Source organism: Calidris pugnax, unplaced genomic scaffold (assembly GCF_001431845.1).
Source record: "Calidris pugnax isolate Ruff unplaced genomic scaffold, ASM143184v1 scaffold56, whole genome shotgun sequence".
Taxonomy (NCBI): Eukaryota; Metazoa; Chordata; class Aves; order Charadriiformes; family Scolopacidae; genus Calidris; species Calidris pugnax.
This window is the reverse complement of record NW_015090839.1, coordinates 4813487-4956043: the sequence shown is the minus strand read 5'-3', so window position 1 is coordinate 4956043 and position 142557 is coordinate 4813487. Positions and strand designations below refer to the sequence as shown.

At 44.4% G+C, this 142557-nt stretch overlaps 3 protein-coding genes and 1 long non-coding RNA gene across 8 annotated transcripts in view; all 4 read left to right on the top strand.

Annotated features, from left to right (window-relative positions):
* Positions 1-14260, top strand: part of IFT43 (intraflagellar transport 43) — a 44979-nt gene extending 30719 nt beyond the window's left edge. For 2 of the 3 annotated variants that reach the window (XM_014941604.1, XM_014941605.1), the window contains 4 exons: positions 11064-11136; positions 12526-12601; positions 12950-13012; positions 13920-14168. In XM_014941604.1, coding sequence (XP_014797090.1) covers positions 11064-11136; positions 12526-12601; positions 12950-13012; positions 13920-14030 — 323 coding nt within the window. In that variant the 3' untranslated portion in view covers positions 14031-14168. Of the gene's footprint in view, positions 1-11063; positions 11137-12525; positions 12602-12949; positions 13013-13919 lie in introns of all 3 variants that reach the window. The other variant, XM_014941603.1, reaches the window with a different exon arrangement.
* Positions 14261-57664: 43404 nt separating this feature from the next.
* On the top strand, positions 57665-67476 carry LOC106887862 (G patch domain-containing protein 2-like). The gene is made up of 4 exons (XM_014941626.1): positions 57665-57699; positions 58913-59580; positions 65839-65917; positions 67468-67476. Exons 2-4 carry the CDS (start codon positions 58922-58924, stop codon positions 67474-67476), a joined length of 747 nt encoding a protein of 248 aa, XP_014797112.1. The 5' UTR covers positions 57665-57699; positions 58913-58921.
* Positions 67477-68932: 1456 nt separating this feature from the next.
* Positions 68933-100732, top strand: LOC106887976 (G patch domain-containing protein 2-like). 3 transcript variants are annotated; one of them, XM_014941844.1, is made up of 9 exons: positions 68933-69629; positions 75883-75947; positions 79267-79443; positions 79818-79897; positions 81983-82050; positions 82928-82982; positions 84962-85047; positions 94000-94091; positions 99269-100732. In XM_014941844.1, the coding sequence occupies exons 1-9, from the start codon at positions 68971-68973 to the stop codon at positions 99439-99441; spliced, it is 1455 nt and encodes a 484-aa protein (XP_014797330.1). In that variant the 5' UTR covers positions 68933-68970; the 3' UTR covers positions 99442-100732. The 3 variants fall into 3 exon arrangements, with proteins under 3 accessions (XP_014797330.1, XP_014797332.1, XP_014797333.1); XM_014941846.1 differs by lacking the exon at positions 82928-82982 and adding an exon at positions 82836-82875 and having other exon boundaries at positions 68934-69629; XM_014941847.1 differs by lacking the exons at positions 81983-82050; positions 82928-82982 and having other exon boundaries at positions 68934-69629.
* Positions 100733-114017: 13285 nt separating this feature from the next.
* Positions 114018-120802, top strand: LOC106887889. The gene is made up of 2 exons (XR_001411984.1): positions 114018-114171; positions 119339-120802. It is a non-coding gene; the product is annotated as an uncharacterized LOC106887889 (long non-coding RNA).
* The last annotated feature ends 21755 nt before the right edge of the window (positions 120803-142557 follow it).

Genomic DNA, 142557 nt, shown 5'->3' with positions numbered 1-142557 from the left:
CAGAGTTCATTTTTGGATTAAAACTTAAATGTTAGAAGAAAGATCCCACTAATTTGATTATGATTTCTACCCAGGCATTTTCTGGTACATTCAGATACACTGGGCTGTGGATCCAATTTGCATATGGAAAATCTCTAAATGAATGAGTGCATTGCGTGCTTGTGGTCCTATTTCTACAGGGAGATTAAGCAAGCTATTCTGGGAGAGGAGTTTTCCATGTGGGCTCAGCAATTGCAGTGAAGAAGAGTGACATATAAACAAACTCCAGTACCTGCATAAAATGACTTTTTTGAATAAGAGGAGAGATACAAATAACTGCCCGGTGTAGAAGGCAGGGAATAGCACTCTGTGGCTGAGCAGTAAGTTGAGCTGTATCGGCCTCCCGTTCTCACAGGACTGCACTTGGGCTTGTGTTGTTAACTCTAACAGTAAAGCTCAGATTCTAAACACACAAAAATGAAGACATTGGTGTATGGATCCCCAAGGATGGGTCACGGTTATTTTGTGCTGCATAATGTGTTAGCTTGTACACCTTAATATGAACAGGCGCAGTTGCATAATGATTGCTGCTGTCAACCAATGCATTTGGATCGCCTTCCTTTAACCTATTGGAAAGCTTAGCTGTACCATTCCATTAACATTGTTTGTCCCCCATCCAACCTTTTCATTAGAAGAATGAAGGACAAAACTATATGCCCTTAAAAAAGGTAATATTGTGTACTTGAAATGTGCTAGGTTGTGATCGTTTATACAGCTCTTACACCCAGATGCTCAGAATTTGGAGTCCATTGGAGGAAGTGTTAAAAAAGCATAGGGCCCAGAGAGAGGCCAGTTTGGCATGTGGAGGGTAGAGGGAAGGCTGTACAGCCAAGTGGATACTTTTGCGCTTGATAAGCCTTGTAGTTTCAGAAATAAAAGTAGAATTATCTCAGTGCTCTTAGCCATTCACCCTGTGCATGAAATAGTGTTTGAATCCTCATCTCCGTGGGGGTTTGGGAGAGAAGGACAATCGCTTCTCAGGCTGTGTGGAAAGACTGAAGTAATATGGGAGGTTGTGGGTGAGTGGGCCAGACAGGGACATAGATGGAACTATCTGCAATTTCAGCCATTCCTTACAGTGGCACAGGGAAACCCAGAAGGTGCAAGTCATCCATACTGCACAATACAAACCATTGAAATACCACCAGTGAAGTACCTTGAAGTACCAAGTTGTGCTGAGAATCCATTTTCTCTAATCCATACTTCTCCTTCATAGATGCTAGTCCAGGACAAGAGGAGCCAGTTTTGAGTCATAGGAAAGCAAAGACACGTGTTTGACTAAAAGCACCAGTCCTGTAAAACTCGAGGCTGGAAAGACTGTTTTGAAAAATTGCAGTGTCTCTCCAGAAACAGCTCTGGAGTGTCTAGTTGACGGATATTGGGGTTTCCTACAGCACCCTCTGTGAGCTTAGTGACCATCCTCCTGAACACACGCTGGCACATGCTGGTACACAGGCATAGCAAATGGATAACGCCCCTTTGCTAGGTAGATGTGTGTCCAGCTGAACCTTGTCGGGGGGGCCCAGCTCCTCTGCATGGTGGGAAAACGTGCTGCTTTAGCTGGATTTAATGCATTACAACTTGAGGAATAATACACCTTCACAAGCAACAAAAAAGCGTTTAATTCCTAATGGACAGGCCTAGTCGAGTCACTTTTGGCCAGGGGCAATTGGGGGCTTAATGCTGTGTATGTAGCAATCTGGGCAATCTAAGAGAGAGGAGTTTAAGGGTAATTGCTCAATTTTCTGTCCATGTCAACAGGGGAAATGGGCAGCATTGACTGAGCTCTGTATGGCAGGGAAACTGCATGAGATGGGAGATGTGAGACTATCAGTGGAATTTAAAAAGTGCTATCTGCAGAGCACCGCTTCCTTTTCTGTAGCAGCCAAGAGCATCTCCCAAGTGCAGACTATTCTTTGTCATCAGGTGGGAGGGAAGACAGAACAACCAAGTTCACATTGAAAGGCTTTCCCCTCCCTTCACTCCTTTCTCCATTGGGGCAGTAGAGTCTCTGCTTCGACTTTGCTTGGATATTTCATTTGGCTTTACTCTGCTTTGTGTGTCTCTTCCTGGCATGCAGCTATAAAGGGCTGTTTCCTGTTGGGGTGAAAAATGCTGGCATTCCCCCACACCCCTGTCAGCAAACTGCTTTGCCCTTTTGGCTAAAGGTTTCTTTGTTGTTCCTTTCTTGTTCACCAGCTCTGCACTGTTGAGTTGCACTCCCCCAGGTGCCTGTCTCCTCACTACATTGCCCTTGGATTTTTCTCCCCAGCACTCTGCGGGTCTTGTTAGCTAAGGTTGTCATCTCTCTCCCAGCTATCGTTCTCCCATAGGCTATTGCCCCATCTTTGGAAGTCCCTTCCCCCTCTTCTCTCTGTTACCCTTGGGATGCATAGCTCCTAGAACAGGGCTCTTCTTGGATGATTGGGATGTGTTGTGCGATTCTCTGTCTGCAGGAACAACAGCTTGTTATTTTAAAGCAGATAGTGTGTGTGAATGAGACAGATGATTGAAATGAAAGCCTGACTATGCTACACAGACAACGCAAACCTGACCTGCAGGTGAGGAAAGCTGCCAGGAGACAGTCACTAGATCTGTGCCCTCAAGGCAAAACCCCTTCCTGCCTGCTGGGAAGCCTCCTCGAGGAGGCAGAGCTGACGATTAGACCTATCTATACAATGTCAAACCTCTAGAAGGACTTCTTACCCTTCTGGCGTGTGCCAGCAGCTCCTTTGCATTTGAACAGGAGGGGAGTCCAGGCTCTGTGCACAGTAGACAAGTGGGCATATGCCATGGTCCCCACATCCTTCTGGGGAGTGATGTCTGTCTGTCAGGTGGGAGACGGCTCTCACAGGATATCTAGCACCTGAAATTCACAGCTGTAATATCAAACACCTCTTCAGCTGCATGTGAATACTCACCAATGATGAAATTACCCCAGACAGAGCTGAGAATAGAGTGAGCTATTGTTGATAAAGTTTGCTAGTTGCTTCCTTGATGAGCTGCTGTTTTTACAAAACACATTAAGTGCTGGGTGGATTCCCGGGGCTGTGATCTGCCAGGGCGGCTGCAGTCGCCAAGCGTGAGTGTGAATGTGCAGTAACAGGGAGATGGCTAGTGGGTACTGCATAGGCTCAGGAGGCTGTGGTGGAGTGGTTTGAAGAGAGCCAAATGGACAGAAGGTTCTGAGCGTCAGTGAAATGGAGTGAAAAACATGGTGTTTTGGAAGTGGTATGACTGGGCTGAAGAGAGGGGCAGGAGGGAGCAGAGAATATGTTCCAAAAGAGATGTCTGAAGTCCTGTTTGAAACAGCAGACCACTGACCAAGGGGCAGTAGGCAGCTTAATTGCAAGGGAGCACACAGAGCTTCTTGGGGGCTGAAAATGATGGTCTGGGTAAGCATCTTCCATCACTAAATTCTGCGATACGGTAGGTACACAGTCATATCGGGTCTGTGATTGCTTAGTCCATAAGTGTAGTTGACGGACTAGGTTTACCTAAAATACCCTTTAAGAAAAAGCTCTTGAAAGATGATTACAGAATTGAGACACCATCATTTAAAACTGCCTGAGGCAAACTCCTTTGAAAATTGCAGCAGTGGAGGGACAGAGAGAGAACCGCATAGCCCTTGATTGTAGTGTCGTTCCCTCAGGACCCGTCCCCCCTCCCCCTCAGTTTCTCATCTGATATGAGAGAAAGCAGCAGTAAGATTCCTCATCTGTCTTATGAAAATCCGATTCTGAGTGGCTCTGATCAAACCCGTCTGGCTGTCAGCAGAGGTGGCCTTGTGTGGAGGGAGGGAGGCTTCTGAGGAGATGCTGGATGTGGAAGTGTCATGGGTGCTGCCGATCAAAGAGGCATTTTTTAATAAATATATATAAGAAAAAATAAAAAACCTAAGGATTTAGCATAAAAGAAATGTAGTTTGTCTTGTTTTTCCAGCGTAACACGAAGAGGATGAAATAGAATCAGACACGCCTGCTCCCGAACATACTTCCACAGGAGCATCCTGAGAAGCTGCTTTCCCTGCCACAGTAACGCTCTAATACAAAATCACTCACCTCCAGCATTGTTGGGGAAGGTTTTGTGTTTCTGAGTTCACCAGACCCTCCCTGGGCAACTCATGGCTTCTCATCTGCTGCCCCACCACCTTCCGAGTATGTTTCAGCAGGGGAATACTGCAAAGGAACAGGGAACAGCCTTTGAAAAGAGGAAAACAGATGTTACTGGGAAGGAGGGCAGGCACAGTGCTCTGTCAGGGGGCTGCTGGTGAGGCTTGGAGATGTGTTACTGCTCTAAATGCTGGTAACCTCAGGAGTGTAGTCAGGTCCTGAGCCTGGCCTCCAGTCTCTCTTGTCTTCTGCTGATGGTGAACAAACCTATGCATTAAGAAATTCCTCATCTTTAAAGCCATCAGTGTCTGCTCTTCTTGCACAATACAAGGCATGGATTACTGCCTGTCGAAGCCCTGCACTGAGCGCAGCTCCTCGCCTGACAGTGCTGTTCTGTGCCCTCTCGTCATACTTCCCAGGGGTTGAAACTGGGCAGAGGCTTTGTGTCAGTAGAAGCCTTGGGAAGTAGCAAATATGCCTGATGCTTGTCCCCAGCAAGCTCTCAGGGGAGGAAGAAGCCATGCCACACCAAGTGGTCTGTGAAAGCACAGCACTATGGAAGCAAGTAGAGTGTCTCATGGACCACCCATCCTCCCATCCATCTACCTGACAGTATATCAGAGGTTGGTGGCTGAAGAAAAAATTATTTTGTCTGATGCAAGGCAAAGGCATAATCTTTTAAGGGTCAGTGCTGAGTCTGTTGCATGACCTCCCCTAGATCCTGTGAATCCTCTGGCACCCACTCCCTGGGTGACTTTTCCCATCACTTTACCCAGGTTGTGCTGTTACCGTTCTCTTCTCAAAAGGGTGCCTTGGGACATGGGACCCTGGGGTTATCTTCTGCTTGTCTCAGCTTTTAAGGCAGTGCCCTATTAGCTGCGGTACTGCTTGCTTTTCACTCTACTGTTTTCATCTCCCTGCTGGCTGATCAGGCAGGTATGCTGTTCCATATTGGCCTACTACTAGGGCAATTTCAGTCAGGGAGAGGCATCCCTATGAAATTAATGTCCAAGCATCCAAAGAAGTGTTCTTTATCCTCTACATTTGCCTGCTGCTCTCCTGAGAAAGCTTCCAAGAGGCTTGAAGCTTGTTTGTGTGTTCAGCAGAAGCTGTCTGTGTCCCTTGTTCCTTATGGTTTTTTGAAGATTTTTTTTTTGCCTGTTGCTTTCCGCTTTTTTCTTTTCTTTTTTTTAATTCTCCATTTTTCCACTTAGAAAAATTATTTATTGCATTGAGATGCACTAATTAAAGCCATTTTCTGGTATTTGGTTACTGAAGTGTTTGATGTCTCTCTGACAAGACCATGAAATGCATGGAGTGTCCACAGGGACAGAATTTGCTGAACACGGTGCTTTGTAAATGAGGGGACACAGTGTCGCAGCAGCTCATGAATATGAAACGCCCATGATGCTACCTCAGTGGACTTGGGAACACAGATGAATCCTGTCATGTGCTAAATGAGACCAATTTCTTTCACTTAACTTCATCTTCAATCAGACCTTCTTCCATTTGCCTGTTTAAAATTCCCCAAACGTGATGCAGAAGGTAACAGCATTCAGTAAAACAAAGTTTTGCAGCAGCAGAGATATTGTAATTATTTCAGTTTTACATTTTATAAGCAAGCAACTTAAACTAAAGTTAGTTTCATTCTTATGCCTGCTGCGTGGCAGGGGACTGCCAGGAGCTGCTGCTCTCCTTGTGTTCCCTGGCTCTGGTGGTGTGTGGACAGGGAGGGCAGCACGGTCCTCTCTGCAGGAGCGTCCATTCTGAACTGGGCTTTGAAACGCTCACCCACTTGAGGGAAGCAAATCAGACTACGTGAGATGGAGTAATTTTGGAGGGCATCAGGGTGTTGGCTTGGGAGATTCTTAAGCAGCTCAGAGAGAAAGTGGCAACCCCACTGCTGGCTAACTGCAGGCCTGACCTGGGACATGGTTTCTAGACCCAGCTCTGCCACTGATTTATTGCCTGACCTTGAACAGATTCTGTCTGTTTCCACTTACGTGCTATCTTGTATCTAACAGAGAACTTAATTCCTTGGGGCTGGGACCAGGTCTTACTGTGAGCTTGCAGGATTTTAAGGGTCCCAGCCTGCAGGTGTTGCTACTAAACCAAAAATCAGCTCTAGGTGGGAGGGGAAGTACAACTCACCAACTGGCAGGAGCGACTGGGTATTAAAGTGGTGCTGGTTCTTCCACTGCCTGCTTGTTGCTTTCTGTGGTTGTCTTCCTCGGCTGTTAGTAAGTTATTTGCTATGGGGTAAAAAAGGCGATGGTTGCTGCGTGTACTCTTAATATGAACACATAAAACCCTCCTTTGTTTATGACTTAAAAAGCTGCTGTTCCTTTCTTACTCTTCGGCTGTTTGCATGTAGCAGGTCACTCTCTATCTCTCCCCTCTATCTTTTCCTCCTGCCATCCACACGCTTCTGCCTTATGCTATTGGTGTCTTGCCATAATTTAGGTACAAAGTCTTTTTTTTTGGTAGCACCTACTTCAGTCCAGCTATTGTAATAAAAGTTCTATTCTTACTAATATGCTGGGATTTTTATCTTCTGAGGCAATCAGTTTGGTGCAATACATTATAACTCCTCTGCTAGCCAGCATTTGGTACTGGTGTCTCCTACCCCACCATAACTTCTGCATGGATACACTCATTTTGGTTTCGTTCTTTGTTAGCTCTTGTTCACCATCATCTGGGAGATGGAGGGGAGTTTGCACTAGTCGCTTAGCATTTGGTACTCGCTCAGTTTTTCAATCTCTTACCGTAAGGTGTTTCTAAAGCCAATATCTTGTTTCTTTATGGCTGAGAAATCCATGGGGAAAGGCTTTGTGTTATTCTGTTCCCATATTTTGTGCCACAAAGAGAAGCCTCATCATTCCTCTTTAATGTCACTGTATGCACTGAGTTTTTATGTTTCCCTCTCCATTTTCTGTTGCGTGCACTCATTTCTTCTGCTTGTAAAACCCCACCTAACATGTGTATACCTATTCTCCCCTCCCTTCAGCTAAAATGAAAGCAGGATGCACTGTGGGAATGTTAATTGTCATAAGAAATGGAGAATCAAAGGAGTTTTGTCTGGGGGATGCTGTTTGAGGGAGGTGGTGTAGGTAACAGTACCTTTCAGCACAGCGTTCAGAGGCCAGCTGGGAGACCAAGGGTGGTAAGATGGTTTGTACTCAATTTGTTTCTCTTTTTAATACTTTTTTACCGGTAACTCAACTTTTATTCTAATGTTTCTTACTCTTAGTATCATATCAGTTTGTTCTGATTTCAAAGTCTGCAAGAAAGTGAGAGGAAAACCAGCTGAAGCTGTAAGATTGATTTTCCTGTTGTTTCTGAGATTTGCCTACAGTTTTGATTAAGATCAGTTGTTATTAAAGACTATGGAAGCTACTCTCTCCTCCAAAATGCAGCTGAGTAATGCGACCTCCCCCCAGCCCAATCTAGAGCTAGACTGCAGAGAATCACTCCTTGTTTCCAGGTTTTGAAGCTACCCCTTCTTCTCAGCTGCAAAACATCTTCTTGTTGTAATGCACAAGCCATTTGTTCACTTCATTGCTGTGACCAGGTATCTGTGAAGGCGTTTCGTTCTGCATACAGGCAGCTCCTTAGCACGTATGTACATTGTGCAGCCATGTCTAAGTTTACCTACACGGGCACTGAATTCAGCCTGGACAGTAAAGGATGTGTCAAGATTCTGTACGGAAACCACAGGTTTGTCAGTGTGATGGAAAATGATCTGAAACCCTCACACTGAACAGGAGGGAAAAAAGCAGGTCACAGAACAAGGTACAGAGAGTGTGAGTTTGTCACGTAACCTTGTTGTTGGAAAAAGCTGTAGGAGTGCTGCAGTGTGAGACTGGGAGGACATGGTCCTGTGGACATTTCTGCATGTACTAATGTTATATATAAGTAACTCAACTGCAGCTAATGGGGACGTTAAAAGTAAAGTATATGCCTACGCTCTTGCAGCCCATGTGCTTCTTCCCCCCTGCAGCTGACTTAGTGCCATGACCTGGCTGTGTTACCAGAGCTTACTGGAAAAAAAGTTGTGAGTCCTAAGAAGAGCAACAAAAAACATAAGGGGGCTTGAGACTGAGTGAGGGGAAAGGTTGGCTCCTTGGTGATAAAGTGAGAACTGAGACACTTTGCAAACTGTACAGAGAGAGAAGGGAGAGGGGTTGTGGAGAGGTGGCACCATGAGAATTGGCAGAGGGAGAAGGAAATTATGAGTAACAAGTGAAATAAAGACCCAAATATTTCATGGCTGATTTGCCACTGATAGCAGTTAGCCTGGGGAGCCGATGTTTTCTTATAATTTGCGATGTGTTTGTTCTGTTTCCTGTCAGTCTCTGACAGTCCTAAAGGGCATTGCTTCTGCCTGGAAATGGACAAATCATCCGTACTTTGCAGTAAGAACAAGCATGCACTGGCCTTTGTTGGAGGGGCTGGCAGGAGCCCCCAGAGCGTTTCCAGCTCTTCTCTCTGAAATATTTTCAAAGTGTCTATAGAATATGGGAGCCTTGAATTTCTTTCAGAAAGAATTTCTATGTGATTGCCTGGATTTTGCTAATACAGAACAGAGGTAGTGCTCTGCAAGGAGTTTGGGAATCTCCCCATGGAATTCAATGGCAATGAGATAAAATCAGCACTGGAGAATCCAGGAGTCTTCTGGAACATGCAAAATGGAAAGGACATCAGTGATCTGGGTCTCAGGTTTACAGTTTTTCTCTAGTGCAAAAAAAAAATCAACAAAAATTAAAGGGAACCTGGAAGAGGAGACCCCAGAAATGGCTGCCAAAATGAGCACTGAGTGAAGAAATTCATTTTGCTGCAAGCACTTTCCACATTTGTGCTGTCAAGAGAGTATAAGGATCTGACCTTCTTCTGCTACAGGGAATGCTGCTCCATGGGCGAGGCAGGTAGTTCTTCATTTAGTTGTGTTTGCTGAGCAACATTGATAGTCTTCTGCTGAAAAGGATAAATTAGCTTAAGAGAGATTGGACTGCTTCTCATTCCTATGCTCCTTTGGCTGGACTGAACAAGACACCTCTGCACAGTGCTTTATTCCTCCCTTTGGACCAGTCTAACCAGTGTGTACCCTCCTTGGTCTTTGTTGCTTTTATACAGGGACTTTTTCCCACATTGTCACTGAGCAGCTGCCTCCACAGGTCAATCTGACCATGGAGATGCTTTTGCCCTGTAACTGCATTTTGCTACAAGTTTTACCAAGAGCTGGGAGCACCTCCCGGGAAGAGCCAGGGATAGTAGCTTCTACTGTGTATTGTCCCTACAAGCAGAGGAAGAAAAGATCTGCCCCAAATGCCCATCAAGGCACTGGTGAGGGGTTGCTTGCCGTGCCTCCTCTGTCTGAGGGACAGCCTGGGGGCCTGTTGCTGCCATTTCCCTTTAAATGTCTTTGGGAAGTTTGCTGTAGTCGGAGAGCTGCTCTGCAGGACGTGCTCCTTGGGCGGCTGGGGAGCTAGAAGGCACAGCCCTGCTGAGGCCGGCCGAGCTGTCACTGCCTTTCACCGTGGCCGGGCTCTCGCGGCAGCCCCTGTCCTGCTCAGCCTTCCACCAGGCAGCCAATTACCGAGAAATCCCACTGTGTGGCTGGCTCTGAACGGCCACCGCGCCAAGGCCTGGGCTGACCCATGTCCTGCCACAGCTGGGCGAGGGCTGCCTCCCAGCCGGCGAGCTGGAGGGATGCGCGGGGATGTTCAGCAGGAGAGGGGAGCTGAGGGCCTGTGAAGCTCTGACAGGCGGCCGGACATGGGGCTTTTCAGGAAGACCCTGCCTGGAGCTCTTGAACATCTCTCCAGCTCCTGAATATTCATCTCAGCCTGGGCTGCAGAACGGGGCAAAGCCAGGCCAGGTGGCTGTTGCCGCCCAGCAGTAGCACAGCCGTGCTGCCCAAAGAGCTGGGAGCAGTCTGCTCGCTGTGGGGGTGAAACCTCTTCCCAGAGCCAAAGCACTAGCGTCTCCACGGTCTGAGAGCTCAGGGTCTCTGGGACTTCAATCAGCCCTCTGTTGACTTGAATCTTTAGTGCTGGTGTACTCTGCCCTTGCTTTGTGCCTCCAGTTAACCTCTTCCTCTCTCTGTTTTTGCTCAGTCTCCATCTGTTATAGGACTATGTCAATCAAAAAGCATGCAATGCTTTTGGGGCCTTGCTCCTATAGCAGGATTCAGCGTGCACCCAGTTTTTCTTCCTTACCCCCATTCTTTTGTCTCTAGTGTCCTTTTTAGGTGGAGTAGCCATAGTCCTTGGCTGGGAGGACCCAGTGACCCAGACATTGGCCATTCCAGGGTCACACTGGAAATCACGAAAAGGTTTATGACATTACAGCTAGGTGCATCTTCCCCAGTCTTTGTGTCTGGTAGACCACCAGCATATCCTTCCTCAGGTGTCAGGAAGGTCACAGGACTCTGTGCCGGCTGAGACCCAGCCAGCAGCTCCTTCAGCATGTAGTCTTACTTGGCTTCTCTCAGTTTCTGCTCCACGTTTCATTTCTAACAGAGTCTAGGTGACTGGTGGCTGAGCTGAGCACATGATAACACATACGAAGCAAATTCTTGCCAGTCTTAGGATGACGGCAAGTAGGCAGCGGGGTTCAGTGCAGCTGGCTTCTTTCAGTTTCACGGTTGTGTTCAAATGCATGGTCCATGGTATGGAGTCCTACCCAGCCCAAATCTGCTCCTCTTGCGAGATTTCTTTTGACCCCAAGCTTCAAAGCTTTATTGTCTTGTTTTAATATTGAACAATATATTTTTAATCATTGCCAAATAACTGTCTTGTGTTTTCTAATAAGAAACAGGTTGTTTCATATCTGTGAAGCAAGGTGTCTTGTCTCTAGTGAGAGAAGAGCATAACACTCCCCACTTACTGCTCCTGCTTTCTCTCGTTGCAGACATTCCCGTGATCCCTGACTTGGAGGAACTCCAGGAGGAAGATCTGGCCACGCAAGTGGCAGCTCCTCCCAGGTAAGAGCTCTGCCAGGTGTTCTTGAGGCTCTCATCAGCAGTGCGAAACGGCTGGTGAAATTAAACTCCATCTTATCTCGTGCTCTCTGGCCATCAGTGGCAGTGGCATTCAGCAGGGTTTGATGCTGTGTATTGTGGCAGTGGGGCTACAAGCTGAACAGTGTGAACTGCTTGTTTCCTGTTATGCAGTAATTGCTTTTTCTGTGTATTTTCTCTATATATACAAAAATTACATTAAAGTAGCATGTTTGATGTTGCAAAATCAAATTCTCAAAAGTTAGGAATTGCTTGATTTAAAGTTGCCTTTATAACCTCAGATGCCTCCAGTACACATCTATTATCACACAGACTTTGATTATGCATGGTCATAGGCTGCTTTGCCCTCCACAAGATACCCTTCTTACTCAACTGTCTAGTTAATTTGCAGAGTACACTCCTGGTGTTTGTAGGTGTCTTGGGGTTAACTCAAGGGAGCCCAGCAACTTTTTAAATATGAAAGATTTGGGGGTTTTATCTTAAATGTATCAGTAAAGTCTTCTTTCCCCTGTTGTGGGCCTATTGCCAAGATCACAGACTGGGATTTCTAGTGACCCTTATTTGGAGGGGTGGGATATTTTGCTCCTGATCACAGATGCCTCTCTCACAAGTATGAAGTAGGTATTGTAATTAAATAGCTGTTATAAATGACACTTTATAGTAGAAAATTTAAAATTACTTTGCCTCTCACCAGAGTTCATGTTTGTGATTTCTCTCTTTTTTTTATAATCCCATCTGCTACTCCTGTATGCATAGTCTCCCTGCAGTAGAAAAGACAAGTGATTTTAATGGACAAACACAAACAGCAATTAAATTAATACAGGTCTTTTCTATAGTATCGCATCACCTGCGAAGGGAAGCACGGCACAACAGTCTGTTACGCCCCTACCCCGTGTTTGTCTTTGCAGGCTACATTGTAAGAAATTGTATTTGATAACTGTCACCCAGCTCAGACATGGCAATCACAAGATCCCTACTATTCTGTAGCATGTGTGGTGGGGGCTCTCGCAGCCTGCTGGGGCTATTCCAACGTTCACTATGTTCCTGTTTTCTTTCTAGCTCTTGCAGCTAGTCTGTGGATCTTCTCTCTGGCATGCTGGCCTCTCTGGCAGAGTCTGTGGTCACTTCACGTCCTATTTTTATGCATGTGCACAACTTGGCATGCAGATTTGTCAATGATTGTTCATTCGCTGAATGAGATTTGCTTCTATCTGGGGACACCCATCTTGAGAGTCCACATAGGTGATGTAGACACTTGAGATGGGTGTCGTCAGATTCCTGTTCATGCCACCCTTCTCCTCAGATGTGCTTCCATGCTTACCCAGGCTTGTTCTTTGACCATTTTGATTGCAGTGTGCAGGTGAACCGAGTGCTGACCTACCATGACCTGGACAAAGATCTTATGAAATATGCCGCCTTTCAGACTCTGGTAAGTGGATGTTGCTCTGGGGTGACCGATGTGACTCCCTGTCCTTTCAGGCTCCCGTCATCCTCCACAGTGGTATTCAGCTGCATAAAATATACAGCCCTATCATCCAAACAACTTCCAGTCTGTTTTCAAGTCTTTTCCTCTCTGGAGTGTGACTTTCATGCTTGTTTGTGCCTGTAGATAGTGTGGGTATGGTATCTGCTGCTCAGATGAGGCTCCTGCTGTTGTCCTGGGCAAAGTATATATCCCTTATGAAGCAAATGTGCCTATCTCAGCAAGATTTACCTAGTGAAAAGATGATGTCCACTTTCTCACTGTCTGTAAGACTGTGGCTATGTGTGTTCATAGGATGGAGAGGTTGACCTGAAGCTTCTCACCAAAGTTTTGGCTCCAGAGCATGAACTACGAGAGGTGAGTTTTTCCTTTTGTGGGAGTACCAACAAGGCAAAAGCTTCTTATGTGTCTCAGACTATATTTGGAAAGCAAGCCTCTGTCAGTGGGGTGGATGAAGAGGAGCCTGTGAAGAGGAGCTTGTCCAAGAGGGTGGAAATCTGATTCCCCCAGCAGATTATTTTAAAGAGATATAGGGCTTTCTCAATGATTGGCCCCTTCAGTATGAAAGAGCTAGTAAGGAAAATATGAAGGGCCTGGTGCTGTCACAGATCCCTGCAGAAATAGTGCTCTGTGTCTTGTCTTTTTGGTAGCCACCGTGAGCTCCAGATAGTTCCTCAGGGCGGTACAGAGGGACAAAGGCAGAAGCATTTGGAGCCTGGGCAGGGGAATGGGTTAAAGTGGGACAGAACAATCTCAATACAACTGAGGGGCAGGAGCTCAGGACTTGCTGCAAAGGATTTCTGCAGCTCAGAATTGCAATTGCAATATATATTTGCAGGAAACGGTAACATTACTTCTAAGCCAATGTCCTTCAAAGCCTTGTCCTGCTGGAGAATCTTGCTATATAATTTTGGGGAGCAGTGCAGGTGCTGGGAGGAAGTGTAGAAGGGTTGAAGATTTTTATGGCTCCTTCTTACACCCTGTCTGGGAGTATCTAAGATTAACAAGTATCAAAAAACCTATCTTTTATGAAATTTTGGAACATGAATAATTCTGTCAAATTCTTTAAATTGTAGCAGGAATTCACATTTCATTCTGGCTAGGATTTCTATTCTAGCCAACTGAATCTGGGACTTCCCTGGCAGGGGCAGTTGCCATTTAGTTTCTCTTCTTTGCTGTTCATCTTGAGTATGTGGCATTGATCAGAGACCTTTGGGTGTCACCAGTTAACATTTCAGCATGTTTGTCTTTTTCCTCTTGGTAGGATGATGTCAGCTGGAATTGGGACCATCTCTTCACAGAGGTGTCCTCAGAGCTAGTGACTGAATGGGACCTGGGGCAATCTGAGAGAGAGGACCATCTCAGTCTGCCCTAGAACACTGGCACGCCAGACATCTCATACATGAATCCCCTGTAAATAGTTTAGCACTTTATTTTCTATTCACTTCTTTGTATTTGAGAATTTATTTCAGACCTGAAAATAAATAGGATCTTGCTTCATGGGAAAACTGGCTTGGGAGAAGTTTCGGGTATTTTTTATTAAAAAAACTTTGTTCTCAAAAGAGATGTAAGAATTCTAAACACAATAAAAGATTTACTTATTTACTTATGAATAGTCACTTCCACCCACTAGCACCTTTACAGATAACTGCAATGGTTGATCTTTCCACTACTGAAATGCAGCCTCTCTGGGGTGGACCATCTTACAATGGAGTGTGGTTTTCACTGGTGGCTATCCAAGAAGCTTAGGCTGATAAGATGTGTTTGCCTAGGACAACAAGACTATGAGTTGTCAGAATAGCCCTTTTAGGTTTCGTCCAGCAGCCTCCAACCATCCCCTGCTAGTTTAAGCTCTCTTCTGGAATATTACCTCTGCATTGACTCAGAGGAAGCAGCCTCACCTATTAAACTGCCAACACCACTTCTTACAACACCTCTTTTTCCCCCTGAGGTGTCCCAGATATGTTCTGACCAGGCCTAACCCCGCTTAGCTTTTGCAGTCAGATGAGATCACAGCCTGAATGGAGATAGCTTCAGGCAATAGGTAGTTTGCAAAGAAAATACTGTTTATTCCATGCATGTGAAAGAATGGAGCCTGCTGCCCTGAAACAAGGTAACTCCCCGGTGGATGTCTCTTTGGAACCAAGTAACCCACTCTTACTTAAGTCATCTAAAGAAAAAATCAATTTAGCTGTTAATGCCCTGTCCCCGTAGAACCATGGTCATTATTTGCAGGAAGCAGTAACATTACTTCTAAGCCAATGTCCTTCAAAGCCTTGTCCTGCTGGAGAATCTTGCTATATACTTTTGGGGAGCAGTGCAGGTGCTGGGAGGAAGGCTTGCCGTGCTGCTTTTCTTAGCTTGTTTGATTGGTCTGATAGAGCACTGCATTTCCACTCTTGTACTGACAGCAGGACAGGTCAAAGATCTCACTGCGAATTCTGTGGTATTTCTGATCAGAGTTGATAGGCCAAACAATTCTACCAACAAGAGAGAAGCAATTGGATTCCAGTCTGAGACCACCAAAATAAGAGGAGGCTTATCTGTTTCAAGGAGACACAAAGCCTTTTACAATGAAGAAATCTCCTCTGTGACTAGAAAACTAGGTGAGACAGAAGCTTGGGAGTCCAGACCCAAAGTCCAGGGTCTTTGAGGCATGAAGCAAATGTAACTTTCTGTGCCCTGAGAATGAGAGGACAAACAATGAGGGTTGCAGGAGCGGCCCAAAACAGGCTGCCAGTACCCCACTGGAACCTGGGTCTCTGCACCATGTCCCTGCCAGTGAAGAAGCTGTCATCCTACTACGATGCTGCACTTGCCTCTGTTTTGTTGAGGGGGAAGGCAAGAAAATAAAACAAACAAAGAGAGAAAGGGAGGCTGAGAGGTGAGCCCATCTTTCTTTCTTCAGTCAGCATTGCAAAGCAGAGGAGGTCATGCACTTTTCGGTCACCTCATAAAAATCACACAGTCACCCATTGCAAATCAACCAGTTTTCAATGACCACAAAAGCTGAAGATGCGTGAGGCACAAGAGTGGGTGAACTATGAATCCAGCATCTCTGGCTGCCCAGCCAGAGGCATGGTGTATGATATGTGGTGTATTATGTGTTGTGTTTTCTCTAGGGCCTTGGGGAGGTGGTATTTTTGGCCACACAGAGCATTAGGCGTGGATAACTAAGCAGTAGTTTGAACTGTGGCCGCTGAGTGCTCCATGCAGGAGTCATGCCGAGCCTATTGCTCCTCTAGCAGCGGTACGCTGCACCAACCATCCTAGGCTGCCTACAGGAAGGGCTCACAGAACTATCTTCTGCCTCCAAGAGCTGCTCTGATTATCCTGGGTAGGCAGAGCACTCCTGTCTGCCTGCTTCCAGGCAGGGAGGAAGAAGCGGAGCTGGGCTGTGTGATGGTGCTCAGTCCCACAGGGATTCTTCAGGAGTCAAGAAGAAGAGGAAAGCACCCCTTGAAAGAAGAGCAAGAGGGACTTCGAACCCTGAAGGTCCTCCTGGAGATGGTGAGAGGTAGGCATGGGGGAGGGCTTGGGGAGGGCCATTTGAGGTAGGGCGTGGGGAGGAGGGGGCCAGAGCAAGAGTGGATTTGTGGGAGAGGCAGCGTAGGGGCAGGTGGAGCAAAGAGGTTGAATCATTTGGGAACAGAGTATGCATAAAATTTGGAGGGCAGTGAGGTCAGAGCAGGTGCTGGTGGAGAGCCAGGAAGGAACAGAGCACAAGAAGAGCATAGTGAGAGTTGAATGAGGCCTTTGCTGATGAGAAATTATGTTGGAGGAGCTGCTCTAAAGCTGCATAAAATTTCCCAGAGGAGTGTGCTTGGGGCTCTTGGTTACCCTGCTCTGTCCTGGGGCCATGGGCAGGGATGCTCTCAGGTGGGAGACAAGTGTGTGTGGGCCAGGCCTGTGCCCACTCTGGGACCTTGGCAGCCCAGCAAATACCCAGGCAGAGTTTGAGAGTAGAGCTTGAAAAAAATAAATCACAGCCTCATCTATTTTAAGGCGGGAAGAGATGACTTTGATCATTGCTAAAACAGAGGCCATGGCAGAGTCCAGTGAGATGTGGCTGAGCTTTGCCTGTCTTTTAGAAAGGCACACAGTATATTTGAAATTCTTCCCTCATTAGGTTTTCTAATAGATAATTGCCCCTATGGTTCAAAATCTGCTTTGTTACTAGTCTCAGTTTTTGAGTTTCATCTTCTGTTCCCTGAGCCTGCTTATGCTTTCACCTTCCCAGTTAGGCCATGCTGTCAGATGTTTTCTCCTTTCTTCAGTATTTATGTGCACTGTGATCAAGTTGTCTCTTTAATTTCCTTCAATAAACTTAATAGACTGAGACTTGTTTCCATGCCTTTTCAATCCCTTCCCCAGCTGGAGGAGGGGAGGTGAGTGTCTGGCTCCTGGCCTTCCTCCAGCAAGCTGTTCCCACCCACCTTCCTTCCTCAGTCACACTTTGGTTGCAGAGCTGGGAAGGGGACTACTGAGACCTGTGCTTCTCCTCTCTCGGGTCTGGGTGCTGTCAGAGGGGAACCTGCTCCTGTGATTCTCCTTGCTTAAAAGAAATGATGAGGTGCTTTTGCATGCCCAGGCCATCTTGTGGTGCTGCACCAGTGTGAATTGGCTGTGATAAAGCTGCCTCAGGAGCCTGCATATCTGAAAAGCCCCATGAAAACAGCATGCAGAGGAAGAAATGGAAGGTGTAATTTTTTTATTTAGTCTGTAAAGGTGTAGCTTTTGTTGATCCTGAGGTGAGAAGCGAGAACCGTTTTTAGAACAGGGTACCTAACTCCTGGGACTCAGATCAGCCCTCTGGGCTATGCCAAGCCAAGGAGTAGAGCAGTAATACCTTGCTGATCTCCACAGACCTGTATCACAGAGGGGTAAAGCAAGGTGTGGTGATGTGACCGGGGACACACAGCAAGTCTGTGGCAGAATCAGGGTTAGAAATAAGGAACTTCAAGTGCTTGATTGAAATATGATGAGTGTTTCCCATCTTTGGCTTGAAGATGGCAATTCAGTGTAGACAGTCTTGTGTCTTGCTTGCTCTTTGTTCTTTTTTGTTCTAACATTGCTGAGGGAGAGCTGCAATCCTGCCAAAGTGTGTGTTGTCAGTCAGCTAATTTGGGGTGTCTACTTGCTGGGATTCTGGATGAGTGTAGATATCAACCCATGGGTAGCCTCTTGCAGGCTCAGGGCTCAATAGGCTACTCCAGGCAAATGCTGAGCCTCACCACAGAGGTAAAAGAAAGTATTTTTACCACAAAGTATAAGAAATGCACAAAGAAAAAAGAAATTCTAGGTCCTATCAGTTTTAGGAATATCTGGTTTTGCTTATAATAATATACATATTGTAATAATATACAGACAATATTTATAGACTTTCTTGGTAGAGATGTTTTACTAGAGTCAGTTTGTTGTTGTTGGGGGGATATTGGGGCAGAGATAGCATACACAGCGCTGGAAAAAAATGTAGAAAATAAAAGCTGAAAAAGAAAGCCAAACCCAGCAACCTTCCATTAAGGAGCCTGCCTGCCAGCCAGGAGTCTCTTAAAGGGACTCTGGCTGGCTGTTTTATTAAGTGTGACAAAGTGATGGGAGGTGGGGGGGAGCTCCTATGTTAATAAGTTGGAAAGGCACTGCTGTTCCTTTTGCCGGAGCATCTCAGGGAAAGTGGAATTAATTCATGGCATATGCTCCCAGCATCTGCCGCGGTGACCCGGGGTGGCGGGAGCGCAGTGCCAGGCAGCGTGAGCCACAGCCCCTATTCCCGCTCCTCTCCCGGGCCTTGCTCGCCGCCTGCCCGTGGCTGAGCGTGGGGGCTGCGTGGCCAGGGTCTTTCCCTCTGAAGAAGGAGACATGTTCTAGACTTCAGAGGGAGAAAGGGATGTTCAGATAGAAAAAAGAGCAATTCAAATGGAAACTGATCCAGTTTGTCCCAAGCAGCCTTAATTCCTCCTCCAACATCCCCTGACCGAGTCCTCCCTTCTCCTGTTCTCCTCCCATCTGACTTGTTCTGGGGCTCACTGTGAGGCTCTGACTCCTCAGTCTCCCTCTTCCTTCTTTCCCACTGCCTCTCTACAGCTGATTTGTTCCTCTCTTTGATAGAGGGGACAGAGGTTATATTTGCTGTTAGGTGGGATCTCATTCTCTGTTTAATGGCTCCTGGGAAATAACTTACCACACCTTATTTCCCCTTGACTGACCTGCACCATGGCCAGGAGCTGTAGCCAGCTGGTACAGGTGGGTGCACTGTGGTGTTTCCAGGCTGCCATGATCTTTGCCTGTGCTTCATGCTCTGCGTGTGAGCTTTCCCTTGGGAAAGGGCACCCAGAGCCAACCCCCCCACTGGCTGCTCTTTCTTCAGCCACATCCTTTTAGCTTTTTGGGCAACTGCCTGGGATATGGGACACTTTCCTGGCCTGGAGAGCTGACAGGAGAGACCAGAGTAGTGTGTGATCCCCAGACAGGGCAGAGGTGCCCCATCCTGCTTTTGTGCCCTCGTAGCAACTGACCCCACACCTCAGCAGCTTCTCCTGCTTTTACTCCCTTTTCAGTCTGGGCTGCGCTGGGACTGTGCAGCGCTGAGAGAGAGCCAAGGCAGGTTCCCAGCTGTGGGGCACCAGGAGGGATCCATGATTGGCTGCCCTGGTCAGACCAGTCCTCCCAGGGACATACTTTATCTGGGGGGACAACCTGCACTCCTTGCAGCCACAGCTGGAAAGCATCCTGGTCGATTCAGTCTTGAATGCTGCATGGCATGGACATGCAGAGCTCCTGAGCCCGTTAATATCTCTGCCACAGTCCCTGGGGAGATCAAACCTTTCCTCCTTGTGACCCGCTGCCCGAGTCTGTCCCAGCAGGCTGCTCTGCACAGACCTCACTGAGGCTGGAGCAGCTCCGGGCCACGGGCCCTCTTATCGGGCTCCATCTCCTGTCACTTTCAGGACCACTTCATTATCCTTTTATTAGCCCTCTTCTCCTGCTTATCGTTATTAATAATCACGCTGGATCGGCTGGAGTGCTGACAGCTGCCCCTTGTCTATTCTTTCTGTCTATTTTAATCCTTCCTGCTTATCTGGAATAAACCTGATCCTTTTTCTTTTAATTAAAGAAATTTGGTCGGCCAGCCCCTCCTCCACTCAGAGATAGGACTGATCACACCAGTGATATGCAGAAAGCAGGAAAAGGGGCAGATTACTGGGTGACAGCGTTTTCCGCAGCCCAAAGATATGGGATGTCGGAGTAGAGGCTGGAAGAGATTGGGGCACATGTGTGTGGAGGAGACTGGCTGCGCAGCATCGGGGCGCTGTGGGGGTGCTCCTCTCGGGGTCCCTCTGTTTGACCCAGGGTTGTGGTGCAGGGCTGTGCTGCACCAGTGCAGGACAGGCAGGGGACCTCTGCTCGCCCCTCTCTGCTTAGCATGGGTGGCAATGGCAGTGCCAGGCTCAGAGCCTGCCCAGGTGGCACTGCCAGGGCTGCTGGGATCGCTGCGGGTCCTACGGGGACTGAAGGACTTCACTTCTCAGCGCTTTCTAATGTTGCCAGGAGGTGCAGGGCTCCACAGCGATGCTCCTGCTTTGTGCTCCTACAGGCATTGCTTCCTGGGGCCACAGATCTCCTTCTAGTCTCTTAAAAATGCCTCGCTGGGCACTTCGCTTGAGCTGAAATATTTGTGTTGTCTGAAGGGACAGGTCACTGGAGGAAGGGCTGTGCAAATAGGCTGGGGGAAAATTGTTGTGCTAATTCACACTTTTATGAACCCATAAACTCAAATCTGCATTCATTGCAATCTGTGAAGTGACTGGAGTGTGGGCTGAAATGCTTAGAAAGTGTTAATCAGGGGTCCGTAACAAAGCAAAACGCTCTGAAGTGCAGCAGCAGGAGCCTGGCCGTAAGCAGCAGGAGTATTCAACCTTAGCGCTAAAAATGCATATTCTTTGGTTCCCAAACGGTTCATTTCAGATGCACAAGTTGCAGCGTTGACTGAATGCGTATGTACCCTCTGCTACAGAATATGGCAACTGGCTCAGATTTGTGGGGCTGTTTCACCCCTGAGAGGCTGCGGGCCCAGGAAGGGTATAGGGCAGAACTTCCTGATGCTCAAGCGAGGGTGTAGCTCTGAAATCCTGTCAAGCAGAGCCACGCTGGCTTCTGTCCCTGGGCTTCTGTTGCTTTTGAGCATTTCAGCTGACTGGGGTGAACATTAACCTGCAGTTCAGATGTTGGTGAGGGAGCTGCCACAACGCAAACCCATGTGCATGGCTTAGCAGATCCTTTAAAAACATGTGATTGTGTAACAGTCACAGGCAAGAACCGTGCGTGGTGACATTCATGCTGTTGCTTCCGTGTGAAACGCCCTGCTCCTCACAGAAAATCTTTTCATCGTTGCTTAATGTTGGACAAAATGTTTGAAAGATGAGAAAATGCAGGGTTCGTTTGCCTGAACTGACGCACTAATAACTGGTCAGAGCTTTTATTATCTGACCCTGCTCCTTCAGCAGAAGTCACCCCCCCCCTTCAGAACCAAGTAAGGAGAATTCTCAGGATGTTTTTTGGCCCTGACATGATGAGGGTCACCGTTTTTGGTGTTGTGGGACATTTGAATCAGCCAAAAAAGATGGCCTTGCGGTCCAGGGGATAGGCTGAAGTCTTGCTTTGATCGTTCCTGCAATCAGCAGAACTACCCACAAAGCCAAAGAAGTGCCTTGGGAAATTGCCAAAGAATTTGGTCCAAGTCAAGCAACCTTCTCAGTGCTTCAGGCTCCAAAGCTGAACTGGAGTTAAGTTTGTGGCTCCCTGTGGGGTTATGTGTACAGCCGGCTGTAGGGCTTGGGGAATCCACCTGCTGAATAAATGGGGGATAGCAGCTCAGGCTGTTGTAGCTGTACCTGAGCTCACTCAAAACCAGTCTGGAGAGCAAATTCCGTCTAATCCAGCCTGGATTTGCCCAGCCGAGTGCTGTGGCTCCTTTTCTTCAGGGATCAGAGCTAGATCTTTTAAGGCCATTTCTGGTGTTGCCCCTCTGCATTGCTTTATGCCCCATAGAGATACTCTTACTCCTTTCCATCCATGGCTTTCAAACCCATGGTGTCCAAGACTTAAGAACCCATCTGTCCCTGTGTGAAGGGGACTGGATGCGCTTCTTTTCATACACACGTACCAGAGTCACGGGCTGATAATGGAAGTTCTCCAGTGTCCCATGGTGAAACTGACAGCGCCTCCAAGCATTCATCCACTGCCACAGCCACATTACTTTACTGACTAACTGAAATGATGCACAAGGCCAGTGTACTTGTTCATTTTGATTTTCAAACAAAAGCTGGTTTCAGGCTATAGAGCTTCTTCCAGATTTTCAAAATCACAAAGTAAAACGTCATAGTCTCTCTACAAAACTTTCCCCAGGAATATCAAAGCATGCTGCCCACCTGGTAGTACCCCTGCTGAGATAGAAAACTGTAATCATCTCCTGCAAAAATGGCTTCCTACCATAAGCCTGCTCTCCTTGTCCCAGAAATACCCTGGAAAGGGATGAGTTGTGAACGTGCCAAACTATTTTCCAGTGCAAGCTCTGGAAATCTGAAGCTGATAGGGTTCTTCAGCCTGCTGATGTCTCTCTCTACAGAGTCCCCAAAATCAAGCTCTTCCACTGAGCAGAAGAGGACCTCAGATTAGGGATGGGAAATCGTCTCCATGCTGAGAGGTGCACAGGCTATCCAGAAAGGCTTTGATAAGTCACACAGTGCCACATTACCTGAAGATTAACCAAACAAATATGTTGGGATTTTGGCTTTTTTTAAAATCCTTTTTCAGTCACATGATGGTCAAGAGCATTTAATGAAACTGTGGACCTTCTCTATTCCAGGATCTGTAGGCTCTTGTACCCCAGCCCCACCACACTTAGTTCTTAATCAAGGGGGGCTGGTTGTGGCGCAAAGCCTGGGACAGCTTCTTGTGACATAGGCAGAGAGAGAGCTTTGTAAGATGCCTGTGACTTGCATGACATGCAACTGAATATGACCAGTTTGGAGAATAACATCCAGTATAGGCGACATCACATTAGGGAAACAGACCTGGCATACGCGTGTGGGTCTAAAACATCCAGCCTTTACTTCTCTGATACATGGGGTTTTTTTGCTTGCATAAAGTGGACACGTATCTAGGTCATACTGGATGACTTTCCTTGGCGGGAGGTGTCTCCGTGCCGTATAGAGCATACCTACATCTCACCAGGTGAGTGGGTTCTGTCCTGTTGGGCCCAGGGATCTGTTTGTCTGTCTGTACAACGTGCACACGCACCAGTGATGGCTGACGTTGGAAGCATTTATGGCAATTAAAATGTTTTGCCTGGAAGCTGTTTTGGGGCCTTTTTGAAGTGAGGATTTTTCAGACTTCAAGGTGTTAACAGCCCCTCTAAACGGTTTTGTTTTTTAATTGCAGCAAATGACTGTGGAGCCATTAAACATTCCCCTCTCTGCAGTTGTTTCTGAGCCCTTTCAGTCCTTCTTCTATTTATTCTGTTTAATTCAGTCAGGTAGCTTCGGGGCAGTGAAGATCAATACTTTACTTTGATAGAAAAGAGTCAGGTTTGAAACATAGAGATAAAACTGACACATTTTGTATAAATTTAATTAAAAATGCACCTTTAGTGGCTTGTTGCAAGCACAAAGCCAGCCCTCCATCTAGCTATCTCTCTGTCTCACTCTCTGTCTCTCTCTTCCCTTTCTTGTTCCTAACAGGAAGATCTCTGAATCTGCCTCACCAACAAAGCACCTCGTTTTATGATTTTTGTCTTGAAAGTTTAGCACTGAGGGAGCAGGATGGAAGGGATGTGAAATTCTAAACAGACCTTCTGCTCTCTCCCCGGTCCCGTTGCTTTTGGTGGTGGTGGCTGGGGGGACGGGGAAGGAGCAATCTCCCTGGTGGGGGAAAGAGGGGGATGAGGCAAAATGATTTTTTAAATTTTTTTTTTTTTTAAACCCAGCAGATTGGACACCCTGGGGCACTTTCCATTTGGATCTGTAGCTTTCCTCCACTCCCGCCCCCCCGCTTCTTGCTTTGTTAAAATGAGAATTATTTTTCTGACTACATGTGCATCCCTGATCCCACTAGGATAGTGCTGGCCACAAGGCAGTGTCTTTATTCTCTCTTTCTTTTTCCTCCCCTGCCTCCCCCCCCTGCCCCCCGTCATTTCTTCTCGCTCCCTCTTTCCCTAACCCTGCTGCCAGTGGGGACATTTGTCTTGTGTTTTATAATCTGGCCCCTTCACCCCCTTTCCCTGCATGTCTCTCTCTCTCTCTCTTTCTCAATCCTGTTTGGCTCGGTTCATTTTTCACTTGAGTGCCTTTCCTCCCAGACTCCCCTCTGCTCCGGCCTCCCTCTGCTCAACACCAATAAAACACGCACAACACAGGTAGAACAAGGTGCCAGGGCTCAGCGTGACAAACAGCTCACACACCACTCAATAACCAGGGCTGTAAATTGCCCCCTCCTCACCCTCCGCCGGCTCCCGGGGACGGCGGCTCGGCCGGGCTCAGGCCAAACAGGGTGGGATGGGGAAAACCAGCGGGAGATGGGACACCAGCTGTCCCTGGGACAGAGACCTCCCCGGTGCTGCCACTGGAGGCTGTGAGATTTAATGTCCTGTGGTGGGGGCATGAAGGGCCCCAGGGACTTGTTGGAAAATGGGGGCTGCGCAGCAAGGGGGTGTAAGCTGCCTTCCTGACCTACAGCCCACCTATTTAAGTTGTATTTTGTGGCCAAGAGCCTCAAGACTCGTTCCACCTGTTCTGTGGGTTTTAAAGGGGAAGGATGACAGTGTCTTCCCCAGAGTCACTGTGTTCCCAGGGGACAGAGCTGGGATGGCAGCTTTGGGTGGGCACTGCATCACCTCTGAGAGCAGGGGGTCTCTGTGGCTGGTGTTCCCTGTGCCTGCGCCAGCTCAGCCCAGTCACATCAGCCACCCACCCCTCACTGCTGAGCTGTAGCACAGCCTTCCCTGGGGTACAGCATCTCTGCTGGCCCCGTGGGCTTGGCATTGCCAGGGCTGCCCGCTCACACTGCTCCTGTCACTGCGGGGCTCGCTGCTGAGCTCTTGTGTCTGAACAAACACACAGGAGAGAGAAATAAACCCCCGCCGCCTGAGTGAAATAAACCACACGCCAAGGAACAGGCGAGGGGAAAAAGAGCAAACTGGGTAACAAAATAAATGTGAACAAAACCTCAGCAGCCGGCAGCACCTGCCATCAGCTTCTTCCCGGGTCTGCAGAAACTCCGTTGAGGGCAGCAGCACTAAAGGGCACACGGAAAATGGTTGGTGTGGGAAAAGGGAGTGAGGGGGGACAAAGCAGGTGTCATTGGTGGAGGCTGGACAGAAAGGAAGGAAAGGGTCTGGAAGATGAGAATAAGCTCAAGGCTCACGCACAAGCCAGATGAGCTTGTGGAGGAGGCTGAAGGACAAAGAGGCACAGCCACATGAAGAAGCAGCAGCAAAAACTGACCTGGATGATGGGGCAAAAGAGAGGCGGTGTGTGCCTCCCTGGCCGTGGGCCTGGGTGACCCCGGGGCCATGCCTGTGGCTTTTGGTGGGCCAGCACACAGGCAGTGCCCCAGCTCGAGGAGGAGCAGGGGCTCTCAGATACAGCCACAGGGAGGGATGTGCAGCTGCTGCTCGGAAATGTACTCTTTGAATTCCATTGTGTTTGACTTTAGCTGTCAAAACTGCCGGCATGGTGAATTTTGCTTGAGAACCGGCGGATGCTGTGCGGGTGGAGCTGCTGGTTTTGCAAGAAGATGCAGAGCTGGGTCCATGCCCCACAGATTTCAGGTGTCAGCCCCTCTTGTCTTTGGTAATTGCCGACTCCAGCAGATGTGTGTGTCCCCTGTTACCGGTTTCATTTGGCTCTGGGATTCCTCACCACCTCTGCTTGTCTTAATTTGTGCCAGTAATATATGTAGTGTTTCCTACCCTTGCGCTTGTGGGAGGCTGCATTTCAGCTCCAAGTGAAGAAAGTGCATTTTGTGACTTGTTAACTAGTACTTTAGCTTTAGGCAGCGTAAAAGGAAAATGCTCATCTTTGCATCGTCCCGTGCCTCAGCCCGTACCGCCGTCTCTGCTCTGCAGCTCGGGCTGCTTGTCCTTACCAGCAGTAAAAGCAGAGAGTTTCCTTGCTACGCTAAGGCACGATGGGGTTAACTCTGTCAGTCTGTCTGCAAATAGTGCAGTCTGTCTGCAGTTATACCGGCTGGAACATCAGTTCAAGTCCTTCTGAGGGATTCCTGGAGGTGAGCGCTGAGGGCCGGTTTCTCGGGGAGGGTCCCGGGAAGGAGCGGGCTGAGCGCAGGGTGCGCTGCTGCAGACAGACACCTCCCGCCTCTCCTGCCTTTAATCACCACAAATGAAAGTTTCTAAACAGGCGGAAGATGCCAGGCTTTTGTGTTCTGCCACCGGAGCTGCCTCTGCGCCGCCGTCAGTGCCGGTAATTGCAGACAGAAGCCGCTTTGTGTTAAAATGGCATCGGTAATTGAAACGGAATTCAGAATCAGGACCCTGCAGGCACCGCTCGGCGAAAGAAGAAATAAAGATCGTTTGGGTCACATCTTTTGTAATTTGCGTTTAATAATCGTACCAGGAGGTACATACAAAGGGAGAGGAGACATGAGAGGCAGCCTGCTCCCCCTCCTCGCGCGCTCTGCCTTCCCATGGAGAGGGGGGAGGCTGGCGGGGACCCCGCACCCCGCTCGGCCGGGCTGGGGTGTGGGAGGGCTGCCGGCTGCCCCCACTGCGGCCCGAGGGCTGCGGCCAGAAGGGGAGAACGGCTCCCCGGGTCATAGAATCATAGAATGGTCCGGGACAGAAGGGACCTCCAAAGGTCATCTAGTCCAACCTCCCCGCAGTCAGCAGGGACACCCCCAACTAGACCAGGTTGCACAGGGCCTCGTCAAGCCTCTCCTTGAATATCTCCAAGGATGGGGCCTCAACCACCTCCCTGGGCAACCTGTTCCAGTGCTCTACCACCCTCACAGTAAAGAACTTATTCCTAATCTCCAATCTAAATCTGCTCTTCTCCAGTTTAGAGCCATTTCCCCTCGTCCTGTCACTGCAGGCCTTTGTAAACAGACTCTGCCCAGCCTTCCTGTAGGCCCCCTTCAAGAGGGTCCATGTTAAACTGGGTGCTCAAGTTCTGGGTTTACGGTTAGGCTGAGGGTTTATGGGCCCAGGTGCTGGCTCTTGCTCGGTGGGTCTGGCCAAGCACTGAGCATCCGAGAGCACGCCACTGACTGGCAGTTTCCAAGTTGCTCTTTGAAATGGGCTCCCTTTGGTACCCTTGGATGGGCCTCTGCGGTTATGCCTGTACAAGTATATTCAAGCAAACTCAAGCTGGTGGCATAGCTCATGCTGAAATGTCCCAGACCTCTTCTACCACAGCACAATGCGGCCTTCTCTGTTCTGCTTCTGGGGAACGGTGAGTTGCCTGTGCTCCCCCCACAAATCACAGTCAGGCAGTGCCTGGAAGGGTAGCAGCTGGTGGGGACCAGCACCCCACCAGGAGGCTGCCCGTGTTCAGAGATTGCTAGTGCTAGAGCCCATGCCCTGGTAAATTCACTAGTGTAGATGCAGCCGTATGGTTTCCTTCTTGCCCTGTTTGGTGGGTGACTTCTGATCTCAGGATATCTGAGTTACCAAGAAAAGCCATGTGGCAACAAAAATGTTGAGAGATGCCCAGGAGAAGACTGTAGTACAAGGCACAAAGAGCCTATCAAAGACTATGAGGAACATGGGTGTACACTGAGTGCAGGTTACTTCTGCTCTTTTTGGCTTCATGCTGTGCTTAGGTGACGCTTGTTTGGCCCTGGATCACCAAGACCTATGACACAGCATCTAGCATACATGAAACAAGAAGGTCTGTTTCTATGCTAATATAGCCTCCTGACCTGCCATGTGATTTCCTCTAGCTTTGTGTCCACTGCCACAGTGCAAAAAATAACCCAAATTTCTCCTTCAGTAAAAAAAACCCAAAACACCCCCACTTTTATTTCTTATGCCAAACCCAGCCACATTAAACACACTCCTAAGGAACGGCAGTCTCCGTTCACACTTTGGTCTTTCTCAAATCCAGTGACACCCTGGGAGCCACTCTAAATTCAGACGAGATGGACATGGTTGAAAGCAGGACCAGTCCATTCCATCCTTGGCCAGTGGGTCTCTTTACCCCAGACCTCAAGTATGTTTTGGGGAACAAACTCAGCTATTGGTTACCTTCATTGGCATCCTGGTACAACCTCAGTGGAAAGGAGCATGTGGCACTGCCTGGGTTTCTTTCACACAATGTAAATTTTCTCATTGACTCAGGGACAAGCTTCATTGTCACCTTTGGTCAGGATACAAAGGAGAGATCTCCAATGTCCAGCAGCTCCCCTATGCTCTGTATTGATGCTGTAACCTCCTGGTTTCCCTTACACACGTTCTGCATTTATTCCTTAAGCTGCTTCTGGCAGCTCACCATTTCACAGTTCTTGCCCATGGCCAGGAAGAGCATCATCTGTCAGCTACATCTGGAGCTGCCATCCTGCCTTCTTCCAGGGAGCCCAAGGGGTCCTTATCAGAGGGCCAGAGCTGCAGTTGTGACAGGAGAAATTTAGGTTGGGGAGAGGTACCTTGGCTTCTTCTAGTTTAATTGCTATTACAAGGAAGAATCTTGTTAAATTAAAGAGCCAATATCCTGATTTTTCTTTAGCCTAGAGAAGGCTTGGCAGCCCCCTGCTCAAATGTTATCACTAAATGCCCAGACACCTGAAGTCAAATTAGGGAGAGCACCTGAAAGAGGTAAAGAAAATGAGTTTCTCTGCTTTGTGGAGTATCCAAGCCCTGTATAATTACATGCAGACACCTAACTTTTCCTTTCTGCCTGAGAAACTGAGAATGCATTAGCCTTTGGGTGCAGCAGCAGAGGTGCTGAGGAGGTCCATAAGAGGCACTATGGATGCTTTGTCCTTTTCTCTCTACGCCTTATGCATGGCGAAGACCTAGCAGGCATCATCACATTAATCCTGTTAGGATTAACTTGAAAATTAAAATGACTGTGTCACAGCCTGTATCCTGCAAGGGTACCCAAGTGAGCTGGACTGCTGCGTTTGAGTAGCTTTCTTGCTGAGCATGTGTGTCCTACAGTGGTTATCAGCCCTGGCAGGGTGCTGTGGCAATGCTCCTCTGCTCTCTTCCCTCCTTGGTTCAGTCCCAAATCTCTCTCCAAATCCTCAGCTCCAGTTTCAGCATCTCCACCCTCTTTCTCCATGGAGAACTAGAGATCTAAGGTGGATGGTCACATATTAGGTAATGGAGAGAAAAGAGATCTTTTGAAGAATAGTTTAAATGAGCCTTCCTGGCCTTGCCTTGCTTTATTAACTCTCTTGTGGGGGCCTTTTCCATGGGCCTGCTGTTTGGCCCTCTGACAGCTGTGCTGTTAGAGCCCCTTTTGCATGCTGTAGAAGATCTCATGAGGAGGAGAAGGCCATAAAACTATCAGCAGTATCCTCCCCTGATCTGTACATCTCTCTCACACACCCCTTCCACCACCACGCGTCCTCACACGGTGATTTCATTCGCACTTCCCACACACTTGCCTGGGACCCCCATATATCCACACCTACACACGCTCACACAGATGCACCACGCTCTTATTTTCTCTGTTCTCTGGCCTTCCTTCCCTCCTCCCATCTGTTTGTTGAATAATTCCTGGCTAAGTAACTTTCTCTGCACAGCCCCCGGGCCGGGGCATGGGGACTTGCCCCCTCCTTCCCCCTGGCCGTCCGGGGGGCTTTTGAACATGTGTTTCTGGGAGGCAGACACCAGCTGGCTGGGCGACATTTGCATAGTCAGCTAAAAGCCCCTGAGCTGAGCTGGGGACGTCTGGAGGAGCCCATGGCAGGATGGAGGGAAGAGGGAAGCTCTGGTCAGCTCGAGGTCAGCTGGAACAGATTTCCAAACGAACGGACAGATGGCGAAAGGAGATGAGGGGTGGAGGGAGTGTGCAAAGGCTTCTACATCAAATAAATAAATCACTAAATGCAGTAGGGGAATAAGTGACCAACGTGCCTATGGGCATGGCAATCACTGTGCTGCTTCCTTCAGAGCCTGTAGGGTGGATGGATGGGGTGAGCGTGGGCTCTCATTGCTCTGGGTGCCAGCGAGGGGAGCAGCTTGGAGCATGGACCAGGGAAGGGAAAGGGAGAGGCGTGGGGCTCTGTGGGGTCCCAGCACTGTGAAGCAGCAGCAAGGAGCTGGCGGGTCCCCACAGCCTCCTGGAGTGAGCCGGAGGGGCTCTGCTGCCGGACCCCCAACCAGGTGACAGCAGGGCTTGCCACAGCTGCGAGGACAGACCCCCCCCCCAGCTCGCCACAACACTGTGCTTCCAAAGCATCACCTCACCTGGCAGGTCTGGGACTGGGCTCTGTGCAGCCCCGAGCACAGGGTGCCCTCGTGGTACCAACCCTCCGTCTCTGCTGTTTCCAACACTTCTCCCTCCACTCCACCTAATTTCACTGGACGGAGTATAATAAAGCAATCCGTACGGTTTTGCTCCTACAAGGACGTGTCTTCGCCATTCCAGAGTAACAGCAAAACATTTTATTTACGAGCCCCTGTGCTGCCTTTGCGCTCTCTGCTGATCACCATCCAGGCTGCCTGCCTTGTTTCATGCTGTTTCCTGTCTGCACAGCTCACTCCTCAGGACAGAAAATACGCTTTATTGTTTGATCCTGTAGCATCTTTTGGAGCACTGGGGGAAAAAGCACTCCCTTAGCAAGTGAATTGCCCAGGCAGAACTGACTTGCCTCCCCAGTGCTCATGGTGGCCACAGTTGAAGACTTTAGGAAAAAAGGCCAAGAAATGCCATAGTAGACAATTAGGAGCTAAGATACCCAGAGAGTACTGTTTTCCTCCTTCCAAGCTGTTTAGCAGTCACCACATGTCCTTGACCACGAAGGTTCACAAATTACCCGTTGTCTTTAAAACCCTGCCTGCCGAAACCACAGGTGTTCCCCTAAACCACAGGAGCATCTGAGCCTCTTCTGGGCTCACATCCTCCACAGACCATTGGCAACTCTTACAGGCTAGTTATGCACTACACTAAGAGGTGTTCCCATTAAAGGCCCTTTTTTTAAAAAAAAATATTATTCAGGAGAAGCAGAAATACATCACTGTGTTACTTTTTTATGCAGTTTGAGGGAATTGGTTTTTTTTACATTTTTTTGGTGGTTGTGTTTTTTTTTTTCTGATGCTGTTGCCTGGTTGGTGCTAAATGCTTTCCTGGGGGACAGGAACACATGCTGCCCGTCGTGAGCACAGGCAGACAGATGTTACAGGAGTGTGTAAGGAAGGCTGTCACTAAGGGCCAGCTGGCGCGGAAGGGCAATTCCACATAAGCTCTCTCCGTGGATGATCCTAACCCCATGTGACGGGAGTTTGTACATTAAGCAAAGCTGTCAGGGTCCTGATGGCACCAACAGGCCATAATTGCCCTGAGTGGTCTCACCTGGGGTCCCACCCACACCCTCTCCCCAGGGGCTCCATTTAAGCTCAGCCAGGGCCACTTATTCACTTCCTGAGTGATGGTGTATGTCTGTCTGTCTGTTTGCAGTCCTGTCTCTGGCCTCCTCTCCTAGACACACCTCAGACCTGTGCTGAAGCAGCGTTTCCAGTCCCATCTCTTGCTGTTCCTGATGGGATTCCTGGGATGAACCCTGGACCTGGTTACTTCCCCTTGTCTGGGGCCTGTTTCCAGCACTTTTCTCTGGCTGCTGTGCTCAGGTGCTGCAGGACTGTGCCTTGGTCAGTGAGGGCACTGCCTGGGCTGGAATCACCCTTGGCTCCCAGCTCACCTTCCCTTAGGAGCCTGTCCTCACTGCTCTGTGACACAAATTGCCAGCTGCAGTTGGCCTGATGAAGATGGGCAATGGAATGTGTGCCGTCTTGCATCCACCACATCAAGCGTGCCTGCTGCCATCCATCTCTCTGAAGCTCACTGCATCTCTGGCCTGGATTTGGTAATACAGCTGGGTTTTACCCACAGATCTTGCCACTCTTCTGCTCACCACTAAGCAGTGATGAAGGCATCAAGCAGCACTTCTAAGAGGTCAAATCCCGGTACCCTGAAGCTGTTCCTCTGCTATGCCAAGATTAGCAAGCTACTCTTCCAATCCCATGCCAGAACTTCATTGCCACCTCTATGTCGTCATGGCTGAGCTTCAGCAGTAGCCTCTTCAAGATGATGAACATTTTTTTTGGAAGTCCAGGTAATGATGTCTTCTTTTCTCACAATTTTGCTCAGAGGTTTCTAGTAGACTAAGAATGGCTGGTTTTCTTTTAGAAAAGCATTTCTGATTTGTCCTCAGTTTCCATTCCTTTTTTGCTCTTCCAGCCTGGAGATGCTGAGCTTGGAGAGTTGATGGGCAAAAGCCACTTAGTCTAGGCTGATGTGGACATTGGTCAGTGGTCTAATCCTTTGTTCTCTGAGCAGTAAACTCAGAATTTCCCCCTGACTGATAGGATCCTGCCTTCAGCTTTGCTCGTTAACTGCAGGGCTTTTTAATGTAAGAACACCCACAAGGAAGAAATAGATTTTATCTTTCAACAGCACTGGCTGAGTTTCTAACCTATCCAGTACTTCCTTGGCTGACTCATACTTTATTAAACAGTTGACTCCTCCAAAGTACCAGTTAGTCTGAATTCATCCTGGCTCCCTTTGCATTTGATCTAAATGTCTCTGTCCTGATGTAGTGAAAATGAGCAGGTGAGATGTCCTCTGCAGTCAGAAAAGCATCATGCATGCCTCTTACAAGAAAGAAATAGTAATTGTTACTAAAGCTCACTATATATGAAGCAAAATGAAGTGTACGGTTATTGTTGTTTTTCAGAAAGTCTTGAATTTTGTCCTCAGGGCCTTATTTATCAGTTGGAAATATTCACATGCCTGTTGGGATTTCATCAGAGCGCTTGAAAATCCCCCAAATTTCCTGCATTCTCACAGGGAAGGCTCTTCTGTCTCAGGTGTAAGCTGTTTTGTTGTTCTGTGCTTCACAATGTTTGCCCTCTAAACAGGGAGGAGAAGCACACAGTGCCAGTGTCCCGTGCAGCTGTTAAAAAGCTGCATTTTCACTGTGCTGGGACGCAGATCCCCACAGGGGCTGCTCTCACCTGCTGCTTGCTCCTGTTTGGGTCAGGTGCATCCCTCACTCTGAACCCCTCTCTGATCTGAGTTTTGTTGCACTGAGGATCTGAAATAACATCAATGAAGTGTGCAGGGAAAGAGAAGGCAGGCTTGTGCACACATTTGCACATGTGGCCACAAACCCTGCCAGCTCCCCGAGATCTCCAGGCTGCTGGCAGGATGCAGGGAGTTTGCCTGCCTCCAGACTTGAACGTGTGCTTCCCACTCCCTGGGCAGCTGCTGCCAAATGCCCAGCTCATGTTTTGTTTTATGAATCCCTTGCTTCTATGAGACTTTTTTATTATTATTATTTGAGCTAAAATGGATCCATAACCTTGTGGGACAAGGACATCGGCCTGGCTGGCAGCGCACATGCTTTCTTGTGCTCGTGCTCTCCCTCCCCTCCACAATTACTCTTCATGCAGCACAGAAAATAAAACATTCCAGCAAAATACGACTGCCCCCTCTCCCAACACGAGGTCACCGAGGCTTGGACTAGGACAAGAAAAAGAAAGCCCAGGGAAGGAGCTGTTCCTTTTTGATTTACGTGCTGGCTGCGCAACAGGAGAGACTGCTGAGTGGAAGGAAGGTACTATGGGAGCTGCTAATTGAGTAATCGCAGCTCAGAGCTGCTGAGAAGGTGGCAGGAGCAGGCAAGAGAGGCCTTCTCTTCTCACTGGCAGGAGCCCTTACCTTCTTTTCTTGCGCTGGGTTTGAGAGCAACAGCACAGACACATTTGTCTGCTTTTTGACATGGCACAGCAGTTGTGGTATGCAAAGCCTGCCCCTAGCATTTGCCTCTTCTTCTTGTGTTCCCCCTCAAACCCTATTCGTACTTGGAAAGTTTAATGCAATAGTTGTGTGTTCAAGTAGACTTAAACTCTTTTCTTAGCTCTGTGTTCATCCCTTCTTGGTGCAGAGAGGGCAATGTGAATGGTGTTTGCTTGCCTTCTTTCTGTTTGTGTCAAGCATGGGATGCTCAGCATCCCCTATGCAGAATCTATCATCCTTTCTGTCCACACCCAGACACTGGGGCTTTGAGGCTGAATTCAGCAAGAGCCAAAAATGCTGCTCTGTCCCACAAGACGCTGCAATTGTCAGGTTGTGCAGGGGGGATATGGTGTCCCCTGACATGGCTGGGCTCAGACAGGAACCTGTTGTTCCTTCCTCCTGCCTCTCACCACGCTGAGCTGGCAGCCCCTGAACTTCAGGCACATGTTCCAAATTGCAGCCAAACTGCACATCATCTCCCAGCACTGGCAATTACCCACCCTCCGTGTGCCTGCTGAATCGTAGGGCTGATCCCAGGACCATGCTGGAGCTTGGGCAGCTGCAACTGAAGAGGCAAGGTGTGGGCAAGACCTGAGTCCATTTCACTTTAGTTTTTCTGAGCGCCCCCAGTCTGGCATAATCATTCCCCTGTTCTGGGTACCACTCCTCCACGGATGAGCAGATATTCTTGTGATCAGCTCTTGTTTTTCTCCTGCTCAGGAGGAAGGCGATTACTGCAGTAGTCGGAGCAACTGAGACATTTGTTTCTGGCTGTGAGGGATGCTCGGAGGGGGAGGACAGGCAGAGTCCCTCCAGCATCACTAGAGGTCTCTCTTTATCTGTATGTGCTTGTCTGCAGGGCAATGGGAGAAAAATACACTTGCTCAGAATAATTTCTTCATCTGCTTCTTGACATGTCACAGCCTCACAGAGCGTGCAAGCCCAGCGAAGTCATAGGGCTGAATTCTTCCAGCTCAGTTTCTCTGGATGTCAACTGCTTGAGAGTGTCTCTGTCTGGGATCTGCCTTTTGCTGCTCAGCTCCTCTCCCAAGCTCCCATCTCCTCCCTGCACCCTGCTCAGCTCCGCAGCTGGATGGCATCAATAGCCCTTTGCCCTCAGTCAGCCCAACCAGGCTGACAGGTTTGCCAGAACCATGGTCTGAGCTTTCTAGGAACTGATTAAGACCTGGTCCTCTCCTGAGTCCTTGTCCTGTGGCCAGGCTGTTGACTGGGGTCTCAGCTTGCCCCTCTGTGCCCATGTCTCTGCAACTCCTGTGTGCTTGATGGGTGCTGCAAAGTCCTCCAGAGCATGAGTAGCAAAACCTTGATACTGCTTTGGAGCTGGCACCAGTGAAAGGAGGGGAAAGGTGTTACTGGTGCTAAGATTTTTTTGAGGGTTGGTTGTCTACTCTCCCATGTGTCTCACTTTACTGTAGCAATGGTGAACCACATCCTCAAGCAGAATTTTCTTCTGCAGGAAGAATGAAACTTGAACTGCTTTTTCAATAGAAGGAGGAATGTTTGTTTCTATATTGTGTTTTCTTTTCTGTATGTGGTGGTACACAGCAGCCATCACCTCTGTGCAGGCAATGTGTCAGTGCCAGGACCCCTCCAGCAGCCTCTGGGCCTAAGGAGTGGTTCTGAAGGGTGGTTTTGTCCAGAGCAGGAGTTACCCAGGAGCTGGCCTGGCAGGCACTGAACATGCCAGAAGCAGTTTTGGGAGTGGGTAAATGGACTTCATGCAGCTTCCATCTTGGCCCTGCTGCTGTGTTGAGCTCCCATGTCCCCTGTGTAAAATCACTAGTAGCTGGGGCAAAGGGTGTGCTGCAATTTTTCCCAGTTCTGCCTATCTCCTGTGCTCAGCTTCTTATGCAAGGTCTGCCTTATCTTCTGATTGGTTTTTCTTTTAAGGTGAGAAGTGGGTGGAATGTCTATGCTTATTAAGCATGGCACTGACAGGATGAGGCAGACTGTGAAGCCAGGCTGTCCCTCAGAGCCCTGTTAGTGCTCCCTCAGTCTCCTCTCAGCTATTTTCTGCAGGTTTAGCCCTTTTCACTAACATAGGCTTGAAGCTCTGAAAACCCAGGCCAGCAACCTGACCCACAGTCCTTGGTGGCAGTGATTCAGCAAGGCAGGCCACGTGGATCTGGAGATCTAGTCCTACTGGTGGGAAGTGGTCTTTGGAGCATCCTTGCCAGGGCCTGGGAAGGCAGAAGGACTGTTGACAGAGGTGGTGTAGTCAGTACGTAGCTAGAGATACTGATTTTGGGATACTACTGCCCTCTTGGAAGCCTTTTAGATTAGATCCTCGTCTTGTTTTGCATTTATCAACTGCTCCCTTGTTATACCCTTGCTAATGTTCCACTGAGCAGGAAGACAGACAATTCAGGACATGGCATGTGAGTGTCTTGGGAAATGTGAATAAGCAGCATGTCTGCATCTTCCTTATGATGCATTTGACTTCTGAGCCCAGGAAGTCACTGGCTGAAAGACTGGTTCACTCATCCATTGTCACTTTTTTTTTCTTCCACTGCTCCAGTCTCTCTTGCTGTGCTAAATACCAGTGAAACCAGTGAGGTTGTAATATCCTGTGCTAGGAATAATTTCTAAGAAGAGCTTACAGATGCCTGTCTCACACAGATAATAAAGGCAGACATACCTCAGTCTGGCTCTTCATGGTGAGGTCTTGTCAACTGGTTGTCCTGGATGCATACGAATAATTTTTTTTATTCTACCCCATTGCTAAATTTGCTAAGTTGCCTCCTGCTAGCTTTTGCTGCCTGCTGCAGGCTCTTCTGTGAGGACCACTGCAAGGTGAGATGGAGTTAGATGTTCATGAATGCTGGAGTCCTGTGAGGGCATGAGTTATTTGGGGTCTTATGATGACAGTGATGCAGAAACCTGCCTTAATGCACTAAAGGTGCATGGAAAAGATGCAATAGCTGAGAATTGCTCCTCTGTGCTTGCTCCTGGAAGGGTGAGATTCAGCAGAGCAGATTTGGTTTTGCTGGGTCTCTGCAGCCTGGAGAACAGCTCTGAGATGATAGCAGAGCAGATATTGGGACATGCTACAGTCATTTGTCTTTCTATTAGATTTTTTTTTTCCCCATTGGATAATCTCTGTTTGAGGGATCTCCAAAGGAGGAAAGTGCTTCCCAGTGCAGTTTTTCTTACACATATATGTAGCCTCAGGTCACTGCCGGGCACGTTTGCAGAACCAGCCAGCTAAATAAAGGCTGAGAAAATAAACTAGATTGGCAGAGGAGGAGGATGCTTTGGTTTTTCAGGCCAGGAAGTATGTATAGAGGCTGCTGCATAATAGCCTGTTCAACCATACCTCCAGAAGAACCACTGCCAAGCATCATGTTAGATGGATTCCTTCCCTGTCCCATGTATCCCGGACTTGGTGTTTGGCTACAACATGCAGAGTGAAAGACAGTGGCTGGGATACAGCGACCCTCTGAATTTGGTGCTTGGGAAATGGGCAGTTTCCACATGGAGAAACCAATACATTGAGATCCAAAATCCAGAAAGGGTGGACATGAGGGATGCCACATCAGCTCTTTTCAACATGTTGCACTGCTATGTGAAACCTGAAGTACATTTATCCTGTGACCTTTCACTGCCCAGGGAACAGGAAAAATTGAGCAGATACATTGTGAGCTAGTGGAGGAGGGGATTCTCACCCACAGGCCAAGCATTTACCCTCCTCTATCCGCTTCCAGTGTGGTGTGGCTTATGCATGTGTCTTAATATACCTGTTATGCACGAGAGAAGCAGAGTGACACCAGCTGCTGTTGATGGTTTCAGTGGGATTTGGGATGCCTAAAAGCCTGGCTGTGGATCCGTTTAACCCTACTGTGCTGTGTCTGTGCATCTTGGGGATCACTGTACAGGTTTGCAGGCACACAGGCAATTACCTGCCTGCATTTCTCTCTGTTATCACGTGTTGGTAGATGCCTCGGTCTGTCCATGTACCTGTGTCTGTGCCCGGGGGTACAGTACAGTGTCGTAACCAGGAAGGTCCTGGGGCTGAAGCTGCTGTAGTAATTACAGCAGATAAACTGCTCTGCTTGAGGGCTGCTGTCCACACCAGGCTGCGAGGCAGGCAGCCCAGCTTTGCCACCGAAGTCTATTCATTTTAATAAGAGGGACACCCTGTGTTATTAAGAAAAGTGTTTATTACTGTCGCTGCATGCTGACAGCAGCTTCCATCATCGTTAAAAGGCAGATGGGGGGGAGGAGGGTAGGGAGCTGTGTGCTCCTGTCTGGGAGGCTAGGACCCAGCTGGTGAGGAGGCTGGGGGCTGCAGGGCTTCCCCCTCGGCCCAGAAGGAGGGTGCTGGTGGTGAGGAGGCCTTTGGGAAGGATGGAGAGGGTGATGCAGGGCTCTGTTCAGTCTCTTTTCCAGGGCTGACTAGCTTTGCTACCAGGTTCCAGCTTAGATGAAGTCTCTTCTGTGCAGGAGGCAGCCCTCCCTGCCTTGTGCTGTGTGGGGGCTGCAGGCAGGGATGGGGAAAATGGAGGTGGGCAGCAGCAGTGGGCACTCGCTGGGGAAGGAGGGCACACGATATGTGTAGGATGATGCTGTGGTTGTCCTGAGCTGTCTGCTTGGTCCAAGAGCAGGTTTCAGCACCCCTCTTCTCCCTCTCATTCACCTGTGAGAGCAGCACTGATCTGTATGGTTTGTACATGGTTTGCCCCCCTGCCTGGGGCTTCTCAACTGGGACATGAGTGGGGACATCTTGGCATACAAGAGCAGGCCTTCCCCCATCACTGCCTGGACCCACCTCTGGTATTTCTTTAAAACAAGAGGATATGTGCTGCAAGTGCTGTGGGTTTGCAGGTCTCGGGGAAATGCAAGAGGAGATGGTGCTTATCCATAGCATGAACAGTCAACATTGGTAGCTGGCTTTGGTGTTTTCACTGTGCAGATGAGACCTGGAGGTGAGAGGAGCCACTGCCAGCAAAAGACAGGATGTGGGGACAAGGCACCAGTGTAAGAGGTGTGCACAGTGCCCCTGCTCTGCCCCCAGTGCTTTCACATTTCTGAGCACCTAAGGCATGGTGGTTCCCAGATAGAGATGTTTATGGAGCCAAACCCCTCCTAGTTACTGGGCTTCACCTTTCTTGTGTTGTCAGAAACAACTGCACCTGAAGTTGAAAATGGGCTTTGTTACTTTGCTTCTCAAAGCACAAGGGAAAGTAATTGATGTTTTCTGGCTGTCAGCTTAAGAGCTACAATTTCAGACAGGACTTCCAGTTTTCAAACACATGAAAGAAAATGCACTTAAAATTTCCCTATCTTCCTCCTAGGTGTTTCCCCCTCCCTAAAAAAAAAAATAAAATTAGTTTTACCTTCCACTATATTCAAAACTGCTTCCAGTTCTTAACTTTGGGCTTCCTTCTCCTTCCTACACCTCCTGGGTTAAAGCTCCTGGACTTACCTTCTCTGAAGGTGAGGTACTAGGGGAGTTACAGCACTACTGGGGACATCAGCCACTTGCTGCTCCCTTGCATTTACTCTTTTGAGAAATATATGGATGAGGGAGACAAGATGACCTATAGAGACTCTGGGTGGTGGCTGTCATAAGATGGAGTTGATAGGGGACTGCTCCTTGGTGCAAACCCTGGATGTTCTGTATCTTTATAATGGCAGCAGCTAACTGTTGCACCAGTGATTTCATCCTACCAAGCAACAGGTGATGACAAAGGAGCTGGTGGAAAGGAGGTATATGGCAGGGGAGCCTGCAGGTCAGCAGATGACTAGTGGGGAGCTTGGAGGAATGTGCCAGCTGGGGAGAAACCCGTGTCCTGAGCCAGTGGTGGGGGCTCTGATGTGCAAATTCTGCTGCAGTCTTGATCAGTAGAGATGGAGAAGTACAACTCTGGGGTCCTCTGTCCTTGTTCTGTGTGACTTAGTGCCTTGCTCTGACAGCTGAAGCTTTTGCTGGTCAGATGCCTCTGGTGGCCGGGTACTGCTCTGGCTGCTCCCCTGGCCCTAGCTCACCTCGTTGAGGCTCTCCAGCCATGCGTGACATTAAGGCTCCTCTAGGTCTCTGCAGGTTTCGCAAGGTTGATTGGGACCAGCGCGTGTCACTCTCGGCCACTTCCTCATCACCATAACTCTGGGCTGAATAACAAGAGGCTGAGAATCTGCTAACGCAGGCCCCGGCAGAGTGTCCCATCACTCTCTTTTATTCGCCCTGGAGATTTATGCTGCCTATCTCCCTTCCCTTTGTCCACCAGCCGGGCCCTATAAGTCATGTCCCCCGGCTGACAGGTCACGTGGCTCCTGCCGCTGCCCTGTCAGAGTGACTGATGCCAGGGGGTGATTAAAAGAGAGGAGGGGTGAGAGGTCAGCTGCAGGCGGCGTGATGCGAGTGGGGGGATGTAATTATCACTCCCGTGACATACTGCTGGGGGCTTTCATGGATCGTCACCCGGGCTGGAGGTGGGGAGGGAGGTGCTGGAGCAGGGAAGAGGGAGCAGATGGACACAAGGCGAGAGCGGGCAGTGGGGTTATGGGAGGCAGGGGATTTCCATTTTTGAGAGAAACTAGGAAGTGTAAAGCCCAGTATGTTCCCTAAACTGAACTTTTAGCCTCCAGAAAGAGAGAAGAGGCATTTGAAAAGCTGTACTGCTGTGCCCTCAGAATCAAGGGATGCAGGAATACCCCTGTAGAGTAAGCAAGGTGGTCCATCTAGTTCAATATTCAGCCTCTAACAGTGGCTATCATCAATGTATCACAAGCAAGTTCATGAAACAGGCATATGTGCCCCACCACTAAGTTGTTCCCCTAAACTTTTGTACTTGGAGGATGGTGATGTGGCCAGCTGGACCACTTTGAGTTTTTGACTACTGTTCTATGACAGTACAGGGGGTGACAGCCCTTCAGACTCAAGGGGTGAATATCTAAGTTGAAATTGCTCTATTCCTCTCTGAGGAATAGATGGAACTTCTTGGTGAGCCATAGGCCGGGGATCTATCTTGTTCATGGTGCCTCATGGTTATTGAGAATGAGTGGTTACCTATAAATGTCAGAGAGCAAAAGCTACCTGAAATAAACAAAATTAAACCAATCCAAAACAGACCAGACAAGAAGGAATCAACCTACCTCAGTAGCTTCTTACATCATTACTATTTCCACACCAGTATGGCTCTAAGGGCAGCCACAGGACTAATTTATGGTTAGAGGAAAAATATCACTGAATAAACTAGAGTAAATATTATTCATGCAGTCTGAATGAAAGGATAACTGTATTCTAAACATTGTCTTTCTCACCAGCCCTGGACAGAACTCCTGTCACACCTCATTGAAGCTCAAAAGCTCAGAATTTAATTTATCATTAAATTACCTAAACTTAGAAAGAATCACAAAACTCAGCAGTATCTGCAGTAGGCAATCTTCAGTCTCCAGATTATGCATCTTGGCCTTTCATGCAGGGAAAAGGACACACTCCTTCAGATTCTCAGCGGTGTCATGGTAGATGTATAGTGGCTCTTCTCTCTGCTTCATTTTGTCATAGCCATGCTGGGAAGCATAGACAGGTTTTAGCTAATGCCTCATGTTATTATCATTCACATGCTAATGTGGCTCCACTGCAGATTTTCAGCTGGGTGTTTATTTCTGGAAGGGACTATGTGTAATGGGTAGTCTCTGACACGTCAGCAGAGTGTCATCAATGTATTTGTGGATTCAGAGAAAATACAACCAGAAGGAATGCTGAAAATTTATCTAATCCAGCCCAAAGAGATCTGTGTGATTCCTTTCAAATGCTTACCTAACTTCATCTTTTAGAGAAATTATGGTGTTACTACAACCTGTCTAATCAAATTATTTCAAGACTTTACTATACATACAGCTAAAAAGTTTTCTGAGCCTTCTAAATCTCCCTTGATGCAGTTTAAGGCTACAATTCCTCCTACTCACTGAAGACCCTGCCTCTTCAAAGGAGCCTGCAAAGTATTTTAAGATTGTCATCATGCCTCCTCCAGTCTTTTGTCTTTTTTTTATTTTTTTTTTTTTGTCTAGGCTACTCAAATCCAGTTACAGCCTTTTCCCTGCAGGCCAGGTTTTCCAGACCTCTGACAATTCTTGCTTAACTTCCCTGGGTCCTTTTGTCTCCACCTTTTTTCTTGAAGTTCAGTGTCTAGAGAGGAGCAAGGAAGGGCCAAGAAGCCCTGCTCAGGCCTTAATTACACTAACGAGAGCACAAGGATTAGTTCTTGTGCCTTACAGGCTATTATCTTGTTTCTCATCAGTTGCTATTTCACAGCAGCTTGGCATGGGAATTTGTCTTCAAATTGTGACCCGTTGTTTCTGGCTACATCCATTTCTATAGTTCTACCTGCCTGATTCTTCTCCAGACCCATGATTGTGTAGTTGATTGTTCAGGCTCAGATGTACTGGAGAGGGAGTATGCTAAGGGAGCTTTAGCCCATCTCCTCTATCACTTCCAAGTGCAACAAGTGTGTGATATGTCCTGTGTTGAGGCAGTGTGGCTCTGCAAGTCTCTCACCTTCTGTTTAGTTGTATAGTTGCATCTGTTTGTGTTATTCCTACCCGATGGCTGAGTGTGGTGCTCTGGTTGACCCGCCTCCTGTCTTCCAGAACTCTTCTCCAATTTGTCAAGGTCATTTTGGGCTCTCAGCCCATCCTACAATATCTATTCAGTCTCTTCCAGTTTAAGTAACCTATAAATTTCTGAGCAAGCTCTCTTGGTACAGTGAAGCCTGTGATGATGGGTCAACACCCCCTGGAAAAGAGGAAAAGATTATACCTCATTTGGAATCAGCTACCCCAAGTTATTTGCAATTTATTGCAAATTAAAATGGTGGGAATTGGAAACTGACAAGGATGAACCTAACCAATACACTGTCCACTGAGTCACCTATTTGGTGATGCTGGAACAGTTGCATTTTAGTGTAGCCTAAGGAAATCACAGAATCCTGTCACTTAAAATACTAGGGACTGAAATGGAACATGATTGGGAAATGGGAGACCAAGAATGACATAGAGTAGAAAGTTACTTTTGTTAAAAAGAGCTGTGTGAATACAACCAAGAATTTTTTTGCAACTATTAGCTCTAGTAAAAAGTGGGATTCCTTTCCTTTGTTTTCCTTTTCTATAAGGATTATAGGTAGTGGGCATTGGCAGCAAAAGCTTGGTGAACTGGAAATTTTAGATCAAGGAGGAGTTCCAGATGTGAAATCTGAGCATTTGTGTCAGAAACGTTGATTGTAGGGCTGTTCTAGGATATTACAGCATTGTGACTACAAAGAGCTCTTCCACACCAAAAAATTCTGTTGTAATCTTGCATGCCAAGTGCAAAATCCCTCTTTTTTTTTTTTCTGTCTTCAAGCCCAGATTCATTCCTCAAAACTGCTTCATGAATTCCAAGCAGCAAATACACTTGAGAGAGCTCAACTTGAGTGAACAACCCATGAATGGAGAAATAGGTTAAATTTGGCAAATGCTCTATTTGCTAGATATTGCTTGTTTAGCTTTACAGGGGACTGCAAAGGACAAGCTGCTGCTCCTAGTCTTTGCATGAGAGAAGTTTTCTTGAAGAAGGTATTAAGAGTCTGACAGAACTGGCAGTTAGGACAGAAAAGAGAAAGGGCAGAATTTACTGATGATTAGCTCTGACAATGGTGATGGGAGGCAAAAGGATATGATGTTAAGCAGAGGGATTGGATGAGGATAGGCAGGGAGAACGAGAGCAACAAAGTGGGAGATACCAGAGGGGTGGGGAGCATGGGGGAGGAGGCAAGGGAGTGAGCCAGGAGAAGACAGCGTGACTGTGTCTGATCTACACTGACGAGTACCAATGTTAACTGTCACCTCTCATCTCCAAACTAAATCACACCTGGAATTGGAGGCAGCGAGGAGCTGATAGAGTCAGCCTTAGAGAGCCGACAAGTCAATCAGAGCGGAGATGCATGGAGAGACACCAGCTTTATAGGGCTCGGTGCCTTCATTCATCGCGGGATTTACACCTGTCAGCCTCCCGGCGGGGGGAGCATGCTGGGACTCACTTCACCACCACTTAAAATGGGACAACAGACACATTACTGCAATCACCCTCTGCTCTCCTTTCCTCCGGAGGGTGCGTTTTATATTACAGGGAGCTCAGCTGCCTTTGCTAGTTGCATTTGAAGCTGAGCGCACCTCCTGCCATGAGGGAAAGGACTGTCTGCATTTTGGGACCTGGAGGGCTGTTCCCCACACAGCTGCAATGCCCCGGACCAAAGCAGAGGGGAAAAGACTTGCTAACTAAAACCACTTGCTAACCAAAAAGCTTCAGGAGCTATGAAGCTCGCACAAACCCATCACGTTATCTGTCTGTCATGATATTTATTAGGAGAGGTCAGCGGAGGCCAGACCAAGAGATCAGCCTCCCCGTCTTTTACCTAGCTCTTCTTAAATACCTGCAGTGCTCCATAAAGACCCTCCTCTCCTTTCAAAAGAGCCCCCAGATCAGAACTCTTCCCTGCTGGCTAAATCCTGGGTACCAAAGCTTGTGATACAGGCTTTGAGCTGCCTGATCTCTTAATCCAGCTGTGTGTATTCATTTGAAACTGAAAGCAGCTCCTTTTTGTCGTCTGCTTCTCAGCATTAACTTCTCTTTGATGTAATTCTTGCTTCCGATGCTCTCTCCCTTCATGGGGAAGATTAGTGTGAAATTGGCCTGCTTCTCCAGAGACTGCAGTGTTAAGCCTCCAACACTTGGTCCTTATTGGAAATCCTTAACCCCCATTGAGAGGAGGGGGAGGGAAGGAAAGTGTAAGAGTCCCGGGGCTGGCTCTGCCAGGGTTCTGTTGCCTCCATTCCCTTTGCTGTTTTGGGAGTGAGGAGCATGGACGTTGAAGGAGGTAGGGATGTGGTCTGAGTGATGCAGGTATTTTAAAACAGGGACAAAGGTGGTGTACTAGATGCTAGGCATCCTCTTAGGCTGAGAAGAGAGGATGGAGGTGCAGAGGCGATCAGAGGGGACTGTGAGCATGCGAACAGTATGCCCAGGCTGCTCAAAGTGACACCTACGTTTTGGGAGTTAAGCCTCAAAATTGGTCATTGCTAATCTTCTTTGAAGAAGTAGGCTTGGAGATGGATTGTCTATGCCCATGTGGTGGGGATGGAGTGCAGGGGACAGAAGTTCCTTCTCCTGAGAGGGATGTGGCTGCAGGGTTGTCTTATACTTCATCTGGAGTTTTTCCTTGTGAGAAGAGGAATAGGCTCAGTGGGGATGACCTTCAGTAAGCTGAGTGTCTGAGTCTTAGACAAGTTGCTCATGAGGTTCTCCCTTCCCCATAGTGCTAGGATGACATCCCTTGCTCTTCCTTTCACCTTGCTGCTTGTGCCTCTCTTGCCCCACATGGCTGCTCTCTGCTTGTCTTCCATTGTCCCACCATTACGTGTTCTTCAACTTTACTCCACCAACTACTTCCACCAGCCCTTGGACTGGAGCAGGTGCCACTTTCTCCTCCACCAGCCTCTCCTGACCACACTGTTATTCCTGGTGGCTTACCTACTTCCCAAACCCTCAGGTCCTGACGTGTGCTGCGCTGCAGCCTCTAGCCCTACCATCCCCTCCTGCATGGTCCTGCTTGGTTGCCCTCCCCACAAACACATGGTGCCATTATCTCAGGGAAGGGCCTTGAGCACCCCCCTTGGTTTAGCCTTGTGTTTCCTCTCGCTTGGTCGCCCCCCTCCCTTACCCAGGTCTGCAAATCACTCCTTCCCATGTCAGCCAGCAAATTGGTTTATCCTCCCCCCATCCCAGCTTTCATTACCTTGCCGAAATGAAGCGATATCTCCTCGGCGGAGGCTTCCCGTCGCTGCAGCCAGTACCCAAATCATGAGAGCTGGCATAATAAATGAAGACAAAGTGCTGGCGGCCCGGGCCATCTCTCCCACTGCGCCACTAGCCGCTGCCAGCTTCATTATTCGCTTAAGTTGCCGGAGAAAATTACTTAACCCTGACCCGTGTATTAGGGCCCTGTATTAATGCTGCGACAGGCGTCTCTTACAGCAAAGAACAATTTATTAGAGCCGAAACAGGCTGCTTTTCTCTGTCATTTTTCCAATCTGAGCTTTGAACACACATCATTAAACTTGTCTGACTCTCTCCCCTTCTCCATCATTCCTTTTTTATTTTTTTAAACAGAAAGCGCTGTAGAGAATGGAGATTGTTCTGAACTCGCTGAGTGCCTCGGACTTTGCCCCCTCCTTTCTTCCCCTATGCTCTTTTCTCCAAACACAGTCCGTGTCTCCATCTCTCTCTGTCTAATTCACCCTTACTCTCCTCTCTTTGTAGTCACATTTCTGTTTTTCAGACTCTTCCTCCTGAAATTCTCTCATTTTCTCTGCTTGCAGCTCTGTTTGTTTGCCTGTCCCTTATTGTACAGGTGTCATGCTCTCTTTAACTCCACGAGTTTGGCTAATCTCCTATCTATTTTCTCTGTGCCAAACTGGAGGAAAGATGCTGGGCAGCGCATGCTCTGTATGCCAGCCTAGGGTCTGTCTCACCTTGCCTTGCCCTGCCCTGGGACCCCAGAGATCATCAGAGCATCTCAGAGTTGCCCTATGAATTGATTTTCAGCACCTTCACCCTCATCTCATTCTCTCCACTGTTGGGTCCCACAGCAGTGCCCAAGCAGCGTGAGCACCAGGAAGGGTTTCAGCAGGGCTGGCTCTGTGTGTGTGAGGGAGCTCTCTTCTTACTTGCTGAATTACTCTCATATGCTTTGGTGGGGTTCAGTTATGCTCTATTTTTTTTATAGCTGACTCAATATAAGATCTAGAGTAGCACATGATAATACAGAAACAAGTGGTCCAAATAATCATACTATCCCTTTTGAATCCCATGCTGACTGACCAAACACATAGAGGCAAAGAGGAGTTAGATACAGGGTGATTCCCAAGAAAGTAATAATAAATAGGTGCATTGGTCATTTTAGCTCAGTAGCACTGAAGCTGCATGTACTGCCCTGTTTGGTTCCCCACCTTCTCTCTGTTAATTTGCTTTTTATTTTTTTCCTCTCTCTTTGTATACCATCTATCAACTTCCATGTTGTTTTCTCACTGACCCATTTAATGAAATGATTGTGTAGCTCTTATATCACTGTAATATTTAAGTTTGGTCTCTTCTTTTTCCCTTTTTCAGCGCTTTCCCCTGTTTGAGAAGCTATAATCCTCTCTTCTCTATCCTATCCATCTTCTTGTTTTATCTCAGTCACTGTCCTTGGTTCACTGTCACTACTTGGCCCTTTTTTCCCCCAAACACTTCCCCTTTCTGTTCCTTTTACATATTCCAGTTGTCTCCTTTCCCAGTCTCGTTCCACACTAGTCATTATAATTGACACTTCAGAGCCATCAATTGGGATGGGTTTAGCGGGAGGCTAAACCTGCAGTCTCTCACCTTTTCTGCTTCCTGATGGGATGCAGAGAGAGAGAGAGAGAGTGGGTGAGAAGCAGCCATACAAGCTCTTCCTTAGACCTCATTGCTGCAGCCTTGCAAAGCTGGTGGCAGAATACTACCTGAGGAAGAAAATAGCTAGTAGTGGAGGCTTTTGCAAATGCTTTTGGTTTGAGATGCCAGCCCTAGACTTCCTCACTTTAAGGTAAACCTGGGCTATGTGAGTGCAGAACGATAGCTCAGACTGGATACCCGAAGCTGGAGGCTACCAGCTTACCAGCCTCTGTGGAGTCTCAGCTGCTAAAGGTTTGGCGAGAGGGCATTTGAGTCAAACTGCTGAGGATGGAGTGTGTAGTCCCTGGGTCAGGCTGCCTATCGTGCTATTATATTTTGTCTCCAGAGCCCCTCTGGCCAGTGGTCAGATTACCTGAGGGGCTGCACGAAACCTATGTTGGCCTTGATATCAGTTGTATTAGACCAGAGCTATCTATTTGTCACGGTTTAAGCCCAGCCGGCAACTAACCACCACACAGCCGTTCTCTGGGGGTGAGATGGGGGAGAGAATTGGAAGGGTAAAAGTGAGAAAACTCATAGATTGAGATTAATACAGTTTAATAAGTAAAGTAAAAACCACGCATGCCAGCAAAGCAAAACAAGGAACTCATTCACTGCTTCCTGTCGGCAGGCAGGTGTTCAGCCATCTCCAGGAAAGCAGGGCTCCATCATGTCTAACAAGCACCTGGGAAGACAAATGCCATAATGTCCCCCCTTTTTCCTTCTCCTATCTTTATATGCTGAGCATGACGCCATATGGTATGGGTTATTGCTTTGGGGTCAGCTGTCCCAGCTGTGTCCCCTCGCAGCTTCTTGGGTGCCCCCCACCTTCTTGTTGATGGGCCAGTGTGAGAAGCTGAACAGTCCTTGACTGCTTAGCAACAACTAAAATATTAGTGTGTTATCAACATTATTCTCACCCTAAATCCAAAATACAGCACCATACCAATTGCTAGTAAGAAAATTAACTCTATCCTAGATGAAACCAGGACACTATTACTATGGGATCTTCCTCTTTATTAATTAGTTGACTGGCAATACTAGAAATTCAATGCAAAGCCCTCAGCACCTGTAGAAGAAAATGACCTGAGTAACCCAGAATTTCAACACACAAACTATTTAGGACAAGCATTCTTCTCCATTTCCATTTTACTGGTGATTTGCACAAGAAATAGACACTTTGTTAAAAAGGAAAGGCTAAATATACAGACTCTCACAAATCATTCTGGCTTCAAAGGTTTCTAAGTCTGGCTCTGGGCCTACTCTTAACTGTCTGTTAACAATTTGCTCTTGCCAGTAATTGTCCCATGTGGATAAGTGAATGAAGAGAAATTGCTAAGGATTGAATGGATGTTGGTGACCACTCCGCCCTCCAGCTAGCTTTCCAAAAGACCATATATTCCCAGACATGTCCTCTACTTGTCAACAATGAAAATTGGGTACTAAAGTGGAAGGCCTTGCCTTGTGTGGAGGGTCTGCTTCTATCTGGATCTCCCAGAGGAGCTGGAGATTACTTGAGCTCAACACATGGTCAGGGGTAGATGGGATTAGGCTAAGAAAATGTAGGAGATCTCTCTGGGTGGGAGTTGGGAGGGGTTGTTTTTGCAACTATGAAGAATTCTATCAACTGTGCTAGTGAGCACTTCTGTGTGCCTTCATGTCCTCCTGCATGATCTAGATGAGAAGTAGCCTATTTACCTTCTAAAAGTATTTCTGGTTTCAGCATCGATTTATTGGACATGCCATGCTGCACTGAGTTTCCTGCAGTCTACAGAGTGAGACAATCTGCCCCTCGTTCTGAGCTGACAGGAATGGCTTTTGTCAAAGGAAAAGGAAAGTTCAGTCCCCATAATTTTTTTTCAACCTGTGGCTGCTCAGCTGACACTTTGGCTTCTCTGTTGCAGCTTTTTTCTCCAGTGTGGACCTTGCCAAAGACCCCTTTGTCATCTCAGAACAGGATTTTTGACAGTCTTAAGTACATTGGCAACAGACTAACAACAAAAAAAAGTCCTAATAACTAAAGCATTAACTAATATTAACTATGGGAGTAATGGGTTAGATGGATTACTCTCACTCAGTAGAATCTTTATGATCTTCCTGTTCACTGCAAATTTATCTGGGATGCCAAAGGTTTATATTGAAAAAAGAAGGAAAATTGACGTGATGGGTTTTTTGTCATTGCATCATTTACAGGCAAAGTAGGAGAAGTTCAACTTTTTATCCTAGTCCCATCCCCTGGTGTTTATGTGGGCTGGATGAAATTTCAAGGCTGCTTACCTTCCCGAAGGGGGAGAAAGTTATTTCTAGCAATGTCAGGAATCAAGGGGATTCTGTAGCTATTTGTCAGGGGAGTGATTGTGAGCTGAAGGACAGTAAATTCATGAAGACGTATACGTAGTGCATGAGATGGCTTGGGGGCTGGTGGGCTGAATCACAGCAGTGATACCTCTAAAAGAGGGGAAGTATCTCAGAGTCAGGCATGGAAAAAGCGGTGCAAAAGCTGGACCAGAGTACAATCTGGAGTAGTTTTCTTCCACTTGTACATCATTTCTGTGAGTGAGAGACACAGCTAGGGGTCCTAGCTTTTAGCCACCTGTTGAGGAACGAGCTAATGAGAGACACTCTGAATGGCCACGTAGCTGGGAGGGAGGTCAATACTTTTGTGCATCTTCTTCTTTTGCCAGAAAGGGGGAAAAGCATTTAAGATGAGCTGTCAGATGGGCCTCTAGGAGCTGAACAATGCCAGTGGGCTTTTGGATACGTGTGCGCAGTCTTTGACACCACATAAGGCACTAAAACTGCTGATCTTTGGAACAACTTTGTTGCTTTTTCCTCAGATGTGGGTAGAGGGTCAGTGGGGCTGACAGGGAGAGGAGGGGTGGAGGAGATGGCAGCGAGGGTGAGAGGGAATGGTTGGTTGTTGCAGCTGCCCTTCTGCTGGGAGTCCCTCCCGAATTCCCTGCCACTCTCCTGCTTAGCCTGATAGCTCCTCCAAGTTCTCTAATCACCTTCTTGCTGTAATGAGCCTCTCATCTCACTGATGGAAATCAGGGTATTTGGTTATGAAAGGGACACTGTTAATAACACGATCTCTCTCTTCCCCACTCCATCCCCCACTCCCCCCTTCCAGCCCCCCTCCCAGCTCTCCACACAATTCTCTCAATTAACGATAGGCAGAAATTAATTTTTCCCCTGGACTGAAACAATTGCTTGGCGGAGGATTGCCAGCTCGGCTCCAGATAGGGACCTTTCCCAGCAGGGCCCAGAGAAAGGAGGAGAGACCGAGGTGATAAGCAGGGCCCTATCAGCAGTCACAGGACACAGTAATACAAATGTTATCCTTAGAAATGTATTTAAAGAGGATATGTTTATAATTCGAAGGGGATTGTCAGGCTGCTTCCCTCCCCCTCCCCGCAGATCCACGCTGCCGCCTTCTTCCTTACCATGAAGTGCTCTCAACCCTCCGAAAGGCTTGGCAATGTCAGCACTGAAGGCTCCCCTGGCCACAGCCCCGGGGCAGGAGGAGGGGGTGCCTGGGTGTAGTGCTGGGAATGGCTGTGGAAAGGCACAGCACCCGGCATGAAAAAGCCAGGAAAGTCAGCGAGCAGGATCTTCTCAAGGGACGGGGGCTTGCAGCAGGTCTACTTGGGTCTTGAGCAACAAGAGGCAAGGACCAGGCAAGTACGCTGTGCAGAAAGCAAGCAGTGGTAGGAGGAATGGGCATGTACATAGAGATAAAAGAGAGCCCTGGCTGCAGGGGTGGGGATCTGGCTGCTGTTGCATGCAACTGTGTTCCAGTAACACCTGTGACTCAGAAAATGTGACTCTTGGTTGCTTTCTAAAGCTACGCATTTATAGGTCCCATATGCATAATAGCTCCGTGTTTAAAAATAATCCATTCGGCCCAGCCCAACATATGAATGCCAGCCAACCTGCAGGGCTGCTCCGACCAGTCTGCCCCTGGCTGAAACACCAGGCCCAGTTCACACATCCAGTGAGTAGAGCACCTTCACTTTCCCCTTGAATAAGGAATGACAATGCATCCAATGAGGCCTTCTGGCAAGCCCTGTTGACCTACTTTATGCAGACTTGTGACATGCCCCGCACAAGACCTGCTGCTCTCCTGCCCACCAGGCAGATAATCTCACTGCAACAGGCATATAACTGCAAGATGCAGGGACAGCAGGAGAGGTGCAAGGACTCCACAGAGGAATTTCAGGAAGCAAAACCTCCAATCATTGTTACTGCAAAAGGCATCGTTCCAGCCTCCTGGAGGCTTCACCAGTCCTTGTGGGTGATCCCCACATTTGGCTGTGCTGGCTTTCTTTGAGGCCTGTAGCTTTTGAAACATCGCTTGCTCTTGCTGATGGCAAGCTAGCACTCAGTTCCTGCCACCCAGCATTAACATCCATGATGTTCCAGCCCTCACCAGCATCACTGGTGCCACTGCCAGCTTTCTGCTGCCACAGCAAATGTATTTCTTTTCTGAAAATGAAAGCATCCTCAGGGGATTTATCTGGGTCCCTGAGACTGGCTGGGAGACTGCCAAATGCTCCTCTGGGTGACTCAGAGGCTACTGGTGTTACACCAGCAATGGCAGGTGGACAGGCACCACAGCAAGGACCCAGACCATTCCAGTCCTACAGAAATCCTTGATCTATTGCCAAATAAAGCAAAATTACCCAATAACACGTGCTAGACAAGAGATGAGTAGGTTCATGACCAGGCTTTCAGTTGTAAGGCTAAAGGGATTCCTGTAATTTGTTTAGTGATTCTTCTGTTCCTGCCTTGCTTGTGTTCAGTTTCTCTTTTTATTTAGTTCTTGCTTCTAATTTACAGCATTATTGACATCCTGCTTGCTATATTTAAATGTCTTTTCCATGAAAGAATACAAGTGAAACTGATTTCTCTTCATTTTTTAAATGTCTTTCCTGGGGAACTTTGCATCTATGATGCCTTGTCTCTTTCCTGTCACAGTAACAATCATATTTGGTTTATGTTGCCTCTCACCTGTATTTACAGTGTACTCTCCACAGCAATCAGAAGTTTGACTTGGCCAGCAGGAGTGGTACTTTGTCACAAGTCCTGACCCTGCGCATGTCATTGCTCAGCTGACTGCTGGCAGACACGAAGTCCCTGTCAATCCTGACTGGGGTAGGATCTGCATTTCTAGTCAATGCTCAGTGGACAATATTGGAAGGAAAGTGGCTCTCACTTCCTTCCAGTTCCACAAACCTCTTGGTTCCCCTCACTTCAGCTCAGTCTGTCTCCGTCTGCTGCCAGATGGCAGGCAACAGTCCCAGAAGCAGAGCATCTCTATGACTAGTGGGGCAGCAAGGGTGGAGGAAAGGATTTGATAGACCCTGCTGGCCTGCCACTGCAGGGGAGCAATGTCCAGAAAAGGTCTGATTTGGTGAGTCTAAAGAAAAGATGCATGTTTTAAAATACAAAATTAATTTATTGCTGTTAGGTGTGAAAACCCCTTCCATTTGTTGTGTGCAAGTGAAGTTTTTTGGCCTCATGTAGAGATGCTGGGGTCAAAAATAAGTCCTAAAAGCCAGCCCACATTTAATGGAATGAGCTTGACCCACTGGGAGATTAAAATGCAACATTTACAGAGAGGCTGGCCCCACTTTCTTTCTTTAAAGTTCATAGCTAGAAAGTTCTTTTAGACATTTCTCCATAGTGTTCTAGGTTCACTGGAAATTAATCATACATCTGTCATCGGACACTGAAATACAGGTCATCCCTAATTATTGGGACTATCAGGTGTCCTTCAAAGTCCACATTAAATGAACACCAAAGACACTGGCAGCAGATTACTCAGATGAACATAAATGTAGGCCTGAGTTTCACTTCACCCTCAAAGACACTTTAGAACCAGAGCATATTAGGGAAACACCAGCTGATGCTTGCAGAACAGTAACCAGAAATAAACTGACCTTCTCTGCCCCACAGCCATTGGCAAGAGTCCTGATGTTGGGCCAAGAGACAGCACTGACTGCAGAGAAAAAGATATTTTCTACCACAGTCTCTAAAAGACTGCAGACAGGATATCTGCCCTGCAAATGACATCAAAGAAGCAGCAAATGAAAACACAAATTTTTGTTTTGTTTTGTTTTTCCCCTCTCCTGCCCTGACTCTCTCAGCAGCTTGGTTTCTCATTGAGTTCCCAGTACTGCCGGACAGTTGCCTTAGATCAGCATGCAAAGATACTGATGGTGTTGTGTCACCTCTGTCACAGGTGAGCATGTGGCGACTCGTGCTTCCAGGGCCACGGGAATCACTAATTTGAACTGTGGCTGGCTGCTTCGGCAACACCCATGGAACGACACCAGGGTGTGAAGCTGGGGTAGGACCACTGTGTGAGGGTCTCTGCAGCTGATTGATGCACTTGAGCTCCTGCATTGAAGTTCTCCTCGGTTTGTTCCCTTCCCTCAGCATCTCTCACTGTTACCAATCTGACAATTCTCAGTGAACTTGTGGAGCCACCTATCCTGGTGACAGTAGTATTTGTCTCCTTTTTCTGTTTATTTGGTAGTAGTAAAATATTCTTAATTGGTAGCAGCACACTAAGCTACCTAGAAAGTGCTGAGGCTACTACTAGAAGATCAAGTTGCATGGTCTGCACTAGCAGGGGTTCCCATGAAGCCAGTGGTACAAAGCACTAGGAAGAGAAGCTAAGCTCTGTGTGTTGGGTATTGTGGCACTGTCCTCCCAAGCATGTTCTTGGGGCTGGTACTCACTGAATGTAGTCCCACGCACACCTCAGTGGGTGTGACAGCCTCCTCCCCTCCCTGCCATCCTCCTCCAGCTTTTGTCGATAGACTGCCAATGCTGAGCCAGCCTGGTGGCAGTCACCTCACACAGGTGCCCATGACCAGCATGGGCACCTCCGGATGGGAGCAATCCAAGGCAGACTCTGCCAGCTGCCAGGGGGAGGCACCAGGGAGGGTCTTGTCATGTGCAGAGCATCCCGGATACTGTTCCCTTCTGCATTCAGGTGCTGTTTGAGCTTGGACAGTGTTGGCAGTTGGGAAAATGGGCTTTGAAGGTGTCTTAGGGAGCATTCTTACAAGACAAGGAGATACAGCCCGTTAGTCGCACCAAGACTCTGTTTTGTTTTGTTTTTTTTTTTCGAAGACATAGAAAGAAAGTGTCTCCCTCCAGCCTAAGTCTACCTGTTTCTGGTAAGGGCCATATCTCTGAGCCAGAGTACACCCCACCAAACACACACATCTTGACCAAACTGACAGCCCAAGGCTTTCCAATGGGCAACTCACAGCTTGCCAGCCAAAGTCTTCAGAAACTCCTTCCGGGTGGTGGGGCGGGAGGGAAACGTGGCGGTATAGCCTTGTCCACCATGCACTTCTTCACTCCCTCCCTTTCAGCCCTGTCCTTTCTCAATACCCAGGAAAGATTAACTCCTCTCCGCGTGCCAGAGAAAGTTATTATCATTAATGAAGAATTAAAAGGGAGCGATTAATAAAGGGCCCTTATCTGGCAGCGAGGAGGAGGCTGGACAATGGGAGGAAGATGGAGAAAATGAAAAACAATAAATATGAAGCGTAAAAGGAGGCGAGCACTGCTCCCACTTGTTAGATCGCAGCTGCATCTCCTGAGGGGGGAAGGCTCCAAATTGCTAATTACTGCCTCTGAAAAGACCTCGCTCTGATATGTTTTCTGCTGAAAGGTTCCCATTAATGAAGCAGCGATGATGCCGTTTCCCTTTGACTTGCCTTCAATTCCCTCCCTGAGCTTCCTCCCAAGCCGGGAACAATGAGGCCCTGGGAGCTGGCGGCTCCCACAGGCCTCTCGGAGACTAGGCCGGGGGCAGCCGAGTGAGGGGAGCCGAGCCGGCTGTGAAATATGGAGGGGGGAGATAAGGCAAAGACAGAGGAAAGAGGCTCACTCCCAGGAGCCCAGGGAAAATTTGCAGTTATTATGAAGGAGATGAGACAGATTAAAAGCCCTTGTGTTCTGCGCTGCCCTTTTATTTAGTGGCTTCATCTCCGAGATGAAAGAAGTTGGAAATGACTTTCTCCGCGTTTTGCTGCAAGAAGCTTCACGGCACATTTTTTGACTTTATTCCTCCCTTTGTCTCTTGTCCCCTTTCTGTCTCTCTCTTTTTCCTTTTAACCCCTGGAAGGTTTTGCTGAGGAGCACCATGGGACCAGGCAGAGCGTTTGCTGGGGTAGAGCAGTGACCCCTTTCCTCTCCTGGTCCTACTGGTCCGTACCTCTCTGCTGCCCACTGGATAGGGAGCTGGGCAAAGGCATGGTAACCACATGTATCCTCTCCTGCTCGCCTTGGAAAGGTCCCTCACCACCAGAATCTCCTCTCCTGCCTCCAGGCTCAGCAGCAGTTCAACCCTGGTGACCCCAAGCCTCTGGGCAGGAAAAAGAAACCTGGATGGACAAAGACCAGGGAAGGATAACAATCCAGTCGGGGTAAGAGTGCCGAGCATTTTGTATCACTAGAGCACTTCAAGAGCAAAACTAGTGCTGGGAAAATGGGCCAGTTCCTGTTGTCCATGCAGGGAACCTGCAAAGTGCACAGAGAGTAAATAATTTGCCAGGGGACACAGGATGAAGTTGAATGCAGACAAGGATTCAAAATTTATGGTCACTGGCCCACTTCAGAGTGACCCTTGTAAGACAGGAGAGAAATACCATAAACTGCTCAAAGCCAGATTAACCCAACTGCCCCGTTGTATTTCTCCAACTCTTATTCCCAATTTTCTGATTTTTCTCCATGCTCCATTGCTGCACCCTTTTAGTTCTTGGGACTCTTGCAATTCCTAAAGCAGCCCTACCTTTTGCTTTTGCCTCCTCCCAGAAAAATCAACCCCGCACACCAATCTCCTGCCTTTACTCAGGCCAAATGCTGCCAACATCTGTTGAAATTTAGTTTCAGGTGTTGAAAATGGCTAAAAAATTGGACAGGTGAAGTAAAATTTATACCAGTTGCAAAACAGTTCGTTGACTAACAGAAACATAAGAGAACTATTTGGGAAAATGAAGGGAAAACAAGAGAAATTAGAAGGGGCATCTGCTGCTGTTTCCCCAGGACATCCAAACGCAGGATTTCTTGTACACAATTGTTTGTCTGGTTTGTTATCCTGCCTGGAATGGCAGCCAGTACCCAGTGCTTGAAATGAAGGGGTAAGAAGCTCTGAAGTGGATGTTTACAGAATAACCTTCCCATCAGGGGAGTTTCTCTCTAACCCAGACATTTTGTAGCTGTTTTATATCCCGAAGCATGAAAAAGGATTGCAGCGGTGAAACAGGATTAGATTTTAGGAGGGATTGGCTCTCAGATCTGAGAGTAAAAAGAAAACCCCTGTACTGGAAATGGCAGACTGGTAGGGAAAACAAAATACTGCAGACAAGTAGGGTGAGTTACTGCCACGGAAAGGGTTAAAAAGGCAAAAGGACAGAATTTCACAGACAAATTGGTGCTGAGAAAGTAACTTAAATGAAGTCAGCTATTGGGAATGGGATAAAAATGATCTACCTAATGACTGTTTTTCTTCTTTTAACATTTCTTTTCCAAGGAAATTTCTCAGAGAACGAAAAGGTAATGAAAACGTTAACATGACAGCTCAGACCGGCATAAAGGACTGGTTAGAGAAACGGTATGTAGAGAGAGCTCAGTGAAGCAAAATGACAACTGTCCTATAGGGGTGTAGAAATCAATGGCAAACTCCAGGATTCTCTTATTTTTGAAGTATCTCGACAAACTAGGGAGGGTGCCAGAGGACTGAGGAAAAGCAAGTGCTGTACCAGTCTTTTGTGGGGGGGAGCAGGGAGGCAAGCGGTGATCTTGGCAATTATCACCCTTTCAGAGTAACTTCTGTTCCTGGTGACATGATGGAATAAACAGAGATGGGGGAAAAAAAAAAAGTAAAAATGCAAAGGATAAGAGAGCAATAAGCAGCAGCGTAGATTTATAGAGAACAAACCACGTCAGACAAACCTGATTACTTTCTCTGACTTAATTAATGAAATTAGTGAAGAGAATGCCGCCAACGTCATACATCTGGACTTCGGCAAAGACCTTTGATCAAACACTGCCTCCTAAAACGTTAAGGTGAAAAAAAATAAAAATGAACCAGCATTGGCCGGAATATGAAGGCAGCCAACCTGGGTTAAAAAAACCCACAACCCTCCAACACGAAAGATGGGAAAAACAGTAGTGGCAGGGTTACACCTGGCTTTATCGAGGGTGCTGTGTAAAATAAACAAGGTGTGGGGGGATATTTAGGGGAGGTTTATTTAGTAGAGAACTAATTGCCGGCCACACGCGTGCCAGCAGCCAAAGGGAGGAGTTCGGGTAGGGAGTTATTAAAAGGAAAAAATTATATATGTGTGTGTACAGAGAGATCATGGAAGGAAAGGGTAAGCGTGTGGCAAGGGCTGGCCCCCGCCTTCAGCAGGTAATCGAGCTGTAATGGCTCCCACCACGGCGTGAAGTGATCAAGACCCTCGCAATACCGTGGACCGGGTCTGAGGGGCGGGGAGGGAGGGGGTTGGCCCGGGGAGGCCGGAAGCGCCGTTGACGAGGGGGCTGGCGGAGCGGGGCGCTGGCCGGTGAGTGGGGTCGGGGTGAGGCCCGGTTGGAGGGTCCGTGAGGGAAAGGGGTGGTGTGGGGGGGATCTGGAGGTAACGGGCTTCTCGGTAGGGTTGTCCGGTAGGAGTCAGCGGTGATTCTCCTCAGAGGGGAGGGAAAAGCGGTCATGGCCGGGTCGGTGAGAGGGTGAAGGGAGGCGGCCTGCTGCGGGCAGCAGGTGCTTCACCGGGGGTGAGGGTGTTTCTGAGCCCCGGTAAAGAAGGTGTGTGTGTTTGTGTGGGGGAGAAATCCCACCGCTGCAAGGCACGGGTGGGGAGAAGGGAGGTCGTGAGGTGAGGGGTTTGGGTAGGGCTTCGGTGTTGGCTCCCTGACAGCCCTGCGGGGGAAGAGGTGGGATTATTTTTGGGCTCGGTCTCATACACCCCGTCCTAAGGAGCACAGAGTCCCACGCGCTTTGTTTTGCCGTTGAAATGCTGCTGGCTGGCAAACTACCTGTTTTACCATGTGTTTTCCTCTCAGCTTTGCTGCTTGTCTACTTTTTGGAAGACTCTGTCTGTTTGCCGAGCAGGCTGACCCTTCTCTGTAGCTTACCGACACGCAGTAGCAAACTAGTTACAGACTCTCATGCCCTTAAGATGTGTAATAGACTGTGTTACTTCAGCACAAAAGATGCAACCTTAAGGCCTTTTCAGACACAGAGCACTTGGTCGAACTGCTAGTGAGATCGCTGCTGCCATGGTTAGAAGAGGGATTTAACCCTTGCTCAAGGAAGGAGTGAGTGTTAGTGCAAGAAGCAGCACTTGTCATACATTGGGTTCTTCCAGGCAGCTCCAAAGTAAGTATGGAACTTGGTTAATGCTTCAAAGGCTATAGCACGCTGTAGCCTAGTGATTTGCTGGTGTGGTGGGTTGACCCTGGCTGGACACGAGTTGCCCACCAAAGCTGTGTCCCTCACGTGTTCTCACTCCTCGTTCTCGCTGCAGTTACAGAGGGTATTTTTTCCCCCATTCTTAAAAAGGCACTGCCACCGTCACTGATGGTCTTGGCCCTGGCCAGTGGTGGGTCCATCTTGCCACTGACTGGCATTGGCTCCATTGACAGAGGGGAAATTTCTCATAGCTACTCACAGAAGCCACCCCTGTAGCCTCCCCACTACCAAAACCTTGTCACGCAAATCCAATGCAGTCGGTAGTGGCATTTGTATCTGGTGCTAATTGTTGTCATTTTCAGTAGGCGTTGCCAATGGATGAACTGGTGCATGACTTGGCCTCAGCCTTAGAGCAGACTTCAGAACAAAACAAGCTGGATGAGCTATGGGAAGAGATGGCTCTAAGCCCACGGCAGCAGCGGCGTCAGCTTCGCAAGAGACGGGGCCGTAAACGACGCTCAGACTTCACGCATCAGGCAGAGCATGCCTGCTGCTACAGCGAGGCCTCAGAGTCAAGCTTGGACGAAGCTGTCAAGGATTGCCGTGAGGTGCTGACAGCCAATTTCAGTGACTCTGATGACATGGCAGTAGTCAAACGACACCCAGCTCTCAGTGCCACCCTGAGGAGCAAGCAACACTCGTGGCATGAGTCAGACTCCTTTACAGAGAACGCACCCTGTCGACCTCTCAGGCGCCGGCGGAAAGTCAAACGTGTGACATCGGAGGTGGCTGCCAGTCTCCAGCAAAAGCTCAGGGTGTCAGAGTGGAACTACGAGAGGGGCTGCAGATTCAAGTCAGCCAAGAAACAGCGTCTTTCACGCTGGAAAGAAAATACCCCTTGGACATCATCTGGTCATGGCCTTTGTGAATCAGGAGAGAACAGGCCCTTCCTCAGCAAAGGGGGAAGGAAGGAGCGAATGGAGTGTGAAACTGATGAACAGAAACAGGGCTCAGATGAAAATATGTCAGAATGGTGAGATCTCAGTTTCTTTCGTGTGCTAGTCAGATGGCTATCCTGCTTGCAGCTGCTTGTAAATTCTGTGCCTTGCCTTTAGGAGTTCTTATCAAAATTATTCAGTGCTGTTCTCTTTTTGAAGAGGAGAAACATCTCAGCTACTTCTAAACTGTAGATTTTTTCCAAGTCTTTCCTGTCAATGCCATACTGATAACCCAAAACACTTCCTTGAAAAGTTGGCAAGCCAATATGTTTCTAGATTCTGTTACACAAGGACCCCTCTGAAATGTCTGTGGCCCTGCAGCTACAAAGTGGCACGCTTGTGGCCTGAGGTTTGGAGAGTAAATCCACCGTTGGCACTTGTGTGATTGTTATGAACTGATCTCAGTTTCTTGTTTTCAGAATTTACCATCACTAGTAATAGAGAACAGACAGATCTCCCTTTGTGACCTCTGTGCAGGTTACTGTGTGATCCTCAGTCAAAACATCTTGTTTGCAGTTCTGCATCTCTGCTCTGGGTCTGTAATAAGGTCCTGAAAGGCTAGCTATGGGGAAAATGTAGTGAGACGATAAAGAAGTTGAAGGAAACTGAATTAATACTTACAGGATAAGCCTGTGCAAACAGAGGAGGCTGGCATATCTCCGTGTCCAGTTTTGGAGAACTCTGGTGAATTTGTGACAGAATCTGATACAGGAGATGAAAATGAGAAGTGTAGATGTCATGGTCTGAATTTGTTTGTTCGTCACTCTTGGGAAGTTTTGCCCTCGAGTGTGACTTTTATTCTCTCCATAGAAGGTCTGGGTTATAAAACGGCTTCTGTATGAAGAGATTTTTCAGGTTAGAAAAGAAACAACTGGTGAGAATCAAATGGAGGAGATTTCTTAATGAATGGCATGAAGAAAGTGAATGGGCTTGTTTATTTGCTAGTTATCATTGTGTAGGAAGCAGGAGACTTTGAGGAAACATTTAAAACAAAACAAAAAAATTATTTTTCATAAAACATGGAGTTTGGAACTCTGCTGTGGGACATCTTGGAGGTCTAAAATTTAAATGTGTCCCAAAGGGGGATGTGGAGCGTAGATCTATCAGGGGCTGTTAGGCATTACAGCCCAGATGGAAGATCTGGCTCAGGAAGTCCTTAACCTGCTGACTGCTAGAAGCTGGAGGAATGTACATAGGAAATAGTCTGTATTTGTCATGTTCTCATATTCTTTCCTAAAGTGCCCACCATAATAGGCACTATCAGACAGAGGACAGTGGATTTGGAAAGTATAATCGTTTGATACAATACAATTGTTCCTATGTTAAGTTTTATTTAAGTGTTCTGGCTCCTGCGGTTTGTCAGAGTGAACAAGTAGCACTTGATTATTGAGGGTTTTGTGGATAATAGCTGGAAGTCCAGACTTCTCAGTGGTATTTTCTAGGAGACACTGAGAAGCATAGGTTGTAATATGCCCTCACTGTCCTGATCCCCTGATAGGAGGACTGCTACAGGAGACCACCTTCCCCCTGATAGGAGGTTGCTGTTGCATTTTGACTGAATTTGTGTGGTTTATATGCAACTCTTACGGGGTGGAAGTAGCAAAAAAGTAGTAATTTTTTTTTCCTTAAAAAGTGGGTGCAAAGCAGGCCTTTTTAAGAGACTGGTGGATGCCTTTTTGCTACTAGATGTTAAAAGCACTTTTTTCAGAGCTATTTGCTGGTAGTCCAGGAAAGGGAATGTGCTGAGTAGCCCCTGAATGTTGCGTGTCAGTGGTGATGGACTGAGAGATACCCTTACTTGATGTGGCAGTGATGGACAACGTTCCTTGAGGTTTTTTTTTCCACCAGTCAGAGTCTGTTCCATCATGTCAAACTTGAACTTAAACCAGCAGGCTTTCATCCAGCCTTTATTTGTGCCAGCCTTTGAAAGAGTAAATAAACAGCTTTGCCTGGACTGTTACTTGAGGACCATGCTGGGAGATTGCTTTGTTCTGTCTCAGTTGTCCCTTGCTCTCAAACTAATTATTGTGCAAGTGTCTGCATCAAATGACATTTACCGTCTGCTGCCAAATCCTTGTGATTCTCTTTGGAAAGCAAGGGGTTGAAATATTTGACCTCTCCAACACCATGTGTGGGATCTGTGCTATGACTCACTAGGGAGGGTCAAAGTTGGACAGAGAAATACATACAGCCCTCTTCACTGCAGTGTATCCCTCGCAGCAGCGAAGGATCGTGCTTTGGTCTCTGCTGCTCTAAATATAGCACTTTGCTGCTAGCAGCAGAGTGAAACTGGCTGTGCTTACCTCACTCTGCTCCAGCTGTTTTTTTCTGGTACTGTAGGAGAAGTACCTTGCACAGATGTATAACAAGGGCATATCCTGAGGAAGGGAGAAGAAAATTGGATGCCTAGGAGAGAGAATGGTATGGTTGTCATCACAAGCCGATGGGAGGGAAAGTGACTAATGCAGGTTGTAGGACTTGGAAGAAGTCTGTGGTAATCTAGTGATTATGAAACACTTTGATACTGAATTGGTTCCACTACTGTTTACTCATCTAGTAGTGGGGAGTGTCACAAAGCTAAGTGGTTTTAGGCAAAATAAATTGTATATTTAGAACTTTTTTTTTTTAACCCTCTTATTCTTCCCGTCCACTGACACTTGCTTTTCTTTGTTATGTAGGAGTGCATCTCTGTAACTGCTGAAATATCCAGCATTTTCCCTCTTTATAGGAGACTCCTCATCCTAAGTCAGATCAAAACCCCACTCCCATTCACTGAGAAAGTTTTGGATATGGATCCTTAATGAGGAGGTAGTTTTTATAGCTTGCTTCTGGGAGTGCACCCAGTCTTTTCCTGGAGGAAGATACGCTGCAGGATTGTGATTCAAAGTGTGCATGAAATGAAATCTTTGAAATGTTTGCCAGACATGGCAAGAGATGAACACAAATTAAGACAAGGAAGGATGTGCAGGAATTCGATGAGGGAAATGATGATGGTTCTAAATTAGGTAATGACATGACTCAAAGCCTGATATATAGTTGATTGTGGAAACAACAGAGGAAGCAAGTGATCTTAGTTAAGTAGCCATCGGTATATTTGTACAAAGGAGACAATTAACTACTAAGACTGTTAGAAGTAGTGTGTCCTTCTGTCCCTTAATGCTTTGAGATTCCCTGCAGCCATAATAAAGCAAAGGCAAATTATATATTGAGTGCTGAAGTTCTTTCTCTTTCTGGTCTAAACTGAGTACTCCCAGAATGGTCTGGGTTTGGCTTGAGGGCGGAACAAATGGTAGCACAAGAGCTGTCTGAAAAATCACTTTGAATGATGTGCTTACTAGTGAGAGATGTGCAGTTTGTCTAATCCACTCTCAAGTGCCATAACTCGTAATGTGACTTTTTCGAACTGGGGATTGTCCTGATCCAGCAGTGTGTGTGACTTCAGTGGCTTGATGCTGATGTATTTGTTGTGGTTTGATCCAGATAGGCAGCTCAGCCCCACACAGCCACCCGCTCACTCCCTCATGGTGGCGGGAGGGAGAGAATCAGAAAAGTGAGAAAACTTGTGGTCGAGATAAAGTCAGTGTAATAGGTAAAGCAGAAGCTATGTGTGCTAGCAAAGGAATTCATTCACTACATCCCATCGGCAGGTAAATGCGTAGCCATTTCCAGGAAAGCAGGGCCTCCATCATGTGTAACAGTTGCTTTGGAAGAAAAATGCTGTAGCTCCAAATGTTCTGCCCCTTCCTCCGTATTTCCCCCCAGCTTTTATTGCTGAGCACAATGTCATATGGTGTGGGACATTTCCTTTGGCCAGTTGGGTCAGCTGTCCCCTCCCAGCATCTTGTGCACCCCCAGCCTACTTGCTGGCAGGGCAGTGTGAGAAAAAGAGATGGCTTTGGCACTCTTAAAGCACTGTTCAGCAATAACTAAAACATCAGTGCATTATCAACACTGTTTTGGTCACAAATCCAAAACATAGCACCATGGAGCTACTATAAGGAAAATTTAACTCTATCCCAGCCAAAACCTTACAGTATTCTGGCCTGGGAGTGTACCCAGTGCTCACCCTGAGTGTGCAATTCAGTCACCTTACCCTCTGGAAGGGAGCTGTTTCGATGACAGCCTGCAGTGGCAGTCAGGAGCCCGGCTAAGCTGATGAATTGGAGGCCAGTTCTCTCCGTAAAGAAAAAATTCCTCTCTCTTGGAAGGCAAGTGACAAAGACAGAGTGTTCAGCTTCCCCTCCTTCTCCAGCCCGGCCTGACCTTCTGCAGCCCCTCGGTGCCTCTTGTTTTCTTATTTTTATAGAAAATCAATATCCCTTCTGACACAAACAATAGCTCAGGCGAAAGAATAAATGGGGGAAACCTGAGATCTCTGTCCATCACCTCTCACTTTAACTCCCCCAAACTATTTAATTATAAGCATGCTTTGCTCCAGGTGTTTGCGACAATGAAATTGCTAAATGAGGACCATTTTAACCAAAGATTGGGTGATCAATAACACTCTATAGCAGTAGCTTGTCGGATCAATAGCATTCATTATTTCATGGTTAAGGTAAGTAGCCTCCTTTGCAAGCGGAGGTCATTAATCAGTGCTTACTGGACCTGCAGAAAGGCTTGTGTAGGAGTCTATTTTGTGTTCAGCCCTGAAGTGTAAAAGGGTTGGTGAAGAGGATGAGATCTGTGAAAGTTCGTTCCAGTAAAACACTGGCAGTAATGTGTATGTATAAGGAACTGAAGAGCTCTCAGTACAACAGGATGCTTAAAGTACTGTTAATGTGATCTGGAATCTTGACTTAATGCTTTATCCTTTCTCAGGCACCTTTCCTCTGAGGATGCTAAAAACCTTATGAAGCAGTCACTCAATCCTCGCATCTGCTGCTTGTGAGGACTATTAATCCAGGCTTTCAAAAGGGAAAGCAGACATGCTAAGAGATTTGCCCAGGGTCATACAGTGAGTTGGTAGGAGAGCTAGGAGTGAAATGAATGGTTCTCAGTCCTTGGCCTTAATTGCTATGGTGTATATGTGGGAGGGTGAATGGATGGCCAAACTTTGTAATGGATTGATTTGGAATTTGATATTAACTTACATACTCAAATGTGGGAATGATGTACAGCCTGTTTATCCTTTAAGTTTGAATGGCCTTTATACAGCGATGAAGATGTGGAGTTTGTAGATATCCAGCACGATGAGTTGATTTGGCTACGCTTTAGAGTGTATTTTCTAGGAGCAATAATGTGCTCACAAAATGGGGTTTTATGATGTGCCTGCAGTTCTTTGGGGTGATGTAACTTGTGATCCCTCATCCTTCAGCCTTTTGAATCAAGGGGTATCCAGTTGATAGTCGTGTCTAGTATGAGCCAATTTCCCTGGCAAAGAAGGGATCCAGAGATGCTTTCTAGCCCTGTTCTGAGATTGATTCTAGTGCTGAGTTAAACCTGATGTTCACATCTAAGGCCGTAGTGCTAAGGGGGTAGGCAGTAAGTAGTTTCTGCTTGTTCTGAGATCTCCCAGCTAAATCAGAGGAAGTGTTGCCCGAAGTGTCCAAGGATTGATTTAATATCACCATTAAAGCCATCAGATGCTTGGGACTGACCTGAGCACATACTTCTGCTACAAATATTCATCCAGCTTTACAGTCAATTGATGGCTTTCTACACATGAATTTCTAGTTTAATTCTTTGGTTCAGGAATTAAGTCTCCTGTAACTTCTTCAGCAAACGCAGAGCATGCTGTAACGAGGTTACATTCAGCAGCACCAAGTCATGCTGTGCTAAAGTATTTGGCTGAAAAATTGTGAATGTAGCAGTTGCTCTTCCCTCCAAATAAAATAAAAGTTGCTGTAGATTGAAGGGGGGGGGGCTATGTAACTGTATAACATTTTTGAGAAAAAGGAATCTGAAGTAGAAAACTTCAGAGGATTTTGAGTAGCTGTTAAGTGACCCAAGGACAGAGTTTTTAACTGCACTTAATTTCCTAGTGAGTATTCCAGGCAGTGTCATAGTTGGGTTATTAACTCTGGTACCGGAGGCAAATACCATTGTATTAATTACTTTTTGATAACTTAGAACTAGACTAGATACAGGATTCTACTCTTTTTCAAGTGATGCAGCATTGCTAGGTTTTAACTGAAAGCAATTATGTCCTGTGCTAGAGCCAGCCATGTGTCTGAAATGCAATTTCTGTGAGATATGTAAAGCATTTTTGGCTCAGAGAAGTAAAGTGTAGTAAAGTGTTTATTGGTTTATATTTGCCACAATTGTAACAATGGGGTTTTTTGTTTTTGTTCCAGTGAAACCAGCAGCGTATGCAGCAGCAGTGATACTGGCCTGTTCACCAATGATGAGGGCCGCCAAGGTAACAACTGTCCTGTGATTTTCCTCCTGTGTGGCTGGGGAATTTCTCTTGCTTTACAAATGCAAAGAAAGATCTGTGTTTGAAGAGGGACAGAGAGGGAAGTGTGGGAGAAAGTCTAATGGCTGGGAGTGGGAGTTAAGGGCTACTAAGGTGTGATTTTGGTAACGGTATACTCTTCCTGCTGAAATACTTTGCGTATCAGATCCATAACATTTGAGATATAAGAATCTATTGTTATGGAAGGGCACAGAAATCCAAGAGGAGTTTTGGAGTTCTCTGTAACAAAAGAGCAGAGCTTATGATTTGTTTCTATGGGTTTTTTAATTGTTGTCTACATACCATTAGTGCCTGGATCTATTAGTTGTTTTTTTTTATGGATAGGAAGAGATGATGTGAAAAAAAAAAAAAAAATCATTTAGTACTGACAAGTCCCCTAACAGGCTGTGCTAAGAAGACAATGGGAAATATGTGATGGGTTTTATTTCTTTAAGTACACATTCCTCCCTTGCTCTGGTGTGCATTAGCTGAGCCGAGTATTTTCAATCTCTGTTGTAGAAATGGTTGGAGTGTGGAATGTAATCTGGTTTTATTTATCATTGACAGCTCAGTGTCCAGTTTATGGGGGATATGGCAGAAATAAGTGTGAAAGAGGTTGTAGTAGGCACATAGGCACTCAGGACTATTACATTTGGAGCAGGTGGAATGTGACCCTAGAGACCTGTAATTCTGTGCAGCTTCTGGTGGTGTGCACTCTGATTCTGTCACATTTCACAAGCTAAGGCTTGGATGAGGTCTCTTCTGGGAATATATGAGTGCTAAAGGAAGTAGTATCAGTAACTCAGTAGGAAATGCTGCTTCTGCTGGCTTGTTACTGACCCAGGAATCTGTGTGCGAGGCAACATGATGATAGCAAATATGCTTATGTGTCTTCTGATGATATGCTGGGCTGTAGGGCTGATCTGTTGTGATCTTAGGTGGCTGTAATACTTTCCCTAAGAGTAAGGATTTCTAATATCAGCTTTGACCTTTGCTAAAAAACAACTGTTTCCAGCTTCCCATCCTTCAAAAGCAATAGAAAAATAAAATCTTTTCTCCTGTCTTTTTACTGATGACTGTTCTGGGGGAGCTGAAATTAGTGATGACTTGCATATCAGATGACGAAGCAGGGTGGTGACTGAAGTGTTGAATTTTTACTTCATCACCCAAGGCAAGATTGATGTAGACTGGATAAGTGTGTGTATATATACACACACAGATATATATATATATATACACACACACACACACTTGTCTATATGCTTGCCCTATATACTTGCCCTGGTTTTATAACCTGTTTTAGACATTAACTTTTGGCTGCTGCTAGAAGTAGGATACCTGGTATACAAGAACATGTAAAATATACTACTTAAATTAATAAAATCCAATTTTAGCCTTCCTTGTCTAGGTACTGGAAGAGATTTGACATCCTAGTTCAAACAGTTAATGCTATAATAGCTTTCTGCCCAAGATGTTTTAGCTTACAGTTATGTAAAAACGGGTTTAAAAACTGTTGTTGCACTTTCAGGTTAAATAAGAAACATCTCCCTTTTCTTTTTTTAGACAATTTCAAGTCCTAAAGTAAATAAACAATAACTCTTCATTTCAGAGAGGTGGAGAGAGCACAAACTGAATAATGGGAAATTTAAGATAACATTGTACTTAAATTGAATGTGTTATTTTTTGCCCTTTCTTTTGAGGTTATGCCATGTAATACGTTGCTGTTGCTAATTAAATAGGTTGTCTTTGCAATTCCAGCTACCAGTGCACTTCTGTGAGCAGACAATGATCCTAGTTTATAATTTGATTGTACATTGTTTTTTTTTGTTAAATGCATTGGATCTCTCATGGTGAAAGTTACTGTGATATTAGCATATGATCCTGATTGTTAAAATTTGTTTTGTGAAAATAGTGATTTGAGGTATGACAGCGCACTAGGCTCATAGATCCAGAACTGAAGGGATATTTTTTCACAAATAATGATAATATAGCAGAACTATCCAACATTGCTTCACCGGGGGTGAGGGTGTTTCTGAGCCCCGGTAAAGAAGGTGTGTGTGTTTGTGTGGGGGAGAAATCCCACCGCTGCAAGGCACGGGTGGGGAGAAGGGAGGTCGTGAGGTGAGGGGTTTGGGTAGGGCTTCGGTGTTGGCTCCCTGACAGCCCTGCGGGGGAAGAGGTGGGATTATTTTTGGGCTCGGTCTCATACACCCCGTCCTAAGGAGCACAGAGTCCCACGCGCTTTGTTTTGCCGTTGAAATGCTGCTGGCTGGCAAACTACCTGTTTTACCATGTGTTTTCCTCTCAGCTTTGCTGCTTGTCTACTTTTTGGAAGACTCTGTCTGTTTGCCGAGCAGGCTGACCCTTCTCTGTAGCTTACCGACACGCAGTAGCAAACTAGTTACAGACTCTCATGCCCTTAAGATGTGTAATAGACTGTGTTACTTCAGCACAAAAGATGCAACCTTAAGGCCTTTTCAGACACAGAGCACTTGGTCGAACTGCTAGTGAGATCGCTGCTGCCATGGTTAGAAGAGGGATTTAACCCTTGCTCAAGGAAGGAGTGAGTGTTAGTGCAAGAAGCAGCACTTGTCATACATTGGGTTCTTCCAGGCAGCTCCAAAGTAAGTATGGAACTTGGTTAATGCTTCAAAGGCTATAGCACGCTGTAGCCTAGTGATTTGCTGGTGTGGTGGGTTGACCCTGGCTGGACACGAGTTGCCCACCAAAGCTGTGTCCCTCACGTGTTCTCACTCCTCGTTCTCGCTGCAGTTACAGAGGGTATTTTTTCCCCCATTCTTAAAAAGGCACTGCCACCGTCACTGATGGTCTTGGCCCTGGCCAGTGGTGGGTCCATCTTGCCACTGACTGTCATTGGCTCCATTGACAGAGGGGAAATTTCTCATAGCTACTCACAGAAGCCACCCCTGTAGCCTCCCCACTACCAAAACCTTGTCACGCAAATCCAATGCAGTCGGTAGTGGCATTTGTATCTGGTGCTAATTGTTGTCATTTTCAGTAGGCTTTGCCAATGGATGAACTGGTGCATGACTTGGCCTCAGCCTTAGAGCAGACTTCAGAACAAAACAAGCTGGATGAGCTATGGGAAGAGATGGCTCTAAGCCCACGGCAGCAGCGGCGTCAGCTTCGCAAGAGACGGGGCCGTAAACGACGCTCAGACTTCACGCATCAGGCAGAGCATGCCTGCTGCTACAGCGAGGCCTCAGAGTCAAGCTTGGACGAAGCTGTCAAGGATTGCCGTGAGGTGCTGACAGCCAATTTCAGTGACTCTGATGACATGGCAGTAGTCAAACGACACCCAGCTCTCAGTGCCACCCTGAGGAGCAAGCAACACTCGTGGCATGAGTCAGACTCCTTTACAGAGAACGCACCCTGTCGACCTCTCAGGCGCCGGCGGAAAGTCAAACGTGTGACATCGGAGGTGGCTGCCAGTCTCCAGCAAAAGCTCAGGGTGTCAGAGTGGAACTACGAGAGGGGCTGCAGATTCAAGTCAGCCAAGAAACAGCGTCTTTCACGCTGGAAAGAAAATACCCCTTGGACATCATCTGGTCATGGCCTTTGTGAATCAGGAGAGAACAGGCCCTTCCTCAGCAAAGGGGGAAGGAAGGAGCGAATGGAGTGTGAAACTGATGAACAGAAACAGGGCTCAGATGAAAATATGTCAGAATGGTGAGATCTCAGTTTCTTTCGTGTGCTAGTCAGATGGCTATCCTGCTTGCAGCTGCTTGTAAATTCTGTGCCTTGCCTTTAGGAGTTCTTATCAAAATTATTCAGTGCTGTTCTCTTTTTGAAGAGGAGAAACATCTCAGCTACTTCTAAACTGTAGATTTTTTCCAAGTCTTTCCTGTCAATGCCATACTGATAACCCAAAACACTTCCTTGAAAAGTTGGCAAGCCAATATGTTTCTAGATTCTGTTACACAAGGACCCCTCTGAAATGTCTGTGGCCCTGCAGCTACAAAGTGGCACGCTTGTGGCCTGAGGTTTGGAGAGTAAATCCACCGTTGGCACTTGTGTGATTGTTATGAACTGATCTCAGTTTCTTGTTTTCAGAATTTACCATCACTAGTAATAGAGAACAGACAGATCTCCCTTTGTGACCTCTGTGCAGGTTACTGTGTGATCCTCAGTCAAAACATCTTGTTTGCAGTTCTGCATCTCTGCTCTGGGTCTGTAATAAGGTCCTGAAAGGCTAGCTATGGGGAAAATGTAGTGAGACGATAAAGAAGTTGAAGGAAACTGAATTAATACTTACAGGATAAGCCTGTGCAAACAGAGGAGGCTGGCATATCTCCGTGTCCAGTTTTGGAGAACTCTGGTGAATTTGTGACAGAATCTGATACAGGAGATGAAAATGAGAAGTGTAGATGTCATGGTCTGAATTTGTTTGTTCGTCACTCTTGGGAAGTTTTGCCCTTGAGTGTGACTTTTATTCTCTCCATAGAAGGTCTGGGTTATAAAACGGCTTCTGTATGAAGAGATTTTTCAGGTTAGAAAAGAAACAACTGGTGAGAATCAAATGGAGGAGATTTCTTAATGAATGGCATGAAGAAAGTGAATGGGCTTGTTTATTTGCTAGTTATCATTGTGTAGGAAGCAGGAGACTTTGAGGAAACATTTAAAACAAAACAAAAAAATTATTTTTCATAAAACATGGAGTTTGGAACTCTGCTGTGGGACATCTTGGAGGTCTAAAATTTAAATGTGTCCCAAAGGGGGATGTGGAGCGTAGATCTATCAGGGGCTGTTCGGCATTACAGCCCAGATGGAAGATCTGGCTCAGGAAGTCCTTAACCTGCTGACTGCTAGAAGCTGGAGGAATGTACATAGGAAATAGTCTGTATTTGTCATGTTCTCATATTCTTTCCTAAAGTGCCCACCATAATAGGCACTATCAGACAGAGGACAGTGGATTTGGAAAGTATAATCGTTTGATACAATACAATTGTTCCTATGTTAAGTTTTATTTAAGTGTTCTGGCTCCTGCGGTTTGTCAGAGTGAACAAGTAGCACTTGATTATTGAGGGTTTTGTGGATAATAGCTGGAAGTCCAGACTTCTCAGTGGTATTTTCTAGGAGACACTGAGAAGCATAGGTTGTAATATGCCCTCACTGTCCTGATCCCCTGATAGGGGGACTGCTACAGGAGACCACCTTCCCCCTGATAGGAGGTTGCTGTTGCATTTTGACTGAATTTGTGTGGTTTATATGCAACTCTTACGGGGTGGAAGTAGCAAAAAAGTAGTAATTTTTTTTTCCTTAAAAAGTGGGTGCAAAGCAGGCCTTTTTAAGAGACTGGTGGATGCCTTTTTGCTACTAGATGTTAAAAGCACTTTTTTCAGAGCTATTTGCTGGTAGTCCAGGAAAGGGAATGTGCTGAGTAGCCCCTGAATGTTGCGTGTCAGTGGTGATGGACTGAGAGATACCCTTACTTGATGTGGCAGTGATGGACAGTGTTCCTTGAGGTTTTTTTTTCCACCAGAGTCTGTTCCATCATGTCAAACTTGAACTTAAACCAGCAGGCTTTCATCCAGCCTTTATTTGTGCCAGCCTTTGAAAGAGTAAATAAACAGCTTTGCCTGGACTGTTACTTGAGGACCATGCTGGGAGATTGCTTTGTTCTGTCTCAGTTGTCCCTTGCTCTCAAACTAATTATTGTGCAAGTGTCTGCATCAAATGACATTTACCGTCTGCTGCCAAATCCTTGTGATTCTCTTTGGAAAGCAAGGGGTTGAAATATTTGACCTCTCCAACACCATGTGTGGGATCTGTGCTATGACTCACTAGGGAGGGTCAAAGTTGGACAGAGAAATACATACAGCCCTCTTCACTGCAGTGTATCCCTCGCAGCAGCGAAGGATCGTGCTTTGGTCTCTGCTGCTCTAAATATAGCACTTTGCTGCTAGCAGCAGAGTGAAACTGGCTGTGCTTACCTCACTCTGCTCCAGCTGTTTTTTTCTGGTACTGTAGGAGAAGTACCTTGCACAGATGTATAACAAGGGCATATCCTGAGGAAGGGAGAAGAAAATTGGATGCCTAGGAGAGAGAATGGTATGGTTGTCATCACAAGCCGATGGGAGGGAAAGTGACTAATGCAGGTTGTAGGACTTGGAAGAAGTCTGTGGTAATCTAGTGATTATGAAACACTTTGATACTGAATTGGTTCCACTACTGTTTACTCATCTAGTAGTGGGGAGTGTCACAAAGCTAAGTGGTTTTAGGCAAAATAAATTGTATATTTAGAACTTTTTTTTTTTAACCCTCTTATTCTTCCCGTCCACTGACACTTGCTTTTCTTTGTTATGTAGGAGTGCATCTCTGTAACTGCTGAAATATCCAGCATTTTCCCTCTTTATAGGAGACTCCTCATCCTAAGTCAGATCAAAACCCCACTCCCATTCACTGAGAAAGTTTTGGATATGGATCCTTAATGAGGAGGTAGTTTTTATAGCTTGCTTCTGGGAGTGCACCCAGTCTTTTCCTGGAGGAAGATACGCTGCAGGATTGTGATTCAAAGTGTGCATGAAATGAAATCTTTGAAATGTTTGCCAGACATGGCAAGAGATGAACACAAATTAAGACAAGGAAGGATGTGCAGGAATTCGATGAGGGAAATGATGATGGTTCTAAATTAGGTAATGACATGACTCAAAGCCTGATATATAGTTGATTGTGGAAACAACAGAGGAAGCAAGTGATCTTAGTTAAGTAGCCATCGGTATATTTGTACAAAGGAGACAATTAACTACTAAGACTGTTAGAAGTAGTGTGTCCTTCTGTCCCTTAATGCTTTGAGATTCCCTGCAGCCATAATAAAGCAAAGGCAAATTATATATTGAGTGCTGAAGTTCTTTCTCTTTCTGGTCTAAACTGAGTACTCCCAGAATGGTCTGGGTTTGGCTTGAGGGCGGAACAAATGGTAGCACAAGAGCTGTCTGAAAAATCACTTTGAATGATGTGCTTACTAGTGAGAGATGTGCAGTTTGTCTAATCCACTCTCAAGTGCCATAACTCGTAATGTGACTTTTTCGAACTGGGGATTGTCCTGATCCAGCAGTGTGTGTGACTTCAGTGGCTTGATGCTGATGTATTTGTTGTGGTTTGATCCAGATAGGCAGCTCAGCCCCACACAGCCACCCGCTCACTCCCTCATGGTGGCGGGAGGGAGAGAATCAGAAAAGTGAGAAAACTTGTGGTCGAGATAAAGTCAGTGTAATAGGTAAAGCAGAAGCTATGTGTGCTAGCAAAGGAATTCATTCACTACATCCCATCGGCAGGTAAATGCGTAGCCATTTCCAGGAAAGCAGGGCCTCCATCATGTGTAACAGTTGCTTTGGAAGAAAAATGCTGTAGCTCCAAATGTTCTGCCCCTTCCTCCGTATTTCCCCCCAGCTTTTATTGCTGAGCACAATGTCATATGGTGTGGGACATTTCCTTTGGTCAGTTGGGTCAGCTGTCCCCTCCCAGCATCTTGTGCACCCCCAGCCTACTTGCTGGCAGGGCAGTGTGAGAAAAAGAGATGGCTTTGGCACTCTTAAAGCACTGTTCAGCAATAACTAAAACATCAGTGCATTATCAACACTGTTTTGGTCACAAATCCAAAACATAGCACCATGGAGCTACTATAAGGAAAATTTAACTCTATCCCAGCCAAAACCTTACAGTATTCTGGCCTGGGAGTGTACCCAGTGCTCACCCTGAGTGTGCAATTCAGTCACCTTACCCTCTGGAAGGGAGCTGTTTCGATGACAGCCTGCAGTGGCAGTCAGGAGCCCGGCTAAGCTGATGAATTGGAGGCCAGTTCTCTCCGTAAAGAAAAAATTCCTCTCTCTTGGAAGGCAAGTGACAAAGACAGAGTGTTCAGCTTCCCCTCCTTCTCCAGCCCGGCCTGACCTTCTGCAGCCCCTCGGTGCCTCTTGTTTTCTTATTTTTATAGAAAATCAATATCCCTTCTGACACAAACAATAGCTCAGGCGAAAGAATAAATGGGGGAAACCTGAGATCTCTGTCCATCACCTCTCACTTTAACTCCCCCAAACTATTTAATTATAAGCATGCTTTGCTCCAGGTGTTTGTGACAATGAAATTGCTAAATGAGGACCATTTTAACCAAAGATTGGGTGATCAATAACACTCTATAGCAGTAGCTTGTCGGATCAATAGCATTCATTATTTCATGGTTAAGGTAAGTAGCCTCCTTTGCAAGCGGAGGTCATTAATCAGTGCTTACTGGACCTGCAGAAAGGCTTGTGTAGGAGTCTATTTTGTGTTCAGCCCTGAAGTGTAAAAGGGTTGGTGAAGAGGATGAGATCTGTGAAAGTTCGTTCCAGTAAAACACTGGCAGTAATGTGTATGTATAAGGAACTGAAGAGCTCTCAGTACAACAGGATGCTTAAAGTACTGTTAATGTGATCTGGAATCTTGACTTAATGCTTTATCCTTTCTCAGGCACCTTTCCTCTGAGGATGCTAAAAACCTTATGAAGCAGTCACTCAATCCTCGCATCTGCTGCTTGTGAGGACTATTAATCCAGGCTTTCAAAAGGGAAAGCAGACATGCTAAGAGATTTGCCCAGGGTCATACAGTGAGTTGGTAGGAGAGCTAGGAGTGAAATGAATGGTTCTCAGTCCTTGGCCTTAATTGCTATGGTGTATATGTGGGAGGGTGAATGGATGGCCAAACTTTGTATGGATTGATTTGGAATTTGATATTAACTTACATACTCAAATGTGGGAATGATGTACAGCCTGTTTATCCTTTAAGTTTGAATGGCCTTTATACAGCGATGAAGATGTGGAGTTTGTAGATATCCAGCACGATGAGTTGATTTGGCTACGCTTTAGAGTGTATTTTCTAGGAGCAATAATGTGCTCACAAAATGGGGTTTTATGATGTGCCTGCAGTTCTTTGGGGTGATGTAACTTGTGATCCCTCATCCTTCAGCCTTTTGAATCAAGGGGTATCCAGTTGATAGTCGTGTCTAGTATGAGCCAATTTCCCTGGCAAAGAAGGGATCCAGAGATGCTTTCTAGCCCTGTTCTGAGATTGATTCTAGTGCTGAGTTAAACCTGATGTTCACATCTAAGGCCGTAGTGCTAAGGGGGTGGGCAGTAAGTAGTTTCTGCTTGTTCTGAGATCTCCCAGCTAAATCAGAGGAAGTGTTGCCCGAAGTGTCCAAGGATTGATTTAATATCACCATTAAAGCCATCAGATGCTTGGGACTGACCTGAGCACATACTTCTGCTACAAATATTCATCCAGCTTTACAGTCAATTGATGGCTTTCTACACATGAATTTCTAGTTTAATTCTTTGGTTCAGGAATTAAGTCTCCTGTAACTTCTTCAGCAAACGCAGAGCATGCTGTAACGAGGTTACATTCAGCAGCACCAAGTCATGCTGTGCTAAAGTATTTGGCTGAAAAATTGTGAATGTAGCAGTTGCTCTTCCCTCCAAATAAAATAAAAGTTGCTGTAGATTGAAGGGGGGGGGGCTATGTAACTGTATAACATTTTTGAGAAAAAGGAATCTGAAGTAGAAAACTTCAGAGGATTTTGAGTAGCTGTTAAGTGACCCAAGGACAGAGTTTTTAACTGCACTTAATTTCCTAGTGAGTATTCCAGGCAGTGTCATAGTTGGGTTATTAACTCTGGTACCGGAGGCAAATACCATTGTATTAATTACTTTTTGATAACTTAGAACTAGACTAGATACAGGATTCTACTCTTTTTCAAGTGATGCAGCATTGCTAGGTTTTAACTGAAAGCAATTATGTCCTGTGCTAGAGCCAGCCATGTGTCTGAAATGCAATTTCTGTGAGATATGTAAAGCATTTTTGGCTCAGAGAAGTAAAGTGTAGTAAAGTGTTTATTGGTTTATATTTGCCACAATTGTAACAATGGGGTTTTTTGTTTTTGTTCCAGTGAAACCAGCAGCGTATGCAGCAGCAGTGATACTGGCCTGTTCACCAATGATGAGGGCCGCCAAGGTAACAACTGTCCTGTGATTTTCCTCCTGTGTGGCTGGGGAATTTCTCTTGCTTTACAAATGCAAAGAAAGATCTGTGTTTGAAGAGGGACAGAGAGGGAAGTGTGGGAGAAAGTCTAATGGCTGGGAGTGGGAGTTAAGGGCTACTAAGGTGTGATTTTGGTAACGGTATACTCTTCCTGCTGAAATACTTTGCGTATCAGATCCATAACATTTGAGATATAAGAATCTATTGTTATGGAAGGGCACAGAAATCCAAGAGGAGTTTTGGAGTTCTCTGTAACAAAAGAGCAGAGCTTATGATTTGTTTCTATGGGTTTTTTAATTGTTGTCTACATACCATTAGTGCCTGGATCTATTAGTTGTTTTTTTTTATGGATAGGAAGAGATGATGTGAAAAAAAAAAAAAAAATCATTTAGTACTGACAAGTCCCCTAACAGGCTGTGCTAAGAAGACAATGGGAAATATGTGATGGGTTTTATTTCTTTAAGTACACATTCCTCCCTTGCTCTGGTGTGCATTAGCTGAGCCGAGTATTTTCAATCTCTGTTGTAGAAATGGTTGGAGTGTGGAATGTAATCTGGTTTTATTTATCATTGACAGCTCAGTGTCCAGTTTATGGGGGATATGGCAGAAATAAGTGTGAAAGAGGTTGTAGTAGGCACATAGGCACTCAGGACTATTACATTTGGAGCAGGTGGAATGTGACCCTAGAGACCTGTAATTCTGTGCAGCTTCTGGTGGTGTGCACTCTGATTCTGTCACATTTCACAAGCTAAGGCTTGGATGAGGTCTCTTCTGGGAATATATGAGTGCTAAAGGAAGTAGTATCAGTAACTCAGTAGGAAATGCTGCTTCTGCTGGCTTGTTACTGACCCAGGAATCTGTGTGCGAGGCAACATGATGATAGCAAATATGCTTATGTGTCTTCTGATGATATGCTGGGCTGTAGGGCTGATCTGTTGTGATCTTAGGTGGCTGTAATACTTTCCCTAAGAGTAAGGATTTCTAATATCAGCTTTGACCTTTGCTAAAAAACAACTGTTTCCAGCTTCCCATCCTTCAAAAGCAATAGAAAAATAAAATCTTTTCTCCTGTCTTTTTACTGATGACTGTTCTGGGGGAGCTGAAATTAGTGATGACTTGCATATCAGATGACGAAGCAGGGTGGTGACTGAAGTGTTGAATTTTTACTTCATCACCCAAGGCAAGATTGATGTAGACTGGATAAGTGTGTGTATATATACACACACAGATATATATATATATATACACACACACACACACTTGTCTATATGCTTGCCCTATATACTTGCCCTGGTTTTATAACCTGTTTTAGACATTAACTTTTGGCTGCTGCTAGAAGTAGGATACCTGGTATACAAGAACATGTAAAATATACTACTTAAATTAATAAAATCCAATTTTAGCCTTCCTTGTCTAGGTACTGGAAGAGATTTGACATCCTAGTTCAAACAGTTAATGCTATAATAGCTTTCTGCCCAAGATGTTTTAGCTTACAGTTATGTAAAAACGGGTTTAAAAACTGTTGTTGCACTTTCAGGTTAAATAAGAAACATCTCCCTTTTCTTTTTTTAGACAATTTCAAGTCCTAAAGTAAATAAACAATAACTCTTCATTTCAGAGAGGTGGAGAGAGCACAAACTGAATAATGGGAAATTTAAGATAACATTGTACTTAAATTGAATGTGTTATTTTTTGCCCTTTCTTTTGAGGTTATGCCATGTAATACGTTGCTGTTGCTAATTAAATAGGTTGTCTTTGCAATTCCAGCTACCAGTGCACTTCTGTGAGCAGACAATGATCCTAGTTTATAATTTGATTGTACATTGTTTTTTTTTGTTAAATGCATTGGATCTCTCATGGTGAAAGTTACTGTGATATTAGCATATGATCCTGATTGTTAAAATTTGTTTTGTGAAAATAGTGATTTGAGGTATGACAGCGCACTAGGCTCATAGATCCAGAACTGAAGGGATATTTTTTCACAAATAATGATAATATAGCAGAACTATCCAACATTATTTAGTTTTAATTTACTAAAGGTGGGTAGGGATATTTATGTTTTAAAATATTTGTCACAAGTGTGCTAGGTCACAGAAATGAAGAGCAGTGTCAGAGCTTTGAGGTGGAATGTTCTGACTGTCCTACCTGTTGCTGATTGGAGTTTGTTTTCTTCTGTTATGCGCAAGATTGCAGCATTCTTACTAGGATGAATTTTTTCTTTTCATTTTCCTTGTATTCTTTCTTTTTCTTTTTTTTTTTTTTTTTCTGGCGAGATACATAGGTAGGCATAATGGACTTCAGGCAAGGATAATATAACTTGGTGAGGAAAGAGAGTTAGAGAGGATGCTTGAGTTGAGGGTCAATGGTAGCCAAATGTGAGTTTTCTCTAAGTCAGGTGTAATGGTTTTTTAAGGCAAGGTGAACTACCTTGCAATTACATGGGCGTGTTTGTTAGTTGGGCTACTGAAAAGCTAAGTGTGTCAGGTTCTTTGCCCTCTTTCTGCTTTTTTTCTTATGCTGCCCACATGCTACTGCTCTCAGGGCATTTCTGGCCAGGCAGATTTACTACGAATGGTGTCTGATGCGGTTCAGTTTTAGCCTGCAACTGCATTAATTACACTGATCCAGCTTTATGGAGACTTTAGTCATGACTTCGGTTGCTGCTGCTCTAGTTTTGCAGGGGATTTGTAGTTCTTACAGATTCTAAGAAATCTTGACTGAGGCAGACTCACTGCATAGTTAGTACTTAGACTCAGAGTGACCATTTCTAAGAGTTGTCTATTCTCCTCTTTGCTGCTGTCTTAGGAGACTAGGGATCTTTCTAATCAGTAAGTATGCTCCTTTTGCTTACTCTGTGAGCTTGGTAGTCTCCTGTTGTGAAATCTCTCCTGTGACAGCTTGTAACTCATGCCAAATGATTGGCCTCTACCTCTGTCACAGTAATTACTTCAGAGAAAGAGTTGTGCATAAGACATCACACAACATTGAACTAAGGTTGATGAGATGCAGTCACAACAGAGCGCTAAAGCTGCCCTAGGCAGGTCTATAAAGAGGGCTTTGTTCTATAGGGAAATTCTGTAGACTGATGAGTTGGATAGTTTAAAGCATTTAGTGAAGCCCCATAGTTACTGCAGATCTTTGAAACAGAATACAAATATAAGGCTTTTCAGGAAGGAATTCCTAATGAGACTTCAGCTGTTTCACATCCAGAAATGCCTACCTGTAGTATTTTGTAGGATCGTCACAGGGCACATTGATGTTACTTGTGGCTAATTCTGTCCTGTTTCTTTAGGAGATGATGAGCAAAGTGATTGGTTTTATGAAGGAGAATGTGTTCCAGGATTCACTGTTCCCAACATTCTTCCTAAGTGGGGAGCTGACCACCGATCTGAAGTGGAGCGGATTGACTCAGGCTTGGACAAGCTCTCAGATTCCACGTTCCTCTTGCCCTCGCGGCCAGCTCAGAGAGGTGAGGTCCATAAGAATGCCATGTGTTTGAGAACTTTTGATGTGATGGCAAGAGTAGATTCTATTAATAAGTATCACAATTTAAGCTGATATTAGTGATCTGGGTTTTTTTAATAATCCATTTAAAAATAACTGCACTACTAGAGAGGATACTAAAATACTCGTATCACCTGCCCATGGTCTTGAATCCTTTTTTTTCTTTTTAATAGGGATTTTATATGATTTGTGAATAAATTGGCATATCTACCTCTTGCAGATTGAGAAACAAGAGACAGAGGATCTGGGTTCGCCACTGAACTAACTATTTTTCCTGGTGGCTTTATCAGGAAGAATCGTCTGTATTTGTGGCTCAGTTTTTCTGGGTTTGGTTTTCAGGATTTCATGCTCGCCTGAATCGCCTGCCAGGAGCTGCCGCGCGTTGTCTCCGAAAAGGTCGGAGGAGGCTTGTTGGCAAGGTACTCCCTTTTGCAAGATAATAACTTTGTATTTCCAATGCTGATCACTCCTGAAGTACTGTTCTGAGATAATAATGTGAATTGTTTTCTGCAGAAAGGGGCTCTGTACATTTTTTTTTTTTGTTTCATTTATTGTTTGGTTTGTTTGATTGCTTTGACTGTCAGAAATTGATTGAGTGACTAAGTGGAATTTAAGGCAGATTTGGAGTGGCAAAGACAGTTGATCAGTGCTAAAAGCAGTATGAAAGGAGGTCTGAAGAGGAATGACAGGGAGCGTAAATATCAAGAAGATTTAAACAGAATGTAAGGGAAAATGATGAAGGCATGAGACTTGTGCATGCTCATAATCTGAGACTACAAGGGCAGAGAAGTAACTCAAAGGTGAAGGAAGGCCAAACTTTAGATAGGGAAGCAGACTGATATGAATGGCAGCAAAGGAATTTGGTTTAGCTGTTGCATTTTTAGTGGGGAGACAGAATAATAAAACAGTATATGCAGTAACGCAGACAAAGTTACACAAAGCCATTAACTAGGTTTATTATATATAGGGCAAACAACAAATGAAATATTAGGCCTGTTCCTAAAGGATTAAGCAATACTTGGCATATGCCTGTGTAAAAGAGGGAGGGATACACCTGGTTGGGTCTGGATCTTGGAGTGTTGAGTGCTGCTGTCTGTCGTAAAACATGTTTCTGAGAAGGAAGGTGTTGGCTGTGTTTGGGTTTACTTTTATTGGGGTGTGCTTGGTGCTTTTGAAATATTGGCATGTAGTCTGTGCTGACTGGCTTTAGAGAGTTCGTTAGCAAGGTGTGTTAGAGGGGCCTGGAGTCTAGAGGAAAGTGACTTTTTCCTTCTGTTCAGTTACACTTGAAAGATCCTTGTTTGCCCCTTCTTTCTTCCACTCACCTTGCTTAGTTGTAACCAGAGTTTAAAATACAAATCCTCAACTGGCAAGAGACTGGCTTTTGGTAGGGTTCCTCAGGCCACCTGCAAGTGGCAGGGCCTGTTGGCAGCACCTCTAATGATCCAAATGAGAAGGATAATATTTACTTGTTTAATTCATCTTCATCACCTTAAAGGGATCTTTGTCATTTGCAACGGAGGTCACTGCTCCCCCTTCCCCATCCCTCTCTAAATTGTAATCATAAATAATGAGTTTCATTCAGAGCTCCCCGCCAGCGAGCTGCTAATTACCAAAAGTACGGCTTGTAATTTACACAGTAATAAACCGTAAATTTAAACATTACGGCACTTTAAGTTAATAATTTTCCTGCTGTAACAAATAGCCCCTCTTTCACCCCTGCTGCTATAACTCCCCCCAAACTTTGAGTGTGTTTTGCCTGTGTACCTAGCACAAACTGTGAAGAATCTTATCTGTGAAAGCCTTTTACCCTCATCTTCAGACCCTTACTGCAAAGTATATTTCTCTCTTGGAGGTGTTGCTCTGCAGAGATGAACAGCTGGTGCTTCAGGCTGTGTGTGTACGTGTACGCCAGCATCAAGCACTTACACAGGGCAGTGTCTCGCAGGGAGAAACACGCTCCCAGAGCAAGTCCTTTCTCCTAAGATCTACCTGTTCTTCAGCTGCTGTTGCTGAACAGCTGCTCTCAGAAAGGGCAAAAGCTTCATGCGTACTCCTTGCTGTATTCACCTGTGCTTGGTGAATCCCCATTGTTAGTGAGACAGCGTGATGGCCTGTCTCAGCCTGTTTCTGGCCCAGCTGACCCCAGCAACCTGGAAATAATCACTTTTCAGCCATTTCCACTGTTCTTCACTGCATCCTTGTGCTCCATACTTTGTACTGGTCCAGTCCTTGGTGCACCCCTGTGCAAGCAAATATCGTCACTAAAGTAATAAAAACCAAACTTCACAAATAAAACAGAATGATTTTCTGCCATTCTAATTAGTTAAATCAGCTCAGTTGAGGCTCTAAAAGGAGAGGGTGAATATGTTTAGCTGAGAGTGGACTGGGAAGGAAAGGATGTGGCCTATGGGAGGAAGATCTGTTCTTGTTGGCAGCAACAAACAATTATGTTTGCTCACTGTGTGAGAGTTTGCAACTTTTTACCTGTCTTTGTGTTTCAGGAGACCTCCATGAGCACTCTGGGCACCGAGAGGCTAGGTCATATTGTTAGTGATCCACGCCAGAAAGAGTAAGGCCCTTAACAGTGTTGTGTAGAACTTTGGGAGGGGAGGAAGAGATATAGTGTCCTCTTCCCTCCTGGGATTGAAGGCAATAAAGAGCTGGGTGGTAACTTAAGCGTGCAGTGACCTGTGGAATGGGAGACAGTCCTCTACTGACAGCTTCTCCGTTTTCTTACTTGCAATTGCTGACTTCCCTTTTGTTTATAAGGTTGCCCCAGTGCGTGGACACTGCTCAAATCCCCTTTTGGTTACAGTCAGCTTTTCTTTCCCCCTTCCCTTATAATGTGCCATTGCTATAGCTGCAGATCTTCTGCACACTGTAAGAAAACTGGGCCCTGTATGTTATTTAAAAAGCTTGTGTGTGGAGTCATGTTATGGGTGCATACCGAGACTGCAGAAATGATGCTGACAAGGCAGCCGCGAAATTGCTTTCTCTTTCTTTAGTGTTCTGTCTCCTTCCCCAATTAGTGTATTCAAATTGTAGTCAGCACCAGAAATAGCCACGGTGCCTATCCTTTGGCATCCCTCTAATGCCATTCTTGTTGAGCAATCAATGGGTAAGTGTGGCACCTCTTGACTGTAGTGCAGTGGGTCCAGCCTTCACCAGCTATTGGTATCCAGTTTTCTTCCTTTGAGCTGAAATTTGTTGTTTTTAATAAAAGTCCTGCTGATGTTTAATCTTTCTCCTTCCATCTCTGTTCTTTCCTTCCCCTACTCTCCTCCCTCCCCGCCACGTGTTCATTCCTTCCTTGGCATTGCTTCTGCCTGTCCTTCTGACTCTGCCTCCTTCCAGTTTTTGGTTGCCATCCATGGGGAAGAGAGATCGCAACCAGGTAAGCTGACTCTTCTCTACCTTTTTTATTTTCTTGGTTTCCTTCTCTCTAGAAAGAACAAAGTGCTGGCTTCTGATTTCCCACACACTGTGGCCTGTGCACATGAGGTAAGGCAGCCCTGTCCCTTCTCATTTTGAAAACTGATGCCTTCTGGGCTTTTAACATAACCCATGTCTCAGGCATTAGATTGTTTATTTAAACTGTATAAATCAGGAATTCCTTTTGTTTATCACCCTCTTTCAGGTTAGTGTAGGCCTTCCCCTCTGACAGTGAGTAGAAGGGAAAATGCCTGTTGCCAGGAGGAGCTTTGGCCTCTCAAAATTCCATGAGTACTGGAACATTTTTCTTTTTTTTAAATGCAGTGTTTTGCCCTGTTTGGCTAAGGCTTCTACCTGATAGTCTCATCAACAGAGAAGGGGAAAAAATGGTGAGCTGATTGTAGTTAAATAGCAGCTGTAACAGGAAAATGTACAAGGTGATAAGCAAGAGAAATAGGCATTCTTGTAACTGAAACTCTTGCCTATGCAGTTTTATGTTCTCCAGTAAGTCTTTCATAGCTTCAGTGCTAGGAGAGTTTTTACTTAAGATGTAAAAGCTCGGGTTTGTGATAGCAGAAAGCAAAAAGGTGCTTCCATTTGAGCAGTGTTGTAATAGTTTTCTGAGCCACACACACTCCCTTCTGTTCCTTTGCATGTTGGTTTTTGGTTGGTGAGCAGTAGAGTTGAAATTAAAATTTTTAATTGAAATTAAAAATACATACATGGCAAGAAATAATTTTCAGGCTTTTGTGCAACTTGTATTTTCTGTCTGAAAACATTTAACGCACCACTTTTATATTGCTATAGATAAGAATGATAACTACATAAGCTTTATAATGAACAAAACAAATTACTTTTCTTAAATGAACTTGAATCGGCTGCGGAGAGTTACTGGTGATTCTCCTTTACTGTGCAGCTGCACTGTTACTTCACTGATAGTAAACCAACAGTCCAACTTAAGGAGGAGCTCCCTGATAATAGTAGCTTTGTGGTGCCTAGTGCCTCTTCCTTCTCAAAAAGGTTGAAGGCAAAGGCCTAGTACTGAGTTCAAGAGTTGCAGATAGCTTTTATGACATGTCCTGCTACAGATGTGGATTCTTTGTCCTTATTTAAAAATGCCTCAGTAATCCTAGTAATACAAGAAGAGTGTTCTGCTGATTGGTGCAGCACTTTGCAAAGCAGATGGAAATGGATTTTCTGCTTATGGTATGATATATAAATAAAGAGGAGATGCTGAATGGAAGTGTGATGCAGGTACCCCAGAGAAACTACCAATCTAAACCTTCTATTTGCATATGAGCAAAGTTTGCTTCATGCATTGTTTGACTAGTTTATTCCATTTCTGTCCTGACCTTTAAGAAAAGAAAAAAAAAAAATCTTGAATTGCGTCTTCTACAGCAAGCTGTCTTGCATAGGTTTGATGCCTTCAAGATTTGCCTAGTGTATGTCTAACAAAGGATCTAACATTAGCCTGACCATGCAGTGTTTCAGAAATTTGTTTTAAGCAGTTTGCAAAGAAAGCTTGTGAGGTGGGTTGGGAGTGAGAGAAGGAGCTCATTGTGAAATAAACCTGGTGGGCCTGAGTTTTCTAGAGGTCTGTTTCTGTGATACACAGGACCATAGGGAGTATTGGAACTGCTCTGTGGGAAGTTCTGTGCTTGCATCATTCATAACAGTGACTTTTTTCTCTATGATGTGAAGGTAGACAAGAGGCTTCCCAGAAGGGAGGCAGACTTTTTGCTCATGGCATGCAGCAGTAGAGCTGTTTGAGTATGCTCGTAGTTGACCAGCATTTTTAATAATGCAAGTTGAAAGAGGAGGGTGCTTACAAGGCTATCTGTTGTGAGAAGATAGTTGTCAGATTTGCTGTTGTATCCTGTGCTAGCCTTTTGTCTGAAGCAAGAGTCAGTTTTTACCTAGTCTCACCTCTTGATGTGTCAGAAAGGTCTCCTTATACTGTATGAACTATAGGGAATAGATCTGAGCAGCTGTAGGTGGAGACTATTTCTTTTAATGCTTTGCTTAAATAAAATCTCTTGACTTTCCAGTTCAATCCACTATCTCCTCTGTACTCTCTGGATGTGCTTGCTGATGCTTCCCACCGAAGATGCTCACCAGCACGCTGCACTGCCAGGTAACTCCCTTGCTCTGCTCTGTTGGGGTTGTGTCACTTTCCTCCCATGGTTATCTTCAGCAGTACTATGTGATTTGAACAATACTCATGGACCTGGAAGTTAACGCACTTTTCCCTAGGAGGTCTGTGTTCAAACTTAGCATAAAACATACTGATGCTGATTACTTGAGAGTCTCAATACACTAAGCACTTAAAGTATATGAAACAGTGTGTGACAGACAGGCAGAACATACTGTGCTTTTAGAAATAAATGTGACCTGTTCTGGATTGCGCAGGGAGTTGCTGCAAGTTTGTTGTATAGGTACAAATGGGCACAGTATTGTTGTCCACTATTAAAATTGGAACAAGGTGAGACAGAAAATGCTGACAAGCTCGTGGGTGACATGCTGAGGCATTTCAGTATCCTGGGTACCTAAAATAGACCATCTGGGCAGATTCAGAACTCACCTGAGGTGACCTCTAATGGCTTGATTTCTCTCTGTTGCTATAGCTGAATTTTAGATCTGGTCTGGCCAAATGTTGCGTGTATTTGAGTCTGCATAGTTGGGGTTAATATGCTATTCAGGCACCTTCTGCTGACTAATCCTAAATTAAATTCAAGTGTTAGCCTTGGAGGTGACTCCCGTTCTTGTGTTGCAGGTGACTGTCTAAAGGTAAGGTGCCCTTGAGCTCTTTCCCTGTGCAAGGAGACAAAGACTTGCTTGGGACACAATTCTGCTTATGTGTTTGTACGAAGGACCAAATCTGAAAGAAACGTCTGGACTTTCAGCTTCATGGCTTTCTTTCCCTTGTTAATTAGCAAATAGAGCATGAAAAATGTACTGAGGTTGTATGTGTCTGAACGAAAGCTTGGCACCCACCCAGCAAAGCCTCTCCTCCCACTGGCTTCTGCAGGGAATTTTGTGATGTCGCACCATGACCTCATGCTGCTGTAGCCAGCATGTAAAAGGTGGAAAGAGGGAGGGAGGAAGAAATCAGCTCTTAAATGTTCAACTGGATGAGAATAAAAAGAATTCAGAAGGTTGTGCATCAAAAGTTGGTTTCTTTCTGGGCTTTTGCCCCACTCCGGGGATGATTTGTGCCTGAGAAGCAAGAAGACTGATTGGTCTCTTCATTTACAGCTAGGATAACCTTTCTTGTGCCTTGAGTGTTGTACTTAGTGCTCTACAGGAGTTCGTCTTCCAGAAAGGAGAGCTAGGTAAATCCTGCTCACAAATTCAAACAGGGCAAAGTCTCTACCTTTATGGTAATTATTAAAGGCCCTGTCCAAAGCTACTGGTTATGGCAAGGGATTTCTAAACCTGGAGGGATCACGTTCGCTTCGTTTTGCTGAATATGTAGTCCAGCTAACTGATGAATATATTCTCGGTTCTCTCCTCTAATGAACAGGTGGTTGGTGTCCTGAAAAACTAATTCATGATGAATTGTTACCAAATGTTGGAAGAGAAGTTGTCCCATCCCAGAGCTGGCTGTGTTTTTAAGTGCCTGTAGTCTGAGAAATTAGTTCCTATTTTATTGTGAAATGTGGTCAATAATATCTATAGGAGAAAGAAATATGGAAAGAATGACTGTGTTACGTGGCCACGTGTATGTGGCAAGGATTGAGCTCTTCGGTGTGAGGTGCTTGCTTTACATAGAGATGCTGATAAGGGCGCAGAAGGAAATTGTTCCTTTACAGAAATGTTTTCTTGGCAATAATTGTTCTTTAGGTGCTTCAATAACCAAGCCTATTAGTAGTCCGTTTTCTCACAGTAGGTTCAGATGATCTCTAAGTGCTGTTCAGCCATTGCCGCAGTTAAGTCTTCCTCTTTTGCCATGGATGGAGTTAGTTCCAGTAGCATGTGCTTTAGTAAGCTCCTAATAGCTTGCACCTCATCCTGGAGTAACTCTAACTCAGAAATTTGTCAGAAGCGGATGGGGCAAGGGGAGTGAGTGGGGAGCGAGAGCTAATTCCCTAAGAATGATAAGACGTGTTAGAGAAGAAACTGTCTGTTGTGGACATGCAATTTCTTCAACTGATGCCCACTGTGCCATGCAGGATTACCTCTCTCTGCTTAGTTGCTGCTGTCATGAATGTGTCCAGTGTGGTATAGTTACCAGGTGGAGCTCTTTTCTCTCACTTGGAAATGTTTTCTTTGTCTCAATGGTGGATTTTGGTGGAGTTTATGTGGACGTGCAGTCTATCTGTAAGACTGGTAACCCAGTGCTTCGTTTAAGCAGAGCTGATGGCCAGAATACTGAGGACATTGGGGGTGTTCGTTCAGGCTTTTCAGTGTCAGGGAGGAAGGCTCTATGTGGAGGGTTCCTTGGGAAGTCTTATTTGAAAGGCTGTATAAATTGTACACTACCAAGATTATCTTTCTTGCTTTATGTCTGCGATGAGAAGAGATTTCATTCAAAGTGTATGCACAGCATTGGGAATTTCACACCCATCATTAGAAGCAGTTTTGTGTGTGTGGTGACTGTTATCATTAGTGGTATAATTTTATTTTGTGAAGCGAGGAGAGTTTCCTGCTTTCTTGCAGTCCTCCCGAGGGACAACTGGTGTATTAATTTGCTGTATTGCCTCCTGGCTGTTCCCAGGCTGTTTTTCCTCTTCATCATGGAATTTTTAATGGCCCTGCTGCCTCTCGGGAGGCATGCAAGGAAGAGTACCTCAGGGATCTCTTCCTTTTTTCACATGCCTATAATTACTCTCCTTTAAGAGCACAAAGCGTTTGCTAATCATGTCTTGTCTGTTAAGGTTTCGGCTTCACGATGTGGGCTGTTAAAAGCAAGCAAGTAGAGACTTGCACGGACAGCCCAAGTGATCCTTCTCTTTCTCTTCTGCCCATTTGCCTCTCTGGGAGAACAGGGTGGTCTGAACAGAATTTTCTTCTTGAACTCCTTCTGCTAAAGAGGATTTTGTAAAGGCTCAAGCAGAGTATCTTATTAGATTTCGGTTATTCAATGGCTCTATCAGTGGGAAGATGTTATAGGTTCTTGGTCAGTGGAATGTTATTCCCATGAGGCATGGTAAGAGTTTCCGTAGAGCCTACAGCCAATGTTCCTTCAATTTGAGTTTGAATAACAGGTAGAATAAGAGAGGAAAGTAGAAGATATATTATAGTATTGTTTACTAAGTCTTGAAAATAGACTTATGGGTGAAAAGTTCAGTTAAATGCTCCCACTGAAGGTCATAGGAAAAGTGGACTTCAGATGGTAAGTAGATGTTGAAGGTGGAGATTTGAAGAATTACGTTAGAGAGACCTCTGAACAGTACAGATGAATCAAAGAAAATAGCTTTGCATATCCTCTCAATTAATATTAACTGTAAACCTAGAGTTTGATTGGGTTTAGAAGCGAGTCTCTCATCTTGCCTGGAACACAGGATAAAGATCTAAAGGGGTGAGTGATAGAGTGAGTCTCCTAGAAATCTTCCAGTTGCTCCATACCCTGGATTTGGTGGTGCTGTTAGATTGAAAAGGTTTGAATGTCTCTAATTCCAGTTCTAGCTCTAGAAATATGCTCATCAAAGTAAATTTTGTTCTTTCTCTTCAGTATCTGTGCAGAGATCCTGACACTCGTGCCTCTTACTCAAACACGTAGATTGCCCACAACAGCAAGCCTTTCCCGAGGCAGTTGAAGGAGTGAACGGATGTTCACAATTTCATACTTTCCCACTTGACCAGGACAGTTTCCAGTTCATTCTGTGTAACCTATCCACACATCATCTTCCTGAAATTGTCTTTATTTAAAATTTCTGCTGTCAACTGCTTTAGGCATCTTTCTCCCTATTTTTTTTTAAACTCTTTTTCCATTTAGCTGGAGCACTTTCATGTCTTCCTTTGCTAAAGCCTGGCTAATATTCCAGTTGAGGATATAACTGAATTCTTCTGACAAGCATGCAATGAACAGCTATCAACCTAGTGTCACATGCAGTTGTCTGAGGCCTAATGTTCCCATTTTGGTGAATCCTAATTCTCTGGAGTGAAAAATCCCCTTGGCTTCAGAATTTTGTTTACTTGCTATTGCTTTCTTCTCCTATAAAGCATGTTGCCATTATCGAATCCGTGTACTCAGCAGGTCTGGCAAACATTAGGACCCTTTCTGGCACAAATATAATGTGATTCAGTTTGAAAATACAGAATGCAATATATGGGATCACATCATCTCTGCTTAGAATGCTTGCATGGAAACCAGAAAAAAAATGTGTTCACTTGCATTTGCCACACACAAATTTTTAGTAATGGAACTGCTATGTCATTAGAATGCTTACTTGGGGAAGAGACTGCTGGTGCATGAAGACCTATGAGATTCGAATGATTTAAGAAGTGAGCTGACCTGTTAGTGGTTTTGGAATCTGAAAACATGCTGTAGGAGCTCTCCCGTGAGGCTCTGCAGGGCGCAGGAGGTAACTGCACTGTGGTGTGACAGCAAGGACCACTTGCGGGCACGGGAGCTTTGCGTGCAGACTGGATGAGCAGCTCCTGTTGATTTTCATGTGCTATGTGCAGGTCAGACTTTGGTGCCCAGCTGGCTCTGTAGTCAAAGAGGAGGAATAACTCTGCTTTTACTATTAATTTTGTGAAGCCACTATCAACAGCTTTAGGTAACACCTCGGGGTTTAGAGAGAGCGCCTTTTATTCAGCCTGTGTTTGCTGGGAGTATAGCATCACAACAGCAACAGCTGGGTTGTGTGGAGTTTTAGTAGCAGTATCCTTGTTAGAAGGCTGTCTCTGTTGAACATTTACTTTAACAAGAGGATAATAGCATCCCTTGTTTGTATGACAGTAGATTAATGGCTGCCTCACACTTTCACTAAATAATCCAAGTGCTTTGCTTCCTCTAAGTGTAAGGTTAGAATAAAGACTGTCAGCAGAGAAGCTGGATGATGTGAGATTACAGAGGCACACCCCCCCCAAGTGTGCAGTGCCTCCAAGAAGGCCACAGACTGTCACAGTTAGCTCTGTAGGGTCTTCTCAGAGATCTCTGTTGTGAGACTGAGGTTGTTTTTACCCCAAATTTTGAGAAAGTGGACATCACTTTACAACCTAGACTTTTGTTCACAGATGCTGAAGGCTTCAGGGGCCTGATGCTGTTCAGTAAGGTTCTTTGCGGGCTGGTGTCTGCTTGGGCTCTGTGTTGTCTCCCACAGATTCTACGGCCAATCCTAATTTCTTGTTGAAACCCTGTGGTAGATGTAAAATAGTGGCAAGCTTCTGTGGCCCTTTAGTCCTGCATGTGGTTGATCACCTTGAACTGTAGGAGTGAGGTAGAAGTGCAGTGTATGCAATTACAGTTAATTTGAAAAAGAGGAAAAAAAAAAGTCACAGAATACACAGGATAAGCATGTGGAGGAGAAAGGAAGCATTACTTCTGATACAGTAGAGACAGCAGTGAATCTCAGCTTTATGCATAGCAAAGCCCACTTCTTCTCCAGTGTGACCTGCATGTGGAATCAGGTACCTTAAGTACTATGTTAAGAAAAAGAGACAAATTCATATTTCCTGGATAATTCCTTTAGCTTGTGATTTAAAAAAAAAAAACACCAACAAATCATCAGTCAGACACTATAGACTTTTTTTTCATATAAAACCATTTTTTCTATGTGTAATTTTTTGTTCACTGACTCGTGGCAGTAAGAGGCTGCAATGTGAGTTGGATGTATGGCAGCCACCAGCATAGCTGCACTTTGGATCCTGCCCTATCTCTCCAGGTGTGTTCTGCTTTTTCTCTTCCCAGGTTAGAATTTCAGTCTTCTCTAGCCTGTAAACTAGGTTTTTGCATTAGTCTCTGGTCACCTGGCAGATCCAGCTGGGACTGAGCACTGTGACTTTTTTTTCTTATAATCAACCAGCCATAGTTCTAAAGTAACCCAGCAATTATTTTCTCATTTGTGCAACATTAAAGAAAGTATATAGAAGCTTGACAGAAGAGTTTGAAAGCCAGTCAGGACAGAGTAAGCACCTTTCTAGTTTCTCAATTTAGGCCCAGATCTTTCATCCCACAAAACTGTGCCTCAAACTTCTTCACAGAGGGCTTGTGATAATGCCCGAATGTGCATTTTCAGTCAGCCTTTCCTCTCAGCCCTGTTGTATTCTACTTCAGAGTAATTTTTAAAGCATTCAGAAGAGTTATTAAAATTCCACTTTGACAGAAAAAACTAACTCATGGTTGCAGCCTGTCAGTGAGATTGTCACAATATATATTTCAGCCTGTCCACTGCAATGTTGTGTGCTGCACATACCCATCCCCTGACTTCCGTGGTGGTGGTGTTTCTAGGAGTCTGCTATTAAACTGGGATTCACCAATTCGATTCTTTTAGCAATATGGCATCTGTATGTGACCTAATGATTAGAAATTTAGATTGGAAAGTGTGGTATCTACCAAAAAAATGCATATTTCATAAATTATACCTCAGACACCCTTTCTGTCTCTGTCTTAATGAGGACTATCATCCGTGCCTGCGTTCTTCTGCTCCTCTCTCTCCCAGGGTATGTACCACATGGAGATTCCCTATATGCAGATTTATGGTGTCTGTAAAGTGCACCAGCCACTTGAAACTGACACTTTTACCACCAGGTCAGTCAGAGCCAGTGAGTAATCAATAGGTTCCTGATTTACTAACTGAAGTGTGGGTGATCAATAAGGGATAAACCTGAATGAAATACATGTTACAGAGACAATTTATGACGTCTGAGCCTTTGTGTATTAGAGGCAGGGCTGCTAGATGTAGTGTCCTTGCTACTAGTCTCCAGCTAGAGTATGATTTGCCTTTACTTTGAGTACATGAGGGGATTTTGAGCTGCCTATTATGTTTTAATTTTTTATTTTTTTTTCCCCCTGTGTAATTGTGAGGTAAGGATAGATGTAGTTTGAGCTCAGATGGAGCCGAGCCCCAGATGCTCTTATTCGAAATCTAGTTGTAACATTTGTCAACTGGGAAAAATTGCATAGTCTCTTGGAAATTATAGTGCATACTTCTTTCCTAGTCTATAGTGATTCTCCACCAAGGATCAGCTGGCTAATATTGGTATAAGTTCATAAAATTAAAAAGGGAACCTTATTATGTGATAAAATGAGTTGGATTATTAGATATATAATTATATAGTCATCTAGTTAGTAATCTAATACTATGTCACTGATGCAAAATAGAAAACTGAAGTTCCACTTGATTGAGACTATCTTTTCCTTGGGCTATGTGTGCCTAGATATTTTAGAATACATTGTAGAACTGTGCTAAAACACTAGACAGCCAATGTCATAATCATGTACAAAAGCAGTTTTTAGCATATATGAAAACACTTAGAGGTTAGTCACTTCTGTGTACAAACACAGGATATGCAGTCTGTAGGTGTACTAGTGTTTTCGAAAGCCTTTAGTTCATGCTTTCAGGAGACTTCTGTGTCTGGTTGTATTAATATGCATTCCCAGATTTGAAAAATTGGCTGTCAGTGAAACTTAGTACAATTTAAAAATTTTTGAAACTATTCCTTAATGTCAGCTTCATATGACAGATACTGTAGACTTCTCGTAGAACTTTGGAATTTTAATTGAGAAGACAGAGTGGTAGATACTTATTTCTTACCTTGTGGTTGCACGTTACAGGTAAGTAGGTAGACCTGGCAGCATTCAAACAATTTATAGTTTTGGCTGGTATAGGAAATTTTTCGTACTCCCTACACTGTTCTTCATAGCTACAGCAGCACACTTTGATTTTGCATAAATTCAGTGTCTAAAATTGTATATATTATAAATATGCTTTTTTTTTAAAGTAGATTTTGGCATGGAGATATGAAGATATGAAGTTTTTGTTTTATTATCTGTAAAGGGTTTCAGTACTTGATAAATAATGTTGTTAAAATTTCAGAATTTTTTTAAAAAAAACAAAATAACAAGCTTTAAACACATGAAGGCTTTTCATCACTCAATCGCAGAAATTTATATGGTTCCAGTCTTTACACCATGTAAGGACCTCACTATCTGTAATGGATTTTATTTGTGCGGTAGTGCTGCATTGTGCGCGTCAGATCTGGTGCAGAGAGTCACCGAGGAACTTGCCAAAGAAGCTACATTCTCTCAGACAAAGCAGGGATTTGAACCAAACGTCATTGCTAAATTATGCATTTGTGTTCATTATGGATTGTATTTGAGAAAGTTCTCTGGTCCGCTGCCAAGACTGTTTTTTCTGAATTACACTTCTCTTCTTCCTATGTCTGGAACTTGGAGGAGTGCTTAGTTGAATTCAGTCCCAATAACGCAGGTTTCATCTTAATTGGCAAGTGGTGAAACTGGTCATCAGTAGGCTTCAGGCTTAATAGTTGGTGTGACTGGGACAGATTATGCCTTTCAGGCAGTTTACAGGTGCAGTGAGGCTTTATTACCATAAGCTACATTCAGCTGTTTTCATAGCACTTCGATAAGGAAATCATAATTTTGAATATGCATGAGACAGTTTTGCATTCCTAACCTTATGAACTTACTACTGTAGTGGAAACAATATGCATGGACATTTGGAATACAGGTACATTCTAAGATGACTCTACAGTATTAAATGGGTTGCAAAATAATTTCTGAATAGGGGGCAAATACCACGCAATTCTTCCCAAGAGCAATCTTGCAGATATTTGCTACACTTGTACAGAAGTAATGGTAGGACATGTGTCATATCACAGCGTGATCACATCTTCACTTATGCAAAGAGTTATTTTAAAGTTAATACAAAACCAGATCCTATAAAGGCTAAGAAATAGTTATTCCTCTGAGCCATTTATGTGTGTGTGAGCTCTTAAAAGAAATGGGAGCATAATGGTATATTAGTGAAGAATGTGAGCAAAACTTCCCTGAGAAGCTTTTGATTTGTGCTGCCTACTAGTTAAGAAGCTGATGGGATTTGGTGAGTGATTGGCCAGAATCTTACAGGAAGGTAATACTGGAACAGAGTTTTAATTTGCTTGAATTTCTCTGTAGGCAAGCCAGTTTACACCTGGGACCACCATGTTCAAGGGACATCAAGAGGAAACGAAAGCCAGCTGCAGCCTCCATGTCCAGCCCAGCATCAGGTAATTTGTGTGTCAGCATTTCCAAAGTTGTGTCCCTCTTGAGCAAAGTGCTAGAGTGACATTAGTCAAAAATAGCATTACCTTGATTTGAAACTAATGAAATGTGTTTGAGAGAGAGTATCATGTGTTTTTGCATAGCATCAAAAGCTGCCTACTAAACAAATCTTTGACGCTGCCGCTATGGTAAGTTAATATAATTTACAGTGCTTCGCTGTACAGTGGGTAATAATCTGTTTCTTCATAAGGTGTTATTTCCACCATTCCTAAATTATGGAATACATGGTAATAAGGAGGTGATAAGTGTACACAGTGTGTTCCTTCATTGTTGATCTGACACTAGCTGATGTCTAGAAACACCCTGAAAAAGGGTATACCAGAGCCACTTTTACACAAGTAGAAATCTGGCAATTTTTGTATCATCACTGGGTGAGACTAGCTATTCCCTGAGAGTTGGCTTACTCTTGTGTATGAAAATAGTCACTTTTTTCTTTTTCTTGCTCTGGGGATGTAGTGATTAAAATGCTGGTTTATTTTCACGTGGCATATTTCTGGAAAGTGATTTATTACTCACTGGAATCTGAAGAAGTTTTAAGCTGCAGAACACAGGGATTTAGTAGACTTTCTGGCCTCTCACTCTACCCCCTCTTGAAATATTTTGCCTACTATCAAGCAACCGATGTTCTTCCAACTAGTTTATTAAAAAACTATTGTTGTAATCCAGTAATGAGGTGGTGGATAAGGTCATGGGGAAAAATGGTGATGGGAAAACAGTGGGGAAGGCTAAAGGAACTGATGATGAATAGGAGGAATGAAATTTGGATGTCTTCCTTAGGCTGGGTAAAATAATGAAGCAGGGAAGAAAGTTATGCTAGCTCTCCAGGCCACAGGTCTAGATTACAGACTATCTGAAAAGTTGTGTATTAAAAAAAAGAAGATAAAAGAACATTAAATTGGCAAAAGTGCTTAGCAAAAATGTCATGTGTTATTGACTATTTATTTAGAATATTCTTGCCTGGCTTTTGAGTAATACATGCCAGGGCATTCAAACTTCTGTAGTGAAAGGGTTAGTAAAATTGTATATACGTAGCCAGAGAATTTTAGTTCTGGGATACTAGGTTGTCTTGGTATGAGTGCTAGTGTCTCACTGTCCCCTGTTACCTGTCCATTTATTTATTGTTCAGAGTATATTCTGTACTGCATTGCTGGTCACTTTCTATAGGGAGAGCTTCTATTTCTCTGCCTATGTTTCAAAATAGGCAAATTGTATAGTAAACATTTTTTGAAGAGTTGAATCTGCATCTGGAGTGGAACTCAGCACTGGAAAATAGCATAGAGGTTTGAAAGGTTGGTTTTTGGAGGGAGATGAGGGAGAGAAAGTATGTATTACAAAATAAGGAAGGAGAGTATAGTTACTGGAATCTGGACAGGATGCTTGTGCTGATCATCAAGAGAAAAGTGCTGCAAAGGTCTTCAATGGTCAGAAATGGTAAAGACCTCTTCCTTAGGCCCAGTTTAGAAATATGCCCAGCAAAGTTAACACCTATGGACAGGGTTTGCTATAATACTGACTAGCAGAAAGAAAATTTGTGATTGGGTAACTGAAGCTGTGCCCTAGCTGGCTTTCTACAGCAGCTTCCTAATTGCAGCTGGAGCACAACCTGGGTATGTAACTTGGAAACTTCTGAAATCTGGGTATTATATCTCTCAAAGGTGATCTGACTTTGGAATTACTAATGCCTAAAGAAACACGTAGGGTTACTCTGCAGTAATGTAGAATTAACTGAAGACTCTTATGCTTTTTAGACATTGATGAGATAGATACAGATTTTTCTCCCTTGCCATGCATCTACTTGCCCCTAGATAAATGTCTTATACTGGTGTTCTCCTGTACCTTAGGAATCATGACAGCCTCATTTTCTCATTACAGAGGCTTTTTATGTTTGTGTTGTTTTATTTTTTCTGCAAAAGATGAAACACAGGTGACTCAGAATTCAGGCCCATGCCTGTCACTGCAGGTACGCAGGGTGCGGGATTTCTTCACCTTTAAATAGCTCCTTAGCTGAGTCCAACTGCTCTCGTCTCACTTGTTGACCAGGTCCTGCTTCAGTGATCTCCTTTTTTGCAACCCGAGTGCCCCATGGAGGTGAAGGACACAGCCTGAGCTGGCTCCATCAGTCAGCAGAACAAATGGGCTTGCTCTGCCGAACATCGGGCCATCTCGGATTCCACCTCTTTTATAGAGATGAGTGATGAAGAGGGGCTCGTTCCGCTTTGCCGCTGTATTAATACACATCAGGGGCCAGCTCCCGGCACTAAATCACGCTACTGCATACATCTGTTATCGGACTCCTCACCAGTGTGATGAACAAGACTGCAGATAGAGGCTTCCTCATGTCATTCTTTATAGGATTTTCCTAAAAGAATAAATAGCTCAAATCTCTGCCAACACTCTCCCCTGTCATTGTGATGAATTTAGCTTCTTTCTTAAACATGCAGCTACAAATCTTCCCCTGTCGCCTCACCCCCCACCATCCACAGAAAGTTTTGAGTTGAATTTGGCTGAAATCAGAAGATGCTAATAAAAGGCATATGTGATGTGGATGCTATCTCCCTTCTAGCTGCAGGAATGAGAGAAGTGAGCTAGACATATGTTTATTTGGGAGCCATGCAAACTAAGTTTATTCTGTGTCTTCTCACGTACTTTTATGAATGTGAGTATTCTATGGATTTTGGTAAAACATAATTTGTCAAAGACCCTTTGTATGAACATAAAAACCCATGCATTACTGTAGCAGAAGTGTCTAGATCTCTATTGTATTGTTATAGCATTAAACTTCTGGTATTAGTCCTGCCCTTTGAGGGTAATTGGCCCAAATACCATAAATGACATAGCTGTTAAAGAATAGCATTTTGGAAAAAGGCCTGTCTCTTGAGAGCAACAAAAAGCAGGTAGAAAATTCAGAACTCATTTGCACTTCAGGAAGTGACTATTACCAAAATTGAGTTGTGAGCAAACTTATGGAAATGTTGAGAGAGATTGAAAAGGAAAGTTAGTGCTTTCTACACTACACAGTTGAGAAGTATGCGAGCCCTAAAGCATGAGGTTTTCAATGGGTAAGAATAAAAGTCTGGCTGGTGTAGTTTGGCAGTAGAATAAGGAAATCTGGAGGAAGTAAGACTGGCTAATCTGGATGAGAGCAGAAGTTCATTCAACTCAGTGACCAACAGTCAGTGCAGAGGGAGGAAGAAAATATGTAGTAATAAATGTTCTTTGAACTTCTGGTGATCCAAGACTTAGGGGCATGGATAGTGTCTTTGTGTTTAGTTACTTTCCGTTGAAGTACAACAGATTTGGAATAATGTCCTCAGTGGCACAGTAGAACTTGTCTGAGAAATACTGTATAAAATGTTATTCATGGTAGTTATGAAGATGAAGTGATGAAGACTGTCATGTCTGTCTTCTCTTTGTCAGAGTAGGCTACAGTATAGATGGCTGTGAAATAAATGGTGAACAATTGTTCAGCCTTACATTGATGTTTTTAATGTTTAGGTGGTCCAGTCCCTTATATATGTAGTGGTGCACATGGTAACTGGCATCCTGGTCAGGTATTACAGTAAGTCTGGGGGTAAAAATCTGCATAAATAGGCTTTTGAATACATGCCTCAGAATGTATTTACACTTAGCTTGTGAAAAATAATAATTTCTAAAAAGTGCCAGTTAGTAGCCTCTGAAACTGCTCGTCAGAGAACAGCCTGATGAGTAGTAGCGATTTGGTGAATTTTCCCTCTCCTGTTTCTTGCTAATGCATTCCCTCTTTGTCATGGTGTGATGGTACCCAGCAGCAAGAAGTCTGTTTCAGTCCTTTGATTTTTTTTTTATTTTTATGAGCAAAGATGGAGAGCCGGAGTGGGGAGGCTGCTAGGAAGGGGCCCACAGTGTAGTATTGGTGGTGATTATTAGTTTAAGTACTTTGACTTACTTTTTTTTTTTTTTCATGTTTCATATTACCTTCAAATGGAGGAAGTTGATGAGCTAGAAGTAAAATATGCAATGTAGTGTTATCAGCTGTGGTGTTGTGGTTGTATGGGAATGACTCACTGTTGTGGATGTAAAGAGGCAGGATTGTCTACTGAGTGTGAAACCTCAAGCATCAAACCAGCTTTTTATTTAAACTTCAAAGTAGTCAGTCCTCTAGTTGAGGCTTGTTATGGCCTCTTTATCCTTCATCCACTACAGAGCAGCAGATGCAACTTGTAGTAAAAACACACAAACAGCTATTATCTGTTGCTAGAATACAATGAAAACGAGATGTGTTTCATACTAAAGCAGTTACTTGTTCAAAAAAATTCTGGTTGCCCCAAAGACTCCTGTGGTAATTACTCCTGCCCTGTTCTGCTTGTGAGGATCAAGTGATTCAGGATACTGAGAATGGGAGTAAACTCTTTTATCTCTAGGTTTCTGAGAATCCTACTGGATTTTCCTACTGGAAATTTGGGTGACCGATGAGTTGAGCTATGGATCTGCAAATCTCTCTTGCTAATTGTAACCTGTCCCATTTTGAAGCAGTGGTTGCACTGAAAAAATGAGAATGGATTCCAACCTAGTTTAGCAAGTAGCTTCTTGTTATAATCTGCTGATTCACCATATTGGGTATATGTGGAGGTTCATGGTACTGCGTTTACTGGATAAGGAGGAGATGTATATTCTCCTCTTTAACTGAGCTTTGCAACCTGAAATTTGTCAAGCCTTCAGAGACTTCGAAATTCTCAGATACAGGATTAATTGCATCATTGTGAAGAGATCAAGTTATTTTCAGTTGAGTGATTATGAATTGATTCAGTTTCATAACAGGACAGCTAAAGCTTTTGATTTTCCACAGAAACTTTGACTAAGAGGACTAGGTAGTCGACTAGGAACCCTGAGTTCTAAATGTGAGACTCATTAGGGCAAAGGTGTTAATGCTATCAAGAACCTGTATTTCAAAGGAATTTGGCAGGGAAACTTGTGGGAACTCAGGAAATAACACATTCATATAAGAAATTATATATATGAGGTGTTTGTCATGAAGTCACTTGTTCTAACTTTTTTTTTAATTACCCTTTCCTACTCTCTTCCTCTGTTCCCCCTTTCCTACTCTCTTCCTCTGTTCCCCCTTTCTTGCAATTTTATATTCCAGCAACTTTATCTGTCCACATGGATGCAGCAGAGTCAGAGCTACCAGCAACACCGTCCCTGAGATCGCAGAACTCTGAGTGGACTGGGAAAACACCAGCAGCCGAGAAAGCCACTATTGCTGCCTCCAGTAACTTTTTTAAAATGCCACCAGAGAAGAGCCCTGGATACAGCTAAAAGGAAGCATTGCAACTGTAAAAGCTTGCTGGATTTTGGAATTGTTTGACTTTGGTGTGTGTCTTCACCAAATATCTTGTTTGGCAGTAGTGATCTCTTCAGTATTGGTGCGTGACGCGTGCCATCATCCAGACTGATCTGCGTGCCCCACATACCTAAATCATGTTTGTGAATCTATGTTTAAAAAAAGGTAATCAGTGTTGGGACCGCAGTGGCTTTTAAAAATGTTCTTGCTATTCCTGTATTTATTATGCATTCATCTCTTTCCCTGATGCCAGCTCATATGTGCTGGGTCATGTACAGATTCTTTTGGGTTTTCAGATCTTTATTCACCCCCAGACATGTTGCTTGTTTGTACGTTTGGCATTTTTTGGGTGAAAGTCCCATTGCCACTCTGGGAGGCAAGTCTCCCCCTGCTTTCTTCCAGGCCGGGAGGATTTCTTGGCTGGGGAATGAGGAGGGACTGCAAACAAGTTGAAATGTGGAACCTGAATTCTGTATTAGTAGGATGTTTTCAGGCCATGTACTAATGGACTGTAATCATGTTGCTTTTGGCAAAGCAAATACAGTGCTTGTCCATTCAGAAATTGCCATTGGCTCACTGGCAGCATGTACCTTCTCCCTTGCTCTGAATGTCTATAGTCTTGCTTGTGTATTGCATGTTCTTTCTTAAATCTCCTACCAGATAAGGATTTGGGAGAACTACTTGGACATTAAATGTGCAAGCTGGAGTCCTGCAAAGGAACTTGGGCCCTTGTATATCCTTGGAGTATGGTAGAGGATATACAAAACTTCAATTTCTCCATGTATAAATTAAAAAATGACTGCTAGCATTTCTAAATGACACTTGCCGTTGAAGTTAACATGCCATTGAACAAAAAAAGCCATTTAAAGTATCACCTGAGTTCAGAGCATTCTGGGTATTGATCAGACCACTTCTGCCGCATGTTTTCCCTCACTTCAAAAAATGTTGTCTGCCGTATCTACCGGAGGTGTCTCCACCTACTGATGATTGTACTTTACTCTGCAGCGTACACAAAAGAGATTCTCTTCATAGCATTTTGACTTGGTCACCCATTACCTTCTGTGTTGCAGAATATATGGATAGTGATTTCTTCCCTCTATTTTTTTGAATTCTTGATCACACTCCACTTACTTTTCTTGAATTTGTCTGCCTGGAGATTATTCTGGGCAACATTTTTAGAATATACACCTGGATAGCATCTGTCAAAGAGCAGGTGGTCTCGTGGCTTCTAAAGTCCATTAAAAATAGGAAATTTGTGTATGCATAGAACTGTTTGCTTTCCTTACCGTGTGCAGCTTTCAGACAGGACCATTTAAGCTTGTAAAATTCATTTTGAATGGAGAGGTGCAGTTAGCACTCTAAAGCAGATAACAAAATTTGCATCTTTTTAGTGGTTTTGCAGTGTTCTACCCTACTTTATAAATCAAATAGCTGAGGGACAGATTTGATTGTGAGGCTATAAAGGAGTGATTTATATTTAACTCTGTATTAAAATGTTAAATGGTCATAACATACACAAAACAAAAATTGAATGACTCACTAAATCATGATTGACAAATACAGTTATACTACAGACACACTGTCCGTGTCTGATCCTCTAATACCTGCTTACTCTTGGAGAGAGATCCAAATTGGATTTATATTTCGCAGCCCAAGCAAACTGTCAGATCTGTCATTGTAAATCCCTCTCAAAACATTTTTTTTTTTTTTTTGTGGTGGTACATTTTAGAACTAATTGGAACAAGGAAAGCCTTTTTACCTTGCTGAAGCAGTACAGAGGTCAGTTTGGATTACAGGACAAGCTGTAAGGGTTATGTGAAGAGAGGAGTGTTCCTGTTTATAAGCAGTCATTGGATTGTCTCATTTTGTCATTATTTTGAGCAGTGGTGCTTAAGAGATAGCACAGGCAGTCTCAGTGCTGGAGGGCTTAACCTAGAACATAGAAAGAGAAGGTAAACCTGAAGAGTAGTAGCTTGACTATCTAGTATTCTTGAACACAGTGAGGGGGAAAGGTGGTCCCATTCTCTTGACAACCTGCAGCTAAATTTGAAGGTAGGAAACCTCGTAACCAAACTTTCAGGCTGTTTCAGTGGCAGGGATTATTTTCATAAAAAAAGTATTTGTGCCAACTGAGTGCTTTTCATCTCATGAAGGATCCTCCACAGCCTCTCTTGGTTTGAATTTATTCAACAGACTTACTCAGATTACTGATTACAGCTAAAGTTTTGGCCTTTGTGTTCCTCTTTTAAAAAACAATTCTGATATATCTTGCTACATTCTGAGTATCCTTCAGAGTAGTTCTGTTTCTGCTGGGGTGTCGGGATGGTCTTAAAACTTTCATAAGAGAGGTGTTGGGGAATCAACAGCCTTCATCTTGCTCATTGCAGGGGGCAGTTGCCAGATTTCATATGATTTTTCCTGGGGGACAGGGAAGGATAATTTATCAGATTTTCCTATTGAGGTCAGTAGCACTGTTCATCTGGTTAAGCCCTTACTTAGGTTGTAAGCTCCTAAGAGGTCTTCCTTGCCTTTAGAGGTTGAATGTACCTGTGGGAGTACTGAAGAGTAACTGTGGCAGGCCTTGTCTTGGTAAGCCATACTTCCTGCCATGCAACTTTCTGGAAGTGCCAAGAGACTCAAGTTCTTGCAGCTGCCCTGTCTTTCCTGTTTCTAGGTTAGAATCCGTTTGCAGGTCAGTCAGACTCAACCAAATTTGATTCTCCTGAGATAGTAGACAAGCTAAATGAATCATATAACTTGTTACTTCAGGGTATTTATCAAAATCTGTCTTCAGACTTCAGTAGCTTGATACAGATTTGAATATCTGCAGCATTCTTAGATGAATGAACAAGCTGCGTTGGTTTGTCTCTTTTCCCCTAAGGCAGGTGCCTTATAACTCACACTGTACTCGCACAGTCCTCACAGTGAAGGACACAGCGCTTCAGGTGTGGATTGCTTGAGTAGAATGGAATAATAATGTGCCTTGATTTGGTAGCTGTGTTTCTACTAAGGTGGTCCAGTATGTGATTATTGCTTCAAAGATACTCAAGTCATATTTCACTCCTTGTCCACCAGGGCTTCCCAGTCTTTTTCCAGGTTTGTCCTCTCTCCTTGTCATTGCGGGAGACTTCAATTTCCTAGACATCAACCGGGAATGCCATACAACTGTGACAAGCAAGTCTGGGAAATTCCTGAAGTATGTTGAAGATAATTTCTTGTCACGAGTACTCGGTGAGCCAACTAGGAAAGATGCTCTGCTAGACTTGTTGTTTGTGAATCGAGAAGGACTTGTGGGAGATGTGATGGTAGATGGCTTGGCCACAGGGATCACACTGAACTCAGTTGAGTTTAAAATTCTTGATGTAATGAGAAAGTTGCTACTCTGGATTAAGAGAGCTAACTTTTAGCTACTCAGCGGGCTAATTAGCAGTGTCCCTAGGGAATCTGCTTTTGAGGGCTTAGGGGCCCATGAGTGCTGGTCAGTTTTTAAGAACCGCCTTTTAACAGGATGTGAGCAGGCAATCCCTTTGTGTTGAAAGTCAAGCAGGTGGCACGGAAGACCAGTTTGGCTGAACAGGGAACTCCTCTTGGAACTCAAGAGGAAAAAGAAATTGTATGTTCTCTGGAAGCAAAGTCAGGTTTTGCAGGAAGATTACAGAGCTGTGGTTCGCATATGCAGGAAGAAGACCCAAAAGGCCAAAGCTTAATTAGAGTTGAAACTGGCTGGTGTTGTGTCAGACAACAGAAAAGGTGTTTTGAAGTACATTAATAGCAAGAGGAAATCTAAGGAAAGCATTGGACCAATACTTGTTGAAGATGCTCACCTGACAAATCAGGATGAAGAAAAAGCGGAGGCATTCAGTGGGTTTTTTTGCCTCAGTCTCTAATACTACTGACAGACCTTGGGCTGCCCAGTCCTCTGAATTGGAGGACCATAACTGCAGGAACAGTGAATTTCCATTTGTGGACACTGAAATTGTAAGTTGAATGTTCCTAAGTCCATGAAGATTTGTCCCAGTGCACTGAAGGAGCTAATGGATGTTACATCAGGACCCCTCTCGATCATCTACCAAAGGTCTTGGGAGTCCTAGGAGGTCTCTGCTGACTTGAAGCTGGCCAGTGTTATTCCATTTTACAAGAAGGGCATGAGGGAAGTCCCAAGAAACTACAGACCTGTTTAGACTAATCTCAGTACCTGGAAAACTTACAGAAAAGGTCGTACTGGGTGCTGCTGAAAGGCATTTAAAGGACAATGCAATCATCAGGCACAGTCAACATGGGGTCACAAAGGAAATTTCTGTTTAACTAATTTGATACCCTTCTATGATAAGGTCATCTGCCTTGGGGATGAAGGGTGGATGTAGTTTTTCTGGACTTTAGTAAGGTTTTTGATACTGTCCCTCACAGCATCCTTCTGGACAAGTTGTCCAACTGTGAGATAAGCAGGTACACAGTGTGCTGGCTGAAGAACTGGCAGCACTCCAGGGGTTGTCGTGAATGGGGGTACATCTGGCTGGCAACTGGTCATCAGCAGGGTTCAATTCTAGGGACAGTCCCGTTGAATGTTTGTATCAATGATTTGGATACAGGAGTTAAATGCACCGTTAGCCAGTTTGCTGATGATACTGAACTGGGAGGTGCTGTTGACCCTCTCAGAGGACAAGAGGCCTTGCAGAGGGATCTAGATAGGCTGGAGCATTAATGGGATGAAATTTAACAAGAACAAATGCTGGATTCTGCACCTGGGATGGAGTAATGCTGGACACAAGTATAAATTTGGAGAGGAGTGGCTGGAGATCAACCCTGCAGAAAGGGATCTGAGGGGCTAGTTGACAGTAGGCTCAATATGAGTCAGCAGTGAGCCCTGGCAGCCAAGAGAGCAACCCACATCCTGGGGGGCATCAAACCCAGTACAACCAGCCAGTCAAAAGAGGCGATTATCTCACTGTATTTAGTGTTGGTGAGGCCTCACCTTTAATATTGTGTGCAGTTCTGGGCCCCACAACTTAGAAAGGATCTTAAGATACTTGAATGTGTCCAGAGGAGGGCAACAAGGCTGGTGAAAGGTCTGGAAAGAATGTCCTATGGGGAGTGGCTAAGGAGTTGGGGTTTGTCTAGTTTGGAGAAAAGGAGGCTGAGGGGTGACCGCATTGCTCTCTACAGCTTCCTGAGAAGGAGGAGGGGAGAGGGAAGTGCATCAGCACGTTTCTCCCTGGTATCCAGTGGTTCAAAACTGTGTCAGGGGAGGTTCAGAGTTGGACAGTGTCCTTAATATATTTTAACTTTTGCTCAGCCCTGAAGTAGTCAGGCTGTAGGACTATTCTATTCTGTTCATTACCTTCATGAAGCTTCTGTCTTTTCATTCCTCCAATCTGTCAAGGTCCCTCTGGGTGGTACCCCCACCCTCCAGCATATCAGTGGCTCCGCTCCCTAACATGCCATTATTTTTGACCTTGTTGAGAGTATGTTCTGTCTGTTTCTACCAGTTCACTAATGATCACTGAACAGTATCCCAGTACTGTCTTCTGAGGCGTGCTCTTCATAATTGGCCATCACACAGATTTCAAACCATTGATCATTATTCTTTGGGCCTGACAGTTCAGCCAGTTTCTCACTGACCTTTCTTACTGGGTGGCATCCAGTCCGTAGTTCCCCCATTTGGTCAGAAGGATGCTATGAGAGACTACAATCGAAAGGCTTACTGAAGTCAGTGCAAACAGCATCCACTGCCCTCTGCATATCCACAGAGCCTGTCATTTCATCATAAAAGTCAGTCAGGTTCATAGGCATGGCCTTGTTTAATCTGGCTGCCTGTTCATAGTCACCTTGTTCGCAGGTTGCCTGGAAGTGGCTTCCAGAACTTGCTCCATAAGGCTACAAGAGGCCAAGGTTGGGCTGAGTAGCCTGCCATTTCCCAGATCCTCCTTCCTGCCTTTTTAGAAAGGTGAGATGATATGTACCCCTTTCTGTCACTGGGGACCTCATGTAATTGCCACAATTTTTCATAGGTGACAGAATCAGTCTTAAAATGACATCCTTTTGCAAACAGGACTTTATTTATGTATTTATTTATGTACAGGGAGAAGATGGACATTCAGTGAAAGAAATTGAGAGCTGGGAGGAGCACATTTAATAGTTGCTCTTTGCACATTTCCAGAAGTTCCAGTGAACTCTAGTGAGGTTTAATGCCCAGTTTGGCAGGTACTAGAGAACTATGACTTGAAAGAATGTAATTTCTGGCCTGATGGATTTATGAACTTAAGGTAAGGTACAGTAAAGAGTAAAGAAAGCAACAAAACAGTAGCTGGAGAGAAACTCGTAAGAGGCTGGGACTAGTGCTATTGAATGATAGATTAGCTTCATGATTGTGGTGTGCAGAGGTGTGTCTTGCCAGTGTTCCTGAATAATGACATTGAGATAGTTAGTGCTGTCCTTCGAACTGTAGAAGCTCATGCTGTTACTTTGGGGATGTTGCAGAGACCTGCTCAGCGGGCAGAGGATGAGGAAGGGGAACAAGAAGGGTGATTGAGTGCCTCTTATTGTAACCCCTTCTGCACTGTAGAAAGAAGATGCTACATAAAACAATGTGTGTGCCTGGATATCGAAAAGCAATTATGTAAAGTGGATAAGAACTGTGCTTTGTTATCTTAAATAACAGTTTTGTAACCAGAGAACGTTTCAGTGATGCAAAAGTAAAAGACGCTACCAGTTATTTGTTCAGGAAATAGAAGACTATCAAAGGAGGACAAACTTCTGTTCTCATTGTGATACTGCATTACTGTGTCTATCCCCTGCATTCTGTTCCAGTTTGTATTTTGTGCTTGAGACATCCTGCTTTTGTAACATCAAATATGGGGGAAAATACAGCAATGCTTCTTAAGGGATAAAGCATAAGGGGCCACTTGCTATACAGAAGGCATGACAAGATTATCTTGGGCCGTTAACTTTTACCCAGTACAAGGATTGAACTCAGCATAGAGAACATAATGTCTTAATTATACCAAAGCATCTTGTTCTTAAGAAAGTAAACTGTGCCATAGGCAAGTGCAGGGAGACTAAACTGTCACCAGCACTTGGGGACGGGTGCATGGCTGGCCCTCCGTCAGGTGACATACAGACATATGTTGTGGAGTGAGAGGGAACCTTCAATATCCTTCTCAACTTTAATGTGGGTAAAATGCCTTCCTAACTGCAAACCTGGCTGTTAGTGTGACTCCAGTGAGTTGACAAAGATGTGTTAACTGGCCTACCAGGAACAGAGAATTCTTGTACCGACTCAGATAATTGGTAAAGGGGAAAATGGACTGGCACAGCCTGTTATATCAGAGAAAGATGCAAAACATATATAACTGCAGACAATAATCAGAAAAACTATTGCTGAGCCCTGCATGCATGACCTAGGGTATTCATTGTCTTAAAGCAGAGCTGCCAGTATTATGAGGATGATCAGGGTTTTGCAGAGCTGCCCTCTTTTCCGTGTAACCTCTGAAGGAAGTGGGATGAACAGCATAAGAACGGCCGCACTGGGTCAGACCAAAGGTCTGTCTGGCTTGGTAGTCTGTCCTTCACAGTGGCCAGGTTTGGATGCCTAGGGGGGTACTGCAAGGTCAAATTAGTTATATAGTGGTGTCTTCCTTTTATCTTCTCTTAGCCCAGTGTCCTGTCTCAAAAAGATTTGCAAACTCTTTCGTCAAGGCTGGAAAAAATTTTTGTGAACCTTTGGCTATAGTATTTATTTTTAGAAGAACATGTAGTCTGACTTGAAAAATATCGACTAAAGATTAGCTCATCTTTCTTGGTAGTCAGTTTTCTTACTCATTGCTCTCTTTATAAGGAAATTGCATCTTCTCTTGGAATAGTTTTTTCAGAATACCAACATCCTGACATTGTTTCTTGCTATGCTTTTTTTTCAGCAGGGTTGAAAAGTCTTATTTTTCCTCTATAATTAGGCTTCTTTCTCATGTAAAACTACCTTTACCCAGTCAACAAGTCTTATGGAAACCACTAACTAATGACTTATCCATATAAGTAATTTTTCATGAGCTTCACACTGTAAAACTTGTAATTTAACCTTTAATTATGGCCCATGAGATCCCCAGTATTTCACATCCATCTGCATTCAGTTTTGGTGTCTACTCTTATTCTTTACAGAAGGAGGAACACTTGTTTACCTCTAGCTATTAAGGCTTTATGTACTGACATAGTCAAACATCATGCTGGCCCTTGCTGCCCAAACAGTTCTGTAACACTACCATAAAAGTGATATTAAAGCAGTTGAGTCTAAAGTTCTTACCATTGTTTTTCAATGTACAAGATCCTAGACAGTAAGAATAATCTTAATTTTTTTTTTAATTCCAAAATGTATTGCATTCCTTTAGCAGTGTTACAGTGCAGTTCTGGACTGACAGTTTTTATAATTTGGAATAGTTAGGAGCTGAGTCTGTTTAGTTTTATCAGAAGAGGACTGGAGGTGTCTTGCCTGTGTGGTAGAAAGTCCTTTATGGAAATAGTCGGTAATAAAGCATCTCTTCTCTTGTGCAGATAGGCTTAAAAATGAACTTGAAGCTAAAGCCATATGAATTCAAGTTAGAAATAGGTTATGAGCTTTTACCAGTGAAGACAGATTAACCATTGGAACAAAGTACTGTGGGAAGCAGTTGCTTCTGTGTATCTTCAGGCTTCAATTTGAAGACAGTAATTTTATGGAAGGAATGTTGTAGCCAAATATTAGCCATTGAAATAAACACAGAGGCACCCAAAAGACATTGAATGGTCAATTTTATAGTGAAGGTCAGTCTATGCAAAATGATAGTTGCTTCTGGTTTAGAACAAAAGACTTTTTATGATACAGTATAGATATCTGTTGCAAAATGGGAAATGTTTTGGCAAATGTAGGGAAAAGTCACGGTGGTGGAACTTTTGTGATGTTACCAAAAAATTGTAATGAAATTGCATAGAAAGGTGAGGTGAGAAAACATTTATCTACACCAAATGAAGGAGCATTTCTGCACATGGGTTTATTTGTAGTAGTATAATGACACATGAGCATGCAATCTTAAGCATGATCACTGTGTTTTCACTATGATCACTGAGTTGAAGAGCATCCTTGGTGAGGATTCCCCCTTTCTGGCTGTACTGGCAGATGGAGTTCTGCTGGCTTGGGGTATTGTCCACTGTGTATGTGCTCTGCTTCAGCAGCTCTGTCTCAGTTCTTTCACTCAGCTGTGTGAAGTGCCTGCACATTGCAATGAAATCAGAAAAAAAGAGGGAGATCATTAGTGGGCTTATTACCTCAATATGATACTTGCCAAAAAGTATGCAATGTCTTTCTTAATCACTGTAGCAGTTGCTTCTGCTTTTCTCTCTCATGGCGCACAAGGAAGATGCCAGCTTGTAGGAGTGCCCTTTTGGTAGCCTGTAGCCTTCACTATCACACTGAAGAAGCAGATGGTAGGTTTCTCCAAGTGGAAGGGCTCTTCTGCACTCATCTGAGAGAAGATGGAGCGACTGGAGGAAGCCATTTTCTGGTATTGTGTTCTCTAACATTAGGGAGCAATGGTTTCTACAGCTTTTCCAGCTTTAAAATACATGTACCTTTGTACAGCTGTACCTTTTTTTCCAAATGAATGTAAAATTCCAGTGATGGAATAGTGCTACATTTGAATTATTGCTTCAGATCTCAAGTCCTGGACATAGTGTTTATGTCCTACATTAGCATTTGGTTTTGTTGCCCAGATTGGTGTATGTGAGACCTCATTGCTGGAAGTTCTTGTGAGAATGCCATGATCTGAGACTGGTCTTACCTGACTGGAGCCCCTGGGCATTGCTGAAGCCATTGCATTTTCTCTCAAATTTGGCAACACCAGACAGTTGCCAAAGCCACCATCAGTTCCATTCTGGCTTCCTCCTCCTTCCCAGGCAGCTTACCTAGAGAGGGTTCACAAACAGGTCTACTCAAATTCTTTTTGGACATGCATTGTGGTCATAAGATGTAACTGTTTGATAGGGATTGGATTCTGGGTTCCTAGGACTCTGTTTTGGGGGTAACATGTAAATAAGAAGATTCTTTCTTGTATTCCTCTGTCTTAAACATGATGTATATTCTCTGAACGAGGCTCTTGCAGAGTCTTTGTTCTGATTTTAGAAACTGGAAATAAATCAATATATACAAAGTAAGTGTTTTATCTGATATAAAGGTGAACTGAGTGGAGAGTGGGAGAAGAGAGGCTTCACTGGCATCTAACTAGATTTACAGTATTGGAACGTTCATCAATCCGCATGCTTCCTTGACTATTTCCTTAACTGTAAACTGTAACCTGTAGGTCTATAAGGAGTTATTATGTTTTTCTTCCTTTGAATTGCAAACTTGAGTGAAGGATTTGAGGTGATTTATCATGTCCATTCTTTGGTTTTTTTGCAAGGATTTTGTTTATTTCCCAGTTTGTCATGACGTTTTCTCTAGACAGGTGAGATGCTCCCTGTTTGGAATTTGAAACAATTCCAAACTCTCTTGACTAGCCTTTTACTTCCAAGTCACTGCTTCAGATCTGCCCAGTCCCAGAAGGGATTTAATTTAAATGAGTGGGTCAGTCTCAATTGTTTAATGGATATCCATTCGTTTTGCCAATGCTAACATCCTTTTAAGATAGATTGGCATCATTCTTTTTTACCATGATAGCAGCGGCTGCAAAGATCAAATAAGCAGTGGACTTTGATTTTTCTTTTGCATATATTTGTGTCCCAGTATTGATAGCTACGCACATTTGTGGAAGGAACAAAACAGGACTCCCTCTATATAACTATTCCAAGGAATTAATTATAAAAAAAATAGACCCCAAATTGATTGAATGCTTTTAACAAAAAGATCAAGATCCTCTGGAAATTGCTTCAGGTTCTCAACACTACATTGTGGGGAGGGAGGGTGTCCAATTTTTAAAAGTGATGATTTTCCTCTCTCATCTGCAAGCTGCACCTGTGAGAACTGGGAAGTGTTCCTGGTGCAATGTGCTGATTTTTTTTTGGGAGGAAGGAGAAAAGAGCTTTTAACAATAGATTCTCTTATGGGAATTGCCCAGATTTGGCTAATGTGACCAACTGTGGCTAACAGTCAAAAATGTCAGATATCTTAAAACTCATAATGAGCCGGTCCAGTCGTCCACCTACTTGCATTTTTTTTTCTGAGGAATGAAGCATTTAATTTGATAATTGGAGGCATTTCTACATATATATATATATATATATAAAAAAAAAAAAGCTGAATGGTTCTTGTGTACACGTCCTTAATTTTACACCCAAGGGCTGAGAATTTTCAGTTCAGTTTGAATAGCTGGTGGTAAATTCAGTAGCAGGGCTGACTGTGGTGGCTTTTACCTATTTTGATGTTTTTCAGACCATGCTTGCTTCATGCTTTTCCAGCTCAGAGAATCAACTGAACCTACAAATGAGTGCAAGTAGACTTGCTACGTACTAATGGAGGATTTCTCACATCTAAACAAAGGCTATTTCAAATCTGGGAGTACAAGATTTGTTCCCTCCTGGTGTAAAGCAATTTTCCAGTAAGAGCAGATACTTGATAATATTTCTGTAATGAAACATAATATAGAGTTTCAAAATGCTAAATGACATTAATTTTTATTCATTTCTAGTAGGGGAACAACAGGGAGTTATCTAAAGGTAAGAACAAGAGCAAATCTTTGTCAGGAGTTGCTGCCATCAGGCAGATGAAACACATGGATTTTGTAAAACACACTTTTAAAATTGCACCCAGTTGGAGAAATCTTACTTTGAGAAGTGTCATAGGTTCTTCCTCACAGAGTGCCTGCAGGGGCAGCGATGACAAACCAGTGGTTCTGCTGAAGTAATGCCAGTGCTGACACTGATGTTTTTCTAGTAATTTTGACATGAGCCTCCTGAGAGTTTCACCAGGGTTGCTGCAGGATGTTTCTTCATCCTGCTTCACCACACAATTTGCAAGTGCTTGGACTCACCCAGCCCCCCACCATAGGGAAACATGCGTTCCCATTTTGAGAAATCCAGAGCTGAAGACACTCTTAATGCAGTGTTGTATGGTGAATGAAAGAAGTCCTGTGTTTTCTTTCCTGGCTGTCCAGTGTCACCATGAAAGGAACCTATACAAAGAAGAGCAGCAAGGGGAGCTTTTGTGAGCCTTTTATCCCTTGTCAGTCCTTCAAGTGCAGTGGAGACAGCAAGGAGCAGGAATGAGGGGTGCAGGGTCTGATTTCCAGGAGGGGAGAGAAGGGACCATGAGGTGTGGCCGTTGCCCTGCACTCAAGCAGTGCAGAGGCTACCACTAGACTGCCCTGAAGCAGGTGGCATTTGTCACCCTCCTGAGTCTGCAGGACTCTAAGCAACAGGTTTCCTGTGTTTACATATGTATTTAGATGTTTAAACAAGTACCTTCCTTAACACGCCCCTCCTCACCCCCTTTACCCCCAGCAATAAAGAAAGCAAACTGGAAAATTTGTGCTCCCATGACAAAGAAGGCTACAATTTGAGTGGCCAGTGTTGCTGTAATCAGTGGCCTTCTGTGTGCACAGTACAATGCAGGTAAGCAGTTGCATCATTTGTTGTTGGGTTTGAGGGTCATGGGTCCCGTCTTTTCTCCCCCCTTCTCTTCACATGGGGTTCTGCCTCATGAGGTCAGTGTAGGAGGGTTGAGGTTCTCTGAATGACAGCGGCTTGGGTTTGGGGTTCTTTTCCCCCTCATTTAGACTGACTTCAAGCTTTATTTACTGCGCAGCATCCAGACTCCACTCTGAAGAGGGAACAAGTAATTTCCTTGTTAGTGTCTTCAGGGTACCTCCTGCAGCTTAGAATGTTAATGAATGTATTTATGTGCTGAGAATTTGGATGTTATTGTCGCCCTTATTTTATCGATGGGGAGTTTAAGTCAGAATGACTGAAGTAAAAACTAGGAATTGTCTCTGAATTTGAGGGGCCCAAGATGAAAAACCCGTGTACTGGCAATTTGCAGTGGCTTCCTTTGTAGTCTTTGCAGGTTCAAATCACATTTCCTACAGATCCATAGCAGCATAGCTCAGAGTTTCTGCAAATACAGCCACAGCTACTGATGTGATGAGGTGAGGAGCACTGGTCCTCATTGCTGAAGTCTCTCTCTGGCTTCTCAAATACCAGAGAGCTGGCAACAGGCGGGCATCTCTCCAGGGCTGCTGCTCAATTGCTTTCATTGCAAGAGCTTTGCCTTGACAGTTTCCTGCTTTGCCTTTTCTGTCTTTAACAGCAGATGGGTCAGACCCAATTTCCTTCAGTTCCCGGCCCTCACCTCTCCAGAGGTGTGTGTTCTGTGCTTTGTATGAAGCTGGAGTCTCATAGGAAATAAACTGTGATCATTTAATTTGGCATTCTTGTAGCATGTATGCACAGAAGGACAAATCAGGATGGCAATTCATTTGTTCACTTTTGACTATTTTTATCTGTAACCAAATGTGTGTGTGTATATATATATATATTATTTATTTTTTAAGCTAGGAATTTTTGGTATGTATTCACTTTGCATTGGGGTTTCCTTATACAGTATTTTAATGCCCCAAAATATGCTTTGTCTCTGGAAATATGTATCATTTCTGGACTTCAAAGGAACTGAAACTGGAAGAGCAGCCCAAATGCATAGTATCACAGAGGATCTGCTATGAAATACCTTGTCTACTACAACTCTAGAAAGAGCAATAGGTAGGTCAAAACTTGCTTCTGAGCAGTTGCACTTTATATGCTTTTACCAGAGTATCATAGAACCGTATGACTACTGACTCATGTCATGCATCAATACTTCAAGTGCTGCCCTCTGATTCTCTTCCCTAAACTCTAAAGTAATGACTGTCCAGTGCAGAAAACCTGGCTGTTACTTAACAAATGATAGGCTGCCTGTTAATGCCCAATTCAGCAGAGTGTTAAAATATCAGAAATCTGTGTGTATATTTTGGGAAGAGTGCCCTTGGTCAGAGATCCTCTTTGGAACCAGAATCAATCATGTGACTAAGCTGTATCAGAAAGAAAGGGGAAAGATATGAAGAATGAACAGTACTAACTTCTGTCTTTATTATCCTGTGCTTTGTTCTGTTCTCTCCATTCACTCTCAGGTCTAGAGAATCTTCTTGAGAAATTAGTGTTTGGGTTTTTGCCTTTTTTTTTTAAAAAAAAAAAAAAAAAAAAGTATTAAATGGGTTGCAAAATAATTTCTGAATAGGGGGCAAATACCACGCAATTCTTCCCAAGAGCAATCTTGCAGATATTTGCTACACTTGTACAGAAGTAATGGTAGGACATGTGTCATATCACAGCGTGATCACATCTTCACTTATGCAAAGAGTTATTTTAAAGTTAATACAAAACCAGATCCTATAAAGGCTAAGAAATAGTTATTCCTCTGAGCCATTTATGTGTGTGTGAGCTCTTAAAAGAAATGGGAGCATAATGGTATATTAGTGAAGAATGTGAGCAAAACTTCCCTGAGAAGCTTTTGATTTGTGCTGCCTACTAGTTAAGAAGCTGATGGGATTTGGTGAGTGATTGGCCAGAATCTTACAGGAAGGTAATACTGGAACAGAGTTTTAATTTGCTTGAATTTCTCTGTAGGCAAGCCAGTTTACACCTGGGACCACCATGTTCAAGGGACATCAAGAGGAAACGAAAGCCAGCTGCAGCCTCCATGTCCAGCCCAGCATCAGGTAATTTGTGTGTCAGCATTTCCAAAGTTGTGTCCCTCTTGAGCAAAGTGCTAGAGTGACATTAGTCAAAAATAGCATTACCTTGATTTGAAACTAATGAAATGTGTTTGAGAGAGAGTATCATGTGTTTTTGCATAGCATCAAAAGCTGCCTACTAAACAAATCTTTGACGCTGCCGCTATGGTAAGTTAATATAATTTACAGTGCTTCGCTGTACAGTGGGTAATAATCTGTTTCTTCATAAGGTGTTATTTCCACCATTCCTAAATTATGGAATACATGGTAATAAGGAGGTGATAAGTGTACACAGTGTGTTCCTTCATTGTTGATCTGACACTAGCTGATGTCTAGAAACACCCTGAAAAAGGGTATACCAGAGCCACTTTTACACAAGTAGAAATCTGGCAATTTTTGTATCATCACTGGGTGAGACTAGCTATTCCCTGAGAGTTGGCTTACTCTTGTGTATGAAAATAGTCACTTTTTTCTTTTTCTTGCTCTGGGGATGTAGTGATTAAAATGCTGGTTTATTTTCACGTGGCATATTTCTGGAAAGTGATTTATTACTCACTGGAATCTGAAGAAGTTTTAAGCTGCAGAACACAGGGATTTAGTAGACTTTCTGGCCTCTCACTCTACCCCCTCTTGAAATATTTTGCCTACTATCAAGCAACCGATGTTCTTCCAACTAGTTTATTAAAAAACTATTGTTGTAATCCAGTAATGAGGTGGTGGATAAGGTCATGGGGAAAAATGGTGATGGGAAAACAGTGGGGAAGGCTAAAGGAACTGATGATGAATAGGAGGAGGGAAATTTGGATGTCTTCCTTAGGCTGGGTAAAATAATGAAGCAGGGAAGAAAGTTATGCTAGCTCTCCAGGCCACAGGTCTAGATTACAGACTATCTGAAAAGTTGTGTATTAAAAAAAAGAAGATAAAAGAACATTAAATTGGCAAAAGTGCTTAGCAAAAATGTCATGTGTTATTGACTATTTATTTAGAATATTCTTGCCTGGCTTTTGAGTAATACATGCCAGGGCATTCAAACTTCTGTAGTGAAAGGGTTAGTAAAATTGTATATACGTAGCCAGAGAATTTTAGTTCTGGGATACTAGGTTGTCTTGGTATGAGTGCTAGTGTCTCACTGTCCCCTGTTACCTGTCCATTTATTTATTGTTCAGAGTATATTCTGTACTGCATTGCTGGTCACTTTCTATAGGGAGAGCTTCTATTTCTCTGCCTATGTTTCAAAATAGGCAAATTGTATAGTAAACATTTTTTGAAGAGTTGAATCTGCATCTGGAGTGGAACTCAGCACTGGAAAATAGCATAGAGGTTTGAAAGGTTGGTTTTTGGAGGGAGATGAGGGAGAGAAAGTATGTATTACAAAATAAGGAAGGAGAGTATAGTTACTGGAATCTGGACAGGATGCTTGTGCTGATCATCAAGAGAAAAGTGCTGCAAAGGTCTTCAATGGTCAGAAATGGTAAAGACCTCTTCCTTAGGCCCAGTTTAGAAATATGCCCAGCAAAGTTAACACCTATGGACAGGGTTTGCTATAATACTGACTAGCAGAAAGAAAATTTGTGATTGGGTAACTGAAGCTGTGCCCTAGCTGGCTTTCTACAGCAGCTTCCTAATTGCAGCTGGAGCACAACCTGGGTATGTAACTTGGAAACTTCTGAAATCTGGGTATTATATCTCTCAAAGGTGATCTGACTTTGGAATTACTAATGCCTAAAGAAACACGTAGGGTTACTCTGCAGTAATGTAGAATTAACTGAAGACTCTTATGCTTTTTAGACATTGATGAGATAGATACAGATTTTTCTCCCTTGCCATGCATCTACTTGCCCCTAGATAAATGTCTTATACTGGTGTTCTCCTGTACCTTAGGAATCATGACAGCCTCATTTTCTCACTACAGAGGCTTTTTATGTTTGTGTTGTTTTATTTTTTCTGCAAAAGATGAAACACAGGTGACTCAGAATTCAGGCCCATGCCTGTCACTGCAGGTACGCAGGGTGCGGGATTTCTTCACCTTTAAATAGCTCCTTAGCTGAGTCCAACTGCTCTCGTCTCACTTGTTGACCAGGTCCTGCTTCAGTGATCTCCTTTTTTGCAACCCGAGTGCCCCATGGAGGTGAAGGACACAGCCTGAGCTGGCTCCATCAGTCAGCAGAACAAATGGGCTTGCTCTGCCGAACATCGGGCCATCTCGGATTCCACCTCTTTTATAGAGATGAGTGATGAAGAGGGGCTCGTTCCGCTTTGCCGCTGTATTAATACACATCAGGGGCCAGCTCCCGGCACTAAATCACGCTACTGCATACATCTGTTATCGGACTCCTCACCAGTGTGATGAACAAGACTGCAGATAGAGGCTTCCTCATGTCATTCTTTATAGGATTTTCCTAAAAGAATAAATAGCTCAAATCTCTGCCAACACTCTCCCCTGTCATTGTGATGAATTTAGCTTCTTTCTTAAACATGCAGCTACAAATCTTCCCCTGTCGCCTCACCCCCCACCATCCACAGAAAGTTTTGAGTTGAATTTGGCTGAAATCAGAAGATGCTAATAAAAGGCATATGTGATGTGGATGCTATCTCCCTTCTAGCTGCAGGAATGAGAGAAGTGAGCTAGACATATGTTTATTTGGGAGCCATGCAAACTAAGTTTATTCTGTGTCTTCTCACGTACTTTTATGAATGTGAGTATTCTATGGATTTTGGTAAAACATAATTTGTCAAAGACCCTTTGTATGAACATAAAAACCCATGCATTACTGTAGCAGAAGTGTCTAGATCTCTGTTGTATTGTTATAGCATTAAACTTCTGGTATTAGTCCTGCCCTTTGAGGGTAATTGGCCCAAATACCATAAATGACATAGCTGTTAAAGAATAGCATTTTGGAAAAAGGCCTGTCTCTTGAGAGCAACAAAAAGCAGGTAGAAAATTCAGAACTCATTTGCACTTCAGGAAGTGACTATTACCAAAATTGAGTTGTGAGCAAACTTATGGAAATGTTGAGAGAGATTGAAAAGGAAAGTTAGTGCTTTCTACACTACACAGTTGAGAAGTATGCGAGCCCTAAAGCATGAGGTTTTCAATGGGTAAGAATAAAAGTCTGGCTGGTGTAGTTTGGCAGTAGAATAAGGAAATCTGGAGGAAGTAAGACTGGCTAATCTGGATGAGAGCAGAAGTTCATTCAACTCAGTGACCAACAGTCAGTGCAGAGGGAGGAAGAAAATATGTAGTAATAAATGTTCTTTGAACTTCTGGTGATCCAAGACTTAGGGGCATGGATAGTGTCTTTGTGTTTAGTTACTTTCCGTTGAAGTACAACAGATTTGGAATAATGTCCTCAGTGGCACAGTAGAACTTGTCTGAGAAATACTGTATAAAATGTTATTCATGGTAGTTATGAAGATGAAGTGATGAAGACTGTCATGTCTGTCTTCTCTTTGTCAGAGTAGGCTACAGTATAGATGGCTGTGAAATAAATGGTGAACAATTGTTCAGCCTTACATTGATGTTTTTAATGTTTAGGTGGTCCAGTCCCTTATATATGTAGTGGTGCACATGGTAACTGGCATCCTGGTCAGGTATTACAGTAAGTCTGGGGGTAAAAATCTGCATAAATAGGCTTTTGAATACATGCCTCAGAATGTATTTACACTTAGCTTGTGAAAAATAATAATTTCTAAAAAGTGCCAGTTAGTAGCCTCTGAAACTGCTCGTCAGAGAACAGCCTGATGAGTAGTAGCGATTTGGTGAATTTTCCCTCTCCTGTTTCTTGCTAATGCATTCCCTCTTTGTCATGGTGTGATGGTACCCAGCAGCAAGAAGTCTGTTTCAGTCCTTTGATTTTTTTTTTATTTTTATGAGCAAAGATGGAGAGCCGGAGTGGGGAGGCTGCTAGGAAGGGGCCCACAGTGTAGTATTGGTGGTGATTATTAGTTTAAGTACTTTGACTTACTTTTTTTTTTTTTTCATGTTTCATATTACCTTCAAATGGAGGAAGTTGATGAGCTAGAAGTAAAATATGCAATGTAGTGTTATCAGCTGTGGTGTTGTGGTTGTATGGGAATGACTCACTGTTGTGGATGTAAAGAGGCAGGATTGTCTACTGAGTGTGAAACCTCAAGCATCAAACCAGCTTTTTATTTAAACTTCAAAGTAGTCAGTCCTCTAGTTGAGGCTTGTTATGGCCTCTTTATCCTTCATCCACTACAGAGCAGCAGATGCAACTTGTAGTAAAAACACACAAACAGCTATTATCTGTTGCTAGAATACAATGAAAACGAGATGTGTTTCATACTAAAGCAGTTACTTGTTCAAAAAAATTCTGGTTGCCCCAAAGACTCCTGTGGTAATTACTCCTGCCCTGTTCTGCTTGTGAGGATCAAGTGATTCAGGATACTGAGAATGGGAGTAAACTCTTTTATCTCTAGGTTTCTGAGAATCCTACTGGATTTTCCTACTGGAAATTTGGGTGACCGATGAGTTGAGCTATGGATCTGCAAATCTCTCTTGCTAATTGTAACCTGTCCCATTTTGAAGCAGTGGTTGCACTGAAAAAATGAGAATGGATTCCAACCTAGTTTAGCAAGTAGCTTCTTGTTATAATCTGCTGATTCACCATATTGGATATTCATGGTACTGCGTTTACTGGGTAAGGAGGAGATGTATATTCTCCTCTTTAACTGAGCTTTGCAACCTGAAATTTGTCAAGCCTTCAGAGACTTCGAAATTCTCAGATACAGGATTAATTGCATCATTGTGAAGAGATCAAGTTATTTTCAGTTGAGTGATTATGAATTGATTCAGTTTCATAACAGGACAGCTAAAGCTTTTGATTTTCCACAGAAACTTTGACTAAGAGGACTAGGTAGTCGACTAGGAACCCTGAGTTCTAAATGTGAGACTCATTAAGGCAAAGGTGTTAATGCTATCAAGAACCTGTATTTCAAAGGAATTTGGCAGGGAAACTTGTGGGAACTCAGGAAATAACACATTCATATAAGAAATTATATATATGAGGTGTTTGTCATGAAGTCACTTGTTCTAACTTTTTTTTTAATTACCCTTTCCTACTCTCTTCCTCTGTTCCCCCTTTCCTACTCTCTTCCTCTGTTCCCCCTTTCTTGCAATTTTATATTCCAGCAACTTTATCTGTCCACATGGATGCAGCAGAGTCAGAGCTACCAGCAACACCGTCCCTGAGATCGCAGAACTCTGAGTGGACTGGGAAAACACCAGCAGCCGAGAAAGCCACTATTGCTGCCTCCAGTAACTTTTTTAAAATGCCACCAGAGAAGAGCCCTGGATACAGCTAAAAGGAAGCATTGCAACTGTAAAAGCTTGCTGGATTTTGGAATTGTTTGACTTTGGTGTGTGTCTTCACCAAATATCTTGTTTGGCAGTAGTGATCTCTTCAGTATTGGTGCGTGACGCGTGCCATCATCCAGACTGATCTGCGTGCCCCACATACCTAAATCATGTTTGTGAATCTATGTTTAAAAAAAGGTAATCAGTGTTGGGACCGCAGTGGCTTTTAAAAATGTTCTTGCTATTCCTGTATTTATTATGCATTCATCTCTTTCCCTGATGCCAGCTCATATGTGCTGGGTCATGTACAGATTCTTTTGGGTTTTCAGATCTTTATTCACCCCCAGACATGTTGCTTGTTTGTACGTTTGGCATTTTTTGGGTGAAAGTCCCATTGCCACTCTGGGAGGCAAGTCTCCCCCTGCTTTCTTCCAGGCCGGGAGGATTTCTTGGCTGGGGAATGAGGAGGGACTGCAAACAAGTTGAAATGTGGAACCTGAATTCTGTATTAGTAGGATGTTTTCAGGCCATGTACTAATGGACTGTAATCATGTTGCTTTTGGCAAAGCAAATACAGTGCTTGTCCATTCAGAAATTGCCATTGGCTCACTGGCAGCATGTACCTTCTCCCTTGCTCTGAATGTCTATAGTCTTGCTTGTGTATTGCATGTTCTTTCTTAAATCTCCTACCAGATAAGGATTTGGGAGAACTACTTGGACATTAAATGTGCAAGCTGGAGTCCTGCAAAGGAACTTGGGCCCTTGTATATCCTTGGAGTATGGTAGAGGATATACAAAACTTCAATTTCTCCATGTATAAATTAAAAAATGACTGCTAGCATTTCTAAATGACACTTGCCGTTGAAGTTAACATGCCATTGAACAAAAAAAGCCATTTAAAGTATCACCTGAGTTCAGAGCATTCTGGGTATTGATCAGACCACTTCTGCCGCATGTTTTCCCTCACTTCAAAAAATGTTGTCTGCCGTATCTACCGGAGGTGTCTCCACCTACTGATGATTGTACTTTACTCTGCAGCGTACACAAAAGAGATTCTCTTCATAGCATTTTGACTTGGTCACCCATTACCTTCTGTGTTGCAGAATATATGGATAGTGATTTCTTCCCTCTATTTTTTTGAATTCTTGATCACACTCCACTTACTTTTCTTGAATTTGTCTGCCTGGAGATTATTCTGGGCAACATTTTTAGAATATACACCTGGATAGCATCTGTCAAAGAGCAGGTGGTCTCGTGGCTTCTAAAGTCCATTAAAAATAGGAAATTTGTGTATGCATAGAACTGTTTGCTTTCCTTACCGTGTGCAGCTTTCAGACAGGACCATTTAAGCTTGTAAAATTCATTTTGAATGGAGAGGTGCAGTTAGCACTCTAAAGCAGATAACAAAATTTGCATCTTTTTAGTGGTTTTGCAGTGTTCTACCCTACTTTATAAATCAAATAGCTGAGGGACAGATTTGATTGTGAGGCTATAAAGGAGTGATTTATATTTAACTCTGTATTAAAATGTTAAATGGTCATAACATACACAAAACAAAAATTGAATGACTCACTAAATCATGATTGACAAATACAGTTATACTACAGACACACTGTCCGTGTCTGATCCTCTAATACCTGCTTACTCTTGGAGAGAGATCCAAATTGGATTTATATTTCGCAGCCCAAGCAAACTGTCAGATCTGTCATTGTAAATCCCTCTCAAAACATTTTTTTTTTTTTTTTGTGGTGGTACATTTTAGAACTAATTGGAACAAGGAAAGCCTTTTTACCTTGCTGAAGCAGTACAGAGGTCAGTTTGGATTACAGGACAAGCTGTAAGGGTTATGTGAAGAGAGGAGTGTTCCTGTTTATAAGCAGTCATTGGATTGTCTCATTTTGTCATTATTTTGAGCAGTGGTGCTTAAGAGATAGCACAGGCAGTCTCAGTGCTGGAGGGCTTAACCTAGAACATAGAAAGAGAAGGTAAACCTGAAGAGTAGTAGCTTGACTATCTAGTATTCTTGAACACAGTGAGGGGGAAAGGTGGTCCCATTCTCTTGACAACCTGCAGCTAAATTTGAAGGTAGGAAACCTCGTAACCAAACTTTCAGGCTGTTTCAGTGGCAGGGATTATTTTCATAAAAAAAGTATTTGTGCCAACTGAGTGCTTTTCATCTCATGAAGGATCCTCCACAGCCTCTCTTGGTTTGAATTTATTCAACAGACTTACTCAGATTACTGATTACAGCTAAAGTTTTGGCCTTTGTGTTCCTCTTTTAAAAAACAATTCTGATATATCTTGCTACATTCTGAGTATCCTTCAGAGTAGTTCTGTTTCTGCTGGGGTGTCGGGATGGTCTTAAAACTTTCATAAGAGAGGTGTTGGGGAATCAACAGCCTTCATCTTGCTCATTGCAGGGGGCAGTTGCCAGATTTCATATGATTTTTCCTGGGGGACAGGGAAGGATAATTTATCAGATTTTCCTATTGAGGTCAGTAGCACTGTTCATCTGGTTAAGCCCTTACTTAGGTTGTAAGCTCCTAAGAGGTCTTCCTTGCCTTTGCCTGTGGGAGTACTGAAGAGTAACTGTGGCAGGCCTTGTCTTGGTAAGCCATACTTCCTGCCATGCAACTTTCTGGAAGTGCCAAGAGACTCAAGTTCTTGCAGCTGCCCTGTCTTTCCTGTTTCTAGGTTAGAATCCGTTTGCAGGTCAGTCAGACTCAACCAAATTTGATTCTCCTGAGATAGTAGACAAGCTAAATGAATCATATAACTTGTTACTTCAGGGTATTTATCAAAATCTGTCTTCAGACTTCAGTAGCTTGATACAGATTTGAATATCTGCAGCATTCTTAGATGAATGAACAAGCTGCGTTGGTTTGTCTCTTTTCCCCTAAGGCAGGTGCCTTATAACTCACACTGTACTCGCACAGTCCTCACAGTGAAGGACACAGCGCTTCAGGTGTGGATTGCTTGAGTAGAATGGAATAATAATGTGCCTTGATTTGGTAGCTGTGTTTCTACTAAGGTGGTCCAGTATGTGATTATTGCTTCAAAGATACTCAAGTCATATTTCACTCCTTGTCCACCAGGGCTTCCCAGTCTTTTTCCAGGTTTGTCCTCTCTCCTTGTCATTGCGGGAGACTTCAATTTCCTAGACATCAACCGGGAATGCCATACAACTGTGACAAGCAAGTCTGGGAAATTCCTGAAGTATGTTGAAGATAATTTCTTGTCACGAGTACTCGGTGAGCCAACTAGGAAAGATGCTCTGCTAGACTTGTTGTTTGTGAATCGAGAAGGACTTGTGGGAGATGTGATGGTAGATGGCTTGGCCACAGGGATCACACTGAACTCAGTTGAGTTTAAAATTCTTGATGTAATGAGAAAGTTGCTACTCTGGATTAAGAGAGCTAACTTTTAGCTACTCAGCGGGCTAATTAGCAGTGTCCCTAGGGAATCTGCTTTTGAGGGCTTAGGGGCCCATGAGTGCTGGTCAGTTTTTAAGAACCGCCTTTTAACAGGATGTGAGCAGGCAATCCCTTTGTGTTGAAAGTCAAGCAGGTGGCACGGAAGACCAGTTTGGCTGAACAGGGAACTCCTCTTGGAACTCAAGAGGAAAAAGAAATTGTATGTTCTCTGGAAGCAAAGTCAGGTTTTGCAGGAAGATTACAGAGCTGTGGTTCGCATATGCAGGAAGAAGACCCAAAAGGCCAAAGCTTAATTAGAGTTGAAACTGGCTGGTGTTGTGTCAGACAACAGAAAAGGTGTTTTGAAGTACATTAATAGCAAGAGGAAATCTAAGGAAAGCATTGGACCAATACTTGTTGAAGATGCTCACCTGACAAATCAGGATGAAGAAAAAGCGGAGGCATTCAGTGGGTTTTTTTGCCTCAGTCTCTAATACTACTGACAGACCTTGGGCTGCCCAGTCCTCTGAATTGGAGGACCATAACTGCAGGAACAGTGAATTTCCATTTGTGGACACTGAAATTGTAAGTTGAATGTTCCTAAGTCCATGAAGATTTGTCCCAGTGCACTGAAGGAGCTAATGGATGTTACATCAGGACCCCTCTCGATCATCTACCAAAGGTCTTGGGAGTCCTAGGAGGTCTCTGCTGACTTGAAGCTGGCCAGTGTTATTCCATTTTACAAGAAGGGCATGAGGGAAGTCCCAAGAAACTACAGACCTGTTTAGACTAATCTCAGTACCTGGAAAACTTACAGAAAAGGTCGTACTGGGTGCTGCTGAAAGGCATTTAAAGGACAATGCAATCATCAGGCACAGTCAACATGGGGTCACAAAGGAAATTTCTGTTTAACTAATTTGATACCCTTCTATGATAAGGTCATCTGCCTTGGGGATGAAGGGTGGATGTAGTTTTTCTGGACTTTAGTAAGGTTTTTGATACTGTCCCTCACAGCATCCTTCTGGACAAGTTGTCCAACTGTGAGATAAGCAGGTACACAGTGTGCTGGCTGAAGAACTGGCAGCACTCCAGGGGTTGTCGTGAATGGGGGTACATCTGGCTGGCAACTGGTCATCAGCAGGGTTCAATTCTAGGGACAGTCCCGTTGAATGTTTGTATCAATGATTTGGATACAGGAGTTAAATGCACCGTTAGCCAGTTTGCTGATGATACTGAACTGGGAGGTGCTGTTGACCCTCTCAGAGGACAAGAGGCCTTGCAGAGGGATCTAGATAGGCTGGAGCATTAATGGGATGAAATTTAACAAGAACAAATGCTGGATTCTGCACCTGGGATGGAGTAATGCTGGACACAAGTATAAATTTGGAGAGGAGTGGCTGGAGATCAACCCTGCAGAAAGGGATCTGAGGGGCTAGTTGACAGTAGGCTCAATATGAGTCAGCAGTGAGCCCTGGCAGCCAAGAGAGCAACCCACATCCTGGGGGGCATCAAACCCAGTACAACCAGCCAGTCAAAAGAGGCGATTATCTCACTGTATTTAGTGTTGGTGAGGCCTCACCTTTAATATTGTGTGCAGTTCTGGGCCCCACAACTTAGAAAGGATCTTAAGATACTTGAATGTGTCCAGAGGAGGGCAACAAGGCTGGTGAAAGGTCTGGAAAGAATGTCCTATGGGGAGTGGCTAAGGAGTTGGGGTTTGTCTAGTTTGGAGAAAAGGAGGCTGAGGGGTGACCGCATTGCTCTCTACAGCTTCCTGAGAAGGAGGAGGGGAGAGGGAAGTGCATCAGCACGTTTCTCCCTGGTATCCAGTGGTTCAAAACTGTGTCAGGGGAGGTTCAGAGTTGGACAGTGTCCTTAATATATTTTAACTTTTGCTCAGCCCTGAAGTAGTCAGGCTGTAGGACTATTCTATTCTGTTCATTACCTTCATGAAGCTTCTGTCTTTTCATTCCTCCAATCTGTCAAGGTCCCTCTGGGTGGTACCCCCACCCTCCAGCATATCAGTGGCTCCGCTCCCTAACATGCCATTATTTTTGACCTTGTTGAGAGTATGTTCTGTCTGTTTCTACCAGTTCACTAATGATCACTGAACAGTATCCCAGTACTGTCTTCTGAGGCGTGCTCTTCATAATTGGCCATCACACAGATTTCAAACCATTGATCATTATTCTTTGGGCCTGACAGTTCAGCCAGTTTCTCACTGACCTTTCTTACTGGGTGGCATCCAGTCCGTAGTTCCCCCATTTGGTCAGAAGGATGCTATGAGAGACTACAATCGAAAGGCTTACTGAAGTCAGTGCAAACAGCATCCACTGCCCTCTGCATATCCACAGAGCCTGTCATTTCATCATAAAAGTCAGTCAGGTTCATAGGCATGGCCTTGTTTAATCTGGCTGCCTGTTCATAGTCACCTTGTTCGCAGGTTGCCTGGAAGTGGCTTCCAGAACTTGCTCCATAAGGCTACAAGAGGCCAAGGTTGGGCTGAGTAGCCTGCCATTTCCCAGATCCTCCTTCCTGCCTTTTTAGAAAGGTGAGATGATATGTACCCCTTTCTGTCACTGGGGACCTCATGTAATTGCCACAATTTTTCATAGGTGACAGAATCAGTCTTAAAATGACATCCTTTTGCAAACAGGACTTTATTTATGTATTTATTTATGTACAGGGAGAAGATGGACATTCAGTGAAAGAAATTGAGAGCTGGGAGGAGCACATTTAATAGTTGCTCTTTGCACATTTCCAGAAGTTCCAGTGAACTCTAGTGAGGTTTAATGCCCAGTTTGGCAGGTACTAGAGAACTACGACTTGAAAGAATGTAATTTCTGGCCTGATGGATTTATGAACTTAAGGTAAGGTACAGTAAAGAGTAAAGAAAGCAACAAAACAGTAGCTGGAGAGAAACTCGTAAGAGGCTGGGACTAGTGCTATTGAATGATAGATTAGCTTCATGATTGTGGTGTGCAGAGGTGTGTCTTGCCAGTGTTCCTGAATAATGACATTGAGATAGTTAGTGCTGTCCTTCGAACTGTAGAAGCTCATGCTGTTACTTTGGGGATGTTGCAGAGACCTGCTCAGCGGGCAGAGGATGAGGAAGGGGAACAAGAAGGGTGATTGAGTGCCTCTTATTGTAACCCCTTCTGCACTGTAGAAAGAAGATGCTACATAAAACAATGTGTGTGCCTGGATATCGAAAAGCAATTATGTAAAGTGGATAAGAACTGTGCTTTGTTATCTTAAATAACAGTTTTGTAACCAGAGAACGTTTCAGTGATGCAAAAGTAAAAGACGCTACCAGTTATTTGTTCAGGAAATAGAAGACTATCAAAGGAGGACAAACTTCTGTTCTCATTGTGATACTGCATTACTGTGTCTATCCCCTGCATTCTGTTCCAGTTTGTATTTTGTGCTTGAGACATCCTGCTTTTGTAACATCAAATATGGGGGAAAATACAGCAATGCTTCTTAAGGGATAAAGCATAAGGGGCCACTTGCTATACAGAAGGCATGACAAGATTATCTTGGGCCGTTAACTTTTACCCAGTACAAGGATTGAACTCAGCATAGAGAACATAATGTCTTAATTATACCAAAGCATCTTGTTCTTAAGAAAGTAAACTGTGCCATAGGCAAGTGCAGGGAGACTAAACTGTCACCAGCACTTGGGGACGGGTGCATGGCTGGCCCTCCGTCAGGTGACATACAGACATATGTTGTGGAGTGAGAGGGAACCTTCAATATCCTTCTCAACTTTAATGTGGGTAAAATGCCTTCCTAACTGCAAACCTGGCTGTTAGTGTGACTCCAGTGAGTTGACAAAGATGTGTTAACTGGCCTACCAGGAACAGAGAATTCTTGTACCGACTCAGATAATTGGTAAAGGGGAAAATGGACTGGCACAGCCTGTTATATCAGAGAAAGATGCAAAACATATATAACTGCAGACAATAATCAGAAAAACTATTGCTGAGCCCTGCATGCATGACCTAGGGTATTCATTGTCTTAAAGCAGAGCTGCCAGTATTATGAGGATGATCAGGGTTTTGCAGAGCTGCCCTCTTTTCCGTGTAACCTCTGAAGGAAGTGGGATGAACAGCATAAGAACGGCCGCACTGGGTCAGACCAAAGGTCTGTCTGGCTTGGTAGTCTGTCCTTCACAGTGGCCAGGTTTGGATGCCTAGGGGGGTACTGCAAGGTCAAATTAGTTATATAGTGGTGTCTTCCTTTTATCTTCTCTTAGCCCAGTGTCCTGTCTCAAAAAGATTTGCAAACTCTTTCGTCAAGGCTGGAAAAAATTTTTGTGAACCTTTGGCTATAGTATTTATTTTTAGAAGAACATGTAGTCTGACTTGAAAAATATCGACTAAAGATTAGCTCATCTTTCTTGGTAGTCAGTTTTCTTACTCATTGCTCTCTTTATAAGGAAATTGCATCTTCTCTTGGAATAGTTTTTTCAGAATACCAACATCCTGACATTGTTTCTTGCTATGCTTTTTTTTCAGCAGGGTTGAAAAGTCTTATTTTTCCTCTATAATTAGGCTTCTTTCTCATGTAAAACTACCTTTACCCAGTCAACAAGTCTTATGGAAACCACTAACTAATGACTTATCCATATAAGTAATTTTTCATGAGCTTCACACTGTAAAACTTGTAATTTAACCTTTAATTATGGCCCATGAGATCCCCAGTATTTCACATCCATCTGCATTCAGTTTTGGTGTCTACTCTTATTCTTTACAGAAGGAGGAACACTTGTTTACCTCTAGCTATTAAGGCTTTATGTACTGACATAGTCAAACATCATGCTGGCCCTTGCTGCCCAAACAGTTCTGTAACACTACCATAAAAGTGATATTAAAGCAGTTGAGTCTAAAGTTCTTACCATTGTTTTTCAATGTACAAGATCCTAGACAGTAAGAATAATCTTAATTTTTTTTTTAATTCCAAAATGTATTGCATTCCTTTAGCAGTGTTACAGTGCAGTTCTGGACTGACAGTTTTTATAATTTGGAATAGTTAGGAGCTGAGTCTGTTTAGTTTTATCAGAAGAGGACTGGAGGTGTCTTGCCTGTGTGGTAGAAAGTCCTTTATGGAAATAGTCGGTAATAAAGCATCTCTTCTCTTGTGCAGATAGGCTTAAAAATGAACTTGAAGCTAAAGCCATATGAATTCAAGTTAGAAATAGGTTATGAGCTTTTACCAGTGAAGACAGATTAACCATTGGAACAAAGTACTGTGGGAAGCAGTTGCTTCTGTGTATCTTCAGGCTTCAATTTGAAGACAGTAATTTTATGGAAGGAATGTTGTAGCCAAATATTAGCCATTGAAATAAACACAGAGGCACCCAAAAGACATTGAATGGTCAATTTTATAGTGAAGGTCAGTCTATGCAAAATGATAGTTGCTTCTGGTTTAGAACAAAAGACTTTTTATGATACAGTATAGATATCTGTTGCAAAATGGGAAATGTTTTGGCAAATGTAGGGAAAAGTCACGGTGGTGGAACTTTTGTGATGTTACCAAAAAATTGTAATGAAATTGCATAGAAAGGTGAGGTGAGAAAACATTTATCTACACCAAATGAAGGAGCATTTCTGCACATGGGTTTATTTGTAGTAGTATAATGACACATGAGCATGCAATCTTAAGCATGATCACTGTGTTTTCACTATGATCACTGAGTTGAAGAGCATCCTTGGTGAGGATTCCCCCTTTCTGGCTGTACTGGCAGATGGAGTTCTGCTGGCTTGGGGTATTGTCCACTGTGTATGTGCTCTGCTTCAGCAGCTCTGTCTCAGTTCTTTCACTCAGCTGTGTGAAGTGCCTGCACATTGCAATGAAATCAGAAAAAAAGAGGGAGATCATTAGTGGGCTTATTACCTCAATATGATACTTGCCAAAAAGTATGCAATGTCTTTCTTAATCACTGTAGCAGTTGCTTCTGCTTTTCTCTCTCATGGCGCACAAGGAAGATGCCAGCTTGTAGGAGTGCCCTTTTGGTAGCCTGTAGCCTTCACTATCACACTGAAGAAGCAGATGGTAGGTTTCTCCAAGTGGAAGGGCTCTTCTGCACTCATCTGAGAGAAGATGGAGCGACTGGAGGAAGCCATTTTCTGGTATTGTGTTCTCTAACATTAGGGAGCAATGGTTTCTACAGCTTTTCCAGCTTTAAAATACATGTACCTTTGTACAGCTGTACCTTTTTTTCCAAATGAATGTAAAATTCCAGTGATGGAATAGTGCTACATTTGAATTATTGCTTCAGATCTCAAGTCCTGGACATAGTGTTTATGTCCTACATTAGCATTTGGTTTTGTTGCCCAGATTGGTGTATGTGAGACCTCATTGCTGGAAGTTCTTGTGAGAATGCCATGATCTGAGACTGGTCTTACCTGACTGGAGCCCCTGGGCATTGCTGAAGCCATTGCATTTTCTCTCAAATTTGGCAACACCAGACAGTTGCCAAAGCCACCATCAGTTCCATTCTGGCTTCCTCCTCCTTCCCAGGCAGCTTACCTAGAGAGGGTTCACAAACAGGTCTACTCAAATTCTTTTTGGACATGCATTGTGGTCATAAGATGTAACTGTTTGATAGGGATTGGATTCTGGGTTCCTAGGACTCTGTTTTGGGGGTAACATGTAAATAAGAAGATTCTTTCTTGTATTCCTCTGTCTTAAACATGATGTATATTCTCTGAACGAGGCTCTTGCAGAGTCTTTGTTCTGATTTTAGAAACTGGAAATAAATCAATATATACAAAGTAAGTGTTTTATCTGATATAAAGGTGAACTGAGTGGAGAGTGGGAGAAGAGAGGCTTCACTGGCATCTAACTAGATTTACAGTATTGGAACGTTCATCAATCCGCATGCTTCCTTGACTATTTCCTTAACTGTAAACTGTAACCTGTAGGTCTATAAGGAGTTATTATGTTTTTCTTCCTTTGAATTGCAAACTTGAGTGAAGGATTTGAGGTGATTTATCATGTCCATTCTTTGGTTTTTTTGCAAGGATTTTGTTTATTTCCCAGTTTGTCATGACGTTTTCTCTAGACAGGTGAGATGCTCCCTGTTTGGAATTTGAAACAATTCCAAACTCTCTTGACTAGCCTTTTACTTCCAAGTCACTGCTTCAGATCTGCCCAGTCCCAGAAGGGATTTAATTTAAATGAGTGGGTCAGTCTCAATTGTTTAATGGATATCCATTCGTTTTGCCAATGCTAACATCCTTTTAAGATAGATTGGCATCATTCTTTTTTACCATGATAGCAGCGGCTGCAAAGATCAAATAAGCAGTGGACTTTGATTTTTCTTTTGCATATATTTGTGTCCCAGTATTGATAGCTACGCACATTTGTGGAAGGAACAAAACAGGACTCCCTCTATATAACTATTCCAAGGAATTAATTATAAAAAAAATAGACCCCAAATTGATTGAATGCTTTTAACAAAAAGATCAAGATCCTCTGGAAATTGCTTCAGGTTCTCAACACTACATTGTGGGGAGGGAGGGTGTCCAATTTTTAAAAGTGATGATTTTCCTCTCTCATCTGCAAGCTGCACCTGTGAGAACTGGGAAGTGTTCCTGGTGCAATGTGCTGATTTTTTTTTGGGAGGAAGGAGAAAAGAGCTTTTAACAATAGATTCTCTTATGGGAATTGCCCAGATTTGGCTAATGTGACCAACTGTGGCTAACAGTCAAAAATGTCAGATATCTTAAAACTCATAATGAGCCGGTCCAGTCGTCCACCTACTTGCATTTTTTTTTCTGAGGAATGAAGCATTTAATTTGATAATTGGAGGCATTTCTACATATATATATATATATATAAAAAAAAAAAAAAGCTGAATGGTTCTTGTGTACACGTCCTTAATTTTACACCCAAGGGCTGAGAATTTTCAGTTCAGTTTGAATAGCTGGTGGTAAATTCAGTAGCAGGGCTGACTGTGGTGGCTTTTACCTATTTTGATGTTTTTCAGACCATGCTTGCTTCATGCTTTTCCAGCTCAGAGAATCAACTGAACCTACAAATGAGTGCAAGTAGACTTGCTACGTACTAATGGAGGATTTCTCACATCTAAACAAAGGCTATTTCAAATCTGGGAGTACAAGATTTGTTCCCTCCTGGTGTAAAGCAATTTTCCAGTAAGAGCAGATACTTGATAATATTTCTGTAATGAAACATAATATAGAGTTTCAAAATGCTAAATGACATTAATTTTTATTCATTTCTAGTAGGGGAACAACAGGGAGTTATCTAAAGGTAAGAACAAGAGCAAATCTTTGTCAGGAGTTGCTGCCATCAGGCAGATGAAACACATGGATTTTGTAAAACACACTTTTAAAATTGCACCCAGTTGGAGAAATCTTACTTTGAGAAGTGTCATAGGTTCTTCCTCACAGAGTGCCTGCAGGGGCAGCGATGACAAACCAGTGGTTCTGCTGAAGTAATGCCAGTGCTGACACTGATGTTTTTCTAGTAATTTTGACATGAGCCTCCTGAGAGTTTCACCAGGGTTGCTGCAGGATGTTTCTTCATCCTGCTTCACCACACAATTTGCAAGTGCTTGGACTCACCCAGCCCCCCACCATAGGGAAACATGCGTTCCCATTTTGAGAAATCCAGAGCTGAAGACACTCTTAATGCAGTGTTGTATGGTGAATGAAAGAAGTCCTGTGTTTTCTTTCCTGGCTGTCCAGTGTCACCATGAAAGGAACCTATACAAAGAAGAGCAGCAAGGGGAGCTTTTGTGAGCCTTTTATCCCTTGTCAGTCCTTCAAGTGCAGTGGAGACAGCAAGGAGCAGGAATGAGGGGTGCAGGGTCTGATTTCCAGGAGGGGAGAGAAGGGACCATGAGGTGTGGCCGTTGCCCTGCACTCAAGCAGTGCAGAGGCTACCACTAGACTGCCCTGAAGCAGGTGGCATTTGTCACCCTCCTGAGTCTGCAGGACTCTAAGCAACAGGTTTCCTGTGTTTACATATGTATTTAGATGTTTAAACAAGTACCTTCCTTAACACGCCCCTCCTCACCCCCTTTACCCCCAGCAATAAAGAAAGCAAACTGGAAAATTTGTGCTCCCATGACAAAGAAGGCTACAATTTGAGTGGCCAGTGTTGCTGTAATCAGTGGCCTTCTGTGTGCACAGTACAATGCAGGTAAGCAGTTGCATCATTTGTTGTTGGGTTTGAGGGTCATGGGTCCCGTCTTTTCTCCCCCCTTCTCTTCACATGGGGTTCTGCCTCATGAGGTCAGTGTAGGAGGGTTGAGGTTCTCTGAATGACAGCAGCTTGGGTTTGGGGTTCTTTTCCCCCTCATTTAGACTGACTTCAAGCTTTATTTACTGCGCAGCATCCAGACTCCACTCTGAAGAGGGAACAAGTAATTTCCTTGTTAGTGTCTTCAGGGTACCTCCTGCAGCTTAGAATGTTAATGAATGTATTTATGTGCTGAGAATTTGGATGTTATTGTCGCCCTTATTTTATCGATGGGGAGTTTAAGTCAGAATGACTGAAGTAAAAACTAGGAATTGTCTCTGAATTTGAGGGGCCCAAGATGAAAAACCCGTGTACTGGCAATTTGCAGTGGCTTCCTTTGTAGTCTTTGCAGGTTCAAATCACATTTCCTACAGATCCATAGCAGCATAGCTCAGAGTTTCTGCAAATACAGCCACAGCTACTGATGTGATGAGGTGAGGAGCACTGGTCCTCATTGCTGAAGTCTCTCTCTGGCTTCTCAAATACCAGAGAGCTGGCAACAGGCGGGCATCTCTCCAGGGCTGCTGCTCAATTGCTTTCATTGCAAGAGCTTTGCCTTGACAGTTTCCTGCTTTGCCTTTTCTGTCTTTAACAGCAGATGGGTCAGACCCAATTTCCTTCAGTTCCCGGCCCTCACCTCTCCAGAGGTGTGTGTTCTGTGCTTTGTATGAAGCTGGAGTCTCATAGGAAATAAACTGTGATCATTTAATTTGGCATTCTTGTAGCATGTATGCACAGAAGGACAAATCAGGATGGCAATTCATTTGTTCACTTTTGACTATTTTTATCTGTAACCAAATGTGTGTGTGTATATATATATATATTATTTATTTTTTAAGCTAGGAATTTTTGGTATGTATTCACTTTGCATTGGGGTTTCCTTATACAGTATTTTAATGCCCCAAAATATGCTTTGTCTCTGGAAATATGTATCATTTCTGGACTTCAAAGGAACTGAAACTGGAAGAGCAGCCCAAATGCATAGTATCACAGAGGATCTGCTATGAAATACCTTGTCTACTACAACTCTAGAAAGAGCAATAGGTAGGTCAAAACTTGCTTCTGAGCAGTTGCACTTTATATGCTTTTACCAGAGTATCATAGAACCGTATGACTACTGACTCATGTCATGCATCAATACTTCAAGTGCTGCCCTCTGATTCTCTTCCCTAAACTCTAAAGTAATGACTGTCCAGTGCAGAAAACCTGGCTGTTACTTAACAAATGATAGGCTGCCTGTTAATGCCCAATTCAGCAGAGTGTTAAAATATCAGAAATCTGTGTGTATATTTTGGGAAGAGTGCCCTTGGTCAGAGATCCTCTTTGGAACCAGAATCAATCATGTGACTAAGCTGTATCAGAAAGAAAGGGGAAAGATATGAAGAATGAACAGTACTAACTTCTGTCTTTATTATCCTGTGCTTTGTTCTGTTCTCTCCATTCACTCTCAGGTCTAGAGAATCTTCTTGAGAAATTAGTGTTTGGGTTTTTGCCTTTTTTTTTTAAAAAAAAAAAAAAAACAAACAACCTCCCTCTCCAAGTTTTTGTAGGGTTCTTGTGTCAAACGTGGGTTTTCAGGCTCTGTTCGCAGCTCAGTACCCAATTTCTGACGTGAACAGATGCCATTAACCTTAAAGATGAAAATCAGAATGTTTGGATTTCTGTGAATGCCACCTTGAGATTAGGCAGGGAGCTGCAGTTGTGGCGTCCTTATCCTTGCAATAAAGTATTGTGGGCCACATCATTCCTTGCTTACGTGTTGCACCTTTACACCTGTGCTAAATGGGCATTTTCTGAGCAAAATGCATTGTTTGCTGAACAGCAGCATCGGAGATGACCCACGGTATGTTGCTGTGCGCCTCTTCTCTCTGCTAATCGCTGTGGGTAAAGTGATGATTGTGCACTACCACGTGACTCAGAAACAACTTTGCTGAAAACCACAAATTTCTTTCGGGTCAGCTACATCCCACCTGTACGTATGCGTAAATGTAACTGTGTATTTGTTCCTGGGAAGGACCCAAATGCTTGTCACAAAAAGCTGGCAACCAGCAGCGCCAGAACGGGTGTATTCAGAACGTGACTACTCTCTGTCATTCTGCAAGTACCTTGAGTGTTTAGGATATGGATGAGTACAACTTCTACTGCTTGTCACTGAACTACTGCTGGTAATTGAAAATTGGAATACAGTGTTCCCTGGAGAGTTTGTCTGTCATGGAGCTCAAGAGGTTAATATGTAGTTATGTGATGATACTATAATTTTATATGCATCTGCAGATACTGGTAATAGACATTAAAGTGGGCATTTACATCCTTATTATGGGTCAGTACTTGATGTCATAATAAAAAAGTCACAGCAGAAAAGTACAGGATAAAAATCTGATTATGCACCTTTTGGAGTGTAAATGGCTTTAAAATTCAAATTGTCACCTGATGGGAGGATCAGGAGAAGAGTCAGAACAAGGGCAAAGGGGCAAAGCTGTGAGACACAAGGGGCAGGATGAAGGAGAAAGAGACAGCTGGACTAGGCCTTTGCTTGTGCAATCTATATCCGTATGAATACTATACCCCATTACTTAGGCACTTCATGTCATCTCATTAAACATAAGCTTGAGTGAAAGGTGGACTTTGCAATAGGGTATGAAGGTCAATAGACTCCAGATCTTCTGTCTTTCCACAAAATCTGCTCAGTGTTGGGAGGGCTAAAGCTTCACGTGGGTTAATGCAGGGTGTTTGTTTGGAAAACAGCAAACAACATCAAAGCTAATAAAGATTCCAAAGCAAAGCAACAGCTGAAGCCCTCACATGAGGCTTTCCTCAGTAACTGTACAAGTAACTATGCAACTGCTGGCCCCACAGCCTGAGGAAAGGGGTGGATACTGGGGGGACTGAAACTCTGAATTCTAGAGGCTGTGTAGGGTAAAATCAGCCAAGAAGTACAATGAGGGTTATAGCAGCGTGTAGGATGGACTGCATATGCAGCTGGATAGATTGGGACAGAAAGTTCAGCTGCAATGCACTCAAAGGGTTTCCAACATCACCTTGAGCTTCTGTGGGAGCTGAAACCCTATGGTATGTAGAAATTTGGAAAGGTGTTGACCTTCCATTTCTCTACTACTGTTTTTATCCAAATACATCCTAAAGGACTCTATAAAGTCTTTGCAGTTGACTGAAATTTTAGGGAATGATGGTTTGAATGAGACTCACCTAACTGGCAGCACCAAGCCTTTAACTTCAGCTCAATCACTTACAGACCTGTGCCCACCACTCCATGTTCTTCAGGGATTCAGCAGCTCATAGGAGCTCCACACAATTGAAGGCTGCAAGGGCTGTTGTAAAGTCATGTGGAATTGCTTCTCCAAGAACCGTGTGCTCCTCTTCTCCTAGGTTCTCCTTAGGGGTTTTGACACCATCTTTAGCTGAGGTGAGAAGGGATATTTCCTGTGACATAACTGTATATGCTTCCTTAAAAAGGGATTAAGGCTAGAGCAGACTTGTCTGCACTAGAGAACCCTAAGTGTCTCTTGTGTGGATCTCTTCTGTTTAGGGGGCTGATTTGTTTACTTATATGGAGTAATGGGTGATGGGGCAAAATGATGGAAAATTAGTATCCCTGCATCATGTTGCTTATGATGAGAACCAGCTTTTCTGGAGAAAGAGAACGTTACTAAGGAAGCTCTCTGTCCTTTGCAACAGCTTTTGATAGAATTACTGAACTGCTGAGGCCCACAAACAGCATGCTCTGCAGCTTTCTGGGATGGGATGTAGGCGATTTTCTCAGGAAAACAAGAGGCACAGAGAGATGTTAAAACTTTGCAAGGGTTATAGGGCACATCTGTGGCAGTTCCAAGTCTTTTGAGATCGCCTCCCTAATGGCCTTACAGTTCTGTGTCCCTGCACTACTGAGGGACACTCCAGGAGGCTGTCCATTCAGTGGATCCATCAGACACCGAGCAGGCTGGTGGCAGTCAGTCAGATACTGAGCAGGGGCCCGTTCATCGATGAACGGATCCCAGTTTGTGAATGGCCGTCTCTCCTGGCTCAGATGGCTTTTGGCTGCTGAGAGAACAGGGATGGAAAACTCCATCCCCCTGTTTGCAATTAGTGTTTGTTACTGAATGCTGACAGTGTGTTCTCTCCTCTCATGTATCTGGTCTTTGTTTGTGCACTGGATGTTGGCGCAGGCTTCTGTGCTGTAATGTCTTGCATTAGCTGCTGTTGAAAGGAGTCCAAGGAGCAGTGTGCTTTGAGGAGCACAGGAGGGTGGCTTGGCACCGAGAGAGCAGGAGCAATTCTGAGGGAAGGATGAAAATGGGTTTAGTTAAGTGAGAGGCTGGCAAGGAGCGAGCAGCAATGAGGTCGTGCACATCTCTGCTCTCAAATATGATGCCAAACAGTTTGATGGAAATGAGGAGCTAGCTAGAAGATGTAACCGATGGAAGAAAGGTGAGATAGCCTTGGAAATGGTTATGTAGAGGGTGATTTTGGCAGACATGGTATCTTCGGGTAGATGGGTGGTGCTTGAGGTAGGAAGCATGGGACCTAGAAGAGGAGCCTAAAATCACTGGATGTCACTGTAGGGATAGAGGTGCATAGAGAAGTGATGACAGTAAAACACTTGTCATCTTTCTCATGCAGTGGGAATGAACAGGGACAGGTTTGTCTGCACTGGATGCCCTCACTCACTGTGCCAGCCTGTGGCCTGACTGGTCACAGACGGTCTTTGCCTGTCTGAGCCATATTCCCAAAATATAAGTGCTTTTGGCATTTGCACAAACTAGAGCCTTGATGTTCACTGGAGTGAATTCACTGGAGTGGAGGGAATGAGCAGCATTATCAGATACTATTTATTCATCACTGGGGACTGATGTGTGTTACTGCCCCTCTGTGTGTTGCCATTTCATCCTGTAAATATTTTGCTGGAGTCTCTGTAAACTTCTCCCCAGAGTATCTTTGACAACACAACTCACTACTGCTAGTTATTTCAAATATTTCGGATACGTAGCTCTGTTAATCAAGAGCTCAATTGAGGTCCTCATCACCAGAAAGAGACCTTGCTCCAGTCACTCGCTGCTCATCTAGCCCAGGTGGAGATGAGCATCTTTATCTTTTCCTGTCTCTTACTTAGTCTTTCCTGGTCTTCCTATCCCTCTGGTGCCACTCTGCCACTGCTCCTCCCCCATAGCCCACATTCAGGTGTGGCTGTTTAAAAGCAATCACTGTCAACATTTGTCATTAATCTATTTCCATTTTTATTTATAAAAGAAAGAGAGAGAGTGAGAATGGAACAGCAGCAGTAGCAGGGCAATTGCAGATGAATAATGAAAGGATTCATCACAGCCATACCAGGATATATATATTTTTTGCAGCCAAGCGAGACGGATTCCCATCACAGCTCGGGGACTCGTTCCACACAACCACTCATCTTTCATGCTGGGGGGAAGGGAAAGGTGGAGACAGTATCATTATGGATGTAACAAGGCTCTGAAGTGACTGGTCAAGGTTGCTGCTTCAGTTTCAAAGAATCTGCTTACAGGTTTTCTCTCCACCAGGTGTTATTGCCTGGTAAAGTAGCTGCCTTCTACAGCAGGCTGCTGCTCGTGGAAGGGAGGCTTAGGGTTTGCAAACGGGAACCCTTGCAAAGCAGTCAAATCCCTCAAGAAGGACGAGATGGCCAAGGGAGGATTTCACAGGAGTTGACAGACTTGTCTCAGAAGGAATGAGGGACACACTGGGTGATGCAGGGGTCACTCTTTCTCACCTGTTTTTCTTGAGCCAACTGTCAGATGTGCTGTCATATCACCAAACGGCTCTCATCTTGCTCTGCCCCACCTAACTTTATGGATCTGTTTGCCCTGTTGAGCACAGGTGCTTCTTGTCTGCTTTTAGTAGGTAAGGTGGATGAAATTGTGTCAGGTGGGGAATGCTGAAGGATTCTGGAGCCCTGAAGTTCCTTGCAAAGCCAGACAAGAAAGAACTGTCATTTAAAAAGGTGAAAGGAAAACAAAACAAAACCAAAACAAACAAACAAACTAAAATAAGGAAGAAACCCGAAACAGGCTTGGATGATTGAGGTATGTGCTCAGGTCCAAAAAGGTCTTTATCTTCTTCTGCCTGCCTGGTTAAAGGGTGCCAGGCCAAATGCATCCCATGAGGGCAGTGCTAATGCTTCAGTACTTTGAGCTCTGCGTGACTGGTGCCCACGGCACCCAGGAGTGGGGATGTTCTTCTACAGCTGAAGAGAGAGTCTGACTCTCCAGTGCTCTTGTGCTTGGGGAGGCAATCCAGGCAATGCTGCTGCCATCCAAGGCAGAGGTGAGCTGTGCTGAGTAATTCTCAGATGCAGAAGTACTCTCTCTGCTCCTGGGGTTTGAAGGGTCTGGGTTTGAGGAAAAGAGCACAGCATTTTACTATATTTTTCCACCTAGGAAAGCACTAAGGCAGGTTGATTTAAAGGGCAGGATTGTCTCATTTTCAGGTGCTGCAATGACCTATATTGCTGGTTATCAGTTCCAGTTGTGAGAGTGCATCAGCCCATAAAAAGCACAAAAGTCCTTGCCCCAAAGGACTGTATATTTGTCAGGCCTCTTAGCAACCTGGAGTGCTTCATGCACCTCTGGCAAGGCATTAGCATCAGGGCATTCCTGTATTAAATCCTTCCTCCTCTCAATTGAAGCATTAGTGCCACTGGAGACGATCCCAGTTGGATGGGAGGGTGCAGTACAATGCCACAGCTGAAGCGATCCTTGAAAGAGCAAGACAAGCGGATATGTTGCTTTGTTGGGCCCTTAGGCTGTCATCTTGGCAGGGGGAAAAAGAGCTGTGATCTTTTCTATTCCAGATCCTTCTAGTGCTCTTTTTCTTTTTTCTTTTTTTTCTTTCTTTTTTTCCCTCTTTTCTCCTGCCTTGTCATGCAGTAGAGGGATCTGGAGAAAGGGATCTGTTTCTCAAGCTGCCCCTCCATTTCTCTTTTGTGCCCAGGGGATGCAATGCTCAGAAGCTTAGCCTCAGTCTGTGATTTTTACCATTCCCCCTCCAACATACATCTCCCTTTGGGAAACCATTTGATCCATTTCCCCATGTCCTGGCACAGGATTATGACAGGTCATTATGACTTGGATGTTATTCGGTTTGACTACATGTTCCAGCTCTGTTTATGCATCCTACTAGGTCTCCATTTCCATCCCTAGATAAGGACCCTTTGTTGTTCGGCATAGAGAGAGGTTTTCTGTCGAATATGAAAACCATCAAGTGCTTGGGAAGTACCATGGGAAGAAACTCCTCTGTAAGGTGCTTGCTTATTCCAAAAAAGAAACATTGCTTCATCTATGATAGGTCTCATCATTGAACAGAAGTGCTTGGATGCTGGGGGGGAAGCATACACCTGTAGTGTTTGCTTGCAAAATTGAGTTGAATGGGCAGGTGAGAATCTTGAGTAGTTCTGAAAATGCTGAAATGCTGTGCACTTTTTTTTTTTTTTTTTGACCCATGACCGTGCAGAGAAAAAGGCTTCCTTTTCCCTTGGGGGAAAGAGCTGTGAAGAACAAAACAGTATTTGATTCATTTATTTTTTTTCTCTTTGCCCTTTTTTTTTTTTTTTTTGGTGGCATTATGGATTATTAATGGGAAGCTTGCATTGCCACAGCCTGAGAGATTGCCTTGCTTCTAACTGGTGCTTTCCAGATAGAAATAAACTTGATGTGTAATAAATGTGTAGTAGCATGTCAGTGGAGGAGAAAGTTCTCTTCTGACTCCAGCCAGCAAATGGTTGACAAGATCTCATCCCTCCAGTCACCTTTGTCCCAATGATACTGAATTCTTTTGTTCCAAGTGATGTTTGTAGTGGCTCCATGCAGTGACTAATTTAGGGCCTTCATTATTTGACCTCCGTGTCTATTCTGTCTAGTCTCCTTGTCTTCTTCCAAACACTCCCAACCAAACCAGGAGCTACTCAAACAGGATTTTTCTGTTCTTTTCCAGATGTGGTGGTTGTCACTGCATTCTGTTGTAGGTTGCAGTTTCTAGGCCTTGCGGTGTGTCCATTCATACAAGCAGTGCAACCACAGCACAAGATTAAATAATGAAGATGATGACCAATTCCCTACCACAGGGAATCGCTGAGATATTTTGCATTTAACAAAGGTAGATTTTCTTTATCCTTGAACAGTCTGTAAAATATGGCAAGCAAGAAAATCATTGCTCTTACTGGAGGCTTGTGATGCAGCAGCAATAAAGTCTTTTACTGGAGCTGTCTCCTCCCAGCCATGTAGGCTCTTCTCAATTGGAAATATTTAACACCCTATTAGTTTCTGATGTGTTCTTTAATATATTGGAGATCTCAGTGTTCCCTGAGAGGCCTCAAATTATGAGGATATAACTAGGCACAGGTTTGCATAACCTGCTTTGAAATGCTTCATTCCATCCAATGCATACTTTAAGAGTTGCCATGGTCTAAGCATGCTGAAAAATCTGCAGTGTCCAGTGAGTGGTGGCTGAAGAGCTTTAAACTCCTCCAGCAAGGGCCATGTGAAGAAAAGACACCGGGGGCTTCCTGGAAAAGTAGTACTTCTGTGTGGGAGATGTAAGAAGTGCTCTTTCAGCACAGCAATCCACGGGCCAAGATGATGCCCTGAGCAACAGCTGTAGCCTGTGGGATCATTGTGAACTCAGTCTTTCCTCACTTTCTGTACTACTATAATCCCTAGAAGGTTCTGGTCAATACTGAAGTCCAGCTGAACCAGTTTGAATAGGAGCATTTACTGTCCAGAGAATGTACTGTTCAAACAGAGAAAGATGTGGGTATAGGCCACAAGTAGTAAAGGAGAGGAAGGGCAGGATGATACATCATCTGCGATGACATCAGTGTGAAATAAAATGGCAAAAAAAGAGAGACTGCTGAACTGTTGATTGCTGAATTAATTGTCCTTAATTTTCAGGACCTGAGCCAGGGCATCTTGGGACACCAGCTAATGCACATTGAAAGTCATCAGGAAAAATACACGTATGAAGGCCTGTAAAGGCAGGAAGAAGAGAAGCCAAGCTAGATGTGTTTGGAATAGAGATCTGGCTGGGAAGTAGAGCCCACGCTTTGGAGATGTTATCAAAGAAATATGATTCAGATTGAAGGCTGAGCAAATTTTTGTTCCTTATATCTTAACCTATTGTCCAGCTTTGGATTTTTTCATTTCAGAAGCCGGCCTGCCCTGCTGACTGTGTGCATGCAGTTAGTTTTCTGTGTGCCCTACCAAAGCAGTGGGAGCCAGCTAGAGAATGGTGTCTGCCTGTTCCCAAGCTTCCTCCTTTGTGCTCTTTCTTTCTAGGGAAGGGGGAACAAGACGAGACCCAGCCTCAGTATAGATGGACTTCTGATTCAAGGCCTGAGTTGGGGAGCTATTTTGCTGTTGACAGTGGCACGGTGGCATTATCCTGCTTTCTGCAGGCCCCATGCTTTGTGCTCCAAAGCTATGCTTTCAGTAGGAGGATGCATTTCTCTAAGAGCAATCCAGGAGGCCAAACTCTTACCTGTGGGAATACTATTTCCTGGGTCAGTGCTAGTAAGCGGCAGCAGTACAGCAGTGTCTTCCCTGCACAGGTCAGTCCCAGCAGTTGCTACTTCCTCAGGATGTCTCTATGGTGACTCCTTCCCATGTCTGATAGGATGAAAGCAAAGTGGATCTTCCTGTGCTGATTCCTGCAGCAGTGAGAAGAATTGAGGAGCTGTAACGATTTTAGTGTTTCTGCTACACAGCTCTGGTTAAGAACCTAAAGGCAGTGGAGGAATCAGAGGCATAGAGCTTTCGAATCTTACTTTGCAAAGGTCTGAAATATTGCAAAACAATAAATGGGTTGGTTCAGCTGCTGTTGTCTGTAATAGCCCTGGTGACCTGTGGGCTCAGCTCAGCTGGGACAGAGACTCTGGGTTCTATCTGAGGAAGCATTTGAACTCAAGAAACCACTTAAAGACTGAAGGTCTGGCATATGGGCCAGGCCCTCCACAAAGTGACTGTCATGTTTTGTTCAAGAGCAGATGTCCCAGGTACAGAACCAGCTATTTCAGACAAGTTACCAAAAAACCCACAGATGATTTTTCTAATACTTTCAACCTGAATACACAACATCAAAGCAATATTAGCACCTCAATTCGCAAAACGGGAGGAGAGACCAAAAGCTATTTGCCCCCAATCACTATTAATGGAAGTTACCCTCCTTCATTACCCCTTTCCTCTCATAAATAACTGGACAGTAGAGGATGATTCAGTGGCAGGATTCTGGATGTCTCATCGGAAGCCAAGGCATGATTGGGACAGTGAGACTGGATTATTCCAGCACAATATGAAGGTCTGGTTAAAGCTCCTGTGCTGTATCCCTTCT

What these genes read in the sequence shown, in the direction of transcription:
- LOC106887862 (XM_014941626.1), top strand. Translation starts at nt 58,922, where the DNA reads ATGGATGAACTGGTGCATGACTTGGCCTCAGCCTTAGAGCAGACTTCA. An exon ending in GATGAAAATATGTCAGAATG is followed by an intron (nt 59,581 to 65,838) that starts GTGAGATCTCAG and finishes TTTTTGTTCCAG; the next exon opens with TGAAACCAGCAGCGTATGCA.
- LOC106887976 (XM_014941844.1), top strand. Translation starts at nt 68,971, where the DNA reads ATGGATGAACTGGTGCATGACTTGGCCTCAGCCTTAGAGCAGACTTCA. An exon ending in AGTGATCCACGCCAGAAAGA is followed by an intron (nt 82,051 to 82,927) that starts GTAAGGCCCTTA and finishes CCTTCTCTCTAG; the next exon opens with AAAGAACAAAGTGCTGGCTT. An exon ending in CATGTCCAGCCCAGCATCAG is followed by an intron (nt 94,092 to 99,268) that starts GTAATTTGTGTG and finishes TTTATATTCCAG; the next exon opens with CAACTTTATCTGTCCACATG.